General features: G+C 39.3%; 1 protein-coding gene across 1 annotated transcript; it reads left to right on the plus strand.

Moving 5' to 3' along the window:
• The first annotated feature begins 10762 nt into the window (after window positions 1-10762).
• LOC137272686 (gamma-aminobutyric acid receptor subunit alpha-3-like) lies at window positions 10763-110818 on the plus strand. The gene is made up of 9 exons (XM_067805065.1): window positions 10763-11167; window positions 63877-63977; window positions 85475-85542; window positions 91033-91256; window positions 97469-97551; window positions 100300-100428; window positions 103092-103244; window positions 104430-104638; window positions 110222-110818. Exons 1-9 carry the CDS (start codon window positions 11124-11126, stop codon window positions 110534-110536), a joined length of 1326 nt encoding a protein of 441 aa, XP_067661166.1. The 5' UTR covers window positions 10763-11123; the 3' UTR covers window positions 110537-110818.
• The last annotated feature ends 33361 nt before the right edge of the window (window positions 110819-144179 follow it).

The following is a 144179-nucleotide window of genomic DNA, read 5'->3' on the forward strand; positions in this document are numbered from 1 at the left end:
TGGCTTACATTCTAATCAAGTGGTACGAGGGGCGGTTGAAAAGATCCGAGCCTGACAATGATGGGACTGAGTTGATGCCAACTCTTCTCATTTGTGTTGTGAGTTGTCGATGCCATCATGTATTTATAAACATTGTGATAACTGGTGACAGTTAAAGGTCTTCCTTGTCTTGGATCATCTTTGAGGCGCTTCTTTATCCTCTTACTTTCAACCCAACAGAGGTAAAGGAAGGAGCGTCATTCACTGAAGGTGACACCATGGCCAACTGGATTGCGGCATGCGTTAACCTTTTTTAAATGACACCTCTTCGTGAGAGCGCTCTGGCCAAGTGTTCCCTGTTTAGACCAAGAAAACAAATATCTCAATATCTTCAGAATTGTGCAGCCCTGGCATGTATTTGATTTAAATACAGACTGAATGTATGGGAAGTGCTGCGCATTTTTTCTGTGCCGCCGTCGAAGGTTAACCCAGGACGTTTCAAACTCATCTTCGAAGTTAGATGAAGAAAGTTTCAACAATAATTTCAGAATTTGGTCCAGAACGTTTCAACATGCAATTTAGACCAAGATCGTTTAACTACCCTTTCCAAGTTATGACCAGAACATTTCAAGTACCCGTCTAGCTAAGGACAAGAACGCACAACTACTCTTTCCAAGTTAGAACCAGAACGTTCTGAATACCCTTCCTGCTAAGGACAAGAACGCACAACTACTCTTTCCAAGTTAGAACCAGAACGTTCTGAATACCCTTCCTGCTAAGGACAAGAACGCACAACTACTCTTTCCAAGTTAGAACCAGAACGTTCTGAATACCCTTCCTGCTAAGGACAAGGACGCACAACTACTCTTTCCAAGTTAGAACCAGAACGTTCTGAATACCCTCCCTGCTAAGGCCAAGAACGTTTAACTACCAACTATGTTACGCCCGCAACGTTTCAAATACCATTTAGCCTTATTCAAGTTCCCAAGTTAAGCCTTTTAGCTTAGATCACGAGCGTTTAACAACCCTTCTTACGTTAAGTCCATAACGTTTCACGTTCAAACTCAAAGACGTTTAAGCATCCTTTCGAAGTTGTGCCCGGACTGCTCAACAATCACTAATTTAACACAGTTCACGGTGCCTCAAGTGTCGTTAATCCAACAGTCTACCACTTGACAAGATATACGTTTCCACCTGACTGGCGTATATTTCAATCCCAATGTTTTGTACTGTTAATAAGTAGATTACGCTTTCTAAAACTCGTATTACCAGCTTGCATTACCATTGCACATCAAACAAGTATTACCAAACCCGAATCTGGTATTAATCAGGACCATATATGCTAACTGGATAGAGTACCAAATTGAATGTTAGTCGTGCGACGGTAGTTTCATGAATACCAGATGATTGAGGCGGTAAGGGGGACCTGCATGGCTGCGTCATGTCGGTCAAAACTAACAACGTTATTTCAACAACGGCTCACTTAGTACATCCTATGCACTTATCGAAATATACAGGAACTGCATTTTTGCCGTTTTAGCTATGCGAAATGAATACAGAACGGAATAGACATCGATGCAGGAATATGTTTTCTTTCAAACTACTAAACGCAATATCTCATTTTTGTTCGCTATCTGAGTGAGACTATTGACATTCGTTACTTCCAAGATAATGGTATCGCATTAATACACTGAGAGCTTCACTGCCGTCCAATCTACTCAAAGTAAATTTGCTCAGATAAAACATAGTGCAATAGTTTTGCTAAATATTTGTTCGCTTGAAACCTTCCATCCAAATTTCTCCCTGCTGAATGGTCGAGTATTCACCGAGGATACGCTTAGATAATGATAGCAGGGTCCTTACATCGGCAGTTTGAAAAATACATGATGTTTGGTAAAGAAGGCAATTAACCCGGCATGAGTTGCCTCCCCTTATTTCTTCCCAAACACAACCGTTGACGGTTCAAATAACATACTGAGGCGACAGACTTCCAGTCCCTAACTTGAAACGCAATTTCCTAGTGACTTCAATTCGCTGGAGATTTCTAGACATTATTAAATCACTTCATGAATTTCGTCTTTGATTAAATCAGCCCGGAAGATTCGGGAGAGCACCGAGCCGGTGGAAGGAAGGAAATGTACTGCAGCTGACCACAGTGGCTAGGAATAATTCAACAAAAGAATGCGCCTATTACTAGTATTTAGCATTTACTCAAAACGTCGGGCCTTAAACTGCTGTTGCACAGTCGCAGTACCGTTAGGTGGCGTGGCAGTATTTTCACGTATTTACCCTCGCAATCAGATGTTTGACTGTTGGGTTCATAACACCGTATAGGAAAGTGGCTTCACACTGTGAGTAGGACCGGCCAATAAAGAAGGAGAAGCGAAACCGTTCAACGTATTAAGGTCTTAAACTGTCTTCTTATGGCAGTCGTTAGCATTTAATGTGAAATATTGTAACTTGCAAATGGTTTTCTGATGCAGATGCGAATCATTAAGCTTTGCAAAGTACGAATTTTCACACTCGAGAGGATTTACAGATATGAACGATATTTCCATTTTATTATCAAAATCTTGCATTATTGGCATTGTATGACTAATATATCAATTTAGTGTCGTTTTATATGTGAATGGGACATATTGGAGGTTTAATCATATGTTAATATTTCGGAGAAATACTTTGTGGTAAAATTATTGAGAAAATTTGAAATACCTTTTGGCACTGATGATGCCGAGTGGCAATAAAGAATAATGCGTCTAAGAGGGTTATAGGGGACCGGATCAGACTACACATTTGTCGGAACATTCATGTAAAACACAAGTCTACAGAGAGCAAATATCACTTACCATTTAGAATAAAATAACTGTTGAAGTGGGAATTACTATGCAATATTCAAATCGGGACTCTTATGTTACATTCCGTCTCATAAATCAGATATAATCTACAATAATGTGACGGGAAGCTATCAGAGCACACCGTTGTGCTGATGGAATAAGGTCCCCTAGGAGCTCCGAGTGTGGAAAGTCGGGGACAGATGTCAGTATTTTCTCAGTGACACAAACAATATGTTACCGAAGTTTTACAGGTGACTGGCTGATTTGCCTTTTCATGCGCCTTAGATACAACGTCGGCGTACGAGTGAGTGAGTGAGTGAGTTAGTTTAGTTTTATGCCGCACTCAGCAACATGGCGGCGGTCTGTAAATAATTGAGTCTGGACCAGACAATCCAATGATCAACAGCATGAGCATCGATTTGCGAAACTGGGGCCAGATGACATGTATCAACCAAACTAACAAGCCTGACCACCCGATCCAGCTAGTCGCCTCTTACGACAAGCATAGTCGCCTTTCACGGCAAACATGGGTTGCTGAAGGCCTATTCTACCCCGGGATCTTCACGGGTCCTGTTGGCACAGGACATGCTCAGTGGTATGATCATTATTTGACATTTCCGCTGTTTCATATTAGTCAGAATTACGATTTCATAAAAGCTGGAATTAATATTTGATATTTGTTGAATTTACTATTTGGCATTTGTTATATCGTAGAATGTAAATCGATTTAAGTTACGATTCCTTATGATTTTGACGCGTTTATGTTCTTCATACCCACTGGGCTTGGTGTCCAAGTATTTTGGGTTTGGGATATGTACGATGTGCCTGTCACATGCATTCATACTGAACGGGGTGGTGGGGGTAGTTTAGAGGTTATAGCGCCCGATTGTTAAGCCGAAGACCCGGGTTCGATTCCTCAAATGGGTACAATGTGTGAAGCCCATTTCTACTGTCCCACACCATCATGCTGCTGGAATATTGCTGAAGGCGACGTAAAACATTTCTCACTCATGTACTGAACTACAGTGTTCGCTCGTCACTCAGAAGACCCGAGTTCGATTCCCCGCATGGACACAATGTATGAATCCGGTTCCTGGTGTCCCCTCGCCGTGATATTGCTGGAATACTGTTTAAAGCGGTGTCAACCAATACACTCATACTGAACTGTTCGGCTTCACCCACACGCTCATATCAGTGACTAAAATGCAAAAAAACAACAACATTTCCTGCACATTGTGATCGTAAAAGTTGAAAGGTTGCGTTTATTATAAGGTCAGTCAGTGCAGATTTTGTAATATATATTTCCGGTTCCAGTCGAATCGTATTGTGCTGGAAAGACTTTCTGGAGAGAAGCTTTGATTACCTAGCCATCACTCTCTTATCTGCTGGAGGCAGTTGTCTTCGTTAAGGTAGATAACTCTGTCTATTTGTTTGATCATCATGGGCTGGTTCATTAAAAGAAGACTTTTTGGGTTTTTTTTACCGAATTTGGAATTACCGGTTTAGGTTTGAAATGTTCAAAAGGTACAAAGTTTTCCGATTCAGATAGGCTATTTGTTTGCAGTGAGTTTGATAATCAGCGTAAAGAACGTCTAACCAGATTTGCAAAGAAATTGTTTCTAATTTTATCACCGAAACGTAGGCACTACCGATTGTGAAACCAGGGCCGCCTCCAAAGATGGCGTTGAGGTGGGCGAACGCCCGTACATCGACTAACTTGTGTAGTAGCGCTTCCCTCACTTTGTGGATCCGAATCGAGTATAAACCATCCATAAATCAGCCTAGCTCAACCACACATAAACGCTATTAGAAAATAATGGTATAACGAGGTTCTGTTGTATAGAGGTATTACATTAGCACGTACTTCTCTATTCATTCTAACTGTTGTTTCAAAAACGCACCAGCAATGTAAAAGGTATCCGTCCAGTACAAATGACTCCAAAAATTTATAAACGAGAATGCATAAAACTGGATACTCCGAAAGGGAAGTATAGCCTGCACGTGGAAAACCTTTTTGCAGAAATTCTGCAAGTTCTGTTTAACACTAAAAGCAATTCTTTCATTTTGTAACCTGATGAATATGGCTCGAGGAATTTGAATACAAAGCGACACTGCGAAGCCATGTGTAGTCTTTCAGTTTCGTTTCATCGTATTAATTTCTTTTTCAAAAGTCTGCAATTTTTCATGCACATTAACAGACTGTTATATCGATAGCTATCTTGTTTGCATAAGCTATTGCTTTATAGCTATTGTCAGTTCTAAGAGGATTTTAGATATATACATAAGTTTGTCTTCAAATAGCATATATAGGTTTTCATCAAAGAAGGATTAAACGCCATGGGGTATATAAAATCGATCTTTATTTTATGATGACCACTGTCTCATATACCTTCCCCTTTCACTGATGAAACAAACTGTTGGCTTTATGAAATGGCGTCAGAAAATTAACAGCACACTTCAATGCTCCCGCTGAGGAGACATCACTTCTTCTGGAATATTTCCCAGGCATGAATGGCCCACTTCGATGTTCAAAGCAACGTCCTTTATGTACGCCAGAAACCCGTGATCACAGATTCCAATCTCTGCTCAAAAATCTCCAACTTGTTTGTAGGTTTGTATGCTTATCGATACCCTTCCGTGTAAACGTCAGATCTTCATCACTTGGGGCTTTCATAAAACTCTCCCCGAATGATGTCATTGAAGCAAATGTTCAAAACTTCTTTAAATGAACCTTACTCACTCACCTTGGGATATCTCATTTCAAAACAAGAGCAAGCCCTGTAGAAATAAACGGTATTGTGTTGTTTTCTTTTCCTAGTTCCAGTTAATATTTACATTTACAATGATTGTCTCTTTTGTACTCTGTAATGCACAATGGAAAAAGAGTTGAAAGGAATTCATCAAACACTGAAGCAACTGTTTACAAACCAGTGCGCAGAGGGAGTACCTGCAACGTGTTAACTAATATTTTTCATATAATACAAACACAATATCAATGCAGGGACATTATGTGAATAACAATGCTTTGCTTTCTCTGTTCCTGTTTCATAAATCATTATTTGGACAATAATGACAGCTTGAGGAAGAGGAAGAATGCAAAGGTTGTTATCGCCAACATGACCAACGCCCATGATAGTCTTTATATCTCAGTATGGCTAGTAAAGGTGGACAGTTACAATGATTGGTATGATATGAAAGTATTAATACTGAGTGCCTAAACAGTGTACATGTGCATGAGTGTGTAAAAAAGGTTTGATAAAGAGTTGACATTTGTTTATTTATTTAATGGCTTATACTAGCGATTTTTTTTAAAAAAAAAAATCATGGTGACGCATGTTAATAATAATGGCGATTTATAAAGCGACTGTTTCCACAAAGTTGAACATGCTCAAAGCGCTAACGCATTGGTACTACCCTGGTTAACCCAAGCTTCCTGTTGGGCACCAGTAGGTTGCACATTACTTATCCCACTGGGTGAACAGAGGCGATTTCGAACAAATTCACATGTCTAAGGTGAGACAATACATATCACACATACTTTGTTATGGGAGAGGACTGAAGTCACCCGTGGTCACCCATTCTAGACTCTAATTTGTGACCTGAATTCTATGCACACATTGGTGAAACCCACGAGCAGAAGTATGGAGTTGATAAATTTGGGATTCGAACAAACGAACAGCGAATCCTGTCTAATCTGCACATGTCGCTTCAATGCATTAAACCATCCGTGCTCGCTTACATGTGTTTTATGTTTCATTATGAAAATATGAAATCAAGACACATACTAACTAGAGAAACCGAATCCTTTTGATCAAACACATTATACTGGGATACAGTCTAAAGACATTGTGACATTTAAACAGACACATTTTGCCCATGGGATTAATGTTATCTTGCAGACATCAACATGGTAAATATAGCCCATGTCAGCGTTCCACAGCGCGTTCGCGTATACTTCGACAGCCGCAGCACACAACATCACGGCAGATCTACCCCGAGGAGGCATAGGTAGGAGCGTTTCTCACTCAGTTGTCAAGTCAATCATGGGTCATTGGCATCAAGATGCTACATATGAACTTTAGGACTGCTTCATATTTTTTGTTATAATTCTGCAAAATCATCGGTCATAGGTAAACAGAATATAAGATGGCATATACGAAATGTCAGCTCAGACATAATTAGAGTCACTTGGGTTTAACATCGAATGGAATTGGTCTTGGTATAGCACAGTCTTCCATCCTAATCTGAAAAAGCAAGATAGAGTTGGTAAACCAAGAAACATGATTAGGATTCGAACCCAGTCATACGATCACCTAACGGAAACAACTCTTAACATCTAAGTGAGGGTGTTCAGACGTATGTCTACAACAAGGAATGGAATTACACCGATTTGTAGTCATTCATTATTTCATTTTTCGGTATTAGCGATTATCACATGATGCGCACTTGTTGATTAGAATCCTAATTTTGGTTTGATAGTGAGCCATTGTTTGTCAGGACAAGTGTAGAACAATAACACGAAGTCATTATATCATGATTTAACTGAAATAAGGTTTACCGACCCATCAAACCAATCCGGACCCGTGAAGATCCAGGGTAGAATAGTTCTTCAAATGGCGACTATGCTTGCTGTAAGAGGCGACTTACAGGATCGTGTGGTTAGACTCGCTGACTTGGTTGACACGTGGCATCGGTTTCCAGTTACGCAGGTCGATGTTCATGCTGTTAAGCACTGGATTGTCTGTTCCAGACTCGATTATTTAAAGACCGACGCCATATAGCAGGAATATTGCTGAGTGCGGCGTAAAACTAAAATCACAAACACTCACACACCAAATCCAGAACTATACTGGACCCTGCATACGGTTGTGTATACTCAAGATACGGAATACAAAGATTTCTGTACTCTGTAATAGAAGGTGAATCTGGCACTAATTGGAGGGAACAACAGGGCCGCCATGAACGTATAGTGCACCAGAAACATTTACTACGATTGTCCTAAGTTTGTTATGTACCTAAGACAGTCTATATCTAGTTGCAGTCTATGGCTTCTCCAAGCCTTGACCAGCTTGTGTCCGTCCTCAAGCTGCAGGTTGTATCTATGGATCCGCAAGTTTTGTACTGTCTAAATACCGTGTCTATATAGAAATCAATATCAACATTGAATGCAACTCGCAAAACGTTAGCGAAACTTCGTATTTTATATGTTGCGTTCAGGTTAACAACTGTCATTCCTTTGTATGTGTTTGTAAGGAGTGCTACCGTGGGGCAGGACAACACCTGCGAACACCTGAAATCATCACTGTTTGATAATTATTCAAAAACACATTCAATGATAGTGTTGGAATCGAATAATGGACTAACATATGATCATGATTAATATACAGTTTTCCCCTTGGTATTACATAGTTGAAAAAGGATGAACATGTATAAGAGAACAAGCATACTTTAAAGTGTAGAACATGGAAACATGAAGAGAGTTATGAGTATATTTATCCAGTGAAATGCGTTTTAACAAGTTCACCTACAGACCAAGGGGAAATAGCTATGTAGAAACAGCGAGTATGAAGAGATGATGAAGTGTGTGTAGATCTGCATCAAACTCGTTCCACATGCCCGCGTGAAGCAGAACACTATGGAGGCCATCTCTGCACTGATCGACAATTTCATTTATATCGTTCCTTCTGACAGTAATTGCGAGTTAGGGAAAACGCAGGGGTGGCATCAAGTGTTCGCGGCAGAGGAACGCACCAACGGTGTTGGTAGTTTACACTGTCTGACAACGTCACCGTGGGCTCGTGTTGTTACTGTCTGTCACTAATGTTCAATACATTTGACATGTTTATGACTACAACTCTACAAGTACCAGTAACGGTCGAAATCAAGCCTGTAAATAACCCTCTATGGTGGAGCACCACTCTAATTACAATCACACACAAGTCCGCTGCCCAGATGACAGGAGATGGTTTAGCTTAAAGGTTCAGCACCATAAGTGTTTGATCAAATATCATGGCACTAGTATTCTGTTATAGGGTTAAACCAACAAAGGTGTATTCGGGACATATTCTATACCAAACAGCTTTGCTGCCAGATCATCGGGTTCGGGGAGTGCTGTTCATTAAAGGGGCATTGAATCAGCAATGGATTTTGCCCATCGGCGTAGGGATTTCTGTCTCTATAGGCAGTCAAATCCGATACCAGTGTCAATCCCTTTGGAAATGCTCCCCAATCCACCCAAGGAATCAGAGAAGCAAATCTAATTTCATGGTGAATACATTTCCTGTTTTGACAAAATGCATTTCATCGAAACAATTTTCAAATTGCTTTATTTTTTTTCAACTTTTTCTGTATATTTTGAAAAATATGTAAGTGGGATGGAGAAAGTTTTGATGTTGGTCTCGAAAGGACTGGATCAAAAGTCACTTCTACTGAGTTGCTTCTCAATTCAAAAACATAATAACTTGATACTGATTCTTTGAAAAGAACTCAGAAATACGATTAGCGTGGAATTAATGTCGTAATAGTACCATAAACAGAATGAATTAATGTTTTTAACATGGAGTATAACAGTCTTGGCAAAAAATAAAATTTAATTTGCATCACGTTTAAATGGGAAGAGTTTCATGAAAAGCGAAGATATGTTATTCAACCCCAGACTCAAATCGATAGCGTTGAAGAGGCCAATTACTACACAACTATACGTGTTTTTAAAAATCTGTGAATCTTTTTAGTTCACAATGCTACACACTAAAACACATTTTCGCAATGGCATCTGTTAAAATTTACCCGTTTCTATGAAAAATGCCCAACATATTCAGCAGATTAACAAGAAATAATCCTCTAAAATTAAAGAAAACAATCCGAGTATATTCATATACGGTCCATACTTGTTTCTTAAACATGCGTGGTGTCTCGACTGGAAATATGAGATAATGTAGTTCTCAGTTCACTTCAAAATCAGGCAAAAAGGCCACGCAAAACTGACAACATTCAATTTGTATAAAACACATTTCCATATCACTGTCTCCTAAATTATGTTTTTTCATGCCAAGCTATTATATTATTGTCATACTTCCATTATATAATCGTCCGTTTTTGCTTCTCCATCCTGCAATTTTGTTTCGAAGGTAATGAAACTTTTCTTTTAAATTTTACTGATTCATCCTTGGTCTCGCTTCGCATTTCCCCATTCTCTCACTGACACCTATTCATCCCACGGCCACCTTTATCAACACTCTTCATTAAATCAATACATCTAATTTTCCATAACTTCACGTATCATTACTTGTATTTGTATTGAACATGCGGTAAACGCAGATTAGTAATTCCCATAATTACAAAATTAACTCTTTTTTGCAAGAAAGACGCCGAGTCTTGGCTTACACACTAGTTCTTTGGCATCAGTGAGCACGTGTTTTATCACCATGTCCACAAAAAGGTTTGGTACCATCAACTGATCGCTGTTTTCTACAGGTCGAAGCATTTAAGAAGCGTACTCTAGGAAGAACCACCAATGGAATAAAATAAGGAATAATTAATCTGGTAAAAGAAAAAAGCTCTAGCGCAAAAACGATTACCCTTACCATCAGAATCTTCGTTTGGCACTACTGTTTAGCCATAAATCAAATTTACCTCAAACTTTTAATATTCCTCATGGCGAACCTCGTCAAATTAATTGGAACTTTGATCAAATATCTTGATTTGTCTGGACGGGCAGAGCTTTTCAAAAGCAGTCAATTGGTTGCGTTCTCCCCTGTAGGATTCTGACTTTGAGCTCGCCCAAGTCATGAGCTTGCATTGCTTCCCTTTGCAGTTCTGTGTTGACAATTGGTTGATCGGAGAGGCAAGATTGATGGGAAAGTGCCAACACACGTGATTGATGTCAGAGAGCTCCACTTCCGCGTCACGTGGTCACAGCTACAGACTAGGAACCAATGAGGATCCATGTTGTATTTAAGCACGTGCCGCGTGTTACATGCTTCTAGTCTCCTCATGGTTCCTTCCTATCCTGGAACCAAAGACTTGCCTCAGGGCCTTCTTTGGCAATTACCCTCACCAAGTCAGCGGAATCAACCGTCGATGTTATTGACAAGCTAACAACAATAAAAGAGTACGAGTCACGCCGCCTGAATCAGTGCTCCCCATAGCCGAGTGACTGTTATATACAACCATAGCCACCTGTCAGTTGCACCATCGCTTGCTCAGCTTGGAAGAACAAGTCTAGAAGCCAAGCATAGCCCCAACACAGCACAATTGTAACACAGGCGTAGACGGACTCCAGATACATCCCAATTGATTTCATCAACGATAATGGACCTCCTGTTGTCGGTGTTTTCTCTCTGCATTCATTTCAGGTAAGCCATCGCTGTTATTCTTAGCTTTTACTACCTCATTGCTAGCTTAACTCTCACACGTTTCATTCCGAGACATCAATCACAATAGAAACCTGGTGATTACGGCTTCGTTATATATGATTAATTGACACGAGTCAATTTCGCACTGCTTGAAATGTACACGTGTTCATTTCATAACCACAAGGCGGTGTAGTGTTTTAACTCTATCGCTGAATGTCTAACTAAACGTGTATATGGCATTCCTTACAAAGAAAATCAATTGTTCCATGTCTCTGTTGCTCCCTGACTTAACCAAACACCGGGGAAACACATGTCTCGGCCTCTCTGACATCCTTAACACATGCCTCGACTGCCTAATATCTCCCTCCATATAATCGTCTATTCCACCGCCCAAGCGCTTGATGTATACCATTGCATCAGTGTCTTATACTGGGGTCCCAAGTTAACTCGAATCGCATTATCTGTATCTTATAAAGCGTAAGATGAAATAACTCAATTATTCTTCGCGATTACATAAAACTACAGGATAATGATCAACCTGATCAGTTGTATCGCCCGATTAGCTAGAAATGGAACCAATGCATGTAGAAATACTATATTTGCAAGAAGAACCTTGTTTTAGTAATAAACAAAATACATTATTAAATACCGTACGTCCTTGAACATTCGTTGATGTTATGGTGGTACTTAGGTCATAACTGATAGCTAATCAAATTTCTGCTGTGTGTAATTGGTCTCGTGGAACAAGGCCCCAGTTGCTCAGCTCCCAGCGCTGATAGTTAACAGTAAATACGGACACCCAAACACATGTAGAATCGGGTCAAGAACTCAATAGTCATTATCTCCCAACAATAACGGAGTCCGACCATTGACCTGTCTCCGTGGCATCGTATATCAAACAGCTTGCCTTGACAGTAAATATTCTCAATCCACAAGGCCTTGTCGCTGACAGTGGGTTTCATCATGTGTCACAACCAAATAAGGAAGGCATGCTTAATATCTGTTTTGAAGAATGACAAATGCCCAAGCTAATCATAGAGTCCGGAACGGGACATTGATCTGTTGTGGTCGATAACGTATTTTTTTTAATAAAACCATTTTTTGAAATGTGATTTGCAAGTTCTTCACCAGAAATAAGGAGAGAAGCATTTGAGGGCAAAGAGAGGCTGATGTTGCATCTTTGGTCGATTCCGACTTGGTCCTCCTATACAATAATATCTCGCGGTGCAGGTCACAACGGCCAGCTGTCTCATTCTTAAGCACTTGGCATGGTTTACAGAGAGTCTGGTAAATTTAGGTCTGCCGTGACATCGGCATGGTCAATATTGGGGCAATGGAGTGGAAGAATATTGGTTAGAGCCTTCGAGAGCATTGCATCGCAGGCATTGATTACAGCATATGTAAAGTACAGGCCGGGATCGTGAACTTCTGGGTGTGCATCCATGAAATTAGCATTAAGTACCCTGGTAATGAACATTTGAACCGTACTTTTTACTTCGGGGAATGGACTTATCGAACATATTCTAATCTAAGGAATCGCGGCAGGCATCAGGGACGAACTGATTAAAGGACATTCATTACAAGCGGTTCAACACTGCTGAGAAGACGGTGTCCACAGTGTGTTAAACGTGAAGAGAAATAATTATAGATCTATGATTTTTGTAATTATATCTTAGTGATGTATCCTAAATTTATAATAGGCAAGTTATCGTTATCTTAGCTTTAACATATAGAGATCGAAAAGTGATAGCAAGTCAGCAGCGTTGCCGTATACAAAAGCATTAACCATGACAAAATATGTTCTGCCTCATAAGTGATTGCAATGGCCGTCTGACATTAGGAAAATCAGATAATATTATGAATCCTATTCGTAAAATTTGATGTTTTCAAAAGGCTCATGAAAGCGTTTCGCTTTAATAATGCTAAAAAATGAACTGTTACATGAAAGCATAGTGACTGGATTTCAGTTTAGAGAGGCTCAATGCAAACAAGCTGTTTTCAAAATGACAAATTTGTCTTTTCCCACTAATCATATTCTATGTCCTTTTTATTCGACAGCTAATGATGACTTACGCCTTTTATTGATATTTATTGATGGATTGCGTTAAAATTCTCTTAAGTAGCAATATTGTTAAAGTAAAGTATAATGTATGTGTCACGTTACGAACAAATGTCTTCAACATCTCATCATTACCCTTTCATCTTCTTAGATTAAACGTTGACAGCTATTCCAATGAGCACTGATGTAAATGTAAAAAAATGATTAAACAAACTTAAAATGTTCTAAAAGGAAGCCTTGGTTAAAAAATATCAATTGACTGGGAACGCAAGTTGTTTAACTTTATGACGAAGGGACATTGCTTAGCGTTAAAAGACGCTGCCCCTCTTGAGAGTACATCCCCCATTCTGCTTGCTGACAATTAGATTTGTGAATGTTAACGATATTACCTGTCGAGTAGTGTCTCAGAGTTGGATTTCAGGCCCTGCCCTTGTCAAAATATACAGGAAGAGCGATGGTTCTTAAAAGCACTGGTGGAGGCCTTGTCGTGATCTGATTGGAACAAATTGGCTTCGAACTTTAAGAGCGTCTGGTGCTTTCTTGTTCGTACGTGAACCGAAAGAATTTATGGCCACTGATTGTCAACGTGTGACATGTCTGCTAATGAAAAAACTGTTTACAAATGCAATATACTATTACAAACACAGACCCTCGTGTAACTTTATAACGTGTTGCGAGAATATAGTAATCCTCTAACAATGTACACACTGCTGGGACGTGAAAGGAAAACGCATATGTTTGATGTTGGTTTAAAATGACACAAAAATGTAACGGTGATTTATTTGAAAAGGACTGTGATCGGATCGAAAGTTTAGGTAGTTTCAGCTTCTGTTTTAGCCCATGTAACGTTTCTTATACTTTAACGAATCCAGTTTGTAAATACATTTTTGTCTGACAATTTGTATCAGACAGTTTACAAATGCATATTTGTGTTGATGCTATGAAACATTATGTTTTTTAATCGGAGAATCTAAACAATTGTCTTGAACATTTGTAATTTGTAATGTAAGTTTAGGGCATCATATCGACATTATCTGATGGTGTGTTTTTTAACACATGTTGTATTTATTGGCACAATTCACATTGTATTCAAACATTTTCAACTTGGTACTTTTCTTATTACAATAGCCAGTGCTAAGCAATATGTAATTGCAGCATTGTTTTGTGAGTGTTGTGACAGATAGTATCTACTGGCTTCACGAAATTAGTACGAGTCACTTAAACAAAGATTATTGTTACAATTGAGACAACACTGGTAAAATACCCTTACATATTTGAAGACTGAGTGAGTATAATTTAACGCCACATGTATAAATATTGATAGAAGATGACTAATCTCGGGACTGATGTACTTGATGAAAATTATCGTACAATCGCCACGGAACCGCTTCGGCGTCACGTGACTTTATAAGTATCTTTAAGATTAAAGAGAGTAATATGACACACACCCGTTCTGTATATTCAAACACGCAACTCTTTCTGTCAGAACTCTGGAAAATGGAAAAGAGTTGTTTACGGAAATGCTGAACGGGGTTCAGATGACAGACAATGAGCCGAGTAAATGTGAAATATTTCACCTATATAAATATGAAACGCATTCTCACCTTTCGGCCTTTTGAAATCGAAATATGCCTTCACGATTTGATATTAACTTAAAACTTCGAGGATTGTCTATGTAAAGGGTATCGACCCTCGTTAATCTATTTGATATCAAAGACATTCAGGTAACGTCTATTAATCATATCTTTCATTTTATATCATCTATCAGTTCGAATTGTATGTATTTCGCATTCAAGGACACTGGCCAGTTCTACTATAAATGCGATATTCTTGACCGCAACATTAAATTCTATCAAACCTCATTGAGCAGAGGGGTAGCAGAGTGGTTGAAGCAGTCGCTCGTCAGAATGAAGACTGGGTTTGATTCCCCTTCATGGGAACAAATATGTGAAGTCCATTTTCGGTGTCCCCACCGTGATATTTCTGGAATATTGATGACAGCGGCGTAAAACCTTGCTCACTCACTCAGCTTTATGATAAAACGCGAAATCTGAGCATTCCGTGTTTTAACTCCAAAGTCTAAAAACTATACAAAACGAAACGAAAACAGAAACTAGCCAAGGTTGACATCAAACTATTGTGTAACCGCAGGTAGTACAAGCAGCCAGGTCATGGTGACCCTATTTTTTTGCAAACACCGGGTGTCGTCACTGATTTTTAATGAGCTTTTAATTATCTATATTCTTTAGCCTTTCCACAAAACCGTTTTCGTCCAGTAATATATACTCTGACGGTTAATAGTTAATTCAACATTCACACTTAACGTCGTAAACCTGGGTTCGATTCCCGTCATGGTACAATACGCGAAGTCCATTTCTGGTGTCCCTAGCCTTGATACTGCTTGAAATTTGCTAAGGGCGACGTAAAACTACACTCACTCACTCAACACAGTTTATTATGTCTCCAACACCTTGATTACTCAGTGACCTTTGACATCAGATTACTTCACCAGATGGCACTGTATTTGACAAGTCAACATTTGAATTTAAGGCATAATCGAAGTTCTGTTCGATTGTACATCCCAGGTCACGGAACGATAGTGAAGGCGGTTCAGAAGTTCTTAGTAGAAAGGCGGTCGTTAATTTGGTCTTTCTTTAATCAATATTGAGAAATCGAGTGAGGCTTACTTTTCATTCCAGTAGGAATTTCATCAAGGTTCCTGCAAATTGCCTTCAACTGAAAGAACGAAACCCTTTTTTAAAAAGGGAATGGCTAGACCGGTGCTTTCTACCAATTGCTAAAGGCATGATTGCCTGCCTGCGCAAATAGATAAATCACACACATTGTTCGTAATGTCGCAATTTTTTGAAGTTCAAAAGACTGTTTCGGACCTTTGTCCTTTGCACAATCATAAACATATCAGCCGTACGCAAAAACAAACAAATTAATGACAGGAGATGGGATCTTTTCTATTTGCAGATTGACGTTTCATCATGAGTCATTTCGCCGTGGTTATATACCCCTCTTAGTAACAGTATACATGCCACATTTCCCTTTGTGCTTCCCGTGAGGGATCTGCTCTAGAATAATGCACCACGGTTGTCGACGGAGTCGTGTAAAATGAGGTACCTCCAGTTCGGCGTCGTGTTATCCTGAAGAGGAGCCCTATTCACAGCAAATAGGCTAAATAGTACTTACAAACAATTGCCATGATTTCAATTTAACTATCTGGAACAATAATCATTTATCTTCCAGACCCGCAGCCATATCGCCGAGTGCGGCGTAAAACTAAACTCGCTCACTATCACCCAGGTACCGTATGCTGCGGTTATATCAAAATAAACGGGACAGATAATGTTAGTTCGTTATAAGCGTAGCTACACATTTGGGCCAACAATATACAGACAATGCCCAGTACCAATTATGCAGTTCCTTTCCCCTCGAGTTTCATTGTGATGTGATATCTATATAGAGTCATTGCTAGAGAATAACCAGTCACGATTATCGGCTGAAACATTATGCGAGTGAGTTTAGTTTTACGCTGCCTTTAGTACTGTTCCAACAATATCACGGCGGGAGATACCAGAAATGTACCTAACATATTGAACCCATGGGGGAGTGGAAACCGGATGTTCAGCGTGACGAGAGAACGCTTTACCTACCAGGTTACCCCACCACTCCCATCTGAAACAGAATTAGTGCAAGTGCAAAGGCAGATAGTCGCGAAAACGTACGATTGTACAGCTGAATACAAGTGATGAAGCAAGATGTTCACAAAAGGTTTAGGATATTCTGCACCCCCTCCCCTCCACCCACCCTCTCAAACTTACGTTAGAAGCGTCTGTCACCTCGTCACCTGACGCCACACAACACTTCTGGCATACAATGGGCCAGCATATTCTGTGACAAATAACATGTTTACTGAATATATTGGGACTCAAAACCATCTGCTAGTACATCATTGCATTCAATACATCGGAAACAATCTCATACTGAACCAATATTATCTTGCCATGACATTTAGTTATCTGTCGCTTACACTGGTATGTCAGGTATCATGCTACAGCTGATATGAAAACCCCTCACACCTGTTCAATATTTATTTATAATTTCCAGTGTTGATATTCTTTTATATTAACAGTAGCCAAATCTAGGCGATCATTTAACCATACGGTTTGTTTTCCATTCAGGGTCGACAATCTGTCTGTTTCCAGATGACTTGTCCTTATTTCAATTTCTGTGATGTCGATGACCTACGTTCATCCAAAGCATGAAATGTCGTACAATAAACAGTCCTGTACTCACATCGTGGCATGTAAAGCGTAACGAAATAATCGCATATTCATTCACTAAGGGCGTTCCATTTACAAGAACAAAGGAAACTAACTGTGGTTATCAATTTACTATGTACAAGGTCAAATAATTATTTTCTAACAACCACTGACCTTAGGTCAGTGATTAAAGCCTATCTATATTTACGTGACCCCTTAGTCTCGAGATAGCAATGTAACTGTCTTCCATGCATTCTCGTGTCTCTGTTTTGGTGAACAGCTCTCGTGAGAGTGATAACAACAATGAGATTCTAAGTTATTGCAGGGTATTAAATGTTATTAGATGGCAACTGAGTGATTAATGTCAGGTCAGTGATCAAATCCTTATGAAAACAAGAAAAACTGTACCCCTCCAAAATTGATCCCAAATTCTTTTAGGTATTAACTCAATCACTCATCTATTCTTTCATATTCTGGACACTGTCTTGCCCGATTACTGTTTTCGGGAATGATTAAACGGCATCTGGAATAACGTAGAATAATTATTGATTAAATTCCACTGGTCTAATAATAGCGGCAATGATATGCATTTTTACTGCAAAATCGAAGTTTGTGTATCTGTACTTTAAGTACTTTCGACGTGACTATATGGCTGACAACACCGCTTGCGGTATGAAGACATAACGGTTAAACAACCCTGTTCATCATTTGCCACAAGTGATGGCACCGCGCGAATGTCTATATACACACTGACATATTTCCATATATCGTCGCCTCGATGTTCATATAATACATTTACAACTTGTCATTATGATTCACACAAATCAAATGTAATCATTTTATTCTGAACATCTCGATATAGATCATATTTCATGTATATTATGGCGTTTTCTCATTAAGGGTTTTACATGGATGTTGGCTCTCATTGATTTTCCCATGAAATCCTAGAAGCAAACTGTACTTTATGTGCTCGGAGATAATATATTTCCAGTCAACTGGCCATTAACCGTCACATGTATGTTCTCATGACTTAGAAAGGACACCATTGTAAACTGGTGACGATAAAAGGGTGGAATCGGTTGTGTCAATACACTAATATGTGATCAAACACCTGTAAATTACTATTTATGGGCCGGGTATAACCGTCTGATGTATATCTGCACATACCGGCCTATACTAAAATGATTTGTGTTTTCTCTTCACAGCGTACATTTATATCGCCGGCTCAGTTATTCTATAGCTCGTCAGAACTTTGTGGTGAATTGTCAAAACCGTGGGTTTATCATGTCATATTATGTAACACGACACAAAGATTGGTCTCTCTGTACCCGCAAATTAAGATCCGGGTTAGAGCTGATCTTTAGTCGTGCTTGTCGTAAGATGCGACTAACGGGATCGGGTGGTGAATCCCGCTTGCTTGGTTCACACATGTCGATCTTCACGCTGTTGATCACTGGATTGTCTGGTCAGATTCCATTATTTACAGACCGTCGTCATATAGCTGGAATATTGCCGAGAGCCGCGTTAAACATTGATCAATATCTTTTGGGGTGACAGATGACAACCTTCGTCAGAAGGCGCTGAGTATCCTTCAGATATTACTGATGTCATTATCATCTCCACCAAAAACTACCATGGAAAGAATGCTTGTTGATAAATGCCATTATTCCAGGTATATGACGAATGAATCCAATGACTGACATCATGAGCATCGATCCAAACAATTGGGATGACATTCATTAACCATACCAGAGATCTTGGCCACGCGATCCCGCTTGTCTCCTCTTACAAAAAGCATGGCATGCTGACTACTCATCCTAACCTGTTATGGGTTCTGCCGTAAAAAAATCCAAATAGGTATGATAATCGACAGTTTTAGATATAATACGGTATCATAGCTGTTTAAAAAGTAAGTCTGCATTGTTTCAACGACTATTTCACCCTCTTAGCGGTAAGATTTGTAATCATTTGGGTCAATTCCAGTTTTGTAGTGAATGTCTCCCTTTGCCCTATTGTTAAGTATAATGTCTCAGTTCAAATCCAAACACTGTGTTTAGGCTACCTGTAGTAGCTGAAGGTATAGTGCTGACGAATGTTTAAGCGAAAAGGATTGTGGTAGAGATTTATAAACAAGCTCACGATATAATCGCAACCGTACAATGGACTGCTTTTAGCAGCGATGTCCGATGATTAGAGAAAGGTTTTTTCCACTGCGATTGACAATGCTACACAGGATACTTTGTTGCACAGGATACTTTAATGACGAACCCATTAGCAACTGTAATATTTCCTGAAGATGAGAATGCAAAATAAAATAATGACAGACAATTATCTTACAGAGTATGATATGAATACTGATGACACACACTATGCGAATACCAACGATTAATTTGCACTTTGTTATAGCACAAAAGGGATCGACAGCGATCGTTTCTGTTTATATTTTAAGTACAGCCAGTCATATTGCTGATCAGTCCCGTTCTTCCTTTAGAAGTTTGAAAGATGGTGTTTGTTGTTCCGCTGGCTTGCGTTTGACATTACTTGGATTAAACAGGTACGTACTAGTGACGTAGGTACGTAGTGATGGAGACGTCGTTATATGGCTCGGGACGGTGGGGAAGGTCAGTGGGTCGTTCGTCACACTGAAAATACGTTTTCAATTTTCCACATAGGCACAATGTACATAGGCTATCAATGGTGTCCTTCTCTTGGTATTGCACGAATATTGTTAAAAGCGGCATAAAACCATACTCATTCCTTTACTCTTTCCTCAATATGAGGTGCCCTGTGTTTAGTAACTGAACACGTTCTATTTTTTGTTTCTCTGTGGAGCAAACATCGAGATACACCTAAACATTCGGTATGCCTCCGTTTGTGTGAAAGAAATTGACTTTGAATCTAATATTAACTGAGAATCGATCCCTGGAACCTCATCCGTCAGCTGATCGATATCAATGACGGCCGAGCCGTTGAATTTCATAGATGCGTAGTAATGCCTAAATTTCCATTATCACAAAATCCGAATCAATTGCCAAACTTTTGAACAGATATATGTCTGTCTTGTAATTAACAGGACTGAAAGACTTTTTAACTTTGGCAATGAAAACAACTACAAATGGAACTTTGAATTTGATAGATGTGTGAAGTTTTTTTTTTTTATACTCGTTGGCTCCATTTGCCGTGTGAAAAAGATTAGTATATACACAGTTTCAGCACTTGCTACAGAGTTTCAGACAAAGTCCCAAACCGTCGCCAGGGTAATCTGTCTGCGCCTTGTTTAGTCGTTTTCCCCATACTTAAACGCTAAGGAGTATTTGAACTTTACGAACAAAGCCTTCACTTCAAAGGAACGAGGTATCAGAGGTTTCAGGAAGACATCAGTGGTGCTGAGCCTTCCTTGAATCTGCAACAGAATGATAATGTCCTTCAAGGGACGCGTCTAATTATGCAACCCCAATCACAGATCCCTGGCATACCTTCCAGCAAGCACATCTCCACGTGCTGTTGGAGGTTGTCCACCACAAAACAATAACTGGGATAGATTCCTAGGTTTCTGTGTAAATATGTCTAGCCATCCTCTGACACGAGCTGATTCTGGAGGGATAGCGTCCGTTTGCTTTCCTCTTGCCTTGCTTCTGCTCTGTGATCTTCTCTCAACAAAAGAACATGAAGTCGGGGTTATGACGCTGAGCTGGTGGACTGTGTTTGAGATGGATCGGTGTTACACATGTAGTCTGGGTGGTTCATACTTCGTCTATTGATTCTGCATCTTACGGGATGGTCTGGACGTGCGTCTTCGATGACTGACTGAATCCCTCATTCATTTAATCCAGAGTTATGAAATTATTCTTCATAGGTTCTTTTTAGCCGTTTGATATGATTATTTAAGGTAACTGAATTAGCATATATAGTGTTATATTTGGATTTGGTGATTAGTGAGTGTGGCTTCCAAAATAGTTCATTTATACAACTCATTTGGGCTTAGTTTTAACACTTGTCCTTACAAATCTGTTCAGTGTATTGTAGCTCAATTCGTTTTGTTTTCTGACATTCATAAAGTGCTCAACTATCATATGCTAAAGGGATCACTTCCGTGGTCTAGTGGATTAAACAGATTTTAGTGGTCCTGGTTCGATCGCGTGGTCGGATTATAGTAGACGTTTGAAAGATGGTACTTGTTGTTTCCATGCCTTAACAGTTGAAGCGTTCGCTTATCGGGTTCGATTCGACGTGGGTACAAACTGTGAAGCCCAGTTCTGGAAAATATACCAAAAGCGGCTTAAAACCATACCCGCTCACCGTAATTTGTCTGAGAGGGGGTATCAATAATGTGCAGTATTGACTGCCTCGATAAATCAAATATTGTTAACTACAAGGAGTCACACACTTATTTGCACGACGCTATATGAGTGAAATAATCTTCAAAGCGATGTTTAACTCCATTGCGCTTTACCTCAAAGGCTGTGAAAAGCGGCTCTGTTAGCTGGCGGCTGTAGACTATGCTGTACATAGAGGAAAGTGGGGTCGCGAAATACATGCCTGACAAAAATATGGTGATTAAAAACTAAAAATGGTCGCTGAGATCAAAGGATCAAAGGGGAGATTTCTCTTTTGATGTACGTAAACAGCCAAAATATACAATCTCCCAGCCCAGCATCTTTGTTTTGATATTCCTTGGGTATGTAATTTAGCTTTTCCCGACCCACGACTCCCGCTGTGGTTTGGTTTTTGTTTTGTTGTTGTTGTTTAACGCCGATCTCAGCAATATTCCAGTTACACAGGAACGGTCTGTAAATGAAAGGAGCAAGACAATCGGGTAAGCAAACACATGAGTATCGATTAACGCAATTGGGATAACATGACGCAATTGGGATAACATGACGCATTTGGGATAACATGACGCAATTGGGATAACATGACGCAATTGGGATAACATGACGCATTTGGGATGCATGATACGATGACATTGCTGAGACACCAACATAGACAGACATCCCCCAACCTCCCCCCAACACACACACACACAAATCTCACATGTCTAACATCACATTCATATTGAGCGTCAATCAAATGAATATCAATATATCTTTCACGAACACCTTGAGTCATCAACAATTTTTAAGAGCTCAATTCATAAAATTTCACAGCTATTTTGGCCACGTGCTTTTGAACACGGGTTACTAAATATTAATTTTCGATAACGTAAAAAACCTTTGTGAATTTTTGAAAACGTATGTTAAGCATTTGAAACTTTATTGACTACCTTAAAAACCAAGTTAAGGCCGGTTACCATTATAATAGGTGGCACTATAGTCAATGTTTTGATTAGCATCAAGGGTTTGATTCCCCAGTTATGTTCTACATGTGAGACTCCGGTTTTATGCCGCTGTGGTGTTTAAATATTTAGGGTCTGCGTGAAATCTCTCTCTCTCTCTCTCTCTCTCTCTCTCTCTCTTTGTCAGACTTTGTCCTTTTACCCTGAATGTACTTTAAAAACACAGGCCATCAGGTCACTATTGCTGCTGTTAAATGCGATTTTACCTTTAACACACATGCGATTAGTTACGACACATGGTTGATACTTTCTCTGGAATCGTCCATAGTGAAGTGATTCTAATTCGCAAGAATCTCATGGCTTTTAGTGCTCAACACTTTCACAGAGTGCCATAGATGCAATTCGGTACGTCGAAGTGATATGTTTGATAAGTCTTAAAATGCATTAAAGGGACTTTCTGTTTTGGGAGTCTAGACACAATTACTTACCAAGTACCCATCTGGATTCAGACCTGGTCGTTTCTGTGTCCAATACGTGTAATTTGGGACAATGCGGGTGTCGGCCTAATTGGCCAACTTTCTCCTTACAGCTGCGTATGGGCCCTTTATGCTTTATGGCATGCAGTTGGGAGGTACGTTTTAGGGAATGGCGGTACTTTACTGGTGCAGCAATTACAGACACGTAGGCTGTTACGAAGACAGTAATAACCTACATCCGTTCGTGAGCGTTTTCGGAAACTGTCTCATTTTTGGCAAAACAGTCATTTCGTTGAAGTCTGTCTGGAGATACCCCATAACTGCAAAAAAGATTTGATTCCTAATCGTTATGTTTACCAAAACACAGACGTGTCGTTATAGGAAGAGACAAAACAAGGTCCATAACCATAAAAAACCCATCTACTTAAACCAGTGCATTGTACAATCCCCACAAGTGTTAATGGATTCCTATCATATTCAGTTTGTTTGCATAAAAAGACGTCAACTGAAACAAGAACAAGCTGGGGTAGACGGCACAGTACAATTAATGTCACGTAGGATGTTGTGACGTTATGACGTTGTAACGTTGTATGACTTAGAACACATTCTAATTAATCATTTGATCTAACACTGGTTCTCGGCTTGGTCGTTCTAAGTTTACGCCGATAAAATCTCACTTCTCCTGAGGTATTTGAGGTTTCATCGTATTATCGAATTCATGATTATTCCACCGGGATGTATTTTGTACACTTGCATTATACCTGATACCTGTCAACCATATTTGTTTGATGCTTCTTGTAATTCGACACGAGACAGCGAAGCTAAGTGAAAAACTGGGAAGATATGGCTCAGACAAAGTACGAAAATGGTCTCACTTGCATGTGGATGGTTTGATGTGATTGAACCACGAAACTAATTATCAAAGCTATTCAAAACCAAGCAAAATCAGACATCAAACTTTGAAATATTACTGGAAAATAGAAATTCAAGATAGCGTGCAGTGACCCTATTAGTTACATGCAACGGGGCTACATTTCAACAAACATGCAGCATTTTTCATTAACTTTGGTAACTAAAACTGGCATTTACTTACGAAAGCACTTATTTTAAAGACTTGTGCTGGTGGCAAGGCCCCCAAATCCCTTGTTAATTTAGCTAGTCGGCTAAAGCCGCCTGAATAACATGGAGACCGTTACGAAGGAAGCAGATCCCCATCAAAATGGCGGAAAGTGTAGGGTGTGTTGCCAGTTGTCTATGTTGCTACAGTCATTAAAACGTTTGTTTGCAATTTGTTGTTTAACGTCTCACATATGGATATAAGAGATGAGTTCATGTGGTGGACTTTCAAACTCCTATAACATGTTTCCATGCTGATAATTAAATGTCAGTGTTCAGCCTACATCTTATTGGACCAGAAAATCCAGTGCTCAGTGGCATGAACATCGACCTACGCAATTGGGATACGGTGACATGTGTCAGTCAAGTCAGCAAGTCTGGCCATCCGATCCCGCTCGTCGCCTAAAAATCTTTTAGCAGTTTAAGAAGTCAGATTATACCGATTCATCCTGTCTATTTATCTATGAACAAAAGAAGAGACATCTTACGCATTGTGAATTTAAGACAATGTTGCAAACTTTGTTTTGTTTGTTTGCGCTTAGGATAATTCCAATTATATGGCGGCGGTCGGTCGTTAAGACTGATTACGAGTAATACACCATCACTTATCCCTACGATAGTATCAGTAGCAGGGTAATTGTGTGTAAACATATTTTGGTCCAGTGATGACTTGGGTCGCCTGACTTTCTGCCGAAAACAGACACAATCAATAACTGTGTATTATGCCAAATTTTATTTTCAAAAGTTTTAAATCAAGTCATATTTACAAAGTACCTCCACGGATGAAAATGGGAAAGTGTTGACTAAGCGCGAGTACAATCTTGTTTAGGGATATGGAACTTCAGTGTCAATGAATTACTTGTCCTACTATCCCGGTGTAAAGGGAAACAGCTGTGAAAACATACATAAATGGATCAGTGATGGCACCAGACGTTCGCGAAAACAGTAGGCATATATTGCCTTAATGCTAGCCATTTTCTGCATATATACCTAAAAATGGATACACATGTATGTTTTACTTGACACATGTCAGCAGTACGCCCGTCATGCTACAACGGCCTGTAAAAAACCAGACGATAAAGTGATCGATGGATCGGAAAATCCACTTATTCTGAATTAAGACTACTGTGCAGAAGTACAGAATGTCGATGCTAATAAACATGTACCACGTTTTGGAAACAGGTAAAACTGAAAACTCTTTTGAGGTCAGTTTCAACATTTTTGACTAAGCATACTTAGATATTTAAGTCCACCAGCAGAAACTTAAGTCTCCCCAGTTGAATTAAATACAGAAAGTCAGTGCTAAAGTATTCCCAGTCTCGACTATCATCAGATAATAAATTCTTTTTGGTGTGAAAGGTAAAATAAGCCATAATGAACTTATGGATCATGGATCTCTGTAACCATGGAGATCGCGAAGACGTTAAGAGCCCTACCTTAAGAAAATATAACTTCCAAATGAAAATAAACGAAACGTGACAAAATCAAACGATAGGTAAATTGTGCTATGCTTATTAGCACGAGATCTGTGACTATGATGAAATAATGTTTACTATTATTTTGTCTGACTGTTTCAGTAGTCTTTCTTCGCATTAAATATTTTGAAAATGTTTGGTATTGTAAGCAATATTCATGGAATTATCAGGTATGGTTATCGATATAGAAATGTCAGGCGATCATTCTACCAACAATAGGCACTGTTTGTATTTATGTGCAGGAAATCAACGGTCTAGACCAATACCCATTTAGTCTGCGTGTCATACAATGTCCTCTGCCAGTGGACGTAGTCAATATGATATCTACATACACGTCTAGCGCCTATGTTCTAACATACGCTATCATTTGTCAAATATATGGAGTTTTCGGGACCCCTGCAATATTGTAGCAATATTTCAACCTGCCACCGCTGTAACCATAGCAATCATATTTGAATTACCGTACAAGATAGTCCCATTTGAAAACATTTATATTTAAAGTTAGATATTTTTTATAACTGTCCGAATAGCCTTAAAAATTACAAGTCGCCCGTCTGCGACTAGTTTTATTCGAGACGCTAGGAATACGTATGTGGCTGTCTAATATGGATTAAATTATTACTAATTCGGATGTAAATAGGTAATATCGACCGTCAGAATTACATATAAAAAGTACGACCTTGTCTATGACTGCGAAATATATTCGATGTCAAGAATATTAACATGGTGTATACACACTACTCTCTTGAAATTATTTGGAAATGTATCGATTTTTCATGAAAACATTTATCTTCCAAGTGTTTAGAAGGAGAGTTAGACACAGTTGTGGTTCCATGGTTGCGTTTTCCTACAAAATGAGTACTTAAAAACGACGTCTGTGTCTCCTTGTTATGAAAAAGTAAGCAGTTTATCAAATAATCAATAATACACCTTAAAGTAATTCTGTTTTTATCATTTACAGGAACGCTTCATAACGCGAATGCATTTAACTCTTGTTAACGAACCAAACCCTCATCGATATAACGCACTGAAACAGGTAATGTTGCCACTCTGCTGAAACTTCAACAAAGTCTTCCAATATGTAACAGTTTCACAAATAATATTTCGGTCAATGGTTATTCATGAAGCATCAGTTTTGGGTCAGTGTGTCTTCATAATACCATCCATAGCTGGTAAATGGCTGCACGGAGGCCAGCAGTGTCATTCAATGCATGGGTTTGCCGTGCCCATGAGAACTACCATGTAGCCTAATTTCAACCCTAGGCTTCGTTAATTCACGAACTATCCGCATTTCCATATGTGTTCAGTTTTCATTTATAAAATCAATCTCCGAAATATGGCACTGCTTGGTATGTATTTATGCTGAATGCGCTCTCATAGAATATCGACGTCTAGTCTCACAGCTCCGGGGCAGCATGTCGCATTTATCACTAGTCATTTACACCTTGTGATATATACCAACGTATTCAGTGGGCCAGACACATATACAATTGCTTAAAACTTAATATGGGCATTTGTCATCCATGCACGAACCTATTCAATTACATAGCACTTGGTCTTAATGATATGTCACGTTGGGAAGTGTGAGTTATGGTGTCACCAGATCTCAGGAATATTCTTCTCGATTATGAAGTTGCTATTAATCAACTCCTGATGTCCTGAGCTAGCAGGTTTTTTGAAAGGTATATATCTCGAATATGCCAAGTCTGCCATGCCGAGTCTTTAATACTGTATATGGTTCTTGGTTATCATGTCCTGAGCTAACAGGTTTTTGAAAGGTGTATATCTCGGCTGTGCCAGATATGCTATGTCGAGTCTTTACTTTACTATAATACATGTATAATGGTTTGGGGCTATTATTCCAGAGCTAGCAGGTTTTTGAAAGGTGTATATCTAGACTAGGTCTGCTATGCCGACTCGTTAATACTGCATAATGGTTTTGGGTTATGATACTGACGATGGTAATCTGAAGCCGTATGTTTTCTCTACGACTACTGCCGTGCGGCGTAAAGCACCATTCAGTTACAGTTTTTATGTTCGTTATTGTCATTTGCTACATCCAGGTCAGGACATACTGACCTTGTTCGAGAGCACCAGGAGTTGCAGACTTAATTTCGGTAATCCTTCCATAGAACTTTTTACAGCTTTTTTCTCTTATCGTCCACTGGATCCTGTGTTGGGGGACGGTCGGGATTGACTATTCCTTGTCATTGACGTTTTAAATTTTCATCCTTTCAAGAAAAACCTGGAAAGGAAAAATAAATTATAAATGACAGATGGTGCAGATTGAAGGGCATTTTCGACATCTGCCTCAAATGATGCGAATCCTCTAAAAGTTTGACTTGAGACTATGCTGTTCTTGGGCGTCAAACATTGCCCATTATCCAATCCAATCTCTCTACTTTTTGTAACCCGGTGAACTTTTAAGTCCATGTCCCCAAAGTGTAATGAATAAAGAAGTTTTAAAGAAGGCATTATCCTAGTGTCAAGTTTTTTTGTTGTTTTCCGATACTCAAACGCCCATCACTGCACCATCGCTATCAGAGGGAGATTGACAAATCACCTCTGAAGTTCTTTTCATCAATTCTCTTGCGTCACCCGTGGGGATTCTGGTGACGAATTAGTCCCGAGTAACACATTCTAGTCGTAAAGACGCCTAGAGTTTGGAAGTGGTTGTTACATTGTGTGTGTGGTTTGTCACAGTTCTGAATACTGGAATAGTGTTCATTATATCTAACACTTGCTTGTCTGGTTAAGACTTGAGTATGAACAAGAAGAGTTGATGAACAGTATCAAATCTGCAAGTGACACGTCTGCAATTGCCCACTTGCTCTCTGCATGTTATTGTGAACAATATATTTCATGGAGAACTATATCTGTGTCGGGTACACCGGAAGGGCTGATAGGGTGTCCTTTAGGGAACACTTGGTGTCATCACTTTAGAATACTGCTTCGTAGAAATTCCTTTAAAATAGAACCTTACAATGTATTTTAGCAATACTTTTAGGAGGCATAATTGTCATTATGACAAGATTAAGTAATGTTTCCAAAACAGTATTTCACTTTCGGTATCAATAATGTTGACATATTATGATATGATATTTGTATGAATGCATGGATAGATAGTTAACTATCCCGATAGAAGAATCACAAAGAATAGATTGACCTTCTGATAAGTCGTGGTCCCAACAACGTCAGACGTCCCCCAAGATTTATTGTGTTCCTGGAAAGGGTTTCTTTTTTGCTCTACACTATTGAGCGCATGATATTGAGGAAATATGAAGAGGTATTAGGTAGCTGTTCCCTGATTGTCTGGGCATATCACACACAGAATCTTGATATAAGAATCTCGTCCGTCAATGTTTATGTGCACGTCAATATAACCATAGTGCCATATTGATTGTGTTTGAGTCATTAGCTTCAACGATAAATATAAATCCTACCTGATTGCCCAGCACATAAGGGTTAGGGGGATAAATTCGCAGGCAACGTTAATTGGAGGCTTTGAATTTATCATGGCTAAAAGATCCCAAGGAACATTAAATATTGCATTTACTGCTGAAATGAATCGACGAATTATTAAAGATAAGGAGATGGCAGATTTTAAGGCTAAAGGTGTTCCGATACTCTGGTCTTCTCTGAAATATTGGTCGTTTGACAAATGCCAATGCAGAAATATCTGGAAGCAAGATGTTTGAAAATGTGATATTTTGTCCATTTACTCTATAATTAGAATAAAGCCTTGAAAGTAGTGACATCACAAGTGAGAAGCACGACGTAAGAAATTGAACATTTGTTGTTTTTGGAACAGTTTCGTAATGCACATTTGTCTGGTCAAGTGTCAGCAGATGTATAAACGTTGCCTCGTCACAAAGTGTGAAGGCATTATGACTGCAGGCTGTAGCAGATGTATAAACGTTGCCTCGTCACAAAGTGTGAAGGCATTATGACTGCAGGCTGTAGCAGATGTATAAACGTTTCCTCGTCACAAAGTGTGAAGGCATTATGACTGCAGGCTGTAGCAAAAGTATAAACGTCGTCTCATCACAAAGTGTGAAGGCATTATGACTGCAGGCTGTAGCAGATGTATAAACGTTGCCTCGTCACAAAGTGTGAAGGCATTATGACTGCAGGCTGTAGCAAAAGTATAAACGTCGTCTCATCACAAAGTGTGAAGGCATTATGACTGCAGGCTGTAGCAGATGTATAAACGTCGTCTCATCACAAAGTGTGAAGGCATTATGACTGCAGGCTGTAGCAGATGTATAAACGTTGCCTCGTCACAAAGTGTGAAGGCATTATGACTGCAGGCTGTAGCAAAAGTATAAACGTCGTCTCATCACAAAGTGTGAAGGCATTATGACTGCAGGCTGTAGCAGATGTATAAACGTTGCCTCGTCACAAAGTGTGAAGGCATTATGACTGCAGGCTGTAGCAGATGTATAAACGTTTCCTCGTCACAAAGTGTGAAGGCATTATGACTGCAGGCTGTAGCAAAAGTATAAACGTCGTCTCATCACAAAGTGTGAAGGCATTGTGACTGCAGGTTGCATGGCTTTTGGCTGTAGGTTCTTGGGTGCAGGCTGTAGCAGACATTTAATTAAAGACTGTTAAGTCACAAACCATGAAGACATTAGTATCTGCAGCCTGCAGTCTGCAGAAGCATTATAAACGTTGTCAGGTCACAGACTAGAGTGAAGCAGCACCCTAACCATTGTCTAGTCACAAACTATGAGGGCATTATGACTGCAGGCTGTAGCAACAATGCAGCCGTTGTCTAGTCACAAAATAAGAGGCCAGTATATCTATAGATTTAGGGATATTATATATGTATCTAGACACAAACTATGAAGCCAGTTTGTAGCAGAGTTATTAACGTTGTCGGGCCATAAACAGTACATGCAGTGTGGCAGAAAGTACTTGGGCTGAAAGGCGCAGTTATTGCAGGAATGAAATGACTGGTAACCATGTTAACACATTTTTCAAAGCAAACCACGTCTCAATAGTTTCTCTTTGACTGAACTCGCAAAACCTCGTTTATTCAAGTAATTAATTTACCATCCCTAATACCTTCCCTAACTCAATATACGATGTCGTAATGCTGACATTTATACATCTATATTTGTTTCTAAATTGGTATATATTGCCGTTGAGACACTAAAGAAAAACAAGAGCCCGCTAGTTTTTCTATTGATATATCTGATAAATGTTTGCAATTAATTTGTCGTTCATCACGTCGGTAAATAGCATTCATCAGGGACCTTTGCAAGAAGAACGAGTTTTTTTGTCTGAAAGAACCATTGCGTGTATATTCAGCAATTTATCACCTTGATAACAGACGGAACAGATGTCTGCTACAATGAAACACAGTTGGAACAGGCCGCGCTTGATGTATGTCTTTTATTGCCAGAACTGGATGAAATAAAAACCTGAACATTTATTGCAGCTGAGGTAGATTAAAGTGGGTACATTACAGGTTGAACTGCGCATGTTTCAGTTACCGTTATATCTGTCCATGTGACTCCACTAGCAGCAGTTAACAAACGGTTTACATTAATCCCCTTCATACTGGAATGACAGTGATTATACTTCAAGGAACATCAAAGAGTTTAAATTCGGGGTTTATTTGTGCTTGTCTTGCATGACATAGCAATGAGATACGCTTGGGAATTTGAATGATATAGACTATCATAGAGAAGTATTATCTTTCGCGTGAACATTGGTCACGTATGTATTTATTGGTCATAGATGGTGATGATGATGATGATGATGATACTAGTGATGACGACGACGATGATGACGACGACAACGACGATGATCGTGACGATGACGATGACGACGCGATAATGATGATCTGTGATAAATGTATACCAAACAGTGCTATAACCTAACCGCATGTTGTCATTATCTCAGTCACTGCCCTCCTCACGCAAAAAGTTCCATTCCAGACATGGAGACAATCTGCGAAGTCGATTTCTAATTTCCCCTGGCGCGATATCGCTAGGATTATTCTAAAACCTTTTTCACTGACCCAATCTCGCCAACCTGAAGAATACACAACGCAACTTGAATATAAGACACTTAAACGTTTTCTGTCATAATTATCCTACCTGATAGCACTGCAATACAGGGATTTACGCTTCTCCGCATTATGTATGGAAAGATAAAAACTTTACATGACTTACGGGATTGAGACCGATACTCCGTGTTTAAAGAGCAAGATTATGACCTACCTGCTTCTAGGTCCTAAATGTAACGCTAGATGCTTCATATTTCATATCAGATGCCATTCTGTAATTTGACTAGGGCCACGTGACCTATTAGGCAGAGGGTATGTTATGACTATTTAACGGGATTCGTTGCTTTCGTTCAGGGTTAATCAACATATATACCAGCCACACACCCTGAAATAATATCATTTATCTTTCCAAGGGTGAGTGAATACGTTTATTCGCAGCTTTAATTAATATCCCAGCAATATCGCTGCCGAGGAAACCAGAAATGAGGAATGTGTGGAATCGAACCCGCTCTTCGGTGTGACGAGCGAACACTTTAACTACTAGGCAGCCACACAACCTCCACGCTTTCGAGAAAGGTGACAACTCAACCTGTTTGATCCGATCTCAGGCCATCTTCAGTGTCCTGGGTTATATTGATATTACAACTCAGATACCGAATATATACATGCATACGGTTTTATGTGAGGGTATAAATTTACTTGAAGGTCACCTTTCCGAAATGAGGGATGTACTTGGAAATTGCCAAATTACAGCTTCACCTCTCTACTTTTTAGCTTCATTGCAGGCTCTCGTAAAAGGAACATGATATTTGAAGTCGCCGTGAAGTTAATCGTTTTCTCAGCGCCAGAGAAAGTATGAAACATCTTGCCGACAGACGTGGGTTGCTTGGTCAGGCAGAAAATGTCACTACGCGACTGTCTGTGGTTTCATGGGTTTAATCGCGGCTACGAACATTACTGCCATGCTAGTTCCTTGTGATTAGGCGTGTTCTTGCACCCGCAACAAGGAGGTGAAGAGATGCCGTTAGGTTCTTTTGAGGGCTATTCGAGAAAGACAACAACGCGTACCATCAAATACGCTGACGGAGTCCTATTTTTCTTGAAAACATAATGCAATAAACAGATTATGAGGTAGCTGTACAACGTTGGGTAAACCTGAACGAACTGGTTCCATATCTTGCTAACCTTCCCAACAGGCAGTTGATTGATCTATAAATATTTGTACTTCTATATATTGTGTTAGTGCTCATATAATTGGACTTCTGAACAGGAATCTCAGAAGAACTCTTAATGATGAAGTCCGTTATAGAAGTACTACAGCAAGAATGGTACTAATCTGACGCTATATTGCATTACCCTCTGTTCATTGGGGATAACCAATTATCAAGGTATTAAATCTGTCGTACATTTGCTGTATCAAAGGTTAATGTCTTACAAACTGCTGCATTCTTATCTTATCGTTCTCACTTCTCCGATTCGAGTGTAACTTAATATCAATTGGTGAAGTTTGTTCGCTGTTCCTAAAATAGTATTGACAGATCAATGGAAGAAGATCAAGCGAGATTCTCAACCAAAGGTAAAAGGATAGTCTCCGAGGGCGATGAAATACACACGGCGCCAATCACACCTGCTACAAGGAGACCAGAGTGGGGATTGCTGGTCAGAATCGGTTCCCAGGATGGATAGGGTAATTGGAATCGGCGACTTGGCTGATCATATGTCATCGTAACCCTAGGTCATGGGTCGTTGTTCATAATATGAATCACTGGATTGTCTGGTCTGGAGGCGAATATACACAGACGATCATTTGCGTTATCGGACGAAAGAAATTATGGGTGGATATGACTGCCAGACAAAAGGAAATTTGTTGATGGTTTTGAAACGGGTCGTTTAGTAGTGGTTTTATTTGTGCTTAGCCGAGAGCTTGTAAAGTCTTATAAAAAATGGTAATGAATGAATCGCTAGCCGGACCCGGTTTCAAACCTTTTTTTGTCCGTTTGTATACCTGGGACATTTTGACTTATCTTTTGTAAGGGGAATATTAAGCTGATAAAACACCCTCCGTTTCAGCGCATGTAGTTGTCAATTAACTAGCAAATTAACTTTGTTATACAAGACTGCCCTCGCAGATTCATATTGTCATTTAAAACAGGTTTTAACATCTTAAATAAGTTATCTTTTAGTGTGGATGACAGATGGCATTGCCTTGACAACCAATGATGATCATCTGCTCTCTATCTGCCTCTCAGGCTTGTCATGTTTCACCAAGGTTTACATTCCGTCAGTCATTACTTGAAGTAACGCGATTAACCCTTTCGAGCCTACGTTCATTTGTGGCTCCATTCAAGGAACCGCGGCTGCATGCATGAGTTCTAACCGCGACGGCTTAGCACCAGGAGACAACAGGATTGATGTTTGCACATCCCTTCTGATATCGTGACTGACGAGCTGACTTATCCACTAAATCATTCCAGCTGAACAGCATGACAAGCAGCTTTGGTGTTGATGCTGGAAACGTTTCATCATGGAAGGTATCAGTCTTTTGTGAATGCCATCAAGTGCGTTTATATTTTTTTTTCAAGTTTTTAAAGTAGAAAGTGAATACTTCCATTAAAGAGTTACATCAGTGAAGACAAGAAGATTCTTTTTTCAAAAGGGTTTCATAAATACTGGTGACATATATAGTTTTTTCGGTATATTCATTTGATGTTCATTCGAACCACGTGAGTTCTTGGTGCCGTAAACACTTAAATGGATGTACCAAATTAGACATCGTCGCGTGTTCAAATGTTTATGTTTTTTAAAATAAAGGCACTCATGGCACTATGGAAGTACACACTACAACAAAAGAAGTAAGGGTTCATTGTAACAATTTAAAAGAAAACTATTGGTGCCACACCGACATTGAAAACTAAATTGCGATACAGATTGCATGCAACGATTTATGATGTATAAACCTTGTATGAAGAGATTTTCTACAGTTGTTTTGAAAGGACTCATTACACACAATGGATGTGGTGTCAAGTGTACATATGTATAAATATAATGAAATTTTAACTTAATTGTTTTGAATGTTCTTTTGTATTTGACTGTTATTGGCGAGTCTGTTGTGCTATCTAAGTCATTGTCTTGAAGAACTGGGGTATAATAGGTCTTCCACCCTTGCCACAAAAGGCGACTAACAATCAGGATCGTTGACTTGGTTGACACATGTCTTAGGTTCCCAATTGCTGTTGATCACTGGATTGTCCGTTCCAGATTCGAATATTTACAGACCGTCGCCATATAGCTGCATTGTTAATGAGACTGGCATAAAACTAAACTCACTCACCTATTCTCTGCAGAACGGCTATTGCTTTGTTAGAAATGTCCCGTTTAGCCTCTCCATTGTGTCTACATAAGAATAGAAACATACATAAATTCTAGCAACCATGGAGAAACAAGAAGAAAACATCAAAACATCGAGATTGGCTGTTCCTTATATTTTCGTTCTTCCCAGTGAGCATCCACCATTAACTAATTTTGAGTCGTGAAAAAACTCGTGTAAACGTACGTAAATGTGAGTATACTCACCTAGAGAAAGAAAAACCAGGCCAAAAATACCCCCCCCCAAAAAAAACAAAAACAAAACAAACAAAAACAACAACAACAAACAAACAAAAAACAAAAAAACAAAACAAAACAAAACAAAAAACCAAACAAACAAAACAAACAAAACCAAAACAAAAACCCCAACAAGATAAAAAAACCCAGTTTAGTTGGAACCATTCTACATTTCTTCAATTGTGAAGTCATGAAGCATGTATTTATTACGTCATTGTACGTCATTGCAAGCATTCAACGACGGGAATTTAGCAGGAAACATATTAAACATGCTGAATCATGTCCAGTCAGAATAGTTTGACCTGTGTCCAGTCCATAATTAGTATAGTGAAACAGAAGCACCGTTTCTGTCACTGACACATGCTCCAATGCCGGTGATTCTAAGTGTACATTAACATGATTAACGCAAGACTGATAAAAGTAGCCAAATTCGGTATGCACCGACATGACGTGATTCGCCTTTTCACGCTCATGTATCTGATGAAGTCATCAAGTTGGATATTCCCATTCCAATTCAGTATTTACATGTTCGGAAGCCCTGCAGCGTTGTGTACAACCAAATTTCCGATAAAGCAACCATTTGCATGTGATAAGGGAAGACCTTCTAACATGGTCGTGGCGACATGATACGCCAAATGATAGGGGGATGTTGGCATGATGCTGTAGTTTAAGATGACTTGTTTGATATCTTGGGATTTATGTTTTGCTCACCCGAGGTTTGCGATAGAAGAAGATAATGTCTCGTCAAGATTTAATAACAAAGTGAATATGGGGCAAAATGTGGACACGGCATGGACACGTCGGGGGGTGGGGGGTCGGATGGGAGGGAGGCCATTTGCTGTCGAGTCAGACTTGATGTTATGAAAGGTGAAGGTCATGCAGGGACTACGTTAATTGCCGAAACTCACCTGATTTTCTGCAGTCCCCACGGGGGAAATAGAAAAACTTATTTGTGCATATTTTAGAACAGCCTCGTGCTGTAAATCATCACGATGATTCTTAATTTGGATTTAAATCGTAATTTGAGTAGGATGCAAGCCGACAGAACAAAAACGACTTTTTCGTGAGAGATGTACGGTAGCCCAGAGACAGTCATAAGACACCAGTGGATCCGGTATACGGCGAAGTAATTAGGAGCTTCTTCTTCATCGTCTTCGTCTTCTTCTTGTTATCAAATTTGAAAGGGAGAGATGAACGATGACAGCACGTGAGGTAAACTGAGCACACACAAGTCGCACTTGTAAATTTTACTTGTAGTTAATGGACGTCCTCGCTCGCGAATTTTGGATATATCTGATATTTTGATCTTCACTAGGTTATTCTTGTTTATAACAATCGGTAGATTTGACTAAGGTTCAGCAATTCGTTTTGCGGTGTTCTGTGCCTCAGAAGAACCAGAACCCTGCAATCCAGTGTTTCAGCCCAGATTCTCCCTGGTGATGTTCCCTGCGTTGTCATATTCGTAGTGTGATGTTCCCAGGTTTGTCAGATTTATTCTCATGATGTTCTTATTTTGTCAGATTTGCTCTAGGGGTGTCTCCAGGTTTATTAGGTCCCACCTAGTGTTTTTGTTATCTTTGGTCTCATGAATTTCATCTGCTATACCTGAAGGACAGGCATGACTTTCGGCTTTCAACCTTCATGAGGCTCAAATATTGCTTGATATAACGGAATTTCTATTCAAAGAGCTATCATGATGCCCTGATGAAGTCCCTGTATTTACCATATTCGCCCTGATGATGCCCCTATATATTGTGTACAGCCACACGCACACGCACACGCACACGCACACACGCACGCACGCACACACATACATACATACATGCATACATACAACCCTGACATTGGGAATTTTATACTGAAGGGACTGTGAAAAACTTCAATCGTGGAAGATGTATTTCCGATATCTACTCTCCGTGAATGATCTGCCCCAGCACAAATTCTTAAGTGGTGTTATAGCCTAACACCATCGTGTCACAGTTATTTAGATACCTTCGAACGCTGCAAATAGCCATGAAAGCCAAAACAAGATACTTCCCCTTGACACAAAGAGCCCCACACATGTATCTCCACCTACATGCTTGTTAAAGGTTATTGACAGGTGGACAGTAACACACCAATGCACACATTAGAACCGAAAGCCGCAGCGGCAAAAACGTTGTATAAAGATCGTCATCTGTGAAGTTAAAATTCGTCGTGATTAATACATATCCCAGACGTGCGTCAATCCAACAAAGACAGAGAGCCCAATGTGCTACTTTTAAGGCTGAAAGCCAATACAGAACATGCGCTTTTATTTAAGACGTCTAAAAAATACATATGGTAGACTAAAAATATCAAGGATTCACAGAGGTTTTAATTTGTGCGGATGAATTCTTAATCGAATCAATTTCATTCGTAACTAAGGGCGGGGGGAAGTAGTAGCGTAAGGGATCTAAACTTTGTAGAATTGGTTTCCTGCCAGCGACTGGGAGGCATTTTCATCATTGCCAATGCATTTTGAATTGCAATGGTTTGGGGGATTATAGAGAATACACAATATTCTTAATGTAAGCGTTCCTGGGTCTGTCTAGTATGTCGGTTGTTCTGTGCCAATTACTCGTCGTAACGAGGCTTCATCAAATTCAGTCTTTGTGTCATCAATGTTTATTTCATCAATATAACGTCTTGTATGAACAGGCTGAATCATCAGTGAATAACTCACTAACTCTGCAAAGACAAACATTGTGTCATCAATATTTACAAACACTTCACATATGAACAGGCTATATCACCAGTGAAGAACTCAACAACACTGCTAACAGTTATTGTGTTATCAGTATTTACAAATATGTTATGTCAGAACAGACTAAATCATCACTAAACAACTCAATAACTCTGCAACAGTCATTATATCATCACTTTTAACAGAAACGTCAATCAACAAGTCATCATTCAGTCACTAACACATTACCTCCGCAAAACCCCACATAGTAACCTACTGCAGTGATTCGTCAATGACTGCGTTTAATATTTTTTCCAATTTCCATTTGATGCACATGACAGTGATATCATTTTATCATATATCCGCTTTATGCCTTTATTCCGTCTTTTCCAATAACACCTTATGAGGAAACGCTTAAGAATTTCCCTTGGGGGGTGAACTACTTTCCAATGTGAAACGGCGTACACTTTCAACAACTAACGGCCTAGAAATCTAATCATAGAAGGCTGATTTCTTTTCTAGTCAAAGCATATCTTTCGTATTGTTTTCCATCTACTAAAGCCAATCGATGACTACTTTTTCCGATGGAAATTACACAATCACCAAAGCCAATTCGATGGACTTGTTTTCATTTTATGAAAGGTGAGGATTTCAATCAAGAAACCTTGTCTTGTTATTTACGTTCTGACAAAGATAACACCTACACCAATCAAAAGGGCATGCAATATTCTGCGCGTTAATTGAGGCAAGGGATGGGGCCGCGCTTCAAAACAATCGCTTATCGCCTCGCTGGTTTCTTGGGCACGCCTTGCGTGATGGTTCTGCCAAAAAACATTTCAAACCAAAGATTCTAGATCCTTCAGAAACTGGCGTTGGCTTCTACCGTCATGAGCCAGCTTACATTCGTCCAGATCTTATCAGAAACCTGCCTCTCCAATGCAATCATGAAGTCTTTTACAGACAATTCCCAAACACGTACAGAACCGTTTATAGTCTGTCGGTAGATGGAGACCGAGCGCTGGCTCCCAAGCCACTCATCTGCAAGGCATGACATTCGATGTGTCTCTAAGCCATGATAGGTTCTGGTAACACGTCCTGGTGTATTGTCTGTGATCGCTTACTGCTCCATTGGACTTTATTTATCCCTTACAGCTCTTCTTTGCCAATCACAAAATTAAAGTAGGATGGTTGGAAAATATGGGTACGCGCTTCGGTGAAATATCAATTAAATTGACGTTTTCTATTTGTTGCCTTTGTGAAGCATGGTTTAGTGCTGGAAGGTAGGATGAGTAAGATGGGTTTATCGAGAGGCGAGCTGTAGTGTTCTGTTAAGAAACACAGGGTCGTGCATCAGGCTGATACAATGAGCCTGATTTTCATGGAAACGCATTCATGAACGAGGGACCATTTTGAGATGTCATCATTATTGAATTTAGGACTAAATGAAAATAGATTAATATTTCGAAGGAAGACTGTTTTTAAATACGTACTTATCATGAAGGAGAATTTGTTTGTAATAATAGTAGCAATGCACTTTAATATGATTATATTTGTGTGAACGATGTCTTTTTCTTAACACATCAATAAGACTCTGCACACACATTTAAGTAGGGTTACATGTCTACGGGCGGGGTTATGTCCCAACACTTTGGCTGGATCTACTATTTGTGGATCGATTACAATGCTAGCTCTCGTCATGATCATTTTCTGAATAGATGGACTGCTTACTCCGTTGATAGGGATCTTGAGTATTTGCAGGGGGTCCATCAGAGGGCTGTATTTTCTCGCTTTTACTTCCTTGTTGATTTTTGATTGATCTATAACACATCACTAAGAAATATTCCAGCTAGAGTGTAGGGGTCTGAAAATAACCGAGTCTGGACCAAACAATCCAGTGAACAACAGGATGAGCATCGATCTGCGTAGTAAGGATATGGTGACCTGTGTCAGCCAGATCAACGAGCCTGACTACCCTATCCTCTTAGTCGCCTCTAACGACAAGCATCATTCCCCATTAAGCTATCCACCACGATATAATAAAAATATGTTCCAAGCGTTAAACCAACCTAACTCGCTCACATATCAATATGTCGCTAATGAGAACCGTTCTTGATGAACTTAAATCAAGGGATAAAATCGAAAGTTAATCATTCGCAAACGAGAAACGGGGAACTTGTTTATTTCAGACCCAAAGTTAACGCATTTAGCAGGAAGTCGTAAAAGCAGGTCTTTAAAAATATTTGAATCATCCTTTTGATTTAGCGTTAGCGTCACCTGCTAATGAAAAGATTTCATGCTTTGAGAAACCAAGTCAAGTATAACGTTTTCAAAAATCATATATCGATAACGTAACTATTCGTTATCTCAAACCAGAGTCATAGCGAAGGAAGCGTATCAACCTTTGTTTTTCCAATAATTACCTTGAATTACCAGGAAACCGTTGAACACTACATACGGAAACAACGTCAGTGATCAAAGGAACATGTCGGTGTATTTAAGCTGTAGAATGAGTAAATAAAGCGTTAACTCTGTGAAATGATTACGCTTGAACTGTTACTTAGTGCCACGTATCGGCAGTAATCAGTTCATGGTGGAGAAACCGTTTTCACGATTTGAATAAGATGACTGCAGGCAATTTCGAGCAATTTTCTTCATTGGTCTGATTAATTCTATAGAAGCATGAGTAATCAACAAAAATGAATATTCGATGTCGATGAAAACTGTGTAAAATGAATCTTTGGTAACAAGTTGTTTTCGGGAGAATATGAATGACTAAATTTGATGATCGATGCATTATAGATGTACCTCACAGTAGAAATATCAGTGGGTTAATATCTTTAATGAATTCCAATGATCATAAATTCATGTTACCAAAATTTCTTTATAATGTTGTTCGTATCTGTGGAGAACTCCTTTGATACGCATGTGGATGTACATTTACTGTAGTGTATTATGGGTCAGTTGGCCTTCAAACAATAAATAACTGGATTGAATTATCGGTGCTGAATGATCTCCGAGTTTCCAGCCGCGAGGATGTTAAATTGATGGATACAATTGCTGCCGGAAAATGGAAAGGTAAAGACAGCTAGCCACTGAAGGAAATGTAACCTAATTTTGATGAAGGGACTTGAGCAACGCGTGTGATGGAAAATACATTTGCAGGCGTTGTATTCATGAAATTTTAATCCTGGAATATAATTACTTTTGTTTTTTAATGTTTAACAAAATATGACTAATACTGAACACATGCTATTAAATCAATATGGACGAGATAGCGCCACTTTGAAACGCATTGTGTGTGAAACATTTGACCTCAGAGCAAAGTCATTGTCATAAATTTGCATCGTTATAAGAACCATATTTGGAGGGGGGGGGGACAAGCGAGAGAAAGCGAGAGCGGGAGAGACAGAGGGGAGAGAAAACAAGAAAGCAAGAGAGAAGAGAGAATGAGAGAAAAAGCTAGAGGGGAGAATGACAAGAGAGCGAGGGACAGAGAAAGCGAAAGCGAGAGAAAGATGATAGAGCGAGAGCGGGAGAAAGTGGAGAGTGGGAGAAAGGAGAGCGAGAACGAGCGACCGACAGAACGAGCAACGAGTGAGTGAGAGAGAGAAAGCAAGGGCGAGAGACAGAAAGAGGAGAGAAGAGAGAGAGAGAGAGAGAGAGAGAGTTGTCTCCACCCAGACAATCCGGCAATCCAGTGATTGACATTGCGAGCAATGACCCACGCCCACGCCCACGCCCACGCCCACGCCCACGCCCACGTCTGGTCGCCTCTAAAGACGGCCTAGATTTCTGATTACCGTATGTCACAGCAAGGTTCGCCACCTGCTAATTATCGAGTGCTATATACTGCTATATCAACAATGGCCGTCTGTTGTTTTGACATAAGCAATATCTTTAAGAACGACAATATCCTCTATTAAACTTATTCGATTCGAACACTTGAAATATTGTCGAACAATAAAGGATGTACCCACCATGCCCTTTGTAAGGTGATGTGAGGCCTTCTTTTTCATTTTTCTACCGGTATACAGGCATCAGTGAGTGTGCTTCAGTAGGCGGGACTAACGCCGGTTTCATTTAACTGACATTTCAAGTATCAGTTTAAATGAGACGGATTCCCAGACTTTTGACTCTTACTGCTTAACGCAAGCTTTGCAAAAAGAGTCATCTTCTACTATTTTGGTTCCGACACCGACGGGGATCGAACCGTTATCTTACGGCTCATCGGGGAAACACCCTATCCACAGAGCCACGTAGTCGGTCGTCCTTGTTTAAACTAACGTTAAAGGTGCGTCAAAAATGCTTGTAACGGTACACGTGGATTGTATCAACACAATCTCTGGCCTAAGGAACTTGTGTCGCTTACGTTGATATTGACGCTTTATTAGCGTTCTCTGGGTTCCGATGAATACTTTAGCACTGAGGTTTAATATTGCAGGTGAAAAAAACCAATAATCATACTTGACCAATAAATTCACTTCATTAATTGGCTAATAACTTCAACGTTGATTACTGGGGAGGCGTTTTATTACACAACCTTTCATACGGAATTCTATTTTGGATAGAAGGCGTATTTGCATATGCCTTCCACTCACAATAAAATTGGGAAATGCAATTTAGATCGACTTTATAAAGCTGTAAATTCGAAGTACTATCCTTTTACTACTCAAAAAACGTAAATGGTAGGGAAGGCATTCCTGAGCACTCAACAGTCTCCTAAAATACAAGATCTCGCAAAAAACACACACACAAAAATGCAAAACAGTTTGGAATGTGCCCAATTTCTGATAAGAAACTAGTTGCAGAAGGACTCTATTGCTTCACTATTTTCTTTCTGCCAATCGCAGGAAATTGCGCATTTTCGCCCTATAAAAAGATCGTGCTATCTGTGCTCGGCTGTTGGATAGAGCCACCAAGCTGGTTTGTCGATATGAAGAGCCTCCGTCCGTTCCCACAATGGCCAGTTCATAAAATCAATGCAAGAAATCTGCAAAACTTGAACCAGAGCATATGGCATTTTGTTTTTGGCGTAAAACTGTGTGCTAATCTACATTTACGATCCAAATGGAAAAGAAATGTTAGTTTTAGGTCTAAAAACTGTATCTTAAGGTCTCGGGAAGTGATTGACAGGGCAGCCGTTCAAGTATCTTTCAGAGTAGATAGTCAGACGAAGTCAATATGCAATGCACTTTCATATAGATATAAGTATATTGAGTCTGACCTATCAGCGTGGATGCTGCGGAGAGTGAGTGATTTGTGATTTAACAAAGTGTATAAGGTTATGTCGATCAGATACCGTTTTAATTTGGATTCCCAAAGTTATCGAAACCTGTACGGGACATTCTCTCATTCTTGACATTTAACTTGAATTATCTCTGCATTATTCTAAGAGTGCAAAATGACGCAAGTGAAGGGTGATTGGAAACCAGTTTGAACGCCCGGGATAAGGATGTTCATCGCGGGATAAGGATGTTCATCGCGGGATAAGGATGTTCTCATCGCGGGATAAGGATGTTCATCGCGGGCTAAGGATGTTCATCGGAGGAAACCTGGAGCACGAAACTGCTAGGAATGTAGTCAGTCTACAGTTACCATTCTGATACTGCCACTATTCTACTGCTACTGAGGCGTTGGGATGGCCTAGTGGTAAAAGCGTCCGCCCGCCCCGGTAAAGATCCAGGTTCTATTCCCAGCATGAGTACAATGGTGTTCCCCTCTATGATATTTCTGGAATATTTTTAACTGTTAAAATCACTACTCATTCACACTGCTGCAACTATTACCGCCACTACTACTGCTGTTTCTGCTACTCCAATTATTGTTGCGACTACTACAACAAATGTGTCTGTTGTTATTGCAACTCACTTTACTACTTATACTAATTCCGTTACTAATACTGGTCCTAATACCAGTGCTGGTGATATTCTATATTGCTGCATGGTACTACTGTTTAGTATCATATCTGCCAATACCGCTGCTACCACAACAAGTACTGCTGCTTCCGCTAATGTTACTACTATTGCTGCTGCTACTACTGTTTCTTTCACTAATACTTCTAATTCTAGCACCACCACTACATCACTACTACTACGAATACCATCTTCTTCTTCTTGTACTACTACTACTACTACCACTACTACTGCTGCTGCTGCTACTACTACTACTGCTACTGCTACTACTACTGCTGCTACTGCTACTGCTACTGCTGCTACTACTACTACTGCTACTGCTACTACTACTACTACTACTGCTGCTGCTGCTGCTACTACTACTACTGCTACTGCTACTACTACTGCTGCTACTGCTACTGCTACTGCTGCTACTACTACTACTGCTGCTGCTGCTACTACTACTACTACTGCTACTACTACTATTGCTGCTGCTACTGCTACTACTACTACTGCTACTACTATTACTACTACTACCTCACCTTTCACTAATTTCACATCTACTTTTACTTCCACTACTACAACGTCTACGACTACTACTCCTATCACTACCATTGCTTATAGTACTATCATTACTACTACCACTTCCGCTACTATTGCTGGTACCAGTATCACCTACTACTACTACTACTACTGCTGCTACTACTACTGCTGCTACTACTACTGCTGCTGCTGCTACTACTACTACCTCTCCTCTTACTAATTTCACATCCTGCCCCACTAAATCACTTAATACTGCTGCTACTACAACAATCTCCTCACCAAATTGACCAATACATCAGAACTGTCATGCGGACGAGTATTCACGGTACAGTGTGTTTTTCAGCAGATAAAGACTCAATTTTCCAATAACTGAAATTACGCTACATTAACGCAAACGACGTGTCACATTAATTCTTCTTTGGCATACTCGCCAGAGATGTGTTGCTCGTGTATTAATGATATCATACAAGAATATGTCAAGGAAGCGTCTGACCGCTGGATGGAACCCTAGCTAGCCTGTTTGCCGACATTCCATCGTTCAAACGGAAATTTTCTGTTGATCCTCATAATCATTCATTTCCCCTTCACTTCCTCTTCGTTGTCTTTAGCCTCACGTGACGTAAGGTCGAGTTCGATGTTTTACGTTGCCGATAGCTCGCTAGCTGTCACAAAGACACGACAGAAACAGTTTTTTATCAGAGTTAAATGTTTTCTATTGTATGTTTCATCTTTTAGTTGTATTTGTCGTAATAGCTAATGTCGTAATAGCTAAAGTCATAATGACTTCTGTTATAGTGAGTGCTTGAATTTATGACGGTTATCCGGAGGTGCTGATTTATGTCTGGGTTTTTCAGCGCCATAACCGTTTTTATATAAGCATTGTTTCTGGCAAAGAGGCCAAAGGCATAAAGAACAATACAGTTGGAAAAAACACAAGCATATGTTTTAGCGTCATATAAACGTTGTCCCCAAAAGTTGAATGGATATGAATAGTGATATATATATGTTGCATTATGACGTATATGTGCATTGCATAATAACAACTATAACTCTATATACTGATACAGGTACCTATGGTATGCACCATGAAGTGTAAAAGCATGGTATATATTCAAGGTATAAGGTTGCTGATTGATAATTTACGTTCATTAAGTTCGTGAGATATTCCTGTGATGGATTTATCGTATACATGTATTACATAGATAAGGAAATACTGTACATACCAAAAAAGTCAAATGAATTAATTTTTCATTATAATCTAATCCATACTTACCAATAGGGTTTCCCAAAGTAGTAAGCAACTTTGGAGCTGCATTACTTCGGGATTTCCTCCCCATTCAAGCTGCAATGACATAACTGGAACACTGTTGGAGACAAAATCACTCACTCACTCACTGCACATTAATTGTTTCATCAATATTGTTGAATTTACCATTGGAAATAACCACGATCGGTTTATTTTTTCTTTACAACTTAAAGTCAGAACTGATGTTCGCTGTCCATTTGTTTTCTCTAAAACAGCAGCATATATGTCTTTGTTACATAAGTGATCCATTTTTAGGTGCTTGCAGTGAGAAACTTTAATCTAAGTTTGCTAACTTATGAATCAGATGTGATAAATGAACTCAACCTCGATAGTCCAGACAGTACCGCTCGTATTCAAAAGGTCCGTTGTAATGAGGTTTCGGATTAACGACACATTGTTATTGAATCGTGCACTTATAAAACATATCCTAGACGTTTATTACACCCATCGTCGGAGAAAAACTATCTGCGTGACGACAATGGAGTCTTGCTGGACAAATATATTTCTTGAACTACATGACTTATACCAGTACATGGTGAATAGGTCAACGCACACAATTTGGTTAGTGTCAAACTGAGCTGGTCGGTCCTTCTGTTTTGCAGCCGGCGAGGTTACAATTGAATCAGCTGAGACATTTATTTGTCTTTAACTTCTCCCGTCTCGGCATCCCACTGGCAAGACTGACACTGAGCGTACGGCTGAACACGTTCACGCTATAAATCACAAGTCCCAAACAACGACCTTGATGTACACCACGTGTGGTTTGGGTCTTTCCATGCATATGCTTCTATTTTGTCACAGTATCATAATGGGGAAATATTTTACGATGTGAGAGTATGGATTTACGTCTCTTTAAGCAATATTCCAGCAATGTGTGATGAAGCACCTCCGATACATGACTCGTCACGATATGGTTGTGATATTGCCGATATGACGTTAAATATTAACTCACTCACTCCGATACATGAGGTCTCGCATGAGGCATGTGCCTTCGTTCACCCAGCAGAAAATGGGTACCCGGTGGGATAAGTCATATGACTATAACCTTCTAGCGGTTCTAGCTTCTGTTACCTTTGATAATAATAATCAGATTGTAACGGTGGGTTTTGAGCATGGTTAGCCATGGATATATGCGCGGTACAAACATACAAATTATTAATATCACCTCTGGGGACTCCAGAAATGGTTCTCGTATATGGTTCGAAATGGTTCTCGAACCCGGGTCTTCGGCGTGTCGATAAGAAACTACGCTACACCACCGAACCCCTATCTTTACAAATATTCCAGAAATATCATGGTGGTGAAAGCATGCAGTGTCTTTGAATTGAAGCAAGTCAGGAATCGAACTCAGGTCTTTTGCGTGACGAGCGAACACTTCCAATATTGAATTACCTTATCGCTCCCAAGGAAAAATAACATGGGCAATTCATATTTTCACTGACAAACCGTAGTAGGATTTACTGTTAATTCGAATGGATAATCAACGCTACTGGTCATTGTGCCATTATTCTCATGGAATTAATAAATATAGGTCTGCAATGTAATATAGCATGACAACGTCCGAGAATAACATGTTTCCGTTGGAAATAACTTCATTGGGCTTAAATGTCAGAATGGTGTGAATGCATCATTGGAAATCAGTGATGACACCAGGTGTTTGCAGTCGCGTTTTGAAAAACTGCTCATGGTCAAAGATCAGTATGCCCTACATTCTCCCATCAAGAAAATGCATATATATCTGAGACAATTGTATGCTGTATTGAAAACACCTGATGAAATTCCGGTACTTTCCCGTCTGGATTATGGAAACTGTAGACCGCATGTGCATATAAAACGATGAGACCTGCCATACCTTTTCTGAAAAACCTAGATTTGATGCCGTTTCTTAAATCTGTTCATCAAATCTCATCTTACTTTGTCATGTACGTGCTTTTACAGGACCATTGTCATGAACAAACGTTACATTTAGTAACATAAATCCATTTTCTATCTACATCTTTTTCAAAACGACTGACCAGAAGCAGTGGGAATGGGCATGTGTGAGTGTTAGAACCATTGCCAACCCCGGAATCGACACTGGTGCTCTTCCTGAGCTGCGTCTTCAACGTTAAAATTCAGATCAGAATTGGTTTTAAGCAGTCTGCGTCTATTGTGAGAGACAGCTAACGGTATCGGGTGGTCAGAATCACTCACTTGGTTGACACGTCATCGTATCCACATTGTGTAAATCGACACTCTTGATGTCACTGGATTGATGGTCATCGTATCCACACTGCATTAATCGGTGCTCATGATGTCAATCACTGAATTGATGGTCAAAACCCGATTATTTACAGAATGTCGTCAAAGAGTTAGAACATTGTTGAGTGCGGCGTTAAACAATAAGCAACCATAATATTTTGTGTAGAAAATCTTCAATAAATAGACAGAAACATAAACTTCGTCAAAGGCCTTCCAACACTCATTTTCCCACGATTTCAGAAGAAAAGCATGGAACATTGGAATATTGAAGCAAGTGTAAATAAAGGTTTAAAAGCTGTTGAGCATTACATGTTTTATCACTTCTGACATTCGATTCTACGACCATTTTTATTCCAAGGCGTTCATTCTCTACGCCCATTAATCCCACACAGAATGGCCATAGCGGGCGCGTTGTGATATTTATGATACCTGTCATAATTGGCCGGTGAATGTTATGCTTCCGAGTCGCTGTTTCACTTTCATTATCAAGAGGATCAGCTTGTTGCGTGTGTGCAGAATGTCTTTCTCTCTCTCGAGAGCAGACTAACGTCTTTTCATTTCCAGCGGGAATATCCTCAGAAGATGTGTTATTTTGCAGCAACAGCTGGGGTTTGGAGAAACGTTGTAGTACGCGTTGGGAGAACACGTGAAACTACCATCGTCTACTTGTATCATTTTGTTGCTGGTCGAATGTCGTGACAATTGGGAGTTCCTGCTATGTTTTCGCCAATAGCTATGTTATTAACCTTCCTTATACATGGTATCAAGTGTACTAACTCTGATAAAGGAATGTTAGGATTTAACGCGTTTCTACATTGGTATCTGCTCTGGCCTCATCCATACAATGCTAAAAATCATTTCAAATTAAGATCATACTGAATACAGAGATCCCAGAACGGTAAGCGGAGAAGATCCCCACGTCCGATAACATGATCCGTCGGTATATTTTTATGCTATTCTTGGAAATATATATTCTTTTACATTGTCTACTGCATTAGAGTCTGGTTGATCGTAAACAAGAGTGCGAAGGCTTGCGAGAAGTGTAAAGCAGTGAAAATGAGAGCACTGAAGTGGGGCAGAATGGAGTGGAGTAGAACAGAGTGGTTCGGAGAAAAGATGATTATGCGAGTATGGTGATATGCCTTTTTTAGCAATGGTCCAGCAATATCACGGCATGGACACCAAAGTTCATACATTGTTCCAATGTGGGAAAAAAAGCACAGCGTTTGGCATGACGAGCGAATGCTTTAATCACATGTCATCGTACCCAATTGCGCAGATCAACGCTCTTGTAGTTGATCATTGGGTTTTCTGCTCCAAGTCATTCGCAGACCTCCTCCGTAAACAACCAACACCCACCAACCCCACAGTAAAGACTGTTCCACAATCATGAGCCATGCAAATACAGTTTCAACCACCATTGCCTGGTCTCGATAGACCTGGTCAGACTGTCGATGTTTTGGAGCTCACACAGCAATGGACTTGTGGACAAGCACCGTACTTGCATCCACCGGAATTTTCACGTTTAAAATACATTCAGTCATTCAAATTCCCCAACTTAGAACGAGGGATCAAATATTCATAGGACACGCTTTGGAGAAGACCGGTAATAAACGAGTGGCTTCAAACGGCTTAGGTTATCAGAGCTGTGGGCTGGTGTCGTCATTACTGGAAAAAAGCTGCTGATGACATTCCAAGGGGATAACTGCATTAGGAGTGATTTCCACATCGGAAACGAACGTCTTTCACGACGTTTGGCTTTGTAATGAAGCATACTATTACAGTTTCCAGCTCATTATAAAGTTCCTAACTAGATCAAAGGATCTTAAGCGAATTCCTTGTACGATGATGTTGATCACAAAGACATGTGGAAACAGTCGTTTAACTGATGTGCTTTTGGAACATTTCAGAGCGTTTGGAGTTGTTCAGATGGTTTCTTTAATCATCGATTCGACTTGAAGATGATGTTGTTTTTTTCTGAGATATGTTACTTAATTACAATCGGAACTATGGCAAATAAAGCATACAACCCTGTTTGATGGTTGCAAACACGAAACAAACATGAATGGTTATTCCATGGCAATGTGTTTGATTGTGACAAACACGAAACAAACAAGTATGGTTATTCGATGGCAATGTGTTTGATTGTGACAAACATGAAACAAACAAGAATGATTATTCGATGGCAATGTGTTTGATGAGATGTCCTGGTTGTAGTAAAGACGTTACATTTGATGTTTGAGGGACATTTAGACGTTGATACGTAACATAACAATGTGTGGTATGGATTTACAATTTCTTTAATATTTACAACACGACATTTTCACGACACTACCCCGTACTCCTTCATCCGCATGGAGTGGATTTTCACCTTCTTTGATATTTACAACACGAAGCCTCTGGGCTGTTCCTTGTCCCTTCATTCACCCGATGAAGGAGCAGCCTAGGGACGTCGTGGTGTAAACATTAAGATTGTAAATCCATACCATACGTTGTTACGGACGCTACATTTACTGTGGTAAAACAAATGAGCAAGCATATAGGTTTCCATATCTGTTTGATATAATGTCACAAAGTTGTCTGTACAAGAAGGGATATTTTGATTAGCACTATATAACGTGTCCACTGAAGGTTTGGTGAGTGAGTGAACTGGGTATTACGCCGCTTTTAGCAATTTTCTAACAATAAAACGGCGTGGGACACCGGAAATGGGTTTCATACATTGTATCCATCTGGGGAATCGAACCCGGGGCTTCGGTGTGACGAGCGGACGCTTTAACAAGCAGGCTGCCCTACCGCACCATTTGGTGAGTACATTGGAGTAGAAGCTTTTCAGTAACATCAGTGCACGTATTTCACCCTTCGGTGTTTTAGGGAATCCTCTCAGTTAACTAAACTTTCTTCCTAAAGACTCGTAAACCTGAACTCTTAAAGAGTCGTTTATTATTAAATTCTGTATAACGGCTCATGATTGTTCTGCCTGAAAGACTTAACTCAAATGAATCAGAAATTAATCCACACGATTTCTTTAAACAGATGATACCTACTCGGCGGTGTCTACCTACAAAATAATTCAATATCCGTGAAACCTTTAATGTTTATTTACTAGAGGAAAAAATGCAAATTTAATCAAAGTCAAATCATCCGAAAGCCCGGGAGAGTTGTCTTGGAAGACCAACCCATACTTTAACCACATCTTCCTGTCTGTGCTAATCCGCGTACCATTCCTTTCACCTAACTCAGTGGCTGTGAATGTGGCCCTTTATTGCAGTACGTAAGATGTTCCTTCACGTCTATCTTCTAACCACTGCTGCACCTCACTAGGAACGATCTCATGTACGCCAGCTTGAGGTTTTTAAGGTGCTTTGCCAGCCTTAACAACCCCTTACGGAGTCCGAGGCAGAGCTTGAAATTGACCCAGACAGTATTTAAGGGGAAGGTTTGGTAGTTTACACCAATTATTTTGATTTGTTGCACGCCAAAAAGTTGGATGAGGCAAGAGGACATCTTAATTAACCTGAGTCGGACTGTTGGGTCGGTAATAAACTAGCGTATTAAAGAGGATTGAGATTAGGGCATTGTAGGATGGCAAAATTGCCCCAACTTCGCGGATTTGCATGATTGCCTTTGACTACAGGTTGGAAGTCTGGGTCGACTGATGAAGTAGGAAACACATACACTGTTTGCACTTTGAAGAAAAAAGTGATCGTAATTCTTCTTTAAGAAATAATTATGAACTCTAATTTCGATTTGGGATTCCTTTGATCCATTATTTTTACAACATGTTCGTGAGTGTGGTAAAGCAGATACATCGTCATATATTCTGTTATTTTCTTTTTGATGTGACAGCGAGCAAGACAAGATCTTAGAGGTTAGGGGTACCATATTACAAGTACACTTTATTATTACAAACCACTATATAAGCTCATATATTGAATGTGTATCCTTCACTGTTCTCCATAGTCAGTGATAAATTAATTAATCGCTGACACCAAAGCACTAATTACCGAATCAGGTGTAAATAATGTATAGAGTGCCTTGACTATATTTGGTATGTGATCTTTGAATGCTAGGCTCACAGGTCAGGCAAGGTAATTAAGCCTTCACTCCTAAACAGGTTCTGGAATTAATTTCCAGTATGGCCGATCGAATCATCTTCACGTTGTCCTGAATGTGCGAAGAAAACTCGATTTCTGTGACTGCTTTGCTTGCTTGCTGTGGTAAAACAAATAAGTAACATGCTCTACAAGACGTATGGTGTCCCTAAATAGCAAGGTGCCAACTGGAGTATGTTTCAAATATCAATTTTTCTTTCAATTCGCGATTCTTCATGCCATGTTGTGAAGGAAGATGACATGCGAAAGCGTAACTTATAACTTGCAAAATCAAAGTGTAGTCGAAAGGTAAGAATTCACGACACTGGCATAACCAACGTCAATAAATTACACCCCTTGTAAACAGACCTGCCAGAAGGAATTAGCCCGAGTTGTGTGTACAGATACTATATGGCCTACGGGTCAACCATGGCTCAGATATCAGCCAAGTCTGGCGAAATATACATTTTTAAAAGAAGAGGTATGCACTAAGCCTGAGTCAAATCAATAACTTTCTGTTTCGCTCTGAAAAGTTTGCATTTCATTATTTGGTTTGCAAATGGAAGATGCTAGAGAAAGTGTTAAAATGAGATCAACGTGCGATGGAGGTCGTTGGTAAGACTGAGAAACTAAAGAAGGTTTACTTAACATGTTGCATATATACACATGGAATAAAGTTTCGCAACGCCTAATATTTTTGTTACAAATAGCCATAACAGAAGAGCCTATCCAAACTTCAGTTCGACGTATCTGGAAAACTGACCATCAAGGAATAACTGAATGGCAAATCTTCATGCAAAATAAAAGAACTTGGACAAAGAGAAGCAAACATTGCTGAAAACTTGCGCCATTTTGTAATGTGATAACTGTGGTCGTACAACACGTGAGGTTATCGTCAAGATTCTGGGACACAACCCACAGTAACTGTTCAATATCTGCTTGACGGCTTGTTTTGGAAAAGAAAAACCCCCAAAACACCCCCCAAAAAAACCCAAACCAAAACAAAACAAAAACAATGTCCCAAAGATGCTGCTTCGGACTAGCGACCTGAGGTAGAGCTGCTGGTGCCGCCTCTTGTAAGAAATCACCAACAACCACGATATGACCAAGCATTGTCTGCCATGAATACTACCCATTGTGTTTAGAGGATGGTCACCGAAATATGGCACAAAAACACTGTCCATAATGTCTGCAATGCACCTTTGTCCACATCAGTACAGTTTACAGTCATGTGCGAAGCACCTCTAAAACACCAATAAACCCTCACCAACCGGTACTTGCTTCTAGATCTTCTGTTGTGCATACGCACTAGAAAAAATCATCAACAAAGGGAATAGACTCTAACCAGTGGACCTTTCCCCGTTTCCTTAAATTCCAGTGATGACGTCACTGCTACGTTTTGCTCTGGTTATAACAACAGACCTGTGATAGGTTGTCTGGCTATACATCCGGCCGATATTATATCGTTGACAAACAACGATGTGGAAACCTCTCTATTTGATAACCAACGATGAAATTGACTGATTTTCCAAGTTGTAAGAACAGTTGATATTTGCCAAATGCCTAATGACAGATGGTACACATACTGTTTGTGATGCTTGACTTTGATCGTAGCATCTGCTTATCTGAAACCAATATCAAATCAAAATAATCATACAAACAAACATAATAACGATTTGAATACGAAATATGTGCGTCGCGATACTCTTATTCATGTGTATGTATTGCAAGCTTAGCCTACTCTTTGTATAAGTAGGAGAATGACTGGTCTTGTTCAATTTCAAACTTACGTTTGGATTTAGAAGGCACATCTCTTTTTCGCTATTTACGTTCAATAGTATGTTAATTTCAGTTGATATTCGAGAAAGGTGTATTAACACTTCTAGGAACAAGTTGTAGAACACTCGAGGCTGAATTCATTATCGTAAATATGCAATATTTTGACTAGCAGATGAAACACACACTCGTCTCTGCACTCCTGGTTATATCTGCTCATTGTTTCAAGACACGGTTTGAGCCTAAACTGTTAAACATGTATTTGTGTTAACTGAATAGGATGCTTATAAACTGACGTAAGTAAACTCGAGCGGACGAAATCTGAGCAATGTGCATAACTTAAATGCTTCAAACTGGTCGTGTATGAGAACACTTCAAAAATAAATATTTACTACAGTGTTTTTTTATGTATCGATATTGATTTTGTCACCAGGCGGCGATGCATGTGTCAGGAATCAGATTATGAATCTGTCAATCGGAAATTATTTGTATCGGTAGCACAGTCATGCACAGAGTGTGGTTGTGTAGATGACTTCTATCTATTGCCTCGCTGTTTTCCCACAAATAGTTGTGTGATTTGGATCCTGTTCCGTTAAAAATCCATAGGTTTTGTGGTTTGTTTAAACTGCAGATTTGGTATTGCCTGTCAGCAACGCCATACTTGTCATTTGCGACACTCTGCACAACTGTCTCCATCAACATGAAACGCCATGTAACAGGAAGTCTATACAAAGACGAAAGACGAATTCGTCATCTAACTCAACTTATCACAGACGGCAATATCTCTGATGTTCTCTTTTATCTAACTGAGGCAAAAAATGTAGAGACGTCCTGTTTAACATCCTTTGAATGGTGGTCGAATGATCCTATACAAAGGACTGATATGAAAGGGCTCTTTGACCGTGATCATCCGCAAGTGTATTTACATTTGGTGTGAGAAACTGACACCGCAACACCTTGTAACATATCAGGTCTGATAATGAAGTAACTGTCACTGCCTTTCAGCCCAGTTAATTAATATAAGTATGAATGAATTGTGAGCTCTCATCGACATTTCCGCACGACATATACTGATTGGAAATCACCTTTCACGAACCCAGTGTCTGAGTGCTGTGAGATGTGGTCCAATTAATACTGAGAGCGAATCGGCACAAACTAACCTGCCTTTTAATTAGAACATAAAAGCATCCTGGATTTATGACTTGCCATAGGCGGTACGTTATCATGTAAATACCACAAACAATAAACAAAGTACCTTGTAAACTTCGTCCCATCAACATCCTTCACTGTGATGGGAAGACAATGCGTGTTATTATGTCTGTTAAATTATACGTAAAAGACGGCGTTCGTGATGTGAAAGATTGTTTGGCAACTGCATTAGCATTTTGAGGTAGGTTTGCTATTAGTTCCGAAAGACGATTATCTCTACGCCTTTAAAATATGACAGTTTCTCGGTAATGGTGCAAGTTTATGAAAGCAGTGGAAGCAAAGGTTGAATACTTCTATGTTGATTTAATGTTGTTTGATTCAGAAGGACTGCACACAGTCATAAATTTCTTCATTTAGATTGAAAATTGTCACAATCGCCATCTTGTCCAATATATCTCGTCCATGAAAGTACATCTGGAGGTTATTAATGAAACGATGTCCATTTCGGAACCTATAACAACACAATCAGATTTAAGTAGCAATCGGATGGACATTCTTGACCTTAATCTTTATTTGGCTCAATAGTCCAACAGGTTTCAAGATGGCATTGGATGGGTTCATTGTCATTTTACCAAAACAGTTTATGCACGAACATATTCCGAATCTCCCGAGTGAAATCAATAAATATATTCTGGCACCGTTCGAGATCGCATTTCATCTGGATATACTGAATTTGGTATCACTCATTCTGACAGCTACCATCCTATGTTTTCCACGAAAAAGTTAAATGTCTTGGCTTCAGCGTAAACGTGATCTTCTTTCGAGCGAGATGGACCTATATACTGTACTATTGCCCTTCCAATCGAAGGGATCACGGATTTTTTTGCTTGAAGCCATCTTGTGAGAGCTCCACCATCAATCGTCCACTAATTCCAATAACAGTCCAACCTGTGATTAATTCAAAAATTATTTGCACTACACTTGGTGTGAATTTAAGTGCAAATTCGTCTAGCTTTAAGGTTTCTGAACCTCTCGAATGAAATTGAATTGTGTTTTTGTCGACTTCGGAACTTGACTGTCTGGTCGTCTGTTCTGGGGGAATAATTGCAGCCTTGTCTGCGGCTTCACCTTAAGAAGCATCACATCAACAGTAATCCTTTACTGTCTCTCAATAGAAAAAAACCCGTAGATTCTTATTTCAGTAAGAATATTAATGTATAACCCGTGTGACAAGATCAGAATTTATATTTGCGCAGACACAGTTTACTGGGAAATGCTACAATGATCAGGAAAATATTCCCAAAGACACTGAAGACGTCAACAGCTGTTTTTATGAGATGAAAAATTTGTGAATATTTTATGAGCAAAAATGAAATATTGACAACGTGATTTGAATAACATTATTTTTTACTTTTTAATTTTTTTAAAAAAAATGATATCAATGGCGCGAGTCGTTTCAAATGCATTCTGGTACTATTCTAAAAACATTAAAACATCTGTAATCAGAGATGCTGAGATTATTTGGCTTTTGGCTGCATATATTTGTAGAGCTCCTTCTTGAAACACACCCGTCTTTAGGGGTTTCTTCTTTGGGGTTACAAACATCACAAGGGAGAACATCGCAAGTGTAGCAGACTTGATCAGGGTCTCATAATCACGATTCATTTATTTGTAATTGGCATTCGTTGCATGCAGCCAATCGATCGCAATGGCTTATCACTGTGACTTTAGTGGCCAAATAGGATTAGAAACAGATTTGGTGTTTGCAGGGTAATTTGGGAGCGCTATGCAATCGAAATAAGAAGAGATTTGATATGCCGTTAGCAGATATTTTGATTTATCATTTATAGTAACCTTTAGGGTATTTTCAAGAAAGGAGGTTTTGGACCAAATCACACACATTCATAAAGCTGAACCGCCATATATTCATACAATCTGCACATTTGTGCGAAAGACAAAGGGTTTTGGTGCTGCAATCTTTTCTAAATGTCTTTGATGCTTATTAACACATTTGCATGATTGTGTTATCAAAGTGTTTGTACTTTTTACCAGTTTTTTCACATATTTTTTATTGCAATGGACGTTTCGATTTATTATGATCCTGAGAAGTATTATTTCCATGCTGCTAGGCATTCCTATCAATAGCAGTGTGGCTTGCAATGTGTGTAACTTTTAGAAGAATATTACCCAAAGTAATCCACGGCAAATTCTTTAAAATGTCTATTTGTATGAACGCAAAGACTAGTGATCCAACCTAGAAAGTTTCAACTACTAACGATGACGTTGTTAATGGATATTTGTCTGATGGCCTTACCACGAGCCAGCTATTTTTAGCGAGGTCTGGGCGACCTGTAAATAATCGAGTCTTTACCAAACCTGCCATTGTTTGGCAGTCTACGCATTCAGGGTAATGTGTCTCCGAGCTGATGATCTGGTTCAACCGTTTAACCCATTTCAACAAGTGAGTTTAGATTAGATTTGACATTTAGATATTCCACCAATATCACGCGGGGACACCAGAAATGGATCTACACACTGTACACGTGTCGGGAATCGAACCTCGTCTACGGTGTGACGAGCGAACGCTTTAGCCACCGCCCCCATTTCAAAGGGTATAGTCGTGGTGAATGGTACTGGGTGTGGAAAAGCATTGTTTGAGAGGGTGAGTCAGCGGGATGATGGACGAGTGAGTGAGTTAGTCTGGCTTAACGCCGAACGGAAAAATATTCCAGATACATAGCCACATGTCAGTGTAATGTGGGAAAAAGTCCTGAAGCAATGTAGGTCTCAGACGTATACCATTTTGGTGAAACCCGCAAGCCCGGATATGGTTCTGACAAACCTATAAAATGAGGCCGAAATTCGAACCGTATGGAACTGGAATGTCGTAAGACGACACACGCCCCACCGCTTAGTTCTGAGGCGTACATGTTTGTGAACATGCTTTGTGTGTTGTTTCTTGTTTAACACTACATTCAGTAATATGACAGCTATGCGGCGGTTGTCTGTAAATAATCAAGTCTGGACCTGATTGTCCAATGATCAACAGCATGAGCAACTGGACTACGATCAGCCAGGTCGGACCTCCCGATCTCGTTAGTCAGCTTTTGCCTTTATTTTTGGAGATCAGTTCTTATCTCAAGTTTGGTGTAAATGAATCAGCACAGAACTGATAATTCATGGAAGTCATACACCACCATGTCAAATAAATCGTGGCGTGTCAAACATTTTGTTTTTACGTCAAAGAATCTATGCTTCCAAGCAGATAGCGGCAACATAAAAAATAACTACTTTACAACTTTATTATATTTCAACCTCAGTGATAAAATACACAGACTTGCCACATTGCATTTTGGGTAACATTTTATGATGCCTGATGGTACAAAATTGCTATTGTGAAGCTTTGTCCCCGTGCGAGTGATTCTGCAGCACAAATGCAACAAGAAATGTGCTCAACCTGTCATGGTTCTATAACCATACGCTCATATTATCGTCAAAGATAACGTCACATTCGTTTTCGGTACTCGTAACATTATGCATTATTGCATTATTCAAAAACTACTGCAGGGAAATGCTGCCATAAAACCATATCTAAATTAAAGGGGTAGCACGTCTACGTTGACCTTGACCTTGACCTTGATCTAAATGACAGACATAACTGAACAAGGAATAATGTAGGGGTTTTCAGAGTATTTGAATCGTTGACGCTGAATAAGATAATAACATCAGATATAAATGTTGTTTCAGAATATAAAGGTGTCATGTGGTGGTTTGTCTGCAATTTACAAGTACAAGGAGAAATAATGCCATTGTGATGGTGCCATGTTACAAAGTTAGTTATCTTTAACTGCAGGGGGAATCGGGTTCTAGGGTTTTACTCCGCACTTAATGTTTCAACCATATCATGGCTACTCCAATGAGGGCGCCTAGTGGTTGCAGCGTTCGTTCGTCACGCCGAAGACCCGGGTTTGATTCCCCCCATGAGTACAATGTGCGAAGCCCATTTTTGCGTTCCCAGCCGTGATATTACTGGAATTTGCTAAAAGCGGCGAAAAAATCAAACTCACTCACTGTTGAAATGAAATTACACAGGCTGCCATGCTCAGCATTTTCTATATGTATATAATGTGAAATATTTGGGGATAACTTTCGTCTTTCCAATATAATTGACATTGCTGAACATTATATTTGCATCTAATATTAAATCCGTTACATTTCGCCCAAAATTAAAAAAGAAATTTCAAATTCATGAGTTTCAAACCCTCCTTCTAATTTGTAGGCATGTTTCCATTCGTTCATCTTTCGCTCACGGGTCAGTGCGAAGAACATCCTTGCCCCACCTACACATTACATACATTTGATAAAAAATGCTGTAACATTTTCTCCTAAACTGGCATTTATTCATGATATTCTATTGCGATTCCTTATTTATATGATCTTTTTCGACTATATGCATTTATCATCATTCTGACAACAAAACGACACATGCAGGGAAATCTTTATCTGGCATCAATCATCTCCTGTCTACTCCGTTTTTGAGAAGAACCTGCGACTTCTTTCATCATGCATTTACAAAGGAATAATCCCTCGAAGTAATGTCCCACACGGAATTGAATATGTTGGATTTAACACTGCAATTGAGAGAACCAGAAATATCGTACTGCTTTCCATCTATCCTTTCCATGAGGGAAATATGTACATGTAGAATTTATTCCCTAGTTACAGGATGAATAAATCAGAAGTGTTGCTACGTCTTCCCTTCCTGTGCTTTGTAGTGAGTGAGAGTGAGCGTTACGTTAGGCCCTTTGAGAGGTGATATCGATTAAACAACTATACGTTGCATTGTTCTTATCAGGCAGCTTGACAGTGGGGAATGGGGGAACGCGGTTATCAGATATATAAACAAGACTCGTTATACACGAAACGTCTTTTAGGTACTGATTTTGGTTTACTGATTTAATGAGTCTCTCTCCCTCCCTCTCTCTCATGCACACACACCAGCGTTCACGCACACAGACAGGGCACATAATTTACATGTGGTTGCGGAAGCTTGCAGTCACGTTGCAACAAATTTTGAACGCCACTGGAAATATCAAGGCATCTGTCTTTATTTGCCCTGAATTTGAACCTTACCCTGTTAACACCACGATTGTCAGCTCCGTAATCACGTCAAAACTGACACGGAGTGATAATCATAAACCCAGTGTAAGGCACCCAGTTCCCGCCAGTGCAAAGGAAAAGTGACGACATTAAGTGTTGGTGACGTGGTTGTTGACCCCCTCACCGTTGAAGAAAGGGAATACGGTCGAGGTCAAGGTCAAGGTCATTTCGCACCGGACCGTCTGCAAGATATTTCTCCCCCAAGTGCTGGAAATTAATTATGGGGTCATAAATACTGCCTATTACATATATGTCCGGCGTATTACCGGTCCCAGTGGGGAGAATTCGAAAGTACGTAAGTGTCTGTGTGGTCAGGGCGTAGACAGAAATTCATGTAAGGTATATAACCAAGACTCAGTCATAAAGTGACAGGACACTGCCAGTGTGGTCCAGTGAAACGTAACCATTGTGCAAAACAGGTACAACTTCACTAATTATGATTAGGGACTGATTATATTCAAGCGTCGGTGTGTTTAGGCCCGATCTTATGCGTGAGTTCTCATGTATCACTTGCTTGACACCCTTTTCAGAATAAAGAATTGTTTATTCATAAAGTTAGCATCATTCTTCAGGAAGTATGACTTCTTCAGACCAGAATATACTCATGAATAACGTTGATGTTATACTAATATCACAGGTTAGTGACGATATGCTGAAGAAAAATAAGCACACTTCAACAAACATTACAGAGATTACAAAACTGCAGAGAAGATTGTGTGACTGTGTTTCTAAATCACTTTTAGATTGAATTCTATGTGACTACAGAATATTTGCGCACAAATGAATGTATTGTACAGATCTGTGGCACCTGTCACAAATACATGCAAAACCATGTCAAGTACTCATCTGTTAAAACATAGGAACATATAATTACAAATCACAACGTCCTTTACCAGTCTACCATAAATCTTTTCTGAGGCCTTGAATAGTGTATTTCTTTCATAATTAACCATTATTTATACCATGTTCAATTTGAACACCTAGAATAATAGTAACGAAAGTGTGCGCCCTGAATTCTTAACACGATTAAAACAGTCATGACAGCCATTATGTTTTTTTACACAAGGCGGACAGAAAGGCATGGTTTGTTTGAACACAAATCAAACCAAAAGCTGTCTATGTTTTCTTCTGAAAATGCGGCACTTTATGACTGATTGCCTTTTCTGGAACAAGCTTCTGAATGTAACAAAATAAAATTCTCAAGTAGTTGGAATTTCTAGTTTGCCAAATGATGGGACACCTGCGTCCGAATAGCATTGTCTGCATCCGTAGCGTGAGATCGCAACACATTTGTAGCTGCTTCAATTAATACCACTTATAAGTCGCAATCCCACTTTAATCCAAGCATACTTCACCTTACAGTGCAGTCTCGGCTCTAGCTCTTCCTGTGTTTAGACTCTAATTATGAAGGGATGCAGGAGTTGATCACATCCCATAGACGGAAGTAATTTGTAATGGTATATCATTGCACATCCCCAAATGATGCGGGAGCTGGCATCCTGTACTATTGTCCCGTTACTTCCAGGAACCCTTTGATCATGCATTGCGTATTCTCAAAGAGCTGTAATCATACTGCTTTCCTGGTGCAAGTTCCAATCGTTCTACTCTATGTACAAAGCGGATGTACTATATAAACCGTGGCGGTCCAATTTGTTAGAGAGCTGGTAACGAGATATGATCGTGTGATATATGTCACCGGATCGCAAAGGTCTCTCAATTGTTTCTGCACTTGTACGTAGGCGGAAGAGTGCTTGTGAATGCCATTATCAGTTCTCAAAGTTATTTTCATGACAACCAATGCAGAAAATTGCACTGGGCGCATTCGGTGTTCACCTCGTGAACGTTGTTTCTTCGGTTCATAGGAATAACAAGTGAGAGTTGTATACAGACCTATGTGGCACATGCACTTCACGCACTTCACCCTTGCACTTCACGCTCGTCGCAAAGCAGCTGGGATGGAGCGTGAACACTGTGCACATTTTATTTGCACTGTCATTATATGTTTGGTGCTGAAACCCGACACGATGACTTCTTTACGGGAAAGGAAAGAGTAATTAAAGATGCCAGATAAACGGTTAATGCTTAAATTCTCAGTGTTTACTGTGATTAATATAATATTAACAATATAAAACGAGTAGTGGGACCAGTGAGTGAGGGAATGGGTGAGTACCGCCACTGACTGACAGCTGCGTCACGGAAACTTAGCAATCGAATCTGAACCAGACAAACCAACCAATATATCTATAAGAAGCGATCACCGTCACGTCACAGGGACACAACAACACGTCGGTACGGATAATTCGAATATTTCGAAATGCTGGTAATTGATGAAATCGAAAACTGAGTTAATATACTACTCAGAATGGATAGAAGACCACGCAAGTCCTTATCGACATGTCAAGTTTTGAAACATTAATCGTACATAAATGTAAGCATCGGGATATCCTTGTCTTAAAGAGGAGATGAGATAATGCTATAGTTTCCAATCGGAAATGTCCGCTAATTCGTGTACATGCAGTAGGATACAGGCAATGCAGGATATTTAGGAACGAAATTATACACGTGTTTCCAGTGGGAAATGTCCGCTAATTCGTGTAAATACAGTAAGATGCAGGCAATACAGGATATGTTTTAGGAACGAATTATACATGTGAGGTTTTGTACCACACTAAGGATGTGACAGAACTCATAGTCGTATATTAGGAATAATCGTATCGTTAGAAGATGGAATATCACATCATAAGAGAACACAATGTACAGGGATTAAGTACAAATCTGTAAATGAAAGCATGGTCTCCAAAAGTTAGCATATTTTGATGTTATAGTGCCGCAGTCAGTTCAAAAAGTAAAAAACTGGGATAACGGCTGACATAAAAAGACAATTCAACACACAGTGAAAAGTGCAGAGCTAAAAAGGTAACAGGTGGTATTTCTTTGAGTATAGAGTCTGGAAGAAAAATTCCATTTCGCCAATTTGTGACTTGTATTTCACGTTATCTCGAGGGAGGATAACTTCCTTCAAGGTGACAAACAACAGACCCCACGGGGTTCCCTATTTCCGGAGTTGACAGTAGTTCTGAACTCCAAAGCTGACAGACTTCTCGTACGTCCGTCACATAAAATATGCAACAGCGTTAGAGAATCTGATCAACACATCTTCCAAAATGAATCATATAAGATACTGGAAAGCAAAAACGAGAGCACCCTGCTCTGACAGTGCCTATCGTCGAGTTAGAAGATCATGACCACAGTTTATCATAAGTAACCGACGATGTAATATTTTAGATATGCGTAGAAAAGTATCCATATATGATTAAAATGCGTTGACTTTCGAAGGGTTTTGTAGAAAGCACTAAAATGTTCACAGACATTATCCTCACATGGTCTCTTTTCATTCATTGCACAAACATTTGCATATATTTGTGTATATGTAGGATCTTATGATATAATAAATATCACGTTTTATAGTCCAGAATACGGTACACAAAAATCGATTGATATGGTACTGTTAGATGATCCAACAAATTCATTCTTCCGCATTACAATTTCAGATATGTTTTGGGGGCATATTCTTCTCTGACGGATGAGGTATCGGCAGTACTGGACAAGCTTCTAGATAATTACAACAAAGACGTTCGCCCAGGTCTTGGAGGTAAGTAGTGTGTTTCCCGAAGTCCTTATACACCGGTACTTTACTGGACACTCCTCAAAATAATGCAAGAAATAGCATGGACTCGTGACTATAATGTATAACGTTAGTGATTGTATGTTGTAGCTCACGTAACTCAAGCTTACTAATACCTCTCTACTGCAAGGGCTTTTTTTTACCTATTACAAACCTACTGCTACTACACTACCTCAAGGTTTATACGTAATAGAAGCTAACTGCTACCACACTACCTCAAGATTTATATGTAATACACGCTTACTGATCCCATGCTACCTCGAGGTTTTCACGCAATACAAGCTTACAGCTACTAAACTAGCTCAAGGTTTATGCGTAATTCAAACTTACTGCTACCACGTTACCTCAGGGTTTTCACGTAATACTAGCTTACTGCCACCATGCTACTTCAAGGCTCAGACGCAATAGAAGTTTACTGGTATTACGCTGCTTGAAGGTTTATGCATAATACAAGCTTACTGCCTCTACACTACCTCAAGGTGTTTATGTAATGCAAGCTTACAGCCTCTACAGTACCTGAAGGGTGTGTGCAATACAAGCTTACTGCTAAGATGCTACCTCAAGGTTTTACGCAATACAAACTTACTGCTACCATGCTACCTAACGGTTTTTACGTAGTACAAGCTTACTGTAACCAGCATACCTCAAGGGTTGTAGGTAATACAAGCTTACTGCAACTAGCATACCTCAGGATTTGTAGGCAATACAAGCTTACTGCAACCAGCATACCTCAAGGTTTGTAGGCAATACAAGCTTACTGAAACTAGCATACCTCAAGGGTTGTAGGTAATACAAGCTTACTGCAACCAGCATACCTCAAGGTTTGTAGGCAATACAAGCTTACTGCAACCAGCATACCTCAAGGTTTGTAGGCAATACAAGCTTACTGCAACCAGCATACCTCAAGGTTTGTAGGTAATACAAGCTTACTGGAACAAGCATACCTCAAGGTTTGTAGGCAATACAAGCTTACTGCAACCAGCATACTTCAAGGTTTGTAGGTAATACAAGCTTACTGGAACAAGCATACCTCAAGGATTGTAGACAATAAAAGTTTACTATGACCATCGTACTTCAAACCTTTTAGTAATATAAATGTACTGCTATCTCTCTGCCTCTAGCAAGTTTATGTGATGCAGTCATATTGCTGCCATGCTATCTCAATGAGTGGCGGGTGCGACGATAGGACTGAACCAACTCTTCATCGTGTCATTACTGATTTCATTTGATCTATTGGTTATATTTGTATCGCTATTGAGCCATTTATGTCCAATGGAAACTGTATCAGCGGATATTGGAGACTGGCTGGAATTCATATTCACATGTTATGTCAGTGCATTTTATTGATTGTACGACATCGAGGGATGTGTGTATTATACACCTTGGATCAGTATTGTAGCATCTAAGGCCAATTTACAGATATTTATCCATACGTTCCTTCCGAGCTTCAAGGCACTGAGTCATTGACAGATGAATATACAGTGTTTGAGAACGGTAGTATCGTGTATCAAAGCACAAGGGCTTCCCAGTGTAAGGCAAACGAAGCCCAAAGCTATGAAATATTTAAAATTAATTCCAATCCTACCACCGCTACTGGACAAGAGGGTTTAGATCTGACATTTTGGCATCCCTCAATAGATTATCCATGTCCCAGCTTGACAATATAATATGTTTTATATATAGGATAATTCCATTATAGGCACATCTAGTAGAGTGTATAGGGAATGGCTGGTCAATTTTAATGATCCTCTGTAAACACAAAAAGCCCCAAGGAATTGCCCACTTTATACTTAAGAGTCATATTCGACTGCTGTCCTACTGACCGCCCCTTCAAGGGGTCTGGCACAAATGGCAGCTCGAAGTATGTGTGGATTATTGTGAAACTATACGTGTCCACACTATGAAAGGGCAAACGGTGACTTTTAGGTTTGGGAATGTCTTCGGAAATGGCTATGAAAAGAATAATACGGACGCGACATAGTGATTTATGGTGATCTTATGAAGAACAGATATTTACTCCATCGATGGTATAGAGCGCAAACAAATATTTTATAGATGTCACCATACTGAATTGTGTAATTCCGCTGGGAATGGCTCAAGAGGACCATGATATGCCATATATCTGTATTAACTGTAGTCTGAATCGTCGCGTTGATAATAACAATACGTCTGACTCAGACACGTTGTCCACAATGAAATATTAACCGCCAACGCCAGAGAATACCCAGTCTCAGTTATCGGCCAATAAATACCATAAAGGCGTTAACGGTAAAACCGTAGTGAAAATAATGTGAACTGACCACTAAAAATACAGTGATTGTACGAAGAGTTCGCCAAAACTCGTTTCACCGAAGAACCCGCTGCCTGATTGTTTACTGCGATAAAGAACAATCGTTAGTCCGAACATGTTATGATCTGTTAAATTGGACCGGTTTACAAAAATTCGTATTTCTGTCACTTATTTCAATTTATAATACAATCTTTTGAACCAAAATCTACTTCCCTCACAGTTCATTTCGATTTTCGATGTAGTTAAGGTTAACCTTTTTTGACGTATTTTACGGTAAATGTTTATTAGCTAGCATTCAGTACAGTAGAGTTAAATGACATAACAATATAACGCTATATTATTGAATCCCGTCCTCCTCAAGTCCTGTAATTAGGACATTTAAAATTTCATGCAATTTTGATTCAAAGTTTGCCCACAATATACATTCCAGTCGGCAAAGCATTTATACAAGTCCCGATGAAATCGTCAATTATCTCATGACAATTTAGTGCTTAGCATTTCTTCCAATTTGATTGGTTGTCAAACTCCCAGAGCAGGATCCTTTGGCGATGAATGCCTTGAGAGATGTTCACAGTCATTATTGGCTAACTGAGCTTCATTATTCAGTGATGTGTGCAGACCTGATAAGGATGTAACTCTTTAACCAGCATGTGTGGTGTTTGAGTAATAGGATATAGGACTGTATAACTTCGCAATTCTGTTGATAATGGGTACCAGTACCCTTTTCAAATAGTCGAAAAAGTCTAAATTAAGCTTTGAATTTTGTGAAATCTTGTGGCATCGTTTACTGTTTGATCAAGTTAGAATTGGGTTTTGAGAGTAGTAATTTTCTGCGAAGTAAAGAGCTATTCCTGTGCTCCATTACGGAAAACCAAACAAAAATGGGAGAGAGATTGTTACCAAATGAGACTCTTCATTCTCGACAAACATAACCACAGCCAATGCGTTCAAAATCAATGGAATTTTCAAAAGCAAACAACCGTAGGAAAAAAGCATTGAGAGATGCTTAGGACTTCTATTGATGGACTCAATGTGATCGAGACGTAACCCCTGGCGAAAAGCGACCACGGATTCGCTGATCTATGCTTACCATGAAAAGGAATAACGGCTCATCAATAACTCCCAGCGAGTATTTCTGTGTAATAGAATTCCCAAGCGCTAACTACTGCTGACATACACTCGTCCAAATCAAAGGCTGTTTGACCAGAGATTGTCCAGTTTGTTCCAAGGTGGACCTGGATTTATGACGTTACGTGGTTGGGAATGACCCTCGTCTCTTGATTTATTCACCGTCTTGTACCCGTAGGGTTGGTCGATTCATGGCTCCTAATTTTTAAACCTCAGCATACTGTTTGGCAGAAGTTTGTTGGGGCTGTCGAGTAATTGGACACTAATAACCCCAAGGTGGACTGAATTGACAATTATCGCAGATTTTTTTATTCATCGCCTTTGTGGTCTAATGTGTTAGAAACATACCTGCAAGGATGAAAACACAGCGATCGAATCTGTCTTTCTCCCCTCCCTCTTCCTTTTGAAGGGTTAATTTTTTTATGAAGTTTGCTTTTGGCCAAACAAATTTTATTCCGTGAAACCTCACGGAAGCTGTTTGCAAGTTGTTAGGCGAGACTAGAAAATAACGTCTTCAGGTTCTTTGATAAAAAACTTTCAATCTGCTGAATGCAGGGACGTGTTTTTTTTTCTTCTCGAAACGACCTTACCGCATTCGTTAACTTGAGATCAAGTGCCGTTTGGAGAACTGGTTGATGCTCACAAACCGTCTTCTCCATCAAAGAGACTGCATTAGTAGAGTGTGTGTCTTCGTCAAGTAAATGGAAAATACTGATTTTTCTCATCCTGACATGGTCGTGCATTTGTTGTTAACATTTAAAGTCATATTAGCGGTTTGAAATGGATTCTGCTTTTTGTAGACATGATCACAGTAGCAGAAGGTGTGGTGATTCAAGAAAATTGTATCCAGCAAGATTCTGGTATGTAGTGTCCATCAGTGTATCTAGTTTTTTGGGGGAGGAGCGTTTAAAACAACGGCTAGTCATATTTTGATATATGAAAAGACAACTGAGGTAAATGAAAGCGACAAAACCTTTTCACATCATACGAAATCTCTTTTTGCACTATATGATGAACATATGTGTATGAATTCCCATGTATATCACATTGGAATGACGCCTGGTGCAAGAAGGAGGGGAAAATAGGTAGGGTGAGGTAAGACAAGTGACATCAGGTAAGGTGAGATGAGGTGAGGTGGGTATTGGTGAACTGAGGCGAAAGTGAGTAGAATGAGATGGGACTGGTGAATGAGATAAGATTGGTGAGGTAATTCCTGGTTAGGAGAATGAAATGAGATGATGAGGTGAGACGAGTGAATGGGGTGAAGTGAAGCAAGATCAGGTGAATGAAATGGGATTGATGAGGTGAGGCAAGGTGAATGAGTCAAGATGGGTGAGGTGAGGTGAGGTGAGGGTGAGTAGGATAAAATGATTAAAAGGGCGATCTGCGAGGAATCTGATTAGAACAAGCTTCTGGTGCTTTGGTGCTTGTCTAAAGATGCAATTAAGGTAGATGGATTGGCCATGCTCATTATTGTTGATTAAGTGTCAGCATGACTCGTGTGCCAAAATGATAATTTGTCTGGTGAAGACTTGGATGTTTATGAGCCGGGTGATATTGACTGTCTATTGTTGACTGCTGCTGTGGTCAGCAACATTCACTCTTGACAATCAATGCTTGGCAGCATTATCAACCATTCTCTTATAGCAATTTCACTCATTCTGACAATCCTAGACGGGGGAGTGGAGGAGGGGGATATCGGGGGTCTTAATAGGATATTCAACCACGTTGTTGACGGCCTATTTGGCTGTCATCTCTTACGGCTTACGCTCCATCCATTCATTGTTATTTCAATACAAACAGCGAGCGAGTGAGTGAGTGAGTGAGTGAGTGAGTGAGTGGGTGAGTGTGCAGTGCATGACATACTAGTTCCCACACAGTTTTACTATTTAGCCCTATGGGAGAAGTTCAAAATATAGCAAAGGAACGAAATTATAAACAGAAGTTATTGGGCGATTTTGACGATGTTATGAGCTTGTTATTAACTACTATATAATAGCGATGACACCAGATGTTTGAGAAAAGTAATCCTGTCCCACCGATGGCACATCTCACATATTCAAAGGCAAGTCAGAGACGGAATAAATGCTACCAGTCAAATAGGGATCTTTCATAAATGTACATGTCGGCATCATGTCTACTTTAAACATTTTGAAAGCTTTGCTAGAGTCTTAACGCCGTAACCTTGTTCAAACAACTTCGAGCAAGAGTTTGAACAAACCACGCCAACGCCGCGATAGTTCTTGCCTATGAATATCAGCGCCAGAAGTATTCTGATCACATTCTTGGAGCTTGTAAAATATGTAAATTGCTTAAAAAATCATCTAAAGGACGGTTTTAGCCTCACTGATCTTTTAAAGGCCCCTGGTACACTAATTAAGATTGTTGTCTTCCCATATTGAATATCAGAACCTTTGAAGATATTTTATTCTGAATTCCAAGTTGTGAAACACATCACGTGGTTCGGTTCGTGAAAATCTCACAGAAGTTATATGGTCGTGCCACGAAGTGCAACGGAACCCGTACAACAATGTCAAAACAATCACCATATTGATTGGCAAAAGGCGCAGAATCGACGAAGGCGCCTCATGATTGTCATTATAATATCCGTTAGTGATCCTCTGCGATCAATTATACCAACGCCTTAATAACTATTGAAATGCATTTCTGTATTCAGGTGCCATGTTTACGGTCAACTGTAGCGACTCAAACACCACACGAAGGTGTACTTTATGTCATGATGTGAAATGTACTAATAGCCTAAGTCACGTCCACATTTGTAACTATCTGGACTAATCGTCTCAGTGACAAGGTGAGTCTATCTCATTTGTGTCACATTTAAGGTGTAAATATTCAGAAGGACAGCATTATTAATCTTTCCAGAAGACCGCATTGCAGAAGAGATGAGGCCAACTTTCTAACTGTCACAGTTCCCTTATGTATTTCATCCGGACCAGTCTTTGGACTTGGTTACATTGTCCCAATTGTGTAGATTGGTGTTCGTGCTATTGATCACTGGATTGTCTGACGTACATTTGAATATTTCCAGACTGCCGCCATTTAGGGACATGGTGGGCGAGCTGACTAAAGCGCCAGGCTAGCGATCCAGCGAACTTGAGGTTTGGGGATCGAGCACACCCGTGACCTGGTGTAAAAACGTTTTGTGCGGACTCTTTCAGTGTTGTCACACCCAGTGTACAATACACAGCCCCGGGTACTTAAAAGAACTCTTAAATCCGTTTATGACAAAGTGGTGACAAGAGGAATACTGCAAACACCCGGTTGCTGGTACAGCAGCGAGCAATGACCTTGGCTAAAGTACTGTGACGATGTTTCTACCACGCTGTGAATGGGTACCTCATGAGGATGAGATCGCCTGAATAAGTCGATGCATTTAGTGACTGCAAGAGGTTTATGATCCCCAGGGAGTTGAGATTGATAATATGATGTGCCTTTGAGACTGACACCCAATAATCCAGAGGGAAAAATACCAACGTATTGAACATGACTAGCTGTCTGAATATGTGCGTTATATAAATATCTCGTAATCCTATGCTATAAAGCCGGAATATAGCTGAGTGCGGCGTCAAACACAACAACATACCTCGTACGCTTAAAAAGGTGTTTTGTGTTTGGCGATCACCGTATTATGATGCAGCTGAAGAATATGCTCACGTATTCATCTGTGCGGGTCAGTTGACTGACTACGCGTTAGCTAGGGAAAAAACCCTGAATTAATGCAGGCATGTGACGTTTACTACGGTCACAGTGATGGGGCCGGCAAACCAACTAACCAGCATAAAATTCGGGACTCGAATGCATTAGTTCTAGGGATACAACATAAACAACACATGCTTTGATGACTGATAGCTGCATGCACCAGGGCCTAGAGTTTCGAAGCTCTCTTAGCGCTAAGATAGTCACTTGAAGATGGCAATTACATTAACAGTCGTAAGTGCCATACATTAACTTGTAACTAACTATCTTAGCACTAAGAGAGCTTCGAAACTCTAGGCCCTTGCTGATGACGAAATAAACGCAGCGGGTCACTGGATCAGACTAGATTTGTTTACAATCAACATCACACAGCTGTAATGCTGAACCAAAGATATTCTCGTGATATAATCACAGCTGTAAAATCGACTCTGCTTTGGCAGAGATTTCTTATGAAAGGGTTTTGTCGCTTCTGTATACGATCTAATAAACTGTAGACAACAGTTGTGACGCACCAAGGAAATGAGGTGCTATGTGTGGAATAGAACAATCTTAAACACGAGAGCAGAAATTGCAATGCTAAAATACTAACACTCACATGCTGCTTTGATGTCGAATAGTTCACAAGGAACAGTTGTCATTATTATGGATGTGTACCCACTTGCAGAAACCAATCAACCACACATCGCATCAAGACAACTATATTTTGAAAAAAAAATGTCACAGTTATTGAAATTGTGTAAAGCCTATTTTATTGGCTCTGTGTTAAAAAACGAAATTAAATTTAAACCCTTCTTTACTTAGGCTCTTGGACTGTAATTGAATTGGCTGAAAAAAGCCCCAAGGGATCTTAAAACTAGCACGCATGCCTTTCCGACGAAAGAGTTTAAGTAAATTTCAGTGCCTTTTCACAGATTTTATTCATTGCACTAGATTACATCACCGGTTAATGTAACCCGTACTTCTGCAGATTAGATTAACAGACGCTCCTGAACAGCTTTCATCTATGATTTATCGTTGAATTAATATACGAGAACAATATGGCGACAAATGAATTAAATAAATATCCTTTCATTTGTGAGGGCATCCTTGCAACCACTTAGAGATCTTTTTGTCGTTCACACAGAGCGTGCTTCCTGTTTCTAATATTATTTATTGCAGCCTTATCAATTTAATTTTCCCAAACGTGCTCCTAGCCGGATATCTGTAATTGAACAATCCAGATTGGAGGTTTAAATGTTTTGATTTCCAGTTTTCGGTTTTCAGTTTGCATCTGATTGCTAAAGTTATGGTATTAAGTTTAAGGTTTAAGTGCAGTCATAACTAATTGCGGCAGTTTGCTTGATTCATTTTGTACAAATTACAAGGCATTGCGTTATCAGTGATGCCCACATCGGTTCTGTAGAAGTCGTAAAATTCTTGTCATGGTGATGTTTTGCTATCTGAGCTTATTTGTTTGTATCGTTGGCCTCCTGGTGTTTCAGAGAGACTTCTACTCTGAATGTGACTGCGCCATGCGAGCAAAGAAGATGCTTGTTGTCACAAGAATATTGCTAATAGCGGTGTAAAATCAAACTCACACACTCACTTAGATGGATAATTTCCATGTATTGTACAGGGTAACTAGAAATCTTTTTCCCATACGTAAGTGACGCTACAATGACAACCACACACAATGAACTGCTGCATCTTGAACGACAAGGCCACATGTGTTCTACGTGCAGCAGAAGCCGTTATTGCATACTGAATACTCGTTACTGTAAGACAGATTGAGTCCACGCTAACCAGTGTCTGTTTCTGGTGTTCCCAGTCGTGATATTGCTTGAGATATTATTAAATATAGGCGCTGTGAACGAGCTGGCTAAAGCGCCAGGCTAGTATTCTTGAGGGAGCTTTGGGTGTGGGGATCGAGCCTACGTGGCCTCAACAGACTCTTTCCGTTTCACAATACATAGTGTACAGTACACAACCCTGTGCCACACGAATCCGTTAGTAAATGACCAGATAGTGGCCAGACACATGAATATGTGCACACACCTAGTTACGTGTACAGTAACGTGCAGTGAACTTGTGTTCCAGGCCACCCAGCTGTGGTTGGATACCTCGTTAGAATGAGTAAGCCACAGTAAACTCGGTGCACCTACAGACAGCAAGAGTTGCATACGCCCAAGGGAGTTGAGGCTGATAATGCGACGTGCCACTGAGATTGACATCCAAAGATCGAGGGACAATTACCAGCGCCTTGAGCAAGCACTGGTTGCGTGGATATGTTCGATATGTAAATATACTGAGTCCAAAAAGAAACTTATCATTCTTTCTTCAGGGCATTATAAAAAAAGAAGGTAAGATAATTAAATTGTTATTATTTCATTGCTTAGATATGTGTGATGTACTCGACACACTAACAGCGCCACAATCAGCTCCACTAGACTACACCGCTGTTCCAAAACATGGGTATACAGAATGTCAAGTCATAAGAATAGAAATTCGAAATTTCACAGTTCAGTATTCTGTATGGCACTCACCACTGCCAAACACCGTCTCCTCATCGACAGCATGATGCTTGTGAACACGTGGTTGGGGATTCTGCGCCATTGCTCCTACAAGGCAGCGCCAAGTTCCTGCAAATTCTGAGGTTGGTTCCTAAGATCACGAAGCCGCCTCCCAAGTGCATCCCAAACTTGGATTAAGGTCAGGGAACCTCGATGGCCAGTCCATGAAGTTGATTCCAGCATTTTGAAGGAAATGGCGTGTCAACATCGCAGTATGCGGAAGAGCATTATCATGTTGGAACTGTAGACCTGGGCCATGAGCCGCCATGTAAGGAACGGGTTCAGGGGTGATCACCTGGTCGCGGTAAGCAGAGGCTCTGAGGCTTCCGCGGATGAGCACCCCACACCATGCAACTTCCCCCCCCGAATCTGTTGACACAACATTGGGCATACCGTTCATTACGTTGTCTCCAGACTCTATGTCTGAGGGTAAACCTGGATTCATCACTAAAGACGACTCGAATAGAGTCTCTCTGGGTCCATCGGAGGTGACGTTGGGCCCACTGCAGACGTTGACGTTGATGAAACGCCAACGACACGTTCACGTTGCTCATTTGACAATCGTGGCATTTAAAGTACCGTTAGAACTGTGGTTTAAAACTGTTTTTTTTCTAATTCGTGAGGGCAGTGCAAACAATGCATTGAAAACTTTGATGCGAGAATCACGTGATCAACTGCACTTGCAAAACCTGATATTGCACTAACATCATTTGCAAGACGAATGAATGGGTTTGAGTGGGTTTTATCTAGAGTCGAAAGATACATTTCGGATACATAGATGTATTATCAGGGGAAAATTATTCATTATTTTTAATACGTACATTTTGTGAAGTTTCCTTTTTACTCAGTATATATAAATATCCTAATTTTAATAATAAATGTGGCATTAAACCCCTCACTCAATCTTTTGCTCAATTGATAAAAGAGCAACAGCCGTGAGGGTGATGTTAACCACCATTTCACTTCATCCACATTGCTCGTTTTTTTATATTTTTGCTTGATCCCGCTGTAAGGGTACAACGAATACGGTGTGCGAGTATGCACCAGGGTCTGCCTGGGTGTGCCAGGGTGTTCCAGGCTGTGTCAGGCTGTGTCAGGCTGTGTCAGTTGTGTGAAGACATGCAATAGCCCTACCCGATCCTTTCAGGTGCCCTAGTGAATGGATACGTTCTTGAGTGTAAATGACATAAATAACGTGTCTGATATCTATGCCGTCCCTGGCACAACTAACCCGAATAATATCAATAACCACACCCCTATGACCTCTGTGACATACACAACGTCTTACTGCCAGTGCCATCTCAGACTCCTGAGGAGGCAACTTGATGCTTCTTTACATAGTTTCTTAGAGTTTGCTTGTGTTTTCTGTTTTTAATGATATTCCACAGCAGGACCAATGTTTGAGGGGACCCGAGGTAATCCAGGTCTTAGACGCTTGTCACTGTGGTGCAACCGATAAGTAAGGCGACGAAGAACCGAGCTAACCATAATTGAAGCTATTGGTTCCTGGTGAGTTCAAATTGCCGCGCCACGCGTGCCCCTGTATGCGTTATTGATGTCATGATGACATCAATATGGAAAATATAATATATGTCTCATCTAAGCGCTGTACCTCTATTTTTAAATGGGAATCCCACATTGCTTCTAGAGTCACAGTACCTTACATCCGACTGCTTTCGACACCTTACACCAGAATTCATCTTCAGGACCAAAGCGAGTCGTTAGAAGCGACCGACGGGATCAGGTGGTCAGGCTTGCTGATTTGGTTAACACATGTCGTATCCCAACTGTGCAGATCGATGGTCATGATGTTTTCTCCGCACTGTCTGCTGCATACTCGATTATTTACAGTTCGCAACCATATAGCTGGAATATTGCTGAGTGCGGCGTAAAACCAGGCATGGGACACCCAACCAATACAAAAACAAAAACAAAGTATAAAAAGAAAGAATAAAAAGAAGGTGTTATCCATCAAAACGTGTCACATATTTAGGTATGTGATGACTTCAAACTCAGTTCTCATATATATCCCTGTTCCTTGTTAATGGACAAATATACTTTGGACATTTGTATCTCACTTTCTTGTCCGGAAGACCATTCGAACCAGATATATTACCATGTGGTGTGTATTCATCAACACAACGTTTCTTTATGTGTGATCGAACTACATGATTAGGGAATAAAGCACTCGTGGTCTGAATCCATGAACTTTACAGAAACCATCTCATCATGAAACTCTGTTTGTACAGTGTTGATTTCGTCCCAGGAAAGCATGGACTTTAGAATGTGTTCCGTCGAATACAATGAGAGAGTAATGGCGCAGCCGCATTTATTTGATTTCAGATCATATTCAAGACAACATAAATGTGAGAAACGATGATAACGCGTGCTGCCAGATCTGCGAGGATGCATTTATCCTGTGCGCTCAGACAATAGAACTTGTCTGCAAATGAAATCTCTATGATAAGTCACAGTGGGGTCCGCCTATATGCCATAAAGCCTAGACGTGTTTATCACGGGCGTACAGATCTTCACTTGTAACTAAACACAACGAGCAACAGGGGATTTGAAGAAACTATCGAATGTGAAAGGGCTTGTCAATAACCGGATGCTCTAGCAGACAAACACACATCCATATAGATCTTCTCGCCGATCCGTGAACTTTGACGAACGTGCATAATTGAACATGGTTTTGTAATGGACCGCGATTCCTATTTCACTCAGTTGTAATGTAATATAATATGCGTTACGGCTATGTCAACATTAAAACTGAAATATGATATGACTGGTCGAGAGGATACATGCGGATATGAATGTTGTTAATGTTTAAATGTGACATTTTGAGTCATCAATATTATCATTGTATTTAATAATACGTCAGTGGAAGAAAATTATTTGAAAGTTCTTTCCAAAGATATAGCTAAAGGTTTGATTTATTCATTTCTTTATTAGATTTATGGTCGTGACCAAATATAAGGAAACTAATCATTTGAATACAGCTATTGTTGAGAGTTTAATCATAGCAAATTAAAGTTCACTAAAATCACCGTAAAATAAGGCGAAATAAGTATAGCTGTCGGGGTCGTTACAAGAGAGGAACTAAACTGTTCAGTAGGGTCAGCATGACTGGGTAACTCAGTATCTGGTGTAACTGACTCGGACTTGGATAATATTTTCTACACGACGTCTTATGCTGGTCACCAGATGTCTGACTCTGGATATTCTGCCGCTCATGCATGTGTCAGTTCCTGAAGGTTGTGAACTGGAGGATCCCTTGCCGTCATCCTACGTTCCAAAATGGTCAATAGGATTCATGTCTAGACTTCTTTTCAGTGTCTAAATGGCATTGTGTTGAAGGTGCTGAACAACAGCTCGAGCGCGATGTGGTCTGGCATTATCGTCCATGTAGATTGGACGTGTGGCGAGAGTAAGTTTATCGAAATGAAGCACAACAGCACCATCCAGCATCAGGTTCTTTCACTGTCCAGGGTACGGTGACGAGGTCACTCTTATAGTCATAGGACCAAAAACCCCACACTTTGACGGATCCACCCCCAAACTGAACATCAGCTTGAATGTTCCTCTTATCATATGCTGTGCATATCTGCTTCTAAACCTGCGCCTTCCTGTCTGTATAATGCAGCAGAAATCTGCCTTCAGCGAATCTGTGGATCCTTCTCCATGTCCCCAGGTTTCAGGGAGCACATGCTTGGCACAAGGCTAACTGGACATGGCGGTGGTGGTTTGCGAGGAGTGGACGTGTGATTGGTCTTCTCAACCCTGCAGAATTTAGGCGTCGTCTGATGAAGCTGATGGACACTCTGTTGTATGGATGCAAACCATGTCGCATGTGTGTACAAGCCCACTTTTGGCTTCGTCTGTTCGGCGTACGAGAGCACGATCTTCCCCAGTCTAAGTAAACTTAGTCTCAGTGTATTTCGTTACACTCCACGCACTGAGTTTAACAAACCCTATAGTATAAGGTCGCGTCAGGTAACCTTTAAGCGACCAATGACCGTCCAATCAAACGCGAGACGGTTAAATAGATTTAACCAATCAGACAATGGCTTCTATTTAGGGATCGGAGGGACATTCAAAATATTCAGGTCACTGACACAGATCTCTCCACAAATAGAAATCCGCATGTAACACAGTTATTTGACCTGCAGTATATACGCTTTGGGGTTTCTGTTGACATGGTTACAATTACAATTTCCGCAAGATAACATCCTTGAATATTGCCAGAAACACTATTTTCAGCGACTGTTTACTCACCGTTGTCATGGATGTAAGTGCGCCGTGTGCATCACCCGGAAGCGAGCGTACGCTAAATAGCATTCGGAATCGTTCGGGTACGAATCTTTTCTAAGTAAAAAGTTCAAAAGGTATGTGCGAATGTGCACTTTCGCTATTTGGTAAGCTGTGTTCTGATTGGTCAATCACAAAGGTTACCTGACACAACCTCCCATAAGGCTTTGTTAGACTCAGTAGTGGAGTGTAACGAAAAGAACTGAGGATAAGTTTTAAATTTACTTAGACTGCGCTCTTCCCAGTCATTGTTTTTTTTCCGGGACGTCCATCCTCCACTTGACCGGAAGCAGCATGCTAACGTGTCAGCTTGTTGATGACAGTGTGATTAATGTTCAGTTGTGTGATTAATGTTCAGTTGTGCTCCAATGGCATGACATGACATACCAGTCTGGTGTATACCAGTAATTTGCCATCTCTGGTTCAGGGGCACTGGGCGCTTGGAGATTTCACTGGTTGATCACAACGAAGCTTCATTAATCAGATTTTAGCTATGCCTGTCAGCATAACATATTCAAAATGAGACTATGTGCATATTGCACTTTTAGCAAATCGACCCCCGGAACAACCATGCTCAGAGCACGTGCAGGTTGGAGAAGGGTGTGTTTGTGATATTACATTCACAGATGGTGTGGTATGTGTACATGTAAAAAAAAACAAAAATTAAAAAAGAAAAATATATTTTCAAATTTAACTTTAAAATGTGATGCGGTACTTATGACGAGTTGTATATAGTCGCATGCCTGTAAACTGCTCGTGATAAACGATAAACGAAAGCCATATGATCGTTCATGGGGGATCCACAATCATTGATGTGTTTGAGATTAACACACGCTTGCAAAAGTTTCCAAGACAGTGTTTCAACGTACAGTTTGACTGTCTCTGTGATATGTGGTGAGGGGTCAGTGATTATGTCCTTGGGGCGATCAGTATGCTGCCCAATTGTTTGGCAAATGAATTCGAAGTGTTATTTCTAGAATATGAAACAAGAATCGTAAAACAGTTTGCTTTTCAATGAGAGCTGAGCGTGACAACCCTTAATAAACGACATCTGGACAATATTGTCTATTTGAATTAATTGGACAAAGCCACTGTGACATATTCTGATCCGTAAATAAGAGAGAAAGACACACAACATATGCATGCATTAAAAATTAAATCAGTTCAATTTGCGAGGCTATCAATTGCTTAGTGATTGTGATTATAGCACAGACCCATGAGTCCTTTTCAAAAGTCAATTTGAGAAATATGTTCTCTGATGTTTTATCTATTCCCGAAATCATTCTTGATCAGCAATGATTTTAAGAAAATAGTTATTACAAACAATTATAGCCATTATGACGTAATTAATCAGATTATTTATGATATGTGTTATTATCAAAATGGGATCAAAGTCCGAATAATATTAAAAATATGATGATCGATGAAACGTTTCTCCGTTTCGCGTTCATTATTTTTCTCAAAACTTAAGGAGGCATCATCTGACTTACAAGTTATCCTGACCCAACCAAAGTGTGAACTTTGGGGTGAAACTAAAGTCTGGAAAAGAAGTGCAATTAAACTCTCATCCGCCACAGCATATAGCAAGTAATGAAAATCTCGACAATCTCATTATTCACCACTGTCTTTTATTTTCATTCGATTTTTCTCTTCCCATTTTATTATTCAGCGATCAATCTGTTGGGATGGTCACAGATCGAGTAGAAACGGGGAAGGGAACTGTTTATGTTGAAACAGCACGCCATCAGATAAGCAGACTTTTTTGAAAAGGTTACCAGTCTCTAAATTGAATTATTGTCCTTCAGAGCAAATGTTAAACCTTAATGGCGTATTTGTCGATATCAAAGGAGTATATGTGAAATTGATGATGAAATGGATTTCAGGCGTGTATGTACATTTCAGTCAAGAAAGATTTATTACTCTCACTGAAAAAAGTATACGTTTACAAGGGAGCCATATGAAGTATGGGCAGACATTCCATGATGGCTTATAACGGTTCCGTATAAAGATCGTAATCTCTGCCTCTCAGATGAGGCGTCCTTAAGGTAAATCAGTCTAGTTGCTTTCCTATCAGATTGTGTGTATGTATATATAGAGCAAAATAAATGCAAATGACTTAATTGGTCATATTTTGTAGATCCAATTGCACACTTATCATGCGTTGTTGTACTGATAACGTTGTCTGGAATTTGTGATTAATACGTCAAGCCAGACTGTGAAGTGAGGCTGTTAATATCTCGATGGTCTATCAATCGACGTAATATGGACAATGTGAGAAATGAAATTGGAAATTCGTATGAAATAGGTATTAGTTCTCTGTTAATCTCCATATGGTTATATTCTGTACATTCAAGTCTATCATAGCGTAATCTGTAATGTTGATTTCAACGTTGAAAACATTATGTGTATTAAGTTCATTGACAAGAAGGTTCGTAAAAAGCAGTTCATTCAATACTGCTTGGGCAATTCGGGCATACGAAAGCAACATGTATCAGAAGTAATTGTAAACAGGCTTGTCATTAACCACCTCTGGGCCATGTGATTAGATGAGAAGAAAAAATAGATAATATGTTATTGTTATCAGTATTTGGAATTTATGAATGCAGATAAAATATACATACAATTATGCCAGGCGTATGAGCTACATAACCTAAAAAGCATACAACTATGCACAGGAAAACTAATGCATGTTGTATTAGGATACAGACACCGGGGGCTACATTCAATTAATAGGGATATCATGCACACAATAAACGCACTGAAATGGACAGCCATAAATGCACAAAACAAACATTAATTATAATGCGCATAGACTCGCATATCATGGTGTCTTTGATGTTCATGTATATTTCATGTCTTATCGAACAAACTGAAATCGACATCCATAAGGCTAAAACAGTGATCATAGAGAAAAAGTTCATTGATATTAAATATTTTGGGCCGGTCCTTTATATAAAATACCATTAATTTCGTTTGTTATCGCAAAACCTAAATAGACATCCTCGTAATTACCTAAAACAAACTTTTACCAATATAACCCCGGAAATCAGAGTGTACATATATACATCTTACAAGACGCTTGTCATTAAGTGTTCTTGACCAGTCTCTGATATATGTCACTCCTGCTTTCATTTGTCATCGGACTGAGTGAAATGGACATTACACTCCTGGCAATAACAAACATAGCCCTGTCAGGTCTGACAGCAATCTCACAGGCGAATCGGAGAAGGCTGCAATGAGCAAGTCTGGGGCTTTTGTGAAACATACACATTATCGAGTAGCATGCTATCAACACTCTTGTCCCATCGATCAGAGTGCGGGATATTTACACGGTGCTAGTCACTGCCTCTGACCCACGGAACACAGCCGTTTATCTACACTATTGGAGCCAAGAGAATGCAATTTCTGAGTTAAGTGGTTATATTTCTTGCTACAGGAAACCAAATGTGACGCCGGGATGAATTGCCTTTGCAGGCTTCCACACAGGAAAACCACTTATGTACTCAAAGATTTCAGGTTTTTTTCTCCTGGTACTGCCACGAACAATACTATTCTATGCAAACCTACTTTGCGTTGTCAAAGTCTGCTGACGCGGGAAAATGCTTCACGCTGAAATGCACTGTCAAAATAATACTTTGATTTATGACAATTTTTAAATGGTATATTTCTATTTTTAGTGATGTGCCATGTCCTCTAAAAAGCTCACTTACATAGCGTTTGTTTTTATAGAAGTTCTGTGAACGTGTTTTGTTAAGAGTCTTGTAGCGCTGGGTAGCCTTGTGATTAAAGCGTTTGCTTAAAACGCCGAAGACCCTGGTTCAATTCCCCACATATGTGCAATGATGACACCATTTCTTGTGTCCCCTTTGTGCTGGAATCTCGCGAAACCATACTGACTGTTTTGATGCCTCACTCTGCAGGGAAGAGAGAATTAGTTGTTATGAAATTAATATTTCTTACAATATCAATGCTCCATCTGAAATATTACAGTACGTGTCAACAATGAATTATAAAGGAATGTTCTTGTTTCACCGTTAAATATGCATGTATATGTAGTTAGACACCCTCTGCCTATGTCCTCTTTCATCGACATTTTAGAAACTGTAGTTATAATGTATCAGTTAATAACAGGATGACTCAGACGTCTGAAACATTTCAGCATATCACTAAGTGGTTCATCACGTCTGAAACATTTCAGCATATCACTAAGAAGTTCATCAATTAAATAAATGTCTAAGCACTTATATCGACATACCCTATTGAGCTAATGAGGAAACTGATAAATGGTTCAGCCTTATTCAGCTTTCGTTGTCTGGTAGGAAGGGAAACAGAGGTACTCGTATATTGTAGTTCAATGACGACGAACACTTGTGCAGATTTCAGAGATTTATTGCGGCGCTAGTAATGTGGGATATGGACATCTGCAGCTGGCTCTTAGGTCCATGAACTGAACTAACACAACGACCTGAATAACAAAATTATACACCAATGAGTACATGAGTTGTAGATTCAATCACACTCGTTCTTACAAATACCCATTATTATAGACGACTGTCACAAATGGATGATCACGACGCGGTAAAGTCAGAAGTATTTTTTTTTTTCAAATGGCAATAACAAATTGTTACGCGCACAAATGACAGTGACGCGCCGATGCCCGAGAAACATTTTCACTTGCAGTCATCCCGAATGGCTATAAGAAGTTGACAGTTGCGTGAAACAAAAACACAGCGAACCACCACCCTGTTACCCTTTCACTGTCCCGGGGCGGTGGGGTAGCCCAGTGGTTAAAGCGTTCACTCGTCACGCCGAAGACCCGTGTTCGATTCTCCACTTGGGTACGATATGTGAAGGCCATTTTCTGGTGTCCCCAGTCGTCATATTGCTGGAATATTGCTAAAAGCGGCGTAAAACTAAACTAACTAACTCACTCTTACTGTCTCTTGTTAACGCACCTATCTGATATGTCGTTCCCGGGTTAAACGTCCTATAATTCTGCAGTGAGAGATGCGAGTTGAACAATTCCCGTGGCTTGACGCTCCTAATTACATACATGTATAGACTGTGATCAGGCAGCGCCAACGCCAGCCAGCGTCACACCCAGTCTTCTTATCGGAGACTGTTTTGTCCGCCTTGCGTGTCCACGCTACGATTTACACTATGCTATTCTGGGAAATGCTTTTCATTAAGGTAATGTGCGAAAAGCACCCGCTTGATACACCATGCCGTGTTTTATCTTGACGAAGACCAAAGCCAGCGTATATCTTTCATTGTATACAAAGTTTACTTTCACCTCAACTGTAGTCCAAGGTTGGCTTTATTGACCGTGCAAACTGTATTACAGCAACGAATCCCTTAATTTTCACAAGAGAAGCAGTTCGTGACAATGATATACTTTGTTTTAACGAAATCAGAATTACGTTCATAAGGAATCTGATAAACTGTCGTTATTGCTTGTACCCAGCCTAGTTTATTGTGTCTTGTATAAAATCAAAGATACTGCATCGATCTTACAACCGTTAGGTTCAAAGACTTAAGAGGAAAGTTCCATCACACTGTTTGAAATACAGAAACGTAAATTACAGCTTTTTGATGCAACTGTACAATGTTTATTCGTAGGTCAGGATCAAAGTGATATAAACAAAGCGATAAGATCGCCTGTCCGTAGATAAGAGCTATTGTGGAAGGTCGACTTTGTCGAGATTAATTATCCTTTGGTTTAGTGTAGGCCGTTTGCACTTTGCGTCACCTTTCCCTCACATAAAACAAATGTAAAGTAATGTTATTAGGGGTATCACAGTAGCGGTCACTTTGGATGGCCACATGGCTCAGTGGAGCCTTGTCCCAGCGTCTAGACTGCCGGAGACGCTGATGGGGTTTTAAACATGGTGATGAATTATCTCAGAGTGGTAGGCGTGACACTTCTAATGACACGGAAACGTCAAGGTTGTGTCAGTGTGACGCCAATGCAATCAAAGAGCACGTTCAATGTATTACTTATTCAGGAATTGGTTTTGTAGTGTTGTTTATGCCAAAGAGGAAGCACTTACTTGTATGACTTTGGGACATGATATTTTGCACCAGTCTAACCTACTCTCTATTTACATGAGTCGTGGATCTGGTTGTGGCTTCTTGTACTGTTGCGAAAGACGCACGAATTTGATTAAAAATGCACTAAGAGTACAAACTGTATCTTTTACAAATGTAATTAGATTTAGGTAGAATAACGGCGTACGAATTACGTTTTGATATAACGTGCGAATCTGAGTGAGTATGAATGTACTTTTCCTTCCGTTTTAGTGTTGTGCACCATAAATCGGTACAGATAAACCATATTGATTTGGTCTTAAAGAGTTAGAATGAACGATTTAACCCAACGACTGCAATGTTTGTGCAATCAAGACAAGTGGGTGAGTAGGCAGGTTTGAGAGGCATTCCTCTTCTGTCATGGACAAAACACAGAGAAGACCAGGATACGAACCCGCGATGATGGGCTTCAAGAGACGCAACTCTGCTCTGCGAACTTTAATAAACGTAACACACATGTTCACATATGTCACTGAATGTATTCACTTGTGTAATGTTAAGGATAAAATATATGGATTACCAACTGCTGCATTACAATTTGGACAAACGTTTCGGTGTTGGTTGCTAACGGTTAAAATGGCGCTCCCATTTGTAGCAGAAAATTGCTCATCCCTGAGCCCTATCTTTTCTTAGTCCTCCAACTTCAGTATGCCAGTCGATGAGGTTATTTTTGTTATTTTCGAAATATAGGAAACCTTGAACTTAAAAGTGTGATCTGACATTTTATCAGATAATGGTTTCAGGCAAGTTTAAGTACAATCTATCCTCGTGCTTTAATACTTCAGTCTGACATTCTCAAGCAGTCTAAAACTGCAGCGTTTCCAATGTGGTAGACACAACGAGTTAAATCCCACTTAAATGTTCACTGAATCCCAGCCACGTCAATACTCCCACCTAAGAGAGATCCGTGACAGCGTCAGCCAATGTTATGTCAGAATGAGTTTTTTTTTCAAAATCATAGTCTTAAAAATGAACCATGGAACTGTAAAAAAGTAAAGAACTATATACTTTCTAATGACACTCTGATGGTGATTTAAGGCACCTGGGGCTCTTTAGCGTCATGTAAAACTGCCTTGAGTGACAAGAAATTCTCCTCTGTGTGCGTCTGTATTTTCTTCTAGCATCCCTGTGTCAAAGAACAGGGTGTTTCGAAGAAAAAATGTGGCTTTGGAATAGTCGAGGCTGAATTTGTTCACGTTATAACACTGATCAATTATTTACCTCAACTTTAAGGAGCATTTGCAGATCGAATATTCAGCATGGCATTTTGCTCTTCGACAAATACCACTTGAACGTGTCGGTCTTAATCAGATCAAATTTCATGAAACAAGATATGCTTGATAATTATTTAGACAGCTAGTTTGACTCTTGCTTTCATATTTCAGATGAGCCTGTACTTATCGAGACCCACGTATCTATAAGAAGCTTTGGAAAGATCTCCGAAATGGAAATGGTGAGACTTTATAAAGCCATGTTGGTTTATATACACTGCTGTCGGAAAAGTCGTTTCACTTGCAGCGTTTCGAGCTTTTGTGTTACTCTATAGGGGGTGGGGTAGTCATGTGGTAAAAACGTTCGCTCGTCACGCCGAAGACTCGGGTTCGAGTTCTCACGTGTGTGAAGCCCATTCGTGGTGTTCCCCACCGTGATGGTGCTTGGGTATTGCAAAAAGTGGAGTACATCACTACAGAATAACTATTATACATGTATATGGGAGTATACGTATACTTCATTTGATTGTGTATGATTATCGAATATTTTGAGTTATTCATGGAGGTTATAATCATGATTTATTAATGATTTATGTAAATGTGCTGTAACATACATGATGCTGGGTCTTTCGTAATACACACGTGTGTGTAAAGTAATTGATATGATGGCAAAAGAGCAGCTGTCAATGTGTCATGGTAGCCAACAATGTCTGTGTTGGCAAACCAGAGGGTGACAGCATGAACAATGAACGAACATGCATATGTAATGTTGAGTCCATGTTAAGTCGCCTGTCCGTAGATATGTCCATCGTATGTGATCACCAAATGGTCATCATATGATCATCTGTTCACGTCCATCGGTTTATGGTCAAGCCCCGTTTCCCAAATACTGGGAAAAAATAATCCTTTATAATATAAAATCCTTAAGAGTCTCTAAAGATTGACGACGCCTTATACGTCGTGAATGGCATCCTGAAAGCCTGGCATGAGTGTAACAGGAAAACGATAATGTAATTTCTCTTTAATTTGTGTTAATAACAACAATTAATCATTATGGGTGCAATACAGGTTAATCTTATATGTACAATGTTCTCAAAGCTGCAGAGTTCGAAATGTAATTCTACTTTCACAAGGAGGTCATCGAGATATAATTCAGTCTTATAGAATCAAGATCAAAGCCTGAATCGCCCATCAATTAGGTCTGATATTACACGTTAACATTATCGTAGTAGTTCCTATGTAATAAGTTAGCACCAGAAGCTTCTTGATGCTTGTCAATTGCGGTGATATATTACAGAAATCGACATCACTATCAATCACCCCAATAGACAAGGTCGTCCGAGGTCAAAACATAATTTGACAACCCAATATCAGATTACGGATAAAATATTGTTATTGCCTGTTAAGGCTGCGACCATTTCTAACCTGCGTGGCATCGCTTGTTTGTTCTAATTGCAGTCGAGATTCAGATAGGGTTGACGGGGTAAGAGAGTAGTCAATGATGGGAAATATTATGAAGAATGAACATCATATTTTATAACTATCTATGGTTGTCCTTAGAAGATTTGATTACAAACGTCAATATCGTTATGGCACATCACTTAACCCTTACATTATCTCCATCCCCAACTCAGAGGGTGTGGCTTCCGTGGAGTGGAGAGAGAGCCGTGGGATTAAAGCGTGAGCTCTTCAAACCAATAACCCGGGTTCGATTCCTACCACTGGTACATTCACGAAACCCATTTGTGGTGTCCCTCACTATGGCCGGAATATTATTAAAAACAGCATAAAACCATACCAACTCACCACATATCAGTGATGTCAATTTCATGTCTGCGGAACATGGACTGCGCCATCACACGTCATCTAATGAAATGGACATAAGATGCATATTTCTAAAAACATACTTTCAATCAGTAACACTGGTACGACAGAAGAATGTACGCATTGTCTGCACTTCTTTGCATACCGTTACAGGCCAAAACGATATCAGACCTGCGCTCACGGTAATAAATAATATCTTGCTGTTTTTTGACAATAAATGCAAGGTGTCTTAATACAAACATTAATATTAAGGTTGACTGGTTTAATAAAAACATAATCGGGTTAGACCGGTAAGTACCGCAACTTGATCAGATTTCTGTGCATCAGAAGGGCTTATTTGCCTTGCTGTTATGACACCATTATCGATACTATAGGGAGAGAATGATCTCTTCAGAATTTAACCAGCCTGTTATGGTGGACACTATAAATGGTAAAGTGTAGGCTTCTCCTGTAAAATACTGACAGGTCCTTGCATATTAAAGGGTAGAAGAATACTCCATCGCACTCGGCAATGTTCCAGCTATATGGGGTGGTCTGGGAATAACCGAGCTGAACCATAAAATCGAGTGATCAGCATCATGATCCTCGGTCTATGCAACTGGGATGCAATGACACGTGTCAACCCAATCAGCGACCCTGACCATCTGACCCCGTCAGTCGCCTCTTGCGACTAGCATGGGTTGCTGATGTCCAGTTATATCCCGGATCATCAAGGGTTATTTGTTAGTGATTCAGAAACACATATGCCTATCACATAGTGTAAATCGCATAACCGATTATGCTTTTAGCAGGGCATCTGTACAGCAGAAGCCGTTATGCTATGCTGAATATTTGTTACTGCACGACAGGTTAGGTCCACTCTAACCATTGTCTGTTTTTGGAACCTGAAATCCTTGCAAATTGGTGAAACGAAATATGATCTTTGACCACACTGTCGGTAAAATATGTGCTGATATTTTGGACAAGTGGAACGAACTCTCAGAGGGACAGCTATCCTGATGAAATATTGATCGAAGGTTTTAGATTCTGATAAAACCTACTTTCCGAATTTGAAGTTCCTTGTGGAGGGTCGTGTAAAACTTGACAAGTATTTAGGGAGTTCTGCCCGGGGCGTTGTGTAAACCCACTGGGAGGCCCGATTCTTTAGAAAAAAATGATTGGTTGTTAACGTCATGATTGATAAGTTTTTGACCATATGCATCAATGAACATGCTGTGCTAAAAGCATTGTGATTGTCAGCGCAACCTGAAGGGATATGGGATATTTCCATGAACAGGTCAAAGCTTTCACCAATGACATCATCAGCAAAGGGTGACCATGAACATTTCTAGATCCCATCGTTTACGGTTTCAGAAGTTAATTCATTGAAATTATGAAGGGCTTTACAAAAGATGCATGAAATCAAGATCATACCAATATTTCATTAATAAAGAAAATAGATTGAATGTGAATGAAAATGTGCCTTTTCTATATAAAGAGACCATAGTCTGCAAAAGATGTCTAGAAGGATTGTTTTAGTTGACCGTAGTCAGTATAAAAGTACTAAATTTAGTTTGCAAGACATAGATACAACAAACGTGTTTGGTTCTACAGAAGATTTAAGTCCTTATGCTTAGACCATCAAATACAATGAACAGAACAAATTAATGCATTTTACGACAAAACTGTAACTTATTATCAGCATTCAGTTAAGACCTACACGTTCATTTTCATGTATTTTTAACATGGATTCCATCGACTCGAAGGTATCTAGTTAGATACGTTCAACTTTCATGTTTTATAACTATTTCAAGTTGTAATCGTATATATTTTAATATGATAGGGGATGGCCAGTACGAATAAAACGAAATATGATTTTACGTTTTTTACAGCCTCAGTATGTTGTGTGTAGGTGTATGATATGATATTCAAATGTTGTCAAATGATGTCACATTAGACCTTTTAGTATTTTCTTCAGTCCGCTGTTCTTTTTAAAATAGAGAAGTTGTAGAAATCTCATATCTTCTTTTTGTGATCGACACTTGAACCTTCAGCTGTTCTTAAATGTCTGTTTGTTTTACCAGAGTTAGTTTATTTGTTGTATAATTCGAGCTCAATGACGGCCGTCTTTGGGGCAATCCACAGATTGAATTCGTGAGCATCACTTTTGGGATACGTCGGCATGTATTAAACAAGTCGGCGAATTGACCATACGATCCCCTTATACACTTAAAAATCGCGTTTAGAACTAGTCTTCGGAAAGACATGCTTGTCGTAAGAGGCGATTACCAGGATCGGGCGCGGACACATGTCATTGTACCCGAATGGCGTTGATCGGTGCACAACTAGATTGTTTTCTCAAGATTCGGGTGTTTACAGACCGCCGCCATGTAGGCAAACTATTGCTGAGTGCTGCGTAAACTAACAAATAAACAAATAAACACACCGTTCCCGTCAACCGCCTCGAACGACAAGCATGACTTGCTGTGCCGGATCTTCTCGCCTCTGACAACCCATCCAAATTACGCTTATAAAATACGATTGTGACATTAACACCTAAACGTAGGCACTTTCCAAAATCAGCTGATACTCGCTGTATCTACGACACAGGCTAAGGAAGAAAGAAGTTTGTAGTCGGTGTGCATCATTTAACACGATAGAGCTACTGCTGTGTGTGTATGCTATGTTACCACAGATGTCTCAAATTGAAGCATAATTACTGTACACATTTCCCCCAAATTCATTATCTATGCTGATCGTTGCCGTCTCTCTATCAGTCTTTTCGAACACTGAATGTGAACTACATTTGGAGCGTCTGGTATTAGTAGGGAGGACGTTCCTTTGCTTTGGTTTGCATTCATAATCATGTGTACACTCTGAGCCTGCTTTAATCACTGCCTATGTTTCATAGATTTTGTAACGACTGTAATTAAGTTTTGTTAGTGTAGTAAAACGTGAGAATGTTATGTTAGAATTCCATTAAAATAGTGTTCCGCTTCAAATAGATATGACGTGTATCAGACCCATGGAAAAGACTCAGACTCTTATACATCAGCGATCGAATTGATTGTATCTGACAATTGTTAGCATGCACTAAACACAATCACAAAGTTAGTCAGAACGGGACTCGGGACAATAGCAGAGTGAATATGGTTTTACACCACTTTTAGCAATATGCCTGCGGCATCGGGGCGAGAAAACCTGTATCTAAATTTGATGAGAAATCTCCAAAGTCGTAATGGGACAGTTGGTCTTGTATTCAGTGGAGATTCGAGTTACAATTGACCTTCATGATCAGTAACCCATGCTTGTGGTAAGAGGCAACTAACGGGATCGGGTAGGTGGGCTCGCTGACTTGGTTGACACCGGTATCCTATTGCATAGATCGATGCTTATGGTGTTGATCACTGAACTGTTTCGTCCAGACTCGATAATTTACAAACAGGCTTTATTTAGCTGGAATAATGCTAAGTGTGGCGTAAAACTGGACTTACTTATTCAGTGCTGTGCAACTGTTGAACTTCCTTACCATAGAGGATCACCTGTTAAGTACGTGTTTGCCATAATATATATCATGATCTGTCAATCAGGCTTAATGTGTCACAAGTGTAAAACATTGAACTTCCGAGCACGATTGTGTCGCCACCCAGTTCCGGTGTCTCCCACAGCGATTACTGGAATATTGGTAAAAGGATCACCTACATCCATTAGACGCAAATACCGCTCCGCCACCCCTTAAAACAGCAGTCTCTTGACTTGGAACACTCTCTCTTTGCTCGTATCTCCAGTCTTGTAATTTCACTCCGCCGTGGGCGTTATTTCTGTCATCGTAAATTATAGATGGGGGTCAGTTGGCAATCCAAACACTTCAGCGTACGCAAAAACATAGAGCTAATCATTCTTATATTTATCTATAATTTTCTCCCCAGGATTATTCCTTCCAGTGCTACCTACGACAGAGATGGCACGACGATCGTCTCAAATTCCACATGGACAACGTCACTGAATTCACCCTCAGCAATCGTTTTCTTCAGTATATTTGGAAACCAAACACCTATTTCCTGAATGGCAAAAATTCCAAAGCTCACAACATCACCGTTCCCAACGCATTTGTTCGGATTCGAAACGACGGGCATCTGTATATGTCTCGAAGGTGAGTCTAATATCCGGTGCCCGGAAGCAAATCCCGCAAACCGGATATCCGGTGTCTCTCTGTCGAGTTTAGGGAACAAGGAAGCGTGACAAAGGAGCGGAATTGAACAAAGCTTCTGTGCCCCTGGCAATGAAACGTGCAGACATTGTCTGCTATATGCGAGACGCACCGGTGTCCATTTCTTCCTTGGAAATAACAGATTGAAATGTAATTAAATTTCGGAGACTCTGTTCTCTCCTGGGCCATCTTGTCGCCCAGCTGAATGAAACAGTAACGTTGTAAATTGGTTTGTGTAAGTAATTTATCTCATTATAGATTGGACCACGCTTCCCTTGTTCTGTACCGATGTTCGGGATGTATATCATCAACAATTTGCTGGTTGTATACGACAACTATTAACTTGGATTTAGGAATTTGTGAACAATGATGCTTTTCCTAGCCATGTTTGGTCGGAATCTATTATGGACTTGGTGTTCTGAATTTGCCCGTAAACGACACTTAAGTATTATTTAGTGTTGACAGTTTTACACCATTTTGGGAACGTTTGTTCATATTGTTTTGTGCACGCTTAATCGTGAAACTGTGACGCTATCCTAATATCTTACATTTGTATAGTTTCATTTACAGTTTTACGCATTAGGATGTGTTAATAATACTGGTTGCAGAGCCCAGAACGCACTAGCGTATTTCATTCCCAATGCTGACGTACAACCTCACGAAGCCTGTATAATGTCATACAAATCGAGCCCTAAATATTATTCTAACGTTCCAAACTTAGTGACGATATACCATTTTCAGTGCCCAAGCTCAAAACAGATGATAAATCCAGATTCCGAAGAAATCAGCATTTTGAACTCATTTGCTTGCTAACATGCTTATCATTTTTCAAAATATTTATGTTCGCCATCTGGAATACAAATTTAATACATTTAGTTGCCTGTTATTACGTTGAAATCTCGTGACAGATGTTAGCATCGTGCATAATTTGTGTCTTTTAGTTATTTCTGTTCATATGCAATGCAAATATAAGTTGTTGCTTATTAAATCAACAGTTCTACGGACAAGTGCCAAATTTGACTCTCATATATTGCTGTGGAGTCCGTTGTCTCTACAGCTGAGAAATTAAATAATCCATGAACGTTTTATTTGTTTTAGCCGTTTTGTTCTCATTTAAGTCATACGCAGTGAATGAGGATCATTACACGTTTGTCACCGCTGGCGTATGACGGACATGAAGAGTTACCTTTTTATTTTGTGGATTTCCGTTAAAGAAAACACATGCTTAGATGTGCATTTCATTCCCATTCGTTCATATTTATGTCAACTACATGCTACAAAACTCACGCGGGCTTGTTGAAATTGACGCTTGAATCATAAGGATTTAAAATCTGTCTGCTTTAACACCAGAATCGTATTTGTCATCGGCCATTGAGCAGTGGAGACGTGCTTAGAGTTCCTGAAAAAGTCAAGTTCTTGATTTCAATTGCTTCAGAGTGTGTCAAAGCTTACTCCGACGTCAAAGTACATCAGGGCATAGTGACATGCATGTCATTGAGGTGCGGGTATTTTTTAGCCCTATGAAAATCCTGGTTAGAATTGATCTTAAACAACCCATGATTGTCATTAGAGGTAACGAGATCGGTTAGTAAGGCTCTCTGACTTGGCTGACATTTGTCATTGTATCCCAATTGCATAGATAGATGCTCATTATCTTGATCACTAGACTGGCTGTTCCAAACTCGATGATTTACAGATGGCTGCCATACAGCTGGAATATTGTCGATAAAATAAACAAAATCACCATCCTAAAAATCACTTTCCATGTTTTTCGAAAGCAAATACTTTGGATTTTATTGTATGTTGTCCTCATGTTCGCTGAATATAGAGACAAAAAAGTAAAAATGTCCACGAATTCCAAAATGCAAGGATAGAGCTTCATGTCATCTGAAATCATTTCTCAATTGACTGGTCGCAAGTCAAGGTTGTCATGGTGATGTATACGCCGCTACCAGAACCGTAGACACACTCAATCATCATCTGGCGATTTCAATATATATGTATGATCTTATCTGTATGATTGACTTGCCTCGCGTCGTGGATGCTGGAACGATTGAATCAAGGACTGAAGAATAAGGGATTTACGAATAAACACTATGGGTGAAAATACCGATGATTGGATCGTGTGAAAAGTCGATCAACTGGCCGAGGTAGAGTATTTAGTTAAGACAATGAGAGGATAAGACCGCATTAGACAAGAGTAGAGTTGCGAGCAGTGTTAAATGCCACAGTTAAGCGTATTACTGTATAGTTTGTACATAGGCAGAGCGGTGAACAGTATGAGCAAAGGTCCATATCGGTAAGTGCAAAGGTCTATATCGATAAGTGGATGACACAAACATAAGGCGTATGGGTGGTGTGGTGTGGTGTGGTGTGGTGTGGTGTGGTGTGGTGTGGTGTGGGAGCACATATGATGAACACCCAGTCTTCATTCTGTTTTTTAACGACAATAAACTACTTGGGCTTCGGGACTTGCCACAGAACGACAAGCAAGAAACACTCCCTTTACTCTTGCGACAATGGCCTGTTGCCATAGAAATTCCATCCGATCCACTTTTTATTCTATCACACTTATGGCAATAACCTATTTCGAAAAATACTGCCAAAGTATCCCCATGAGATTTTATGGGTATGAAAGCTGATGAATATCACAGGAACGCTTTAAAAGGCAGTCAAGCGATTGATGTTTGAAGTTGAAGGCTGAAGTCTTATTACTCCTCCAACTGCAATCCTGGAGGAAATGGAAAGACCATGCCATTACCAGCCTATTCCTGTGCTCTTTGCACTTCTAGAAATGAGCCAGCCGATGTGCTGCCCTTTAAACCGAAAGCAGAAAGTCCTTGTCAAGAAAATAGACTTCGGCATGGCATTACCTCCATCGATGTGATCTGATCGTCATGCTCCCCGAAATTGAAGGTTCCATACATCAGAAACCTCTCAATCATATTTCACCAACCGCCGCAGCCTGATAAGAGGGTCCTCTGTGCGGTTATTGAAAGATGATAGATCAATGATATAAGTATGTCCAGTGAAGGAAGTGTCATTCAAGATAAATTTTCCGATTTCTCTAGCCCGAGGAAGAGTCGGCAAACTCCCCCAATCAACGGATGTGTAACTCCTTTATTCGGAAGTAGAATGATACAGAGGAATCGGTGGAATCGGAGTCCTCGCCATTGGAAATCACGATCACTCCTCACGCTAGAGAGAGATCGTTTTTTCGCAAAGCAGGAGACAAATGATGTATTGGTTTTAATGGCAAGCTTTTTGAAAAGATGGGATTTAATTGCGCATGGTGTCAGCTGCTACCAGTAAAATGCCACCAAGTTCCAATTGATCGGATTTCGCAGCAGTGAAATAGCGACATGAAGTTCCTGATAGTTCGCTCGTTAAAACGGAACCGTTTCTTAACCGTAGCCAAATCCCGTTGTTAACCTGTCGACCCGAAACTTCCCCAGCTTAATATAAAAACATGAGTCCATTTGAAACTTCTCCAAGCTCAACTAGATCTTTTTATGCATCTTTGATGAAGCGTTTTGCTTTGTAGTCGGACATTTTCTTCTGAGTTCGATGAAAGAGGGAAACGATCTTAATTCTTTAAACATTGAAGCCTAATACACCTAAGATAAGATTTAGTACTCGATTGATTTCACCATAAACCTTACACAACTACAAATTTGAAGAAGCCTTTACCTCACGTTGACTCATCCTGGCCAGATAGGACCCTGTTTTCATAGACAATAGATCATTCATACAATCTGACAATGTTCATATGATTAATAAATAAAGACTTAAGTGCTGATTACTAGGCGGGATTAACGTATCACAATGTGCCAGAAATTCCGATAGCATCTTTGAAATGAGATAGCAGCGACAAGGCAATTATGGACCCCCCATCACAGTCACGTTCTCAACTCAATATTCAAATTTTGGTATCCCATTCTGATACAGAATTATAGCTATTTCATAAATCTCACCGTGGTTCACAAGCTGATTACAAGCTAATGTACAAACTGAGTTTCTGAATTCAAATCATTTATTTCCCTATTGAGACTCAACCCATGGCACTAATGATCTCATTAAGCGCTATTCCAAACACAGTATGCTAGTTTAACGTTATGAATAAGCAGTATTTGGCCTAACATTTACATATGTGAGAGACATTCCTTTGTCCTTTCAATAGGAATGTTTTCCAAGTCCATGATGGTTTATTGATCAGATGAAACTGTACATTTTCATTGGATTCAGTATGTTAGGATGAAAATGAAATGAAGATATTTTTTACGATTAAATTATTAGTTATAATTGCAGCAAGCGATGAATATGTATCTGTATGTGAAAATCGTTTTTCAAGGGATTTGTCCAAAATCTTAAATTAGACTATCAAATATTGACGCATCGTCTACAATGGGCATAGCATACGCGATGCAGTAAGGTTGGATGTTGTGGAACAGTCTCACTACCAGACTAATTCTCTTGAGGGCATTAGTTCTTTTATACCTAATATTAAATGAGAATACGATCTCATGACACACGCAAGATTCTCCCTAGCAATGCCAGTCTTATGATTTCAGATTAGATAACGAAATTAATCCCATGCATTCTCAGAGACAAGGCACGGCAACGTAAGTCCGTGTTAGACGACCGGAAGTCCGATGAGACCGTAATATTTGCTGTGTTCGATAAGTGCTGGTGGAATCAGTACAGCCTGTCTAACCTGAGTTGGTATTCCTCCAGATATTTCCCTGGAGCATGATCAGAATTGCTATGTAGCATGTTTGGGTATTGCATTTCGTCATCACGATATTTTACATTTGTCTGGACACCTCATCGAGTGATAAGTTTCGTTTTGGACACGGACATGCATCACGTTGGAAGTCCTCAGTACATTAAAACATATTTAAATGTCTTTTGAAGTTCGAGCATTGTTCAATGGAGGACACTATGTACATGTAATTCACAATAGACGTTTGTCATAGAAAAACAAGACAGCTGTCTTGTGAAAAACGAACATTTCGTAATTACGGATCTTTGCGAAAGATTCCAAAATGACAGGTGCATATTAGGATAATTGTTTGATAAAAAGTTTACAGTGCTGTTTTGCACAATAGACGTAAATGGAGAGAGTGACATCTTGTAGAACTGAAAAAAACATAAATGGATCTGTGTCCATAGGATGCTGTTATGCGATAATGGATCGTTTTTTCATCTAGTTGTTTGTTTGGATGTATTGTCACATTTTGAAATACAACCTTAACCTTTGATGGTAGACAAAGGGCTCACTTTCACGGACGGTAGGAATTTCATTGTACGTTTGATCATGATACAAGGGCTTTACGACAAGATATATCATATTTAAGAAATGACTGTAAATAAGCGTATCTTCTAGCTTTTCTTTAATATAGGCAGCTTGGTCTGAAATGGCTCTTTGTATCAAGAGTATCGGTTTGATAGAAGATGATCATCGTGTTCACTTAAAGCAGCAACACTAGACTAAGAAATGTTTTGTTTTGTTCGTTTGTCGTTTAACGACGTACTCAGAAATATTCTTTACGACTATGGTAAGTATTCGAGTCTAGACAAAACGTCCAGACACAAAGACCGTGAGGATCGATCGAGATACGATGAGATGCATCAACACAAAGAGTCTGACTGCACGATTTCGAAATTATTTCGTGCCAGAATCTCCACTGACATCAATGAAAACCTTATGCTTCTTGCAACTTTTATCAGGTGTGTGTGTGTGTGTGTGTGTGTGTGTGTGTGTGTGTATCGCAAGTAACTTAGGTATAAAACTCAACGTTAATTTCTAGAAAAATCTCTTAGTAATAAGGCAAAAGATGTATATTTTTATGAATTTGACATTGAATTACATTTTGACATTCGGTGTTGGCAAAACATATTATGCTGAAGTGATGCAAATATAATCACGCCTAAGCCGCCACCTTAAATCTTAATTACATGAAACATCATTCATGATGATATTGCATCCTGCTTTTTGTCTGGTATTGTTCTTTTTATTTCATTTCTGACTGAACAACCTATCTTAAAGTTTGTGCAAAGTTTGCCATAAAGCATTCGCTGAACCTTTGATTTCATGTATGAAAATAAACCAATCTGCAAAATTAAATTTCTGACGGATTCATTTATCCTTCCAGATTGACCGTGAATGCTAAGTGTCCCATGCATCTTCACAGGTACCCCATGGGTAAAATCAAATGTCCTCTAAAACTTGGAAGCTGTGAGTATATCATTTTATGTATCCCATATATTTTAATGCATATGCGATCGACCTCTCTCTCTCTGTCTCTCTCTCTCTCTCTCTCTCTCTATATATATATATATTATGTAGAGTGAAATATCTGTGAGTTAAATGGGGGATGCGGAATGTAAAAGGGGAATTGGAAGGATAACAAGAGAGGATGAAGAAAAATGAAAAGGAGGGTGGTCGGAGATGGGTGGAATTTGAAGTGGCTGAGAAAGTTGGAGTGGAAGAAGGCGGAGACAAAGGTAAAGAGATGAGAGACGAATTCAAAGACTGTAGCAGTGGACGCTGAACGGTACATTTCCACATAAGACAATGATCAGTCGTATATCCCCTGGCATTACTCCCTGATCCCTTAATACCCTGGATCAACCCGTTACCCGATGGGAAATTATATTACGCATTCAGCGGTTTTCTTCTTACCACTTCCATGCTCATAGCACATTACCATCGGCTTCATTCGTGGACAAAGAACATTTGATGACCACCATTCTGATGCAAGTTGTATCTTGCCACGTCCTTGAGACATTATCATTGATTCTCTATGGGCAGGCAGGCCAATTTATATGCAGGCTGTGCATCCAGGGGAGATTACTCTAAATCCTCTGATTACGTCACTTCCTGTGAAGACCAGCTGCTCCTGTTGTCGTCTGTCAAAACAGTCTATTGTCTCTGTATTTAGAAATTCTGCAGACATATGTTGTAGTTTCTGTGAGGCATTTTCTGAATACTGTCATGGTAGGGATGAAACGAGGTGTTATCGTATATTTCTTAACAGATAGTGTAAGAACTCCTGTGGTTCCATTTGATTAAAATAGTGCTGTAAATAATTAGATCGCCTTCGTGGTGTAGTGTGTAAAGAGTTTATCCGTAGAGAGGAATGTTTGTGGTTCGATATCCGCCCGCCATGAAGGATGGAACTTGATGTTACCGTGGCTAGCGCTGGGAATAAGGGACATGGTCAAACTGGCGTTTTGGTCATGAAACAAAGTTTGAATGTCTTGAAGTGAATACTCTAAGTTGACATCCGTGTTTAATTGCGGCAGGGCATTTAAACGTGTTAACATTACAAAACTGGCAAAAATCTGGGCATTGTTTAAGGTAAGGTTTTGCCACTTTTGCTCATAATGTATTGGGAATTTGTCAAATGACTTATGCAAACACAATAATTTGAACGCTATTACGCCTACTAGAGATACAGCAGACATACGATTTGTTATTGAGCTCGTTATCAAAATTATTACCTCATTGGATTTCCAGTTATGTTAGTCTTTGTCTTCACAGCAAAACAGGATTGTAGTTTGACATATTTCTGACAAAAATACATTATATTAACATCGGTGACTGGTGTTCACCTTCTAACCTGACACGTGTCTCCTATTTAGGCACTATCGATGAAACGCAAGTGCTTATTCAAATGTGTTCCAAACCCACCATTATTTCTGAATGTTTTAATTGGAAACAGATTACCGTTTGTCAGGCAAATATCTCAGACATGATGAAATAAGTTTCATTTCTTCCCCAACCAAAGACCTTTAACCCATCACAAACACCACGTCTGTGATCCATGTGGAGATGTGATCGCTCTGGCAACCTCTTGATAGGACAATAATGAAATGCAAACATACAAAAACGCATGAAATGCGATTTTGAACGCTAACCACCACTGAAATATAACTCACTGGATTACTTGGAAAACAACTCTGATTTAAAAAACAATGTATTGTCGGCCATCATTCATCTGAAATAGGGATATTGATTAATTCCCCTCACTCATTCTGGTGTTCGCAACCAAATTGTTCCGAATAATTGTATTCTGTTGTTGAAGTAGATTTATGTAATCGGCTGTTCATCTTTAAATTGCGAGGGGAGGCATAACATCTGATATCAATTAAAATCAGGATGAACTTGCGTAACATGTGTCAAGGGACATTTTAAAGTAATCGCGTCAAATGAGAGTGATTTGGGTGTTGTCTGGGAAACTGCTGTTCCAGAAGAATTCATGGGAATTCGAGGGAATACTTACAGTCGTTCAAGGAGTCACTGGTAGTGAATTCGCCTCGACAATGTTCCATAGTACCATGCGCATTTCACGATTGTTAGAAATCGTACATGTTTATAAAAGTTTGGGCTCACATCATAAGTGACAAAGCGCCATATCCTCAGCTGGCTGCACTACAAGTAATATGACCGTACGTAATACTCAATAATGTTTAATATGGTGTAGTTTTTAAAGTTTAACGTGGTTTAAACTCCATATCTCCTTATTTTGGTTGGTTCCACAACGGATGTTTTCATCTACTTCTCAGGTTTTACCGTGGGCTAAACTCCATATCTCCTTGTTTCAACTGGCTATACCACGGATGTTGCGGTGTATTTCTTAAAATTTAGCATGGTTTAAGTTCTATATCTCATTGTTTCAGTTAGCTATACCGCGGAGGTTCTGGTGTACTTCTTAAAGCTTAACATGGACTACACTTTATATCTCATCGTTTCAGGTGACCATACCACGGATGTTATGGTCTATTTTCTTAAAATTTAACATGGTATAAACTCTATATTTCATTGTTTTAGTTGGCTATACCACGGATGTTATAGTACACTTCTTAAAGCTTAACATGGACTGAAGTCTTTATCTCATCGTTTCAGGTGGCTATACAACGGGTGTTATGGTATACGTATTAAAGTTTAACATGGCTTAAATCCCATATGTTCTTGTTTCAGTTGGCTATACCACAGATGATATGGTGTACTTCTGGAAGGGGGCGGTCGATACGTATGAAGGCCTGACAACGTCAACGTTTGAGCTTGGAATAATTGAAACATACAACACAACGTCGAGAAATACTTTAGGTAAATATATTATTGAACAGAATCGTATTTAGGACAGTTAACGTACGCCTTAATTTACGCATTAAACTAAAGCAGCAATGCACCTATTTCGACCTGTAATAAATCTTTCCATTATATTTCAAGCGAATTCGTGACTTGCCTTTGCATGTGTTTTTGATTCATGTGTTTTAAACACCCATTAGCAAGTATTTGGTATTATTGACAGTGGCTAATAAAGACACGCAAATGATGTGGACGAAAAACGACTCGACCTTCAGTCTTTCTTATGATTACTTAAGTGGGTTTCACCATCAGGAATAGAGATCAGAGTTAGATTTTGTCCAAATGCAGTGCAAACTGCCAGTTGTAACTGATAATTGAATTTCTGAGTTCACACTGGGTAACGGTTTCATTGATTTCGTAGTCATACTGGCTGGGAACGTCCCATTCGTGATACTCATTTTTGATGTGATATCATTTTATACTGCCGTTATATGGAATTATCATTATATTACATATGGTGAGGTGATTGTACATCTGCAGCCAATAGTTAGAACAATGTTTTGATCAACGATTTCAAATAACAGCTTTAAAACCTACTCCATAACCGTAAGACACGTATGATTCCGACCTGCCAAAAGCTTAGTCGTACGTTTACTTAGTGAGAAACAGCTATAACGTTTGATAAGTGATGTCTAAGTTAATATGTAAAAAAAGTGAGTGTGTGAGTTTAGTTTTACGCCGCATTCAGCAATATCCCAGCAATATGGCGGTGGTCTGTCATTAATTGCCAATGTGCCCAATAAATCACGGTTATTACTGAGTGGGGCTTTGACCAACATTAGACACTACGGTTGTACGAATGTGAAAACGACGACTAAATTTCCTTAGCAGTAGTCATTAAATGGATTTCGATTTAAAATCATAAAGTGTACACGAGTTCGTCATAACCGTGTTCGCTATAAAGGTAGGTTATTGAAGATTAGATGTTCCTGTAGGTCTCTCCGAACGATATATCAAATCTTGATTTCAGCCAGTTACTCATATTTTTAACACAACCATCGCACAAAACGCGGGCGGTGGGGTAGCCATGTGGTCAAAGCGTTCGCCTATGACGCTGATAAAATATGCATTGGTACAATGTGTGAACCCCATTTCTGGTGTTCCCCGTCGTGATATTTCTGAAATATTGCTAAAAGCGGCGTAAAACTAAACTTACTAATTTGAAACGATACCCCATGTCAGACTTTGCTTTTCTACGTTCGATTGATATAATTACAATGTCTGTTCATGAGACACACATATGCAGAGGCAATTTACAACGCAGCTATTACTAGAAAAGATTATTGGGTCAGATAATCAGGTCGCACGTTCTGGAAATAATGTAATCCATCCGCGAATATTAGCACGTCGATCCAGACAGACAGTAGACAACACCGAGATAAACAACGGCCGCTCTTCGGAGATGGAACCCTTCGATCATTGTGTTTCAGAGATAACATATCTTAAACGGAGTTTGATGAAATATTAATGATTCTACGGAAACAGAGATATGAAAGGGGAAATTGAACACAATAACATATGCTAGCCGTCGGTTAAAAAGTAGATTGGCTGATATAAGTCATTTCATGTCTAGTCAGGCTGGTTACTTCCACCGATATTATTTATAAAGCCAAGCGGATACATACAAATTGAATCACGTCAAATATGAAAAGGTTATCACGTTAATCTAAGGGAATTTAATCATTCCTTCCGTACGAATAGATTTGATTGTCCTGAACATGTACGTGTATCACTGCTATAACATGTTTTTGATTGTTAATAAGTCTCCAAATTTGATAGAATTCTGAATTTTAGTTAAATTAAATTTTAAAGAACATCAACAGCTTATAACCGTTACAGATATATTAAGAAATCAGGCAGACAGACAGTTTTATTCAGTATAAGAGCCGCTGGCCCAAAATACAAATCACTTGCCCTTGAGTAATTAAAGCGCACATATGAAACATAATCAAGGTATACAGGACCCTAATATTACGTCACCATGGTTATGGCAAAGACAGAATCCTTATACCCTGCTGTGATGTTTCGGTGAGTAGTCATCTTGTTTATTAACCATAGAGTAAACTGAATAAACAGGAAACGCTTATGTTACAGAGTGAATCATACACAAATAATATACACAGAGTGAATTAAACACAAATAGATGAGCTATCGGGGAACAAATTTAATACTTGTGTGTGTGTTAGTGAATGTAGGCAACTGGGCAAAATTCCTACAATAGTGGCCGTGAGTGGACACAGAAACACGATAGCCCTCTTCGGTTTACAAACAATAGACGCTCAAAACGGTTTTCGAAATGTATAAATAAATACACTAGTGGGCATCTCCATATTAGTCTAACCATTTTAAAATATGGACAATGTCACTGAATTGCCTGGGTTTAGAAGAACGTCTATGTGCATAACAAGCAGAAGCTGTACGCCCAGTATTTAAATGACAACTTCATAGAATCATTTTTAAACCGGTCATTGCCGTGACGTTCTTCTGTTAGAATCGGCTCGGAAGTTGAATGCGGCAGATATTTCCGAAACCAGCTGGGTGTGCTCACACTCCCCATGATAGTGTTCTTCCAGTAGGAAATTAACTGTACCGACTTAGTAATTACCACATTTTCATTTCAGGAAAATTTTCTATTCTTGGAGTTGACATACATATGCATCGCCATATTGGATTTTACATCCTGCAGACTTACCTCCCTTGCTACCTGATTACATCCCTCTCATGGATATCATTTTGGATCAATAGTGATGCTGCACCTGCAAGAGTTTTGCTAGGTAAGAACATGCATTTGTGACAGAGTGACAGTTTGGACGCCGGGATTATCTGGTAGTTCAACTTGCCATTAAAGGTAAAACCATTTCCGGCGTTTCATAAAATTTTAGAAATTCCGCTGAGCGGTGGGTTAGCGAAGTGGTATAAGCGTTCGGTCCTGTTCGATTCTCCACATGGATGCAATGCGTGAAGCTCATTTCTGGTGTCCCCAGACGTGATAGTTCGGGAATATTGCGAAAAGCGGCGTAAAACCATACTCACTTCCTCACTAGAACTCCTGCCAAAGCGACGTTAAGGCATTTCTATTTCATTCCTTATGAAAATTCGCGTATGTATTTTTAGTTTACAGAAGGGGCAAAGTTTATTCTTAAGTGTACTGTGTCACACGTTTTGTGTCCACAAATGGTACTGTCAGTTACATTCCAGTGGAATATTCGAACGGCGTTTTCTTGCACGTCACGTCACTTGGTGTTGTCAGGATGCAATTATCATTCATTAACACATAAGGGTAGTGCAGTTTTATTAAAGCGACATCATGGAAAATATAATTATGTCACGTGGGAATACCTGCATTTTTGACTTGAAGTTACAATTTGTTTGTGATGATTGTATGAGACATTAATGTCCAGATAAACTATTATCACAACATGCTATGTCAGTCTGGAATCTCGGAATTTCCCGTTTGATTATTAGATTTTTATTAAAGTCAAAGTTCATAATATGCAATGAATGAAAACGCAGTGTTGTTGCAACATTTGGAAACATCTTAACTCCAACATTATCAGACAATAGGAAACATTACGTATACACTCAAACATTATCATTCATGTGGAAACATTACAGACCAAACATTATCATTCATTTGGAAACATTACAAACCAAACATTATCATTCATTTAGAAACATTACAGTCCAAACATTATCATTCATTTGGAAACATTACAGCTCAAACATTATCATTCATTTGGAAGCATTACATCCCAAACATTATCATTCACTTGGAAACATTACAGCCCAAACATTATCATTCATCTGGAAACATTACAGCCCAAACATTATCGTAAATTTGGGAACATTAGAACCCAAACATCATCACACGTTTGAAAACAATAAAACTTTATCTCAAATTTGGAAAGATTACAACACAAACATGATGAGAAATGTGAATATCAGATCTTGTTTTACAGGTGTTACAACAATCCTGAGCACTGCTGCTATTGGAATGACTGTTAGAGAAGGGTTACCCAGAGTGCCATACGCCACAGCATTAGATATCTTCCTCAACGTGTGCTTAGTGTATGAGATGGCGGCCCTGATCGAGTATGCCGCGGTCAACTACTTCATGACAATATGCTCTAAACTTAATGCACCACACGAAGACGATGAAGATGAAATTGTGAGTGAATACCATTAGTTTCGTAGCCTAGACACATAGTGTACATAGTTCTGGAGGATATAGGATCGCGGCATGCGTAGATGGTATGCTAAGTACACATTCCCCTTTACTATTTTATTCTATTTGATATGCAACGACACTTCTGAGAAAATGATGGAACAAACACCGATCCGATTTTGCAGAGGATAATTCTACTGCCATTTGTCTGCGAGATATTATCTCATATCTCTCTGACTTTTGGTTCGAATCCACATAGGCATATGTTATGATCCCAAGTCTGCAGAGGCACATATTTGTAGTCAGGTATAATCAAAATGGTAAACGTATACGTCCATTATGTCTATTCTGTGACAAAATAGCTGATCCAAAATATGGTCGGAAATGAATACCCAGGAAGATTATGCATAAAAATTATATAAATTCAGTTGTATATTACTTGTTCTTCCGAATGACTAGTGACTACGATTCACAAGAGAGAGAGAGAGAGAGAGAGAGAGAGAGAGAGAGAGAGAGAGAGAGAGAGAGAGAGAGAGAGAGAGAGAGAGAGAGAGAGAGAGAGAGAGAGAGAGAGAGAGAGAGAGAGAGAGAGACTCCATTTCAATTCACGTCAGAAAGACGTTTCTCGGACTTTGGCTAATACGAAAGTGATCTTTACCTGTGTCCTTAAGCCTATCAGAAAACAGCTTTCTTCATTTTACAGAAATAGTGACCTTCATTGAAGACATTTAAAAATGGAATCCATTCCTCGATTCAACATATGAAAAATGAACAAAAGAATTTCGACTACGAGATGGCCCAGATTGTTTGGCAGTACTTCCCACGGGCTACGGAACGTTTCTTCCGAAGCAAATGTTTGCGTTTTTTTAGAAGCGAGATATAGACGCTCTCTAGCATTCGGAATCAGTCGCACAACCTATAACTGATGTGCGGAATGTCCCGTGTGAACAATTTCCGAGGCTGCATGATACAAAAAAAACACATTCGAATTTTTACGTTCGCGATCTCGCAAAGGACGCACTGGTTGGTCGAATGCAAGGCTTTTCAGAAATAACCTGTGATGCTATGTCCCCTTTCCAAATCTTTGTGCAGCGGTAAGGTCTGGTTTTATTTAGCTTGAGGGAAACTTGAAGACTTCTTTGACTGGCATTGTAAAAGTTGGCAAGAACAATAACATAGGCAAACTTTGTGGAAAAAATCTTCAGTATTTCGTTAGTGTGACGTTTCGATACTGATGCTTGTACCGTTGTCTGCACGGCACAGGAATCTGTATCAAAACGTCGAAACACACGAGCGGACAGCAGTACAAGGATCTGTATCGATACGTTGCACTAACGAAATGAAAAAGAGTTCGTCTATAATAAACACCTGGACAACGATGACCGCCATGGGGCACGATGAAAACCAGCCAGCTTACCAAATGATCCTATTTAGTTCATTCTCACGACATCAATAAGTCACCAGGACCGAATGTAACCCAATATTGATACGAGGGACGGACCATAAGACACCGACTGCTGGCTTCAATCCGAAAATATATATCCAGTTAATTACTAGGGTTCATACGGTTTCAGAATTTATCATCTAGAACTATTGATGTCGAGAAGAAGCTCACAATTTGATGACATCAACCCGTATCTCTTTGTGCTCAGCTGATAATACTGCTGTTCTCATGTCCAAGGTTTTCCAACACTAGTTATCACGAAGGAATGGGTTGTTAGTGTGTTGTTTTACGCCGAACTCAGCGATATTCAAGATATATGGCGGATTTATGTAAATAATTGAATTTAGACCAAACAACCCAGTGATCAACATCGTGAGTATCGATCTACGCAATTTGGATGCCATAGCAAATCTGACAACCGCTCCCATTAATCGCCTCTTACGATAAGCATTCGTCAAGACTAATTCTAACGCGGATTTTCACGGCTTTATCACGAAGGAAGGCATATGTTTGTTTGTTTATTGTTTGCAGCTAAGGTCAGCAAAATTTCAGCTGTATGAAGGATGTCATCAAATGACATCATGAGATGTATACCCGAAGTCATTGAACTACATATCTGCATGAATATTTACAATTAATGTGAATATTTACAATTAATGTTAACGCGCTGTCGTGAATCTGAAAAGGAAAAGAAAACAAAAGCTCACTTTTTATACCACATTTCGCTCTGGTCCAGCTTTTTTGACACGCGCTCTAAATGTTAACACATGCTAACTCAGGTCAGCTCCAAGACATTACCTACCTCCTTCAGTATGTTAAAGGTTGCCAAACAAACAGCTAAGCAAGGTCCAAGAAGAGATGATAACGTGTTCAAACATAATGAAAAAGCTGCACAGCCATTTAAGCGTCAATTCTCTTTGCCCGGAGGAGTTGCGCCCCTTTTCCGCGTCAGCGACACATGATCGGTTCAATCTCAGATATGCTCTGACTCTGACTCCAGGTGAGTCAACACATACCTCACGCGTTCAGCAAGCATGCATAAGATCAGACTTTCCGCCAACTCAGCTTAGCCCGCCTTGATATCACGAAATGTTGTAACAATTCAAATTGACAATAAACCAAATTCCCATGAGCGGGAGAAGGTTTCAATTCTAAGAAACTTTTTAAGTGCATTTCCTTTGCCCTGGCTCGAGAGGAAATCATATTTATGAAATTTCAGCTATGTGAGACGCGTCTCGACATACCTAGTGGTAACATTATTATCGATTTTGTCCATGTGAAAGGAATGCGTTGTTGGTTAGGTTTTTTATGGGACTGAAAGGATGTAACTCATCCCGTTCCCCGTGTATGCCTACTAGTACAATAACAGACTTGTCAAACATATAAAAATGGTTTGGCACTCGACTAGATATTGGAAACAGCATGACACAGAATGATATCACCAATTTTGTTAAAAGGAAATATTGGAATTCTCTGGGTTCCATCATTGTCAGTGCAATCATACGCGGTAATACAATTTTTGCATCACAGAAAATGTGGGCCGCTTTTTATCAATTTTCTATGCAAACAGATGCAAACCTTGGCCACATACGTGGATCAAGTTCACTGCAGTCGACCAATTTATCCATTATGTCAAGCTTGACATTTACCGTTATTCCCTTGAAACAACATATAAAATTATAGGTCTTGCCTTCTAGCACATTAGGTTTGTTGGCAGAACACTAGTCAAGGGATATTGCATTGGGTATCCTTTTTTCAGAACGTGCTGCTCTTAATCTCACGATGTGTCGAGATAAAGAGAAACGACGGTGTGTTTTGAAACTTATTTACTAAACGCGTTAACTCAATCAGTTAGAAGAAGATCACGGACGATTTATGCCTTAATTTTAGATATTCAGAATCTGTGGTTTCAACGAAGACCTAGCGATATTGTCAAATCCTATTCTTTCAGTGTCACAAGCTCTTGTTTTTAGTTGACGATAAGGAGAACATGACAAGAATACCGACGACAAACCAAAACATCATGGCGAGAACTAATTGCATTTGGACCATTTTTATTGGGACGTGTAAGGCATGAAGAGACGTGAGTCACCCTGTCAGCACTCTGAAGGTCTGACATCTGGCACTTACATACTCTTCTTGTTGCATTAATGGCTGGGAAATAGATCTTTCGAAAGATGGAAAATCCAAAATAGACTCCTGACTATACTCGAACCATCAACTCTAATTTGGTTGACAAAGAACTACACTTCAGATTGTGGCGTACCTTTTTAGGATAGAGCCGCAGTCTCTTGTGAAATCATAGGGATATGACGTGAAACATATGCTTCCAAAACGTTGCAATCCAGTACCAGAAATGCGGAGATGGTTAGATATAATTCCTGAATTTTGAAACCTAAACATGTGTACGAGACTTTCAACCATCAAAATATTAAACAAATTGCAGTCCTCTAATTTACATATTGGACATAGTTTTAACTTTCTGTTCATCTATGAGAGGATCAAAGATCAAATATTTTTAATTTGACGTAGAGCACCGCAGTATACTCCGGCATTACAAGTAGCATATAATGTGCTTTATTACAATTGCTGTTTCTCTGCTGAACTGGTCATCCGTATTGATTGTCTCAGCAATTCTCCTGTGCGAGGTGTTATTACCGCAGTGAAGATTTGGTGAAGCACTTCCAGTGTGAAAAAGCAATATGTATGTGTCTAGTAAACTCATTGGCCACCACTTCAGACGAAGGGCTCTCCGAATGATGATCACATAATCACAATGTCTGCTTCGAGACAATGCAGAGCATCTGTTTTCGATGTCTGAATATGCTTGTGATGAAAGAAGATGAAGTACCGCAAAGTTTTGATATCGGTCCTTAAACTATGAAGATGGAATAAGGGTTGTAGCAAAGCATTGCTTTACTGGTCATGTCTTTAGATACTTTCAGAAAAAATGCTTCAAAAAGTGGTGATAGATTATGCATGTCACTTATGACATTCAACGACTGTGGTAAGGTTTGATCTGAAGAGTTTCTCACAAATACATTTGGAAAACATTCAGAGAAGCACGTCGTACTGTTATATAGAGTTGCAGTGTACAGACTGTTAGGGATTTAAACCCCACAGTATGCACACTTTCAAAAGCAAACTTAAAAGAATACTGTATTCATATATACAGGAACAGTGTAAATGGGGACACTTATTATTCGACAACTTTAAAAGAAACCCCAATAGAATCTTAATGTTTAATGAACAGGCGATTAAAGGAACATATCCACACAATACAAGGCTATTTTGATACAGATATGAGGTTAAATTTCATTCTTAATATGGACCATGAGAATATATCAACAGACGAGCTCGAGACTGTCCACTCGAGAAGGGTAATAGTTATGGCAAAACAAGACTTATGTCTTTGATGTCATCGGCGTCATACCTCCAATAACGTCTTGATTGTATTATTGGGATATCTTTCTTTTCACAAGATGCAGTCACTGACGTTCTCATATTGATAGATTAGACAATGCGTAAATCATTGCGATCGGAAAGTAAACCTGACATAGAAGTTTCTTGTTTCAGGACATTTCGGAAATCTAATCTAACCATGAAACAATATATGCAGAAGATGACTAAAGGTATCACAACTCAATTTCAGCATTAATAAAGACAAAGAAAATCAGCCGCACTCTGGCCGTGCACAGGTATTAAATCAGACGTGACTCTACTCAGGACGAAACGTGTCAATACTTGTCGTAAGAGGCTCTGGTCGTTTCGTACAGTGCTTTCTGACAACTTAGTGTTTACCAGAATGCATAGGGCGTAATAATAATGTTAACAACTATCTCGATTGGTGCAGACCGCCATAATATATACCGGAATGTTGCTGCGTCAGTGTTGAACAATAACCAAAAGATTGATGAAACCTTTGACTGTAGAATCAGCTTAAAGCAGAGTTTTCGGATAAATGACATTCAATTTTACACGACACTACTCACACGAATACCGGAATCGTATTACCCATCTGAATAGCGACATTTCTCTAATTTAGACAGTGGAAAAACTCGTAGACATTTTTTAAAAGAAGGAGCTAAACCTTTCAACCAATCTGGTTTAAGCACCGACTCACCTTTGTCTTCCAATTTCAGGTTCCACCTCCACCTCAAAGAAAAGCTATCTACGTAAACGAGACGGATGAACGGGAACGGGAGATTCTGATAGAAGGGGATGAATGCATTGAGATGGAGACGAACAGATACAGCAGCAGCTGTTGTGCCAACTCCTGGCGCTGTTTGATCGGCAGTAGCAGTTATAGACCTGCACAGAGCGAACTAACTGCTTACGAACCCGGAACCAACGTGAACCGAATAGACAAGACAGCAAGGATAATGTTTCCGGGGTCATTTATTGTTTTAAACACGTTATATTGGATAGGATATCTTTACTTTGAAATGGATAGCTGACTATTTTCCCCTTTTTCTTGTTTCAAAAAGTTGGTTGCTAGTTCTTTTACTATGTCGTTACATTATTACCAGACATCTAATGTCGTTATGTCGTTAAAGTTTGCTGGATGCATGGCATTAACATCTTGAACATACTTAAAACTATTTTGTCTGTTCTGTATTGCTTGTAATTTCACACTGTGGTGAAAACTCAAACAGCTTAAAAGGCAACGTTGTATAGAATGAAGGTTGATGTATTATGCAATAAAAATGTCTTGTAAATAAACACTATGTTCACAACTTAGCACAGCTTGTTTTGTTGAGCATATGCCATCGAGTGTATATGTCACCGCCACATTTCAGTTCAGATGGGACCTCAGGAAATGTAGTCTAGAGAATGTATATGCCATTAATGCCTCCCAGCCTCTTTCACTGGTGAGTCGAATTAAAGAATTCTTTTCGAACAAATGCGAAGTAAATCACTTTCATTGTGTAGGGTAGCTGAAGCAGCCCATTCCTGTTACCAATTTCGACTTGATTTCTCAGGAGGATCCATCGGTACATTGCACATTTTCATGAGACTTCATGTCATTGATCCTCAGACCCTGATGATAAGAGCAAGGGTTAAGGGAACACTTCGCTATACTCTAGTCCAGTAAATCCCCTTTTCCAAATTGTGAACAAGCAGTAATGAGCTTAATTCCTCTACATTTTTCTGTGAGGTATTTCTCGAGAACAGCCTATTGCGCACGTGGTTATTCATCTGTATATTTTGACGGTTCCAGGATGGCTTTGGGACGCTGAGCAGTGAAATTGGCTTCCAAGACCAAACTGTGTTCGTCGCTCTGTCATACTGTAGCGTTAGTTCTTTAGCTGTCATGGAAATACACTGATTAAGGATGCTTTTGGTGAATTCGTTAAGACCATGTTAGACGGGTTTTCAGAGGGTTTGACTTGGAAAAAATAAATGAACTACTGTATTGAAGCCTTCGGTTAGACGATATTACGATATTTGATTCTGAAGATTCAATTTGTTATCTCCAAGTGTCCCATCCTGCCAGTCAGGATAATATATTTACTCTTTAAAAGACAATTATGTTAACTGAGATAGAAGCGAAATAGCTCTTTCCGAGAATCCCATGTGATATTTTCTGTAATAAGTTGTCTGGTAATTCGTTATTCACACACACACACACACACACACACACACACACACACACACACACACACACACACACACACACACACACACACACACACACACACACACACACACACACACACACACACACACACAAACGGTATGGCATTGATGCATTTAAGTATATAGAAAGCAATGAAATATTTGCTAACCAAAATATAATGAATTAAAACCAACCACATATACCAGGCAAAATGTTCTGTCAATATGGTCGACAGAATCAACTATTACCAACTGGAATGAGAATGTAACACCAGGTTTAAACCTTCAATATCAAAGCAGTGGACAACATCAGTATGCCTCGCGCCTGTTATCCATGTGTAGAATCGACCGATGTCTTCTGTAATAACACCCAACACCTTACCCACTGAACTGCCCCGGCACGAGTGTATACATAACGCCAAGACCCGAGTTCGATTCCCTACACATTCCCTAATGTGAGGAAACCAAGGTTTGGATTATTGCTAAAAGTAGCGTAAAACCTTACTCGCTCACTTTATATTTAGCATTTCATGGTATTCTAAAGCGTGGTGGCTTCGTCTCTCTTGCTACCAAGTCCATTAACTGTCCCTAACGAAAACAAACCTTCACATGTTTCAGTATAAGTTTTAATTATCATATTCAATCTCTGTCAGTAATAACAGCTAAAAAGTGCATCACGCGGCTGTTTTATACACTCATAGCAATCCCATTACCTCAGCATCTGCGATAATCACCGAGGAAGAAGTCCCTAAGGAAATTACACAACCTTATTTGAATCCTTTAAACTTTAACGGTATTGCCGGTTTAACCGTTTCAAGACAAGATGAAGGGCCCACTCAGTACAGATCATCATACGGCTTTGTCCCGCCGTGATCACGTTTCCAGCGGTGTCGTCTCCGCGCGGTCAGGAAGTGTTGTTGGTTAAAATGACAGACTTTATTGTTAAGGTAATTTCTGATATTTCCTGAGAATGATTTATCAAGTGCGACTTAACATTTAAAGTGATAGCAGAAGTGCGGAGGATATGTCTAGACCACATCTTCATTTATATAGTGAACATGTAGGTCGTTGTGACTGACACATATTTAATTAGAGTTGGTTTGATATGGAAAGGTTAAATGTCAAATCGTTTTAAAATTAACACTATTTTATGCTTTTAAGTGAAATTGTGTTTACGCTTGGGGATGTAAGTGGGAAAGCGATTTCAGTGTGAGTGAGTAATAATGGTTTTACGCCGCTTTCAGCAATATTCCAGCAATATCAAGGCGAGGGACACCAGAAATGGTCTTCATACATGGTACCAATGCTGGGCATCGAACCCGGTTCTGTGGCGTGACGGACCAAAGCTTTAAACTTTACGCTTCCCAACCGCGCCAAGATGTAAATATACATATTCCCGGGTCAAGTCCCGGGTTCGATTCCCTTCATAAGTATATAGTATATTGTTCCCCGCCGTGATATTGCTGAGAGGTGTGCTGTACTAAATCTGACTCGGTCACATCTGTTACGAGCCGAATACCTAATTACATAAATAATCTGAACTAAACTCACTCACTCACTCACTCACTCACTCACTCACTCACTCACTCACACTCTGAAGGCGGCTGACGAAGACGATGGCGATGGGAGAGTCATTTCCTCAACAACATTCAAAGTACACTAAACCTTTCCACTGCTTTTAATCGTAGCATATGAGTATTTTTAATTTTTATCTAGATGTGTCTAAATTGCTAACAGCTGAAGGGATGGTGTAAATCCAGCTAGAAGCCATGCAGGAAGCAAATGTACTGTAAGTCCCCATGGTCCATAGTATGGTGATCTACCTTCAGTTGATCTATAGCCCATTTTAATACTGCCTTGTCCGCATTTGAACTCAAGTTTTAGAGATAAACGCTAGTTTTACTTATAAATTACTGCGATATGCTAGTTGGGTTTACAGTCCTTCGCTGCCAGATTTTTATAATTTACATGTGTCTTTGGTGGATTTACAACTTGTCTTAGTCACGAAATGGCTGAAATATTTTAACTCACTCACGCATTTACTCAACAACCTCATGACAGCGAGTTGCAAATATATGTGGGCGTTAGACTTCCCCTGTCTCAGCACTCTAATGTTGCAGGATTGGTGCTGAGAGACACAGAAAAATAATCAGAAAGAAGCGGGATTGGAACCCATGATTTTCGTCACGACGACCCATCGCATAGGCGACTAACCTCTACCCCCAACGTCAGACTATCAATGTGTGCACTATATTATATGTTTCGTCACAAACGTGTGCTTGTACGACGCTCGACAAGTATACAAGACGAAAAAATTCTCTTTTCTTTGCAGTAATACAAAATACTATATATACAATTACATTATTTTATTATTTTAATTAAAACAACTGCAAACCCCCACAACCCACCCCACCCCACCCCCTGTATGAGGCTTCACGTCAAGAAAACATTTACTCCATGTCATTCTTAAGTATCAAACATAAAATTATACGATTAGGATATCTTACAACTAAGACAATAAATTCTACTTTTGACTATTTTCAAATGTTCTGTAAAGAAGTAATTAATAATATGTGGATACCATCATGTCGTCAAGTAGACTGTTTGTGTCCCTATGTGCTCCAATCAGTGTAGCCCTGGAAAGATCATTATTATCATCGCTCTCAAACAGAAGATAAATATAGGAACAATGGTGTTTCTTCGTAACTCAGACACTCCAGATCGATGTTATCACTATAACCTCAGTGGGTACACCAGTACTCACTACGGCTGAGGGCATTCACATACATGCCCTTTTTTATTACGTCTGAACACAGTGATGAAGATGGTCTTGTCTTCCTGGTTTAGTCCTAATATTATTATAAAGACTACAAAAAGGTATATAACTGCAGTATTTGATACAAATGAAGGGCCGTGGGTTTGCCTTTTAGAGTCCACGATTCTCCATACGGGTTATACAGTTTGTGGAGCTCAGCCGTCACGTATAACCTCGCTGCGATATCGCTGTTATGTTGCTGAAAGCCACCTACGGGTCACTCATACACTGTGACAAATTCGCAGCATCCAGCCTTTATTTTCGAAATAATGATAGTTTTCCTTATAGCGTAGTGTGGAGTTTAAAAACGCCAAAATTATGTATTGCATATTCGTCATATTCAAAACGAGGGGAAAGCGTTCGCTTGTCACACCTTGGGTTCAATTCTCCATGTAGATACGAAGTAGGAAACTCACTTCTGGTGTCTGGTGACGATGCTTGAATACTGCAAAAGTGGCGTAAATCTCTACCCACCCTCTCACTTCCAGCTGTTTGTCAGTTGAACAATCGTGAGAATCTGTGACATAGCATAGCCATTTAAGTTGACTATTCTTGAAGCTAAACGGAAACGAAGACTTTGCCTGAACATTAGGTTGACCAAGTTCCACAGTTCGTTCTTCGTAAAGTGATGAGAATCCTATTTGTTATATGTATTAGATATTCACTCTGAAGAGATAACCATTGCTTTTATATTCGGACCGCAGCTTAACAAATGTATATTCACATATGCTATTGCACGATTAGAAGTAACGTTAAATAAATTAGTTCTCTTCTTCAAGAAGTAACGAAGGAACTTTGAATACCTCACCATCACAACGGCAATGAGATGACAACCATTAAATCGAGACTAATATATGTATTAAGTGTGATTCGATCACGTAACATTCTACAACTTAATGATACAATGATCCCAAAGAGGAATATAACCATATTGATGAATGATCCCGTGCTACCTTTACACATCGTCGTCTAGGAGAACGGAACAAGTAGCGGCGTCTTGATTATTATTCAGAAGTTACTATGACAGGTCTGTGTGAACCTTTAAGGGCGATACCAAACATATTATTACACAAACCACTGACCATTTATTCCCAGCCTCTTGATAAAGTCGTCCAAGTGTTGCTAATGAAGTCTTTGATCAGACATTTAGTACTTGCTACGACAAGACGACATGGAATATTATGGATACTGTATTGGTTTGTTAGTCCCCTCAAAAGGATCCAGGGCTAGTGTTTGCCCATTCACCAGATAAAATCTTCGAGCCGCAAGTAAACCTGCGACCATGGGCCAGTCTGGTTTTATGACAGACAGCGTCAAAACAGTTAACGCCACAAGCCTCCGAGCTGATAACTCGAGTCAGGATTACTGTAAAGCTCGATAAAGAAGTTATCATTCCTAGATTGGACAATTAGGGGTCGTTTATCTAGTTGCAAGCTCCTTACAACCTTCTAATCCCTGTGTTCTGGTTGCCGTTCATAATCATTCAATAAAAAATATGATACATATCAATCAATTATTGATTTCTGAAAGTAGACGGTCTGTCTAAATTGGAATCTGATTGGTTGTCACTCAAGCGGGCCTCAAAGCAAGCAAAGCGAAGTGGTGGACGACCTAGGTTCGAAGGGCACGTGCTACCAATCAAAATGCAAATATAGTTAGTAGAGGGCTTGAATCCCGTACAAATCATAGTGCCAAGAGAGGAACCACCAATATTTGCTGACAACATTTGCCCTTTCATCGCATGGCAAGTAGTTTTCTGAGGTATCGCTTTAAAAGGGAAATGACAATCATCCTCTACACAGTAAAACAGGATGGACCCCTTACCTGAAATGGTTTGCATGAAAATGACTGGTCAGTTTGTGCTTTTAGCCGTGACGACCGCACATGATATTCAGGCTACCAGTTCCAAGCATCCTCAATCCAAGACATCTAATCATCCAACGGACCTCACTGGTATTGCCACTAAATGGACCCAACTAGGGGCTCTTCTTTTTATTCATAAAGCCAGAACCTCAGTGCGTTTGCCACATACAAATCACACATACGATAAGATTTCATGCAGATTGTCACTTCGAAGGTTTGAGTAATCTGGACATGGCATCTACTTTTATGTACTTCTTCACACCCGAAACACACTTACGAATCAATCATTACAAACATCATCAACATATGTATCAACATTTTTCAATGAAAAGACTTCATCTAGTTCCTACCTGAAGATTGGAAGTGGGTTAATTGGGTGATTAGTTTCCTTTAAAAATGGGAAGAATGATCCCCGGGTCCAGTTTTCACAAATTACGAAAACTTTTCAAAGGCTTCAGCGACTCGACAGGATTAGGTACACATAGATTAACAAGGGCGCCACGTGGCTCAAATTAACTATAAAAGAACGTAACAGAGAAATTTCCCCACTATAATTACGCATTCACACCGTCTAGACATTATCTCCTGAGGTGTCACTCGGCTTCACAAAGCACAAATGAACCTATTAGACATTTGCCTCCCGAACTATCTATAGTTAGATTATGACTCCTTTGCCATTGGTAAACGTTGCTGTCCACACTGTTAGAATACCGACGCTCACCTTGTAATTATGCTATCGGTTGAATTGAAGTTGAATATTTCATTGGTGTTTAACAGGTTAACTCTTTCTTACGTACAGGTAACCGTGATCAGTTGAGTATTGTTTTATACTTTCACACATGTTTCACTGAATGTTGTTTCTTCTAACTGTTGTTTGAACATCCTCTTCCTGGTGTAATGTCATCAGTCGATGATGAAGCTTAAATATGAAAGAACCTGATGTTAATACAGATGGCTGGTAATTGTATTTCGAGCTACCGTCCCTTGTCAATACCTTTCATATTTTACGCTCTTATTTAGGAACGTTTAGGGCCATGGTGAGGCGTGTGGGGGAATAAAGGTTTTGAGAGACGTTCTTTTATATGTAGTACGGCAGGTCAGAGGTGATTTTATTTTGTCCGTGTCAAGATGGTGAGCTAAGTAATGACTCCTTGGATGGAGGGCTGGGCTAATCGTCATGCTGATGTGTCCATGTTGAGACGTTCTTTCGTAAGTAAAAGGTAAGGCCAGGAAGATTTTGTAGCAATACTGTCAGCTGCAGACGTGAAAACAGCAGCATTTAGTTACCACATACCCGCTTTGATTGGACTGAAACGCAAGTAGGCTCTCCATGAACAGAAGCCCTTGTTCATCGTCACTGTGGTGCGTCCTTTTAATAGCTTTCGTTCATTATGATGTAGGTCCAAGTTTGATTTCCATCGCGACACATTCACCCACTGAGTTGACCACATAACATGAAAATGATCCATGTTTGAAATTTGCTTTCCTTAATCATTCCTATAATTTAGAATCCCTTTCACGTCCCTAACGTATTCGTTTTAGTCGCGAGCGGGTATCCGACTTTAAACATTTTCATGGTATGTTAATGATGTTACTAATATTAAAATAAAAAAAAATCAGTACAACCTTCCAGACTTGATTGCCACCAAGATTGTATGTATTTGAAGACCGAAATTGAATGTTTTTTGTGAAAAAAGACTTTTTCATTTTTTTGGTTTTGTGATTTCTTACATTGAAAAAAAATAAAATGATCGACTTGATGTCCATGTCCAAATATAAACGAATAGATTTTATTGTTTTACAAACAAAACAAAAAAACATGACACGGGGACAGACGCACACATACATATGTGTTTTGCATCACACTGCTAGATCAGAGTGCTAAGGGGATAGTCAACAGAGCATGGCTATGTCGTTGAACTCAATTATGCCTGTGCTTCGATCTGAAAAAAATAGCTCTGTGCCAAGGAAGCCATAAACATATCTGAGCTATACAAAAAGTGAGGACCGCCGTGGAGATTGATCCACATGTATTTCCCAGTTGCTGGAAGGTGACAAACCGGACAAATAGTGTGTGAACAAATTAACTTTTCATACAGACCCTTAAGTGTTGTCAAGCAACACTTCAGTATTTCAGTACAACCGAGAAGTTGTCGTCGATAAGTTTTTTTCTACATTTGCTTGCTGTAGAAGTGCCATTGCTCCTTGAATGAGCTCAGACAAATGTAGTTTTTCTTCAACTATATCCTGATGGAGTTCGTTGTTCTGTTTCGTCAGTGGGGCTTTTGCAACCTCACCACGCCTCAAATGCATCTTATCACATATGTATGTTATATTCAGAATTGTTTTGAAGTGTGACAGTACCATAGACTGATACGTTTACCTTATTGCTTGAAGACATGTAACAAGGGAGCATATTTTATTTATTTTGACGTTCGAAAACTAATAACGACATTTGAAATTAATAGATTCTTGTAGTGTTGTAACGCATTGTAATAAAGCGCACATACCGCAGTGCCATATGGTGTACAGGAACAATTGTCAAAATCCGATTTGAAAAAAACAACAACCATCTCTCCGTTGAACTGAATAACAGGTTACTTTTTTAGCTTTATCGATTTGTAAGTCCCACAACAGGGTACAAATGGACATCAAATGTTTGTGGATAAAGGCGTCTTTACTGTACTGTAATAGATACGTTTACGTACAGATCCGTCGGCAGTTGTCAAACGACAATTCCGTAAAACAGCACAAACGAGAAGTTGGTATCCATCAGTTTCTTTTGGCTTCTTTGACTTGCCTTATGAATGACCTCATAAAGTCAACATGCATTTCTCGGATACTGATACTAACAGATGGCAAAGTGCGCTGAACGTATGTGGATAAAAATTTCTTTAAATAACTGTAATTGTGACGTTTCTATACAGATCCTTATACCAGGGTCAAGCAAAATTTTCTATTACGGAGAACTACAAATATTGTTATCCATCACTTTATTTAGCTGTTTGGCATTTTGTAGAACTGTCATTGCAATATGAATGAACGCTGAAGACCATGGTTTGTTTCCTGCCTGCTAACTTTGCTCACAGGTCGCATCAGTATATATTTGACATATAGAAATTCGAATTTATTGTGAAGTGTGACATGGCCGAACATAACAAAAACGAGATATTTTCACAGTGCTGCTGGGAGGCGAATCAGAAAGGAACATTTAATCATTTTGATGTTCCGAGACTGACAAAAACAACTTTTGTCATTACGAGATTGTTATTGAGATGTAACTTCGTTGAAATATTTGTTTTACTGATAAAGAAAAGCATTCACGGCGTCATCAAGTGCATATGAACATTCGTCCATAATCCATGAAAAACTGTTCTCGATCAATTCGTAGGTCCCACGACAGGGCATGTGCAAAGCGAAATAAATTGACGTTCTAGTTGTGCTCATAACACCTCTCGGGAGAACAGTTTCGAGTTTAAGAGGATAAAAACATTCAACATAAAACACATGTTATGACTACTGGATCAAACGTGTTTTTTTCAGCCCAAAGATCCCTTACAAGGGAACAAGGTTAGAAGCACTGTGGAATGGGTGCTAAGAGAAAGAGAAAGATGTTATTCATGGAATTGTAATGTTTTTTTTCTGTTATTGAATGATGCATACGTATCTGTTCGCCAATGGACCAACTGTTTTTCGACATAGTTGCTGGCAGTTTGCATAAGTGTTATTGACATGACGAATATGAAGGGCATTTTTAGCGTTTTCTTTCAGTATTTGCATCATCTCCTTTTGGGATGTTGCCGAGAAAGTACGAGCAAAAGAGTTTCTCAAAGTTTTTTCTAGTTTTTCTTGAAAGTGTTGTAGGTTCTCTAAAGGCAACTGGCTGTACGTATTTCAACGTAAGACAAGGGCGATACAAAGCGTTCTTGCATCATCTTCTATACTTGAAAAAAAAACTACTCCTGCTTGTCTTTCTCTGACAGGAGATGAATCCTTATTTATTACTGATGAATCAAGTCTTGACTAGTCGCCTTGTAATTTATGATGGAAACTAACCTAACCCTCTCTACCTGTCTTTATAACATGTTAATTACAAGCATTCATTGTCTGTGTAGTAAAATATTGATTTTACAATGTTGTCCTGTATGTATTATTTTCTAAGTTAAACCTTCTTTTGTAATCGCAATCAACTTGAGCATCTTACGTATTATGAGCACTTTATGTATTATATTATCAAAAGCTCACAGGAGAAACACAGATAATGGCACTACCAATTTGTCTCTTATGAATACTGATCCTCCTGCAGTTATTGCTCATATGTCATCATGCAGATGTTACTGTATTCGAATTCAGCTATTTCAGTCTGGAGCTGGAGGGACACCCGCAGTGGACATACAGTATCTTCAGTACTCAAGAGCACCCATAGAGTGCACACAAACAGAATCACAGATTCGAACCCTTCGCATGAAGAAGACACATACTCCTCTCCATTGCGAAGTATTCATGCACAATGTTTTACGATGATGATATCTTAAAACTGAAACGGTAAACTCTATTTTTATCTACTTTCCAATATGCATCAAAGAAGTAATTAACACGTCACAACTTAATTCTGGACTCACAAAAGTCTAGAAGCTCTCCGTACTGTGGCCACTCTCTCACAAGGGATTTGGCCAAAATAAACATGCAGCTGTTATGTATATGTGCTAATTATTAAAAAAATGAACCAAACATATTAATAATGTGAGGTTCCTTTGAGTCGTTAGGTAGACTTTGTTTTTGTGACCGTGTGCTCCAATCAAGGAAGGACATACTAGACCAACAATGTCATCACTTTCAAATAAACGAGAATATATATAGATACAGCGGAGTGTCATTGGAACCCTGACACTACAGATCGATGCTATCACCATTAGCTGAGTGGGTATATCAGTACTTACTACGTATGTATGCCATTCGCGTATACGTACGTTTTATAATGTCTGAAGGAATGTCTGATGAAGACGGTTTTGCATTCCAGGTTTTATGGTTACATAAAGGTACATATATAAAATCAGCATGTGTGTGTATTAATATTATTAAAACTGACATAAAACTGAACTCCCACACTCAATGTAACATTGGGTAACCACCCTTTCCTTTTGGCAGTGCAGTTAAGAAATCATTCGTTCAACATTGTGAGTTGAATAGTCTTATAGATGACCAGCAGTTGAAGAATCGCCATCGTCACGATGTGGCGTAGTCAGTTAAATGTTCTTAAGCAGTGACGGAGACTTTGCTTTAACTATAGGTTGGTCAAGTTTGACAAAACATCGAGAAATTACAACGTTGTTACAAGTTCAATCACAAACTGCTCCGAATCCAATTGCATCGTTCCCGTATGCCTTATTACTTATAACGTAAACCTATGGTTTTGCACAGTGTTTTAATTAGTGGTTTCTACTCTTTTTACATTTTGACCGTTGGTTTAAAATTTGATATGGTGTAGTCAGTATGGATGAATACTCCGTAATGCTATACAATAGGTTGACCAAGTTGGAGAGCTGACGTCGATGTATCAAGATCAATCATAAAGTGGCCAGAATTCAGATGTATTGTTGCCGTAAGTCCTGTCTATTTGATCTTTGTCCTGGGCAGTTAGGCTATGGTTTTGCACGGTCCCTAGTTCACGTTTTGAAATTACCTCTTATTCTGACCATAACTTAACAATCCTACTTTCCTGTACGGGTTTGAAAAAACCACTCATGAAACAGATCTGACTCTAGTAAGCCAGTGTCTAGGAATCACTATTAAATAGCGATATTAGGTGCACTGGTACCAGCGTTACTGTCTCATGCCTTACTTGTCGCATTCGTCACAAACACATGTAAAAACAGTCAACTGTTTACCTCTAAAACGGTTACAAGCTGCTATAGGGACTTGCATTAGCCATATATATTGGTCAGTTTTTGGAAATGCCCTTCATATGATCACGACCACTAAAACCACTTTACTCCGAGATCCTCCGAAGGCTTACATGTTGTAAAGTTGAGTCTTTGAAATGTTCGTAATGAGAGTCTGTGGGTCACTGAACCCATTGCGATGATGACGTGTGACTATGACAAGTAGACGTCTCTTCTTGCTCATGCATGCCGTCAAGTTCTGGCTACTTCATTAGGAAAGGAATATTTCATGTCCGTTTGATGTAGCGTGAACATTGCCAGCATGTTTCATAAAATGGACGGACTTGCTCACTACGAGTATGTACACAGACGTCTCTGATCCACGAAGAAACTTTGAATACGTCAACTACGCAACGGCATGCACTTTAAAGAGGAAGGCCATTAAATCCAGATCAATATGTGTGTATTCAATATCACTCGGTCTTTGAATTTGACATTCTAAAACAGATCAAATTATAATGGCGCAATCCAAAGGAGGAATATAAACAGGAGAGTGATCTTACGTCACCTTTGCGCATGTAGAGACGTCTTGATGGTTATTTGGAAGTTATTATGACAGGATTGTGAGGGTCTTTACGGATGTTAACAGACATGTTATTACACAACCCATCGACCGTTTTCCCCAGTCTCCAGATAAAGTCGTTCAAGCATTGTTAATGAAGTCTTTGATCAGACATTTAGTACTTGCCTCGACATGACGATATGGAATTTTATGACTACTTCGTTGTTTTGGTATTCCTCTCACAAGTGCCGAGCCCTCGTTTTTGCCCATTCACCAGATAAAATCTTCGGGGTGCAGGTAAATGTGGCACCATGAACCAATCTGGTCTCATGACAGACTACCACAAAACACTGACTCGAGTCAGGGTTACTGTAAAGTTTGATCCTTGTTGTTTCAATCACTATTGTGATTTAATTCCTGTGACCATGTGTTTTGAGTCGGGATTACTGTAAAGTTCGATGAAGCAGTTATTATTCCAAGATGGGCCTGCCCGGGGTCGTACATCTAGTTACAGCCCCCTTACGTTCATCTAACCAATGTGGTTGCTGTTCATGAGCATTTCACATAAATATGACGCACATCAATCAATGCTTGATTTCTAAAATAAACCTGTCCGTCTAAATTAGAATCTTATTGGTTGTCACGCAAGTAGGTTCGATAGAACCACACTAAAGTGGTATATAACCTAGGGTAAAAAGTCGCATGCTGCCAATCAAAATGCAAATATGTTTAGTAGACGTCTTGAATCTTTCTATGGCTATAGAAATAAAAATAAGAACAGAGGAACCGAATATATTTCCCGACAGTATTTGTGCTTTTGTTTTACGAGCATGAACAATCGGGACATTTTTAAGAAACCTGGAAGGAACTGCGGAGAAATATTTTTCTGTGGCATCATTTGAAAAGTTAATTGACCCGGCAACTAAACAGTAAAACTGAATCATTACCTCTTACCTGAAATAGCTTGCACGAGAGTGACTGGTCAGTTCGTGCATTTAGCTGTGAATACCTCCTCAATCAGAGGAGCGGCTGGCAAGAACCATCGATTTGTGACTCTCTGATCACCCACCTCACCTCTATGTTATTGCCACTAAATGAACCACAGAAAGAGAATTTCATTGTAGTTATCATGCCAGAACCTTACCGGGTTTGTCGTGTATAGATCATACAACCATGTTCATCTACATGGCGATTTTATGCAGATCGTCACTTGGAAATTGTGATTGCTATGGACATGACATTCCCTTCTATGTACATCTTCATACTCGAAACGCACTCAAAAAATCATTTACTGGTTATCTTAGTGAAAAGCGGATCTGATTTAATGCTCCAGTGTCGATCGCAACATATGTCGACTCTTGTTTTTCGACTCTTCCTTTCTATCTGATCTTTAAGACACGAGATATAACATGACGTTGTGCGATGCTAAAGTGAATTAGAACAATTTTCGTCCCTTCTTATGAGAGGGCCGTCTCATATTTCTGAAGACAGCGTTATATAACACTGTATCTGATATTTCAGTACAACCTTTTTTACAACACTAGTATACGTGATACAAATTTAGAATTCTAACAATACGAGTCCTCATCGTCTGAGGGAAGTACCAATGGTTGTGTGTCTAAAACGTCTGGTTTGTGTAGTGTTTCTTTCATTGGTTGTGAAGGTCAGTTAACAGTGTTACTTAAGTCAACACCGCACATCGTAGAACATCAAAGTATTGCTTTTGTCAACGAGAGTTGAAAAATTTCTTTTTCCATTTTGTCAATCACAATCAGAAAAGGAAGTCATCTGAACTTGCTTCTGTAAGGGTTTTAACATTGCAAAGAGGGCTCGTAATTTGACAGTATGGGAAATAATGCGTTTCAGGGACTGTGAAACAGACAGCCTGAACATTTCTAACTGAACATCAAAAATGGGTTAATTGGATGATTGGATTATCTTTCAAAAAAGGAACGGAAAGATCCTTGGTTCAATGTTCACAAACTGCGAAAATTGTTCAGTTGTTTTATCGACTCGACGGAATTAGGTATGCATTGATTAGCAAGGGAGCCACGTGGCTCCAATTAACAATAAATGAATGTAACAAAGAAATGCACCCACTACAATTACAATGACTGTCTAGACATTAGCTCCAGAGTCACTCGACTACATAAAGCACAAATTAACTTATTAGACATATGCGTTCCGAACGATCCATAGTTGGATAAAGACTCATTTACCAGTTCGTACATCTTACTTTTCATTGTGTTAGAATGTGGCACAGGTATGCATGATCAGGCATTTATTCTACATACTTTCGCATGCTTTTTGTTGGTGAATGTTGGTATTATTAATGACATACTTGCCGTACATTTGTTTGATCATCTCTTTTCTTATGAGACACAGTTAGCGGTACATTGAAAAGACACTTTTTCTAAGATTCAAAACTTGGAAAGGTTTAATTTACGAGGGATGTTTGGGGGAAGTACCTTTAAAGACGGAGATATGTTTTTACTTTAGTTTTGACATTTCCATTTTCTGTAAAGCTGTCTACCCTTTCGAAAATAGATTCGTACATTTGACAAGACCTGCTATCTGTTTCTCTTCAGTAATTAACTAAAATATTCCAATATTGATCACCCTGTAATCCCAAGGTCACATAGTAGTGAATTTCCATATTTTTCGACTTCATTGAAAGCTAATGTTGCACGCATGTCAGAATACGAATTACCCCGGAAGACTTCTCCGTTTGAAAAACCAAGTCTTCTAGAAAATGTTTTTATCAGTTCTTGCCCTTGTGATGGCTCACACTGGAAAAGAAAATAGTCGTCTTCAAATTCTTCAAATGCATAGCAAAATCATTAAGGAATAGATTCCACTATTTACTATATATTATTTACACGCGTATAACCACCCCCCCCCCACCCCCCCCCACACACACTGTTGCCCAAATGAACTATCATGTCGTATCGAAGTATGTCTATTACATTTATGTCTAGAGATGTTGTGAAAATATCCGACAAACCGATACGTTCTCCTTGTTGTTAGGACACTAGTCAAAAAGGAACATGTTTTATTCATTCTGATGTTGAAGACTTAAACAGACATTTGTTATTATGTAATGTTGTGGAGCTGTGACTTTTCACGCATTGTAATAAGTAAACAAACATCTCATATGACGAACAGGCATATTTGCCATATCCAGTTAGTAAGGAAACCAGCTTTCCCTTTAACACAACAACGATACGTGCTAAGCGGGCATGCTCTAAGCGAATTCAAGATTCAAAGCGGTTCATACCAGTGGACCGTCCATTTCGCAACATATTGTCTACTTGTACTCATACATGTCATTGACATGTCTTGTATACACAGCATATTTAGAATGTTAGTGTTAGCGTATTTGTAGCACGAATATGGGGTCATCTTTTGTCCACTGTAATGTGTTGCTTTTGGAATGGTCTCTCTTAGTTTCTATATAGTTGTCAGCTAAAAGTGATGTTCGTTCTGTGATGTAAATTGACTGCACCTATTGAGGAGCAATAGTATGACGATGCACGTCCTTTTTTAAAACTTATTGGTGTCCTATCTGCAGCCGGGCACAAAGTCTGAAATCGATGTCTGTGTTGTCGCCGCACGTAGCCCATCACTAAAACCCACCACTAACATGCCATAATCCGCACCTACACGCGTCTCACTACCATACTTAGGCAAAACAACCGCTTAACAAAGGAGCAAGCAGACATCGACTCTTACTTCACCACAGCCACAACACCCAAAACCACCATTGCGGACAACGGTAGGAAATATGCAACGTAGCAGCCAACAGGTGTCGTCTCTAACATTAGCAGCAACTGTGGTGGGAACAACATCCGGGAAAATCATACTGCATCAACTTTTACACTGTCAAAACACTAGCAATCAATCAACATGATTACACTACAAAAAACCTGACAGAAACATTACAGATTAAAATAAACTGCCCCAAACCTAATTGGGACAAGGGCTATTTCAGCCCACCAGCTTACCACCATCTAATCCAAAAATAATTTATCCAATCTCCCTCTCTCTTTGGCTTCTCCCAATGGCTTCTCCAACTAATCCTCTCCCCTCATTTATTATCGTAACCATCACTGGTAATCCTATTCAGTATGCTTTTATCTTGCCTCAAATATGTTATGGTTGTTTTCATTGTTAGTCATGTTGTTTATCATCCATTGTCTTTGCTCGCACTCAAGTCTCCTATGCTTCAGTCATTTTCTACAAGTTCACTTGCTAACAACTTCTAAATCGCTTATTTAAATGCAGAAATTAATGTATTAGCTAAAAGAATCATTCTGTTTCTTTTAGTTTCTTAAACCTCATCAATGGATTTATTCGTCATGTCAACGATAATTTTTAACAATTCCCGAAAATTATTTCAATAAGTCTTGTCACTAACAGCTAGAAACTATTATGGTAGTGGCTGGTACTCTCCAGCTTGGCGTTGAAGTCATTTACTGTACGCTGTGTCCAGAACAGCCACGCCTCACAACCCCCTGTCCACCAGATATTGATGAACTGATATTTCATGAAATGGCTAATTGATTGTTGTTATATAAAATAACTTGAAATGACACTCGTAGTCATTTCACAAAGTGACTAAAAGTTTTAGTCATTTCTCGAAGGGACTGATTTCGCAATCTGACTCTAACATAGATATATATTCTGCTGTATTACTATCTCATGCTTGAAAACGGCATAAGTATCTGTACCGGAATATGACTGTTGTACAATGAAGAAGCTGATCATCCATAATGACATGTCATTACCGTCTTGTTTCCAACTATGGAATCTTATAATGGATATTGTCGCACGTAATTTTGATGCGATTTAGCTGTTTCTGAAGGGCATTACGCAACAATGTCCCTCTCAGTAAAATATTCCATATCAAATACTGTTTCCTTGATGAAACATAAGAGATATCTGATTCAGGACATTCAGCTGTGACACATTTTGGACATTCTACAGTTCGCAGACATCTATGATAGGTCATGTTATTTTTTGGTGATTTATCAAATGTTTGCGCATTGTGCCGCATCATGATGCGGAATAACCTATGACCCTGTGTCTGTCTTTAGTCACAGGTAATTGTCACTGTTGAGGGGTTAATTATTGATTTAACAAATTTTGCATTGTGTTCCTAGAAAGAATTGGAAAAGGTGTTTTGGCAATATTCTAATGCATGCACATAAACTATAGAAGTTTTTGTTTTAAAAAGGAGTATGTAGAGATACGTTTCTCTTTCAGCCTATGTGTCTTTCCAGTGACTTCCTTGCCCTGCAATAGAAGACTGAGTGCCGCTTAGGTATACTAGCAATCAAAGTTGTAGGAAATCACGTAGCATCTTTCTTCTCCATACCCTCAATATTTCTATGTTCTCTTTGGTTCACCTTCAAAGTCCCCTTATCCACATTCTCAGTAAAGTTAAGATCTGGTTCCCGTTTCACAAAACTGTCGTAAGCCTAAGATCTCATAACGTTTCTGGTAGTATTCGTACTTCCTATGTTACAGTATAAGAGGTACGGATACGACGAGAAAAGTTAGGAGATCTTAGACTTAAGAGAGTTTTCTGAAACGGGACCAAGGGTTGTAGCAGCGCCAGTCTTAAATATTTCCACCCAACAATCATTGTTTTCTGTACTCGCAGTATGTTTTGGGTCGTTATCGTGCAGGAGAACCCCATGATCTTCTTACAGTGTTGGGACCGTTGGAAGGAGGTGACCATTTGCATATAAGATGTCAACATATCACTCATTCGTCAGATTTCCAAAATACACAAAGGAATCACTCCACTAGATGATGTACACCGCATGTGCAATGTGTTTGGAGGGATTGGTTGACAGGTTTCGCGGTATATTTTTTCCAAAGTTTCAGACAGTTCGGAATAAACCAGTCACAACTTTCATCAGGAAAGAAAACACTATCCCAAGCATAACTTTCACGAGCGTTATACCGGTTTAAGCGTCTTTCTTCTTGAGCATCTTTCACCAGAGGAAGGAATTCCGCGTTTTCTCATCAAGTTAAGCATTTGTAATTCTTGTCTGAGGGTTTCATTTACTTACCGCCTTGAGGACTTCCTCATTTCCGATAATATCTCATCTCCTGTCACATATTATCAACGCTTTTCAGTTTTCCCCAACTCACAATCTAACCATCTCGCCGGAGATCCACAGTACTGAACTTCACCAGGGGCGGAGATGACTTTTGATGTGGTCGGTTCATTGTCTCCCATGTTGTGTACCTCACTACGTAATGTAACGCCTAATGTACAGTTCTAGAAGGTTAATTTTCTCACGACTTATTACAACGGGTACGCATTTCCTGCTTGGTGAACAAAGGCAATTTTCACTAAGGTACTTGCCTAAGGGGAGACCACATGTATCACATGTGCTTCGTTGTGGGCAGGACGGAAGTCCTAGACACTCCCAGGAGTTAAGCGTCCAAACACGGTCGCCCATCCAAGGGCTTAACTTCAACTGATTGTGACAAGAGCGCTACGCACACGACGTTTTAATTTGAGCATCTTGCACATTAGCTTACAGGAGAAACACAAATGGTGGCACTACAATGTTTGCCTGTTACGAATACTGCTGCTCATGCGATTGTTGCTGTTACCTCAGCAGTTGCTAGTAACCAACGTAATTAGTATTGTCTAATATTCTGTATTTATATATTACTGTTCTATATTAAGCTGCTTCTTGGGTAAATAATCTTAGAAACAGACTTATGGCAGACAACGTTTCCAACTCACGATCGCAGGTTCCTGTTACACAAAGGGACACAGCGTATCGATATGTGGAACAGATGTTCAGGAACTACATTTCTTTGAAAACATACATCCTCATATAACGCTTCACGTGGAAAACCCCCCGATTCATTCCATGTTATTATATGAAAATGATATCTGGCAAACAAAGCAGTGTGGTGTAAAGAAGTAATTAAACATATGTGGATACTATCAACTCGTTAGGTCGACGCAGTTTGTGTCACCTTGTGCTCCAATCAGGGCAGATGATAGATCATCAGTGGCATCACTTTCAAATAAACGACGATATATATAGATACTATGGAGTGTCATCGGAACCCAGACACTGCAGATCGATTCTATCACCATTAGCTCAGTGAATATATCAGTACTCGCTGTTAATGCATGTCTTTCGCATGTAATTTTTTTGAATACTCTGAAATGTTTAACAATCATTAAGAATGATGAAGTTAAAGAATTGACGTCGCCCTTAAACTTTCAACCATAAAGTTTCAACAATTCCGATTTATCATTTAATGGAAGGTATTATCGATGTAATAAAGCAACATGTTAAACTTGATCTGATAAATATACAAATTAGGTCAATAGACGACCTACTTTCACAAAACTTCATACAACCCATGCGAATCCTATAATATTAACATTTCATTGATGACGTCGTCACGTGTTTACAGTGCTTCTTTTCAACTGCGTCATAAGCGACCTTGAACTTGACGTACCACTAGGTGCTCTTAAGAGAATGCTCGATTCTCTTAATATGAATATATGTACGATTTGCTTCTGTTTTAGAAAATTGTCAAGAACAACGTTATATGATAAAGAGGTTATTATCCGAATGCATTTCCATGTTCACAAAGATTTTCCATTCGAATATTGCTGCATACGGCATAAATGGACGAACTTGTTCACAGCATCTTTGCACACAAACCTCCCTGGTCCATAAGGAATTTGAAGACCCATTAGCACCTCAATATCCCAACTGCATATAATTTAAAAGGAAAGGACAATAAATCCAGATCAATATATGTATTCAAAATGATTTGGAGATTGAATTTAATATTTTAAAGCAATCCAATCATAATTGTGCAATCTAAAGGAATATAATCAGAAGCGTAACCATACGTCACCTCTACATACGTCGAGACGTCATGATTGTTATTTCGAAGTTACTATGCCAGACTGTGTAAACCTTAACGGATGGTAACAGATATAATATTACACAAACCATCGACCGTTTCTTCACAGTCTCCAAATAAAGTCGTCCAATCATTGCTAATGAAGTCTTTGATCAGACATATAGTATTTGCTACCACACGACGACATGGAATTGTATGGATAATTCGTTGTTTTGGTATTCCTCTCACAAGGATTCAGCGCTATGTTTTTGCCCACTCAGCAGATAAAATCTTTGAGCTTCATGACAGACAGTTCTAAAGCTATTTAGTCTTTGGGCTAATAGTTCGAGACAGGATTTCTGTAAAGCCCGACATTGAAGTTGTCATTCCAAGATGGGCCAGTTAGGGGTCGTGTATCTAGTTACAAGTCCTTACATCCTTCTAATCTCCGTGGTATGGCTGTCGTTCATAATCATTCCTGATGTATATGATACATATATATCAATTCTTATATATATATCAACTGTCCGTCTAAATTGGAATCTGATTGGTTGTCGCTCAAGGAGGCTTCAAAACAAACACACTGAAGTAATGGCCAACCTTGGTTCAAATCTCACACGCTACAAATCAAAATGCAAATGTAATTAGTCGAGGTCTTGAATCCTTCTGTGCTCATTGAAATCATATTACGAACTACCTAGTTGTGCTGACACAATGTGTCATTTCATTTAACAGGGTCGAAACATTGAGACATCTCTCTGATACTTTACACAAGAGATATAAGATGAACGTCAATCTGTAAACTATTCACCTTTTTGCATAAATAGAGACAGGTGGAGAGAGGTGTCTAATTCAAGGATCTCACATTTTCGGAACATTTCCGTTTGGAATTTGGAATTTAAATGGACGGAAGTACGAATGATCATTTATCTAAAGCATCTATTTTTGTGAAGAGTGATTGTCATGGGTTGCGAATTGTTCTATTTACGATAAGACATGGTTTTCGGTCAATGAAGTACACGTTCCTCAAAACGAACATCAAAGAATGTTTTGGTCAATGAGAATCGATAATAGTTTTTTCATAATATTGTATATTCATTACTTTCAGAAAATGAAATATCAGCTTAGGACTGAAACAGATTATCATATATCTACATATTATCAGTAGCTGGATAATTACTGTATTATTACTACACCATTTTGTACAGCTTACTGTCCATCGTGTTAGAATGTCGACGCTAGTCTCGAAATTATGTGATTGGTAAAACTGAAATTCAGTGTTTCATTCTTTCCCAAATGTTAACGAACTGACTCTGTCTTGGGTTGATTATTGTTTTATACTTTAACGTGCGCTTCTTTGGGGAATAATTAGTATTGACTTGTCAATACATATGATGCAGTAACCGCTTGTATTGGCACAGTGTGTCGTTCGTTTGGCGGCACGACAGTTTGTTGAGACGTTCCTTTGTAAGAAATAGGACAGGTCAGAAGTCATGTCCTGTCGTCAGTGTCAATATTGTGAGTTGCAGAAATGTAGAAATACGCATGTTAATCTAGCTGTCAGCACGGTGTCTTCTAGTATACCGTGGCAGGGGGTCGGCGGGGCAGTCTAAGTAAACGTAGGCTCATACTAGGGTTTGTTTGACTCAGTATAACAGTGTAACGGATAATACTGTGCCCACCACTGCTATATCTGGCGGCAGGGGTACCTTCCTTTGTTCATACCCATGCAGCGTTCGTTTGAAGGCATTGCCTCATCATACCAAGGAGCTATTCGAACTAGGTCTTCAGCATAACGAACCAACACTTTAACCTCTAGGTTACTCCACCCATAGATATATATGTATGTATGTATGTATGTATGTATGTATGTATGTATGTATGTATGTATGTATGTATGTATGTATGTATGTATGTATGTATGTATGTATGTATGTATGTGTGTGTGTGTGTGTGTGTGTGTGTGTGTGTGTGTCTGTGTGTGTGTGTGTGTGTGTGTGTGTGTGTGTGTATGTATGCATCAAATCGTCAAGCCGATGCTGTTAGTGTCATCGTGTGCTCCAATCATCACTCTCAAATAAACAACGATATATATATATATATATTGATAGATAGATAGACAGATAGATAGATACAGTGCAGTGTCATCGGAACCCAGACACTACAGATCGATGTTATCACCATTAGCTCAGTGAGTATACTAGTACTCACTATTAATGCAGGCCATTCGTAAACACATACGTCTTATAACGTCTGAACACTGTCATGTAGTCATTTAGTTGACTGTTAAACAATAGGATGACGAAGTTGGAGAGTTGACGTTGCTCTTACATGTTCAATCATATAGTGACCAGAATTCAGTTGTGTCGTTGTTGTAAGTCCTTAATACGTATTTGCTATGCTCAGTTAACCCTTGGTTTCATTCCGTTTTGAAGAACCTTTCCATTCTCACAAAGATTTTCTCTACGAATATTTTCCTGCTTGCGGCATAAAATGTGCGAACTTGCTCAAATTGCACACAAACTTCTCTGGTTGTGTTGAGGAACTTTTAACACCTGTATATAACAAGGTCATGTAATTTAATCCATTTCATCCAGATCAATGTCTGTATTAAATATGATTCGATCATTGAATTTGACATTCGAAAACACATCAAATTATAATGGCACAACACAAAGGACGAATATAAACAGAAGAGTGATCATGGGTCACTTTTACGTACATCGAGACGTCTTGGCTGTTATTTGGAAGTTATTATGACGGGCCTGTTTGAACCTTTACGGATATTAACAAACATATCATAACACAAATCATCGATTGTTTCTTCCCCGTCTCTTGATAAAGTCGCCCAAGTTTATCAATGACATGTTTGATCAGACATTTAGTACTTGCTACTACAAAACGACGTAGAATTTGTATGGATGTTTCCTTGTTTTGGCAACCCTCTCACAAGGGTTCACATCTAGTTTTTGCCCATTCACCAGATAAAATCTTCCAACTGCATGGCAGAGAGCTCCATTGCTACTAAGCCTTTGGGCTGATAATTTCAGTCGGGATTACAGGAAAGCCGGATAAAGAAGTTATCATTCAAAGATGGGCCAATTAGGGGTAGTCTATCTAGTTACAAGTCCTTTACATCCTTCCAATCTCGGTGGTTTGGTTGTCGTTCGTAATCATTCCACATAAATATGATACATATCAATCAATTCTTAGTTTTTGAAAGAAGAGGACCTGTTTGAATTGGAATCTGATTGGTTGTCACTCAAGCAGGCTTCAAAGCCTCCACACTTAAGTAATGTATAAACCTGGTTCACAAGTCACATACTAGCAATCAAAATGCAAATATAGTTAATGGGGTTGTGGATCCTTCTATGCTCATACAAATCATAGTAAGAACAGAGGAACCACCTATATTTGCTGACAGAATGCGTTCTTTCATTCATACCGACGTAACGTTATGACATAATTAAGAAACTTCGAAGGCATTATGGAGAAGTGTACATTCTTCTGAGGTATCGTTTGAAACGTGAACTCACTCAGCGACTAAACGGTAAAACAGGATAATTACCTCTCACCTGAAAGAGTTTTTTTTGAGAGCGACTGCTCAGTTTGTGCTTTTAGCAGGGAACACCATACAATATGATCAGGCGACCAGACGAAGAGTTTCAGAGACCCAAGACATCAAGTTGCTCAATTCACGTCCCTGTTATTGTCACTTGCCAAATGGTGCGCACGACGGGAATTTTATTATGCTTATCATTCAGAACCGAAATCTATTTGCCATATACAGACCACTCATACGATGACAGTGTACAAGAAGATTTTATGCAGATCGTCACTTAGACATTTCAATGTGATATGCAGATGACATTTCCTTTAATGTACGTCTTCATACTTAAAACGCTCTCATACGAATTCATTTACTGGTTATCCAAGAGGAAGTAGGATCTGACTTAATGTTTCGGAGGAGAGATATATATTTTTCAACTGATCGAATAATGTTTAGAACATCAAGGCATTTGGTATGGATGTGCAACTTCGTTATTATTTACACACGTCGTTTCTGGTCTAATACGAGCCCCTTCATCAGGTAAATGACAGTCAGTGGTTTCCATCCATATCCTTGTACCGTTGTTAAGCTACACCCCACTATTACAGTAGAATAAAGAAGTTTTTGTCAATCAGTTTTTTTTGTCTACTCTTGCTAACTGCAGAGCCGCGCTTGTCCTTTGAGTGAGCTTGAACCATATACATGTTGAAGATGGGGTTTCTTTTGTCAGTAATTCTTCTCACCTCCCACTATCACTCCGATGCCTGATCACGTCGCATAAGTATGCCTCTGACATTCATATTTAGAATTGTTGTACAGTGTAAAACATTCGACATTACCAGAAACTGACACGTGCACGTTCAGTATTGCCTTGTAGCAGGGAGCATGTTTTATTCAGTCTGATGTTCGAAGATTAAACAAAGATGTTTGTATTCAGGAGATTCTTGTAGAGTTTTAGTATTGTAACGCGCTGTAATAAAGTAACACACTAAGGTGTCATATGATGCACAAGAACTTGTCTCATAATCCAATTAAACCCAAAAGGCAGTTGTCCTTTTATTGAATAGCGAGTTATTTTTTGTTCAGAAAACAATGTTTTTCATCGATTGGTAGGTCCCACGACAGGGCATGTGCAAAGCGAAATAAATTGATGTTCAAGCTGTGTTTGTGGACACCTCTTGGGATAGGTTTTGCGTTTAAGAGGATAAAAACATTCAACACAGAAGAAGCATTATGACTATTGGATCAAAAGGTTATCTCACGTATTACTAACAAAAAGCAAGAAAACAACTGAAGGTTAGAAGTAGGATGAAAACAGTGGGGAGTGACTGATGTAAACCATGAAATTGTACAGTATTTTGTTCTGTTATTGTCACCATGTGTGTGTAGCAGACATGTGGTAAGCAAGACAAACCTGGAATTTGGATTCCTGACCCCAGTTCCTGACACACACAGCCATTCAATACCATATAGATAAAAGAAAGTCCATCTCAAAACTGATTTCCTGCCAGTTTCCCCACATATATCACACACGTCGTATGTGAAAGAGTGTGTTTCATGTTTTCTGTACTTAAAGCATGAATAGAACGTCATATTGCTATTGTCGGAAAATGAACGAGCAAAATGACCATTTTTAGTTTTCTGTAGCTATCGGTTGAAGGTGGTGTGAGTACTGCATGCGCATGTATTATGAAAACTGACTGAACCTTCAAGTTCAAGAGGAGGGCAAGTCGAGGCCTTCTTTGTTATGACTCGTGACGTTAAGAGAGAGCAAACCTTTAAGTTTTTACAGTTTAGTTTATTTTAAAGGCTGTTTTCTGGACAGCTGTGACACATTCTGCACTTTCATGAAATCACTGACTCGTGTAACAAGGTCCGTTATTTATTACCGATGAATCATGTGCTGACACATTGCATTGACCGATATACCTGTAACTTGCGAAGTAGTATCTGTTCCTTTATAAATCGTTGATGACATGGTGAACATTTGTGGTTGTATACTGATTTTACAATGTTTTTCTTTCAAACTGAATATCAATTTATTTGGGAGAAACTGCCCGTTTCAGCTCACAGACGACACTGATAATACCGTTAACATTAACCAATAACACCTCCAAACCTCTTACGATTATCTAAAATACAATATGTTACACTCGGAGTAAGTTTACAGTTTCGAGGTTACCACGTTCCCTAGACATGCCGAAGACTGTGTTTTGACCCATACCTATACAGTCTGTATATGGAATAATGTTGTTGAGATACACGAACTAACAGAGTAACAAATCCTACGCTACTGTATAGCATTACAATCATTCATCTCGCATGATATGTATAGTGCATTGTGGTATATGGTTACAGTATCTATAGCATTCAACAAGGTTTCTGCTATATAACGACGGTCTGTAGATAATCTAGTCTGGACAACACAATCAGGTGATTGAAATCACGAGCATCACGATATGGTGACATGTGTCAGCCCCCGAGTTAGTAAAACTGACTACCTGATCCCCTTTATCGTTACTTCAGACAGGTATAGTTGACCCGAGCTTTTCGGTTGCGATGGAAACAGATGAAGTTAACTACATTGTATTATGATTAGTATTGCATAATTAACACGGACTATGTGCCCGTGCGGTTGAGGCGTCATGAATAGGCATATGGAAGGGATTGAACGTGTGTGCATGTTTCATTCGATACAGAAATGCCATTTCCAAGTGACATTATAATTATTATCACAAAACCTGGATGTGAATAGAGATATTTTCTGTGCTTTCTTTTAAGGGTTCATGTTGTTTTATCTCCATGTTTCTCACTACAGCATTACGATTAGACCTGGTATTTGTGGGGTTTTTTTAGAACTGAGTATATTATAGAATTATATAAAGTATATTTTAAAACCCATGATGATTCTCATAGACAACACTAATATAATATACATGAGAAAAACAATAATAAATAAAATGAAAATGTTACTGTTTCGTGTCTTCAACGTTACACGAGGCAACTGTTGTCAAGTGGACAATAAATATGACTGGAAGAAGGCAGTAATGAAAGTACTCAAAGTACTACTAACAGTAATAACGTTATCTGTGGCACCAGAAGTTGATGACGTACTAAATGAAGTAGGCGTTACAGCATAGGTTGAGAACTCGTGAAGGTAAAACCGCCCCTAGTCGTTTGTGTGCAAGATTGCCTTTTGTTTCGTAAGCATAACACACTACAACACTACAAGTCACGTTCCGCTATTAAGTCTCCTGTAAGGGGCAAGTCCATTTTCTTATATTTCAAAGGTGCTCTGCCTCCAAGATCCATTCTGCCATTAACGTGAGGTACCTCGTTTTGGTATATTGGTTGGACGAATGAAATGTCCGTAGACAGTTTAAAGAAGAAAGCCTGCTTTGGAAAACACGCAGATCAGCTCTGACTGACAACCGTGCAACTTACTTACAACCATTGGGTGTGGTATACGACTGTTAAGACAGACCTCAGCTGTTCAGGTGTATAATTATACAGAGGCTAGCGGTTCAGACTTGTGAATTGCAAGCAATTTGTAATCGAACAGGCACCCATTCAAGATTGGTAGTTTTGTACTCGTTCACCTTATATTTTTATTCCATTCTTCACAGAAATAAATGAAGTATATTACTGGATTGAAAGGAGATAAACGTTTCCATTTAAGAAAGTAGCGAGTGTGTGAGTTCAGTTTTAGGCCGCCTTTAGCAATATTTCAGCAATATCACAGCAGAGGACACCAGAAATGGGTTTCACAAATGTCTATACTGGAAATCAAACTCGGGTCTTCAATGTGACAAGCGAACGTTTTAACCACTAGGCTACCCCATCGCCTCGGATAATTGTCGGGAATTATGTTGAACATGGTTCCCTCGCCGTGATATTGTGGGAATATTGGTAAATGCGGTGTAAACTTAACACACACTCAACCTACATTTTTTACAGTTTATTTGCAAATATTGCTTACTTTTAGCAATAATTTGACAAATATGGGATTCGTGTAGGTACATGTAAATGGGAGAAGATAGCGTGGGAGGTGGGCTATGATAGATCAGTGAGAAACGGGAGTTTATACTAAATACTCTGTTGAGAAATTGGAACTGTGCTTCAACGTGTCGAAAGAACGCTTTAGCCATTTGTCTACCCTCCGCCCCAAACCAATTTGAGTGAACTAAGATACGTCATATGTGGATGAATTTAACAGGCTTCTTAGAGCAAACATGTGTCAAGATTGACAAGCCAGAAATGTTGAAAGGTGTGAACTTTGCTGTACATCGAGTAGGGGTCACAATGTTATTACATGCTCATGTTTCCTAGAAATTACATGCGTTTATTTAACTCTGCAATGCCCTAACACCCGTGGATCAAATTGAACGACTTTCTGGCTTCACTGCCTATGATTGTGTGTACATTACTGATTAATCTGTCAAAGCTACATCATGTTGCTTTCAAAATAGAACATCGTTCAACTGAAAAACGTCTGAGGCTTTGAACTTCAAATCACGCTACACAATAGGAGCATTACCAAAGTCACTCAAAAGGGATCCGGTGACCTATTCAGTCATTCACATGTCAATCACAGAGGGGAATTCTGTAAAGTTATGTCACATAATCTGTACCGTAATGAGCTATTGCTTTCAATCAATTGCTAGCAATCAAACCGTTTATGGTCTACTGAGTATCCCTGATTTTATCAGCTGGTATGTGCTGACAAGATTTATCTCTAAGATATAATATATCTGCTGGTAGAGATCTGTAACGATCTGTGGACTTTCGTCAGACGCATCCTGCTCGGCACTGGTATTTCGTGCCAGGAAATGGAATGCATTTCACAATACTTCAGGACGTAACATGTTATGTACTGGAGCCCATGGGCCGACTTCAGTGTGGAAGGCTTGCTCGTGTTGAGAGGGATGAAATTGGCGCCAGTATAGGGGAGAATCAGAGGGTCAATTTTACCTGACACAGGGAATATGCACCCACTGGTCACTGTTTGCTCAGAATGAAAATGTTCAAGTTTGACTGCCAAACAAATTATGGCGTGAAAGGATAAATTCATGATCTTAAAACATGGATATCAGACAATGTGGTCACATAAGGGATTTTTATATACTCAAATACAGTATTCAGGAATGTGATATCCCAATTTTCCGCACTCAGTGAACCTGCTATTGGTTATATGCCTAATACTGCTAGCAATATCTGGCCAAATTAATACATCCACAACGATTCAATTGTCCCCGAACTCTGAAGAAATGGCCATTACTCGTTTTGTTCTTGATTCCAAATCTCCATAAATGTCTACGGGAATAGAGATATATTGCTGTTTCCAGAAAATGCACCACCATAACATTGCTCGCTATGAACCATTATCTGTAACAATCCAGTATTTCTCCATAAATTGTTCACAAAAAAATATATGAGACAAACAAAATTAATACATGCTCAGGTTTTGTTAAAACAACTCAAGTGATTTGCTGGGCATTCTGCAATCTCAGAAAAGAACCGTGTTTAACAACTGCCATGATAGGGTACTCGACACGCTACAAATCCGGAATTAAACCACCATTACTGGGTCCGAATTGTTTCGAAACGTAATAGCAAAGGCTTTAGTTGCTTGTCTGTTGTTAGAAGTTGAGAGCAGTTTGCCCAAACGTACAGTTACTGACATCTGACATATAATGGTAAAATTTGTATAGTTTGTATGCTGAACTTCCTCACCGACAACATCTACGTACTATTCGGGGGTAAGGCATTTAGGTTGAAGTTGAAGTTGACGTCCCCATGGGAATCAATAACTCTTTCCTTCTTACTCACCTGTTTCCTTATGCATAAATTCAAAGAGTCAAAACACGTAATTTTGCCTTTAGGATTAACTTGAGCTTACGTTTTATCAATAGTCTGGAATTGTTAAGTGACGAAAGGCCCAATTCACTTCCAGTAATTTACCCCGAACGTAAATTGAAGCTGACGGTTACTGGTAAATATGTTGTATGCAGAACTTTAGGCAAGATGGAGGGACTACTATTTCAGGATTAATAGTGTCCTTCCCCTGTTCTTCATACGACATTTGTGTAATATAATCATATATTCCTCTTTCGAGATTTAATGCTCTAGTGTACTGCTTAGACATTAGACTATTGTGTTTACTGATTGTATAGATTTCTCTCATCTATTTCTGACAGATTTCTAATCACATTCATCACTCGAATCTGGAGTCTGAAAACGAATATGTACAGCAGACCACTTTCCTCAACAAACTTCAAAATATCAGAGTGGCTTTCTGTATATAAGTCTTCGTGTATAATTTGATATATTGCATATAATCGTTAAAACAATTGGACGTTTCGCTTCTTTTTCTACATTTATAACAGCTGTCACAAACGTCTCCTGCCAAATACTCACAAAATATCGATACTAGAACGTCAGTGTAAAAACCTATGTAATGTGTCTTCAGTTTTGTTCATTCTATCAAGAATGTGATTGGCATTTCAAGTAACATATATTTTGAGGTAGAAGTTACTTAAATATATACATTATACGTATACGTGTGTTGCTTAACGCTTCATTCAGAAATATTCCCGTTTACATCACGTCATGTAATCTGCCACTGGATGAGTCAAACAAGTGATAATGTAGGACCCACGAGGTTGGGTAACCATGACGTTAAATAAACCCAGTCACAGAGGCTGACCACAATATGTATTCTGCTGCATCATACTACCACAGGGACATTGGTCAGAGTATTCGCTCGTTACGCCAGAGATCTTTTGTTCGAATTTCGACCTAGGTCCATAAATGTATGTGACGAGAACCTTTGAGTAATGACACAGATTCTCCAGGTATTCTGCATCGGCGTAGATGTAAACCACATAACCTGAGTGTTACCACAATAATGGCTTATCAGCTTTCTGTAAAGCATAATTATACACATATAGGTAAGACACACGCGTCAGGAAACTCGTATCAAACGACAGTTACATCCGGGATTGCTTACTTCATGATGATGGCATCTGTCAGTTTTTCTGTCACTTAACGGCGTCTTTGGCGGCATGAAACCTTTGTTTCTAACATTTTAACATTTTCTAATCTCATCTAGTGTGCATCATAATCATCGACTGAATAATCCACAAACAGTTTTGTGTAGCATCACACATGATATGAGAAGGAAGCCATATGACGTCTTACATCACCTTCATCTTACGTGTTAATGCGGCACCGCGACAAAATATACATCGATTCTATCGTAACTTAATATTACGGATGAGTAGAAGATAGCTGAACTAGCTTCTGTCCTACAAAATCTATCAGAGTCTCCACTGTGAGATAAATGGTATCTGACAAACATTGGTATTCTTACATCTACAACTCGAAATTGTACGTGGTATGTCGTTTAAGACAATGCAAGTTCAAAGTCTGTGTGTCAATACCAATGTAAAAATCGATAGTCTCCAACTACCCATCAGCCGACATAGGCAGTAAGATCCACGAATGAAATGCTATCACAAGACACGGTGCCCTTATGACATAGGTTAATGCGCTGCAATATTCTAAATGAAAAGAGAGAAAGAAATGAGGACGAAAAACGCTAATGTTCTAAGTGCTTTCCATTTCTTGAAAGTCAATGTTTTAATCTTCACACGATTTTTCATTCCTACTCTCTAGGCTAGTATATGAATCAAACTTACCTTAAAGCGACTAGAGCGTCACAATGATATCAGTGTATAATCCCACAGGGTAACAAGTCTTCAGTGGATGAACAGGGGCATACATACAACTCGAACCCAGAGACAACACGTGTACTACCTATACTTCTGGCATACCGAAGTCATAGAATACTTTCGCAGCCAAGTAAACGCCTATCATCTTTTGAACATTCAAAGCTCAACTTGGCGTGATTTGTGACCCTGGGCACTACACAGGTCAACCAGGTATCGTTACAGATCCAAAAAGGACTATGTTTGATTGTTGCCATGAGATTGTAGACAACATTTCTGATGTGGCATGGCGGACTTGCAAATAATCGAGTTCGCCCATACAAAGCAATAGATACTTTGAAATGATTATGATCATCGTTATATGGAAATATGTCAGTTTCTTTGAAGCACAATTCCATAATCTTGAGCACCTAATCCAATTTATTCGTGACTAGAAGATTGAAGTCTCCTTCTTAGAAAACAAGTTACTTTCAAACTATTAATGTGCTGTTATTTTCTTCGATCATACTTCCAAGTGGTATTTCACGGACAAGATTTAATACCTCATCGCGGAGCTGCACTCAGGAACATATAATACCTTCAATACCCAAAGGTGTGATCACAAGAGGATATGCCATTATGACAAGTTTCGTTTTAAAATGTTACTGAAGTTCGCGTTATTCACAAACATGGGTATAACATGTTTCTGTTTATTCAGGTCAAAAGATATTTCCATAACATAGTTCAGGGCTATGATTTCGGAGAAATCCATGTTCGTCAGGGTAAAATTGATTCCACGTCTTGTGTCAAGACGACATGGATCAATTGAAGGTCTTTGTTCTTGTTGCGCGATGTTGACATGAATTTTGTCGGTTATATTAAAGACACATGTTTAAATGTCACTGTTTGCTTAATATGTGTGAGCAAATACAAATGGTAACAGGCATGTCATACAAACTGCCACATACAACACAGTTGAACCGACATGTTTAATATAACGAGACCAACTGGGGTATTGCAAATATAATTTACTTTTTGAATTAATCCTTTTATTCATTGAATCTCTATCCCCAAAATTTTCTTTATACGACCACATTAAAGTGTGCGTAACGAAACTGACATGTGGCTTAAGGGCATATACGTCTGTTTGACAAACACATTGAACATTGTTTTTCAATGTGAAATGCATGCCACTAGCAACAAAAGAGAGATAAGTGCTAGGAGACGTACATTAAGTTCTAGAATGAACTGACTATTCTGTGAAAATTCATGTGTCAGTTCGTTTTCTTTTTGTTAAGAATTCTCCTTCTCCCACAGTTGAAGAAATGTCATAGTATCGTGTGGCACAAGTGTGTCTGAAATTCATATTGAAAATTGGTGTGAAGTTATAGAAGTACCTTGAGAGACAACAAAATGTTGCTACTTTAAGTTTTTTTTCCATTTTCTGTAAAGCCGTATATAAGCTTTCGAAAATATATGAACATTTGACAGAACCTGATGTCTGCTTCTCTTTAGGGATTGAATCAAATGTTCCATTATTGATCATGGTGGACATACTTCATTATATGTCAATTTGAAATCCCCAAAATGCAATCATTCCTTTTTGATTTTCCCCGGAAGGATTCTATGTTTGAAAACCTGGCCTTCATTAAAGTAGAAGATGGACAATTTGGATGATCCATGTTACACAGATGAATTGATTCCAATATTTATAAGCGTACATGAAACAAGACAAATCATGACACTCGTGCACACGCAAACGTACTTGAAATTTATACCTCAAATATATTGCTATATCATTGCTTAAGGTGATATTCAGAATGACTATGTTGTAAAACCAAAATATGTCATTTTCTTGATAAAAAAACTGTACTCGTACCATCAACGTCATAAGTAGGTTTGAAATATATGCAATGAGTTGCAACTGTTGACGAGATTTGTTCAACAGTCATTTCCCAGTTGGTAGATGACAAAATGAACAAAACGTTTGCAGAAGAAAACTTTGTTCTTCTGTTGTAATAGTGGTGTTTCTATACATTCGTCCGTTCACTGTCTCACTACAACCGAGCAATTGACATCCATCTGTCAGACAAGCTCAGCCAAATTAACTTATATCGAACCACATCCGGATATCACCAAGGTGTTCACTGTTTTGTTCAGTACGTCTTTTTCACTCTCACCACTGCTTAAATAGCTTATCA

Source organism: Haliotis asinina, chromosome 2 (assembly GCF_037392515.1).
Source record: "Haliotis asinina isolate JCU_RB_2024 chromosome 2, JCU_Hal_asi_v2, whole genome shotgun sequence".
NCBI lineage: Eukaryota > Metazoa > Mollusca > Gastropoda > Lepetellida > Haliotidae > Haliotis > Haliotis asinina.

What these genes read in the sequence shown, in the direction of transcription:
- LOC137272686 (XM_067805065.1), top strand. Translation starts at nt 11,124, where the DNA reads ATGGACCTCCTGTTGTCGGTGTTTTCTCTCTGCATTCATTTCAG. An exon ending in TCTCTCTGCATTCATTTCAG is followed by an intron (nt 11,168 to 63,876) that starts GTAAGCCATCGC and finishes TTACAATTTCAG; the next exon opens with ATATGTTTTGGGGGCATATT. An exon ending in ACCTGCAAGAGTTTTGCTAG is followed by an intron (nt 103,245 to 104,429) that starts GTAAGAACATGC and finishes CTTGTTTTACAG; the next exon opens with GTGTTACAACAATCCTGAGC.